We start from the raw sequence: 136409 nt of genomic DNA, 5'->3' as shown, positions 1-136409 counted from the left end.
AGAATTAAACAATCCAAAGGAAACTGAAACAGGTTGCAGCTTCAGTAGACAGGCACTAGTTAAAGTTTAAAAGTAAATTTGAAGTTCATACCTCTTCCTTTCCAATTATATGCTTTCTCTTGATTGATGTTTTATGAGTTCCTTCCATGTAACTTGCAACTCCATATGATGGTTTAGTTGCAGTCCCAGAAGTTACTATCTGAAAAGTAAATGTCGCACACTTAGACAGAAGCCCGGCAAAGAATACAACATCTTAAGAACTTAGAAGATTTGTTGCAATACCTTGTTACCAGTTGCAGTCTCAGAAGTTATTATCTGAAAAGTAAACTGCCGAACACTTAGATAGGAACCAAGCCAAAGAATAAACAGCTCATGGACTTAGAAAAATTATTCCAGTACCTTGCAACCAGATGCTTCATTAACATTTTTGTCTCCATCCAATGGTTTAGTTGCTGTATCAGAAGTTTTTATCTAAAATATGCAAATGAAAGCGTCAGATAGGAACCAGACAAAGAATAAGACAGGTGAACAAGTTACAAGAACTAAAGAACTAAGAAGGTGTATTGCAGTACCTTAATACCAGATGCTTCATTGGCATCTTTATCATTATCAACCTTTCTCCTATGCTTAGTGCCCTTTAGGACTGGTACATGCTTGTTTATTTTTGCAGCCCCTAACTTCATAATTGACTGCTGCAGTGGTTCTTCATCAGGATGGGAAGTAACTGCAGCTTTCTTCTGTGCAATTACATGTGCAGAAGCAACAGCACTTTCCTTATTCTTTGCAACAAGCCCAATTTCTTTTGAGCAATTCTGTGTTTCTCCTTCCATGATACTGGTCCCCTCAAGCTCCTTTCCTGTGTTTCTCCCTTTCTTTGGCCTGCCCCTTTTACGACAGCTTCCATCAGGAAGGTTATCATTTTCAGATGGAGCAGCTCCTGTGGTCTCATCACCTTTAGGTTGCAAACCTGGTGGTCCAGTCATGACCTTACTGGAAACTGGGTTTTCAGAAGGTGAATCATCGCTGTCATTGTCATTAGACTTTTTGCTGCAAGGTGGATTGCGAGTTCTTTTACTGCTACAAATCCAAGAATGATCATAGCCTTCCTCTGGGTTCATCAAAGAATTTGGTCTCCGGCCTCTTTTTTTAGGAGCTGAGTCTGGCTCAGTTTCTGATTCATCTTCCTTCATTGGAAGTGTATTATCAGATTCAGCATTCCCTTTTGAATCAGCTTTCTTGAAATGCTTCATAAGACGACATCGCTGTAATTTTTTTGAAGAACCTTCACTAGTGACATCATCATTCCTAGTTGGAGCAGCATCATTGCCGACTGATTTGGAAGTACCATCCACAGTTTTAGTTTTTTCAGGGCAAACACCGTTTGGTGCAAGTTCCTCAGTCTCCTGATATAGAGAAAGGTTATATGGATTATTCAAGGATAAAAGAAACACAAGATAAGTACATGATGGAGCAAGTAGCAGTCATTACATAATTGGCTGGTTCAAGCGGAGCTGCCTTTCCTTCCAACTTGTTCTCCTTTTCCTGAAGTATGGCAATGCACACATAACTTTCTCTTCTAAAAATTGTAATTGTTAATTAGGAATAACCTGATTTAAGCATTTAGGCATACAAACCTAATTCTTAAAGCTTGTTTTGGCATTTGTAGCTCTATCAAAGCTGCGAATCACAGCCTTTCCAGATTTAAATAGAATGAACACCATAGTGAGCTAAAATTTAAAGAAAAAGGTCCAAAACAAGGAGAAATGGGGCTTTTTTTTTTTTATCTTCTTTTTCTTCTCTTTCATTAATATATATATATATATATATATATATTTTTCCTTTAGGGGTGGTTGGGGGCCTTGCTGGATAGAAGGGGTAGGTGGATTCACCGGAGAGAAAACATATTAGAGAGAAAGAGAGCAAGAGAGAAAAAGAAGGGTCTAGACTTAGAAGTAAACGAGTTTCCCTGTGCCCATACTGAATTTATTGAATAAACTCGTCTAGTCATGCAAACCTATGAATGTTAGAGAATGTAACCAATTCAGCATGCCAAACAAGTTAATAAAGTTTCACATCTAACAAAGTGGTACCCACCAGATCTTCTCTCAGATCATTGCCAAAATTATTTTTCAGGTCACCAGATCCATTTTCGCATATAGTAGCCACAATTTGAGCATAATCAACCAAAGCAATGTCCTTTGACTTTACTGCCTCCATGAGACATGGCCTGAGCTTGGCAGCACAATTGGTGATAACTTTCTGCCCCAATGTCCAAGAAATAGGCGAAGTTTTCTGAAACAATGCACAAGCAAGAATGATAAAGCCTCACATAACAAACAAAAACAAAATGAAACAAATATAAAGCATAAGAATGTACCTGATCTTCCTTTCTGACACTTGATAAAAGAGGTCTGAGAAGATCCAAGGAAATTTCCTCACTCTCCTCGACAATCAATATCATTATTCTTTCCATGGCCGAAAATACTGCATGTGGATGATTGGACCTAAACATCCAGCAGAAGAAACCATCAGCAGTTGATTCTTTGCAGCAGGATCAATGCAGTTATCTAAAAAGTTAAATAAAAATCATATGCCACATTAAACTCCAAAGGATCATTAGATTTTGCAGACAGTTTTTCTAATTTCTCAATGATTCATTTATTTCAAGGACACATCACCAAGATTTACAATATTCCATTGACAAATAAAGTGACAAACCTTAAATCTTCAATTGGACCACATGTAAAACTACTAACAACCTTGTGCTTAGTGTCAATGATAACACTGAATCAAAACTCCAATGTAAAATGTTTTAAAATCTCCTACCCTAAGAATACCTGCCTCAAACACATAAATGGAATCATTCCTGCACTCTTTTGAATACTCATAAAAAGTAAGAAAATATGTCTCTTTTTGTTTGAGAAAAAGAACAAATGAAATGATGACCGACCTTCTAAAAGCTTAAGGTTTTGGAAGAAGTGGTAATTCAACTTGGTATCAGAGCCAAAAATCTAAGAGGTATTGGGTTCAAAACTCAACAATTCCACCACAAAATCAAAAACACATGTAAGGATCCAAAATGAGCCCAAAAGAGACGGGCTTAGATGTGAGGGAGAGTGTTAGAGAAAAAGAATAAACAAAATGATAACCAACCTCCTAATAGCTTAAGCTTTTGGAAGAAGTGGTAATTTTTTGATCCTTACAAGTGTCGATTCCTTAAATGGGTGATAATGTGATGGTGGTGGGATTTCAACGTAGGTTTTTAGGATTTTGAGCTCTGATAACATATTAAATTACCACTGATCCCAAACGCTTTAGCTATTGTGATGTGGGTTTATTATGTATATCAAGCTTTTTGTGTTCAACAGCTAAAGCGTTGATTTGACGTTTGAAGATATAGGACTTTATTTGAAATAGGTTCAGCATGTGTCTTATTATAGGATGCTTATTCTAGGATGCTGGATCTTATTAGTTTATATTAGTTTAATTTATAAGAAAAATGTGCTGGTAAAAGAATCAAACCAAGCAATATAAGATCATAAACTTCCTCTTTTTCCATAAGTCAACTGCTATATTATTGTGCTTAAACAATCTTATTTTCAAGACAACCTAGAACAGTTTATAAGCAAACCATTCACAAGAGAAGTCAACCATTGATAAAATAAACAGAAAAGCTCTTACCGTATAGTATTTAGGAAATGTTGAAACATCTCGATAACCAATGCATCACACTCAAGGTCCAGCATCATCAAGGACGACCTGACCCTGCAACTGTTTCAAGAATACACATTGCCTTGGTATAACAGCGACCAGATACATGCGATAATTTTTCAAAAGCTGCTACAGTCAGCCGAAAAATTTCCTGTACAGCAATAAAAGGAAATTTGCACGCTTGTATGAGCCTATAAAAGTTAAATACTATCTTAAAACTGATGAAAACTTAATAAATTTCAAAATGTTTGAACATAAAGTATCACTTTAAAATCTTCAGAGTGTTCATGAGTTGTCATGGTTACCTTCATTTGTTCATCGTCGTATGGAGCATCTGGTGCTGTTATTCTTGTAATCTCAGTAATGCAACATAGCACTGAAACCTTCACATCCATTTCTGAGTGCCTCAAAAGTTCATTTGAAATCAGTGCCGTCATTAAGGGGAAAAGTGCATCTTGCACAGATTTGGACGGTGCTTGCTCCACACTTGATAATAAATTATGAACTCTCTGAAAGCCGAAATGAAATACTATTCTTTGATAAAGCTACTGAGGAAAAGATGACAAATTTCAAATGGAAAATATTTTCACTCCTCCCAAAGGAGCTGCACATAATTACAAGATAGGTGAAACACCACCAAGTTGAAACAAGTAAAAAAACAAACCAATTGTGCTAAAATATACTAGCAACACAGATTCGCATCAGACAAAAGAAATAAAAGTAATACTTCAGTGATATATTACTCATGCAAGGTTGCAACCCAACACATTTGACCATGTCCAGCATCTACTGTCAAAGGTTGGCGCTTGTGTTTGTGACCACATGATTACCAAAATCACAATGATGAACCGGATATAGAAATCTTCTCCTACTAACCCATCATGTAGTTGGTAAACATCATCATCCAAGTTTCGACTTATACCCTTACATTGACATCTCTTGCAAATTGAAAAACCCAACTAAAAACAACTGTTGAAAGCTTCTTTCTTTACAATCTCATCACCAAGTTAAGTCCCTCCAGCTCAAGATCTTTGGAGCATCCATAACTTTCGTGGATTCTATTTTAAGTCCTAGAGCTACAGGGACTTCACATGGAGCTGTAGTCCTACTTAGAAAACATAAAGAGGTCAAATCCTATCTATAAATTATAGAACACAGTGGGGGTTATCTTTTATGTTGAACAAAGTCCTTAGGCCTGAAGAAGATGCTCTTATGCTGACCATTCAAAAACCTCCTTCTACATCACCATATACCAATACGTTTTAGTGATAAGGGCGAGGCACAAGAGGAAGTACTGGGAGATGGCGGGGCTAAATAATGCCAGTGGTTTATGTGTTTCATACAGTTTCTCAGGGCTTTCATCTCAGTCGTAGGACTTAAGAGTGTGGAACATTTGCAGACTTTAGTAGCGCTTCTAAGTCATAGGACTTAAGAGTGTGGAACATTTGTAGACTCTAGTAGCCCTTCTTAAATTGTGGGCTTCTACATTTACAAATCTAGGAGAATTTTAGAAGTTGTTTGGTTACTGGTTTTCAGAACAGTATGATATTTTCAAAGTGATTAAAAAGAAAACAATGATACAACAGAGTACCAAATGTATTTTCAAAAAACGCTCTCAGAACAATTTTGAGAAAATATGCTTGAATCCATGTTTTGTCATTTACAGTTTTGTTAGTATTTTTATTAAATTCCAATTGAGAGAAAAATAGTAATAATAACAAACAATTAAAAAAAAAAAAAAAAAAACAACCAAGCAGGTCCTTAAAGTACATATGAGATCTTGGATGATTCCTAGAGGAGACTGTGTTTCCGTGTGATGTTCAAGGAAGACAGTGCTAGACCCATAAGCTAAAATGGACAAGGCAGTCTTGAGAATTCTAACCTACCTCTTGATTTTCTATGTTTAAGAAATTAAACATGAATATGAAACTTAAGCCACCAAAATGAAGCTCCAAAGTACAAAAGCAATCAAGAGAACCCAAATGGCCAAATGGCCAAATGGCTCCAGAGACCAAATAACCAGAAAATTTTCCTTTTTTCGTTCCTTTTCCACGCAAAATATATTCACAGCAAAAACCAAATTCTTTGCATCTTCCATTTGCTTCCTCTTATCATCCCATTTAAAGGCTTGTCATTTGATCCACATTGAGATAGAAAAAGTTTGAAATATCAACTGGGTAAATGGAAAACCCATGTAAATGTTGCCAACCAATGATGCACACAAAAATGATGAGCATTCCATTTCTTGTCAGTATTCATTCAACACTCAAATAAATTCACTAAAACAAGCAAACCCAAAAGATGTATCATGCTTGCACATATAACATAAAAAAGAGAAAAAGAGGGGAAATGGGTCATTACATCAAGAAAACTGAGAAGATCACTAAAGGAGGATGGAGGACTAAGGAGGTCTTTGCCAGCATCCTTTAGCTGCTCCTCGAGCTTTTTCACACTCACAGAGGTAGACATTCTTAGCTGAAAACCACCCTCTGAAGAAACTTTTTTTTTTTTTTTTTTCAGTGTAAAAAATGCACAGAAACTCACAACATGCTTATAGCCCTAAAGAAGACTGCTTAAATTGCCAATGGACAACTCAACAAAATTAAGCACTGGGGATTTGTGGCATAGTGTTGGGCATGCAAGCAGAGACCAACAAATGAGGCAGTTTCGGATTCTGACCAAGTTATGAATTTTGGCTGAATTATAGGCTCTCAAATCCGGTGCTATGATACTGTGCTGTACTTGTGTTTTTGGTTTTGGCTCCCTAAAATCAAAATCCTTTTTTTATAAAAACACACAAGCTTTGCTTTGCCCAGTTGCTTTCTCCCATTGGCGCTTAATATCTGTTTTTTGAGTGCTGAGTAAGAGTATTCTCAGCACCCATGTCAAATTACAGATATGTCCTTGAATAAAATTTAAATCTTTGAGAGTAATTGAATAGAATCCGCTTCTTATGGTATTCTCTAATACAACATTAGTAGAGATGTAATGTGATAAGTTACATGGCATACTTCTTTAGGATGGGATAAGCATAAATGTTGTTTTCTTTGGGATGTAGAGTTGTGAAAAGAAAACAAAAGGGTGTCTTAGGGAATCTGCACTCTCCTAAGCACAACTTTATAAATCATAAATTTTATCATCATTTATGTTCTGGGGTGCATTTTTTTTTTTTTTCCCTTCTTTTCTTTATGATTTACATATGCTTCTTTCGAACCATATCCCACTTTTTAATCCTCTTTTTGAACAATCTCAACTTTTCACTCTTTTATAATATGACAGAATTATTGGTCCCTTGCATCTTATTCTGTGGTTCACCTAAATAAATTCATGTCCACCCTAGCTCTCTAATGGCAAATTTCCTTGAAACTTCTTCACCAAAATGGACTTCTAAGTTTGTTTCCTAATGACCTTGGATGGATATATGTAGCTCCTTATTCATACTATACATCGAAGATATCTAACTATTAAATATAGAGAAGTTAAATTTAGGAGTAAAGTTCAAAACTAATTAAGCTAGTTAATCTGTCAAGAAAGATGAAAGAAAATTTTAAGTAAATTGAAATCTATCTGAAGTCTAACAACTAAATACATAGTCTAGGGGGGTCAATCTGAATTCCTATATAATCCTACACATGAAGAATATGACTTACTCCTAATTCTATACATAAAACTATGAATTAAAGAAACTGAGGCAACTAGAAAGTCCAATAAAATCCATCCATGGTAACCAGTATCTTTAATTGCGCCTAACCCAAAACATAAAAACAAGTGTCATTGTAGATCTTGATAAAAAATAATAATAAATAAAAAGTAATATGATAGATTTTTATGATCAAAATCAAGAGGATCCTAAGATTCTAAGGAAAAATGCTTTATTACTAAGTTCCACATCCCCAAATAAGTAATATTATAGACCCAAATATGGCTATGCCAATCATGCTTAGCTATGTTCAAGAAAATGGCCCAACCATTTAGGTTCATTTGAAGTGATCGTCCCACAAATACAATCACATGGCATCTGGGACATCAAGACCATATAGCTAAGTCACCAGTGGACCTCTATTATATAGATGTTTTCATTTTTTTATTTGTAGCATCTCTTTAATTTTAGTCTAATTAAGCCCCCAAAAAACTTAATATTCAATTCACAGATATAAAGTAATCTATCAGAATGGAAAGTCCAAAACTCTTCTATAAGTCTTCACTGCATAATTGAATTCAATCTCATACTTCCAACATTAACATAGAAAAAAAAAAAGCAAGAATTTCTTTTTCTCTTATTTTATATCAAAATATGTATGCGTTGTGTGTACATATTTTCATCAATATCAACAATTCCTCTGTTTGTATCTATAAAGAATTAACCATTCCTGGTGCTAATTACTGGCTTTACTGACAAATATTTCTTCTCACATATTCGACTTTATCACTACTCTTACGAGAAAGATATAAAAACTATGTTTGTACCATTCTAAAACTGAAAGTTGATACAGACAAGTTTTGAAACTGATTTTGTCTCCTTTCTCTCTCTTGCTTATTCATACTTGGCGTTATCTTTTGTTTGTTTGGCATGTTTTTCCTCTGCTTCATTTTAAAGTTAGTTTGATCTCTTCAACACCAAACACATTTTCATGGGTCTCAATTGATTTCATAGGTCATATAAATTCTTCAACTACTAATATATATCATATTATTTACTACATTATTTGATAAACAATTTGATATTCCCTTATTTTTGCTTAAATAATATTTGGACGTGAGTGGTTTGTAATTGCTATATGGAATTTATAGCCTCTTGCGGAAGTGTGACGGTCAACTGTATTGAATAAGTACAAATGTACATATATATATATATATATGAAAAAAACCAAATACAACAGGAAAAGTAAAGGATCCTTTAGCCCTTATTGACCATCTATATATCTGTTTTCTATTTGACCAAGTATTTAAAATCTGTTTTATGGTTTTGAAAACAAAAAAAAAAACAAAAAAAAAAAAACATATATTATCGTTTTGAAAAAAGAAATTTGTTTTTAAATGGAAGGGCTGAACAGACACTTTAATGTATCCACTACATATTTACATGCCATAAGTAATGAAAGAAAAATTCAATTCTGAAAGCGGAAAATGTAACTCTAAGAAATAAGCCTTTAATGTAATTAAAAGATGCTTGATTTAGATTCTAACCTTTGAAACACGAGGGTCCACACACTTATGCCACCATTTTGATTGATATTGTTAATCTCGTACTATAATCTTTTGGAGCACCAAATCGTTTACCAAGTAATATGTAAACGAGGTTATATTAATATTTAGTTTTTTTTTTTTTCAGTGTTATAATACTTAGATTATATTAAAATTTAGTTTTTTTTTTTTGGTATTATAATATTTAAGTTGTACTAATTTTTTTACCAATAAAATAATATTTTATTTACCACATCATTCGGAAAACAATTTGATGCGTTCAACACTGTTGAAATCTTCAACCTATAACAAGATTGTACACACAATTAACTAAATTTACATATCAAATGTAACAAATATATAAGATAGATAAGAAGGAGAAAAAATTAACCAGTGTTCACAATAAACAATTATATAAGACAGATAAGAAGGAGAAAAATGAAATTGAATTCAAAGAAAATTTTAGAAAATATGAATAAGAAGATAATGGACTCTTGAATAATTAAAATTCGATGAGTGATACTCGATATGCATAAATCTGTAATTATAATGCACATTAAGGATGAGAACTTGGTGAGAAGTGCAATATAAAAAGGAGAATAAGGGAAAATTATTAATGGTTTTGACAAATATATCCTTTGGCTCTGTCGTTATCTAAAGTTGTAATTTTAAATGTACAAATTCAAAATTGTCCGCTTAACAAGATTAATTTGGCTTTTTATATTCTTTTTCACTGGACAAATGAAATACCACAACCTAATTGGAATCCAAATTAGACTTACCAAAGTTGAACAAAATGCCATTGCAAGTGTTTCCTATGCCACCGTGCTACTCTTACAACAAAACATTGAAAAATTTAGTACTAATTGCCAAATCATGACCTCTCCTTCAGAGGAAAATGTTAAATATACCATTTTGATCTTCTTACAATCTTTCCATATGATGTAGTAGCTACCTGTATCGCATACTCGATGAGGCAATGAAAAATTTGTCCACAGATTTTCCATGGCCAAATCCTTGAACATTGAGACTTCAATATTCAAATAGTGTGTGATTATTAAAATTTAGAATAAAAATGAAAACACAAAAGAAGAAGAAGATGGAGACGTCAAAATGATTTTTCAAGTTGAGGTGAATTGGGAGTTGTAGAAAGAAAGCAAAAGCCTGAGAAAGTCGTCCAACAGTCCAAACCCTTATGGGCCGGTTTGAAAGGAAGCCCACAATAAGCATATGCCCATCTAGCCCAATGAAAGTAACCGGATGGTTTCCGCTCAATACACTCCAAATCCTAGTTGTCCTTCCACACTGCCTTCCAATCCAACCACCTCAAAGCCTCAACTTTAGCTTGAAGCCTGTCAGTGTGTGGAAACTACATGCTTTATATCCGAGGCTTCATTTTATTTTGTTTGTAATTTTAAACCAAAGAGAACATGAATACAAGTGTAATGCAACAAGGTGATAAAATATTATCAACAAAAGAATAATTTCCCTACCATATGGAACCCAACCCCCCCCCCCCCCCCCCAAAAAAAAAAAAAAAAAAATCAAAGATCAAACATGAAAAAAATATCCACGAAAAAGAACAACAGAGAAACTTTAAGCTCTAAAATTTTGCCCATGAGCAAAATTTAGTCAAACCAAGTTACCATCCGCTCAAATTCTAATCCTCCCGCGAGTTAGGTCGAACTGTCTGTTATCTAATTACATATCCAAAAAGTCTGCAACTAGTATTTTGATTTCCTTTCATTTCACAGAAACAACCCCAACAATCATTGGGGAAAAAATAGATGAAAAGTAAAATGAAGAACAAGAGGCACTATCAAATTTGATTAATGGCAAAGGGCCCTGGAATTCGCAGCCATTTCCCTTTTTGTTAAATTCCAAAATTCTCTTATCAATTAGATTGAAAAAAATAAAAATTAAAATTAAGCAAGATCACATTAAAGAAAATTTCTAAAAGAAACATTGATAATCTGCAGTACTCATTTAAAAACAAACAAAACTCCCCAGGAGTAAACACCATTAATCGGATAACAAAGTGGGTTTACATGCTGGCTAATTAGAAACCATCGAATCCCCCTACCCATTAAGCCTTGACATGTTGCTGAACAACATGAAGGGCTTCATGATCCTCACCAAAATCCTGCAAGGAAAAAATCCGTTAATTTGCTTCATTTAGAAAGTTAAAAACCAAACAGTAGCATAATAGTATTGTACTTTGATCCTGGTAAAAGTTTTCAATCCAATCATACCTTCACGACAACACATGAACATCCAACTACTTTCCTAGCCTTTCCCTCAGAATCAATCTTGCACAACTGCAATGAGAGGATCCAAGTAAAATTCAAATTAGAATGCCAATCAAAACAGAATTCTTAGATTGAAAGCAATCAGAATTACTGATAAACTCAAGCAAATATGTCTGATATGAACAAGGGGTGGTCAGATTATAGTTCAAAGAGAACTTCCAACCAATGGTGTCTTAGATGCGACTATAGAGACAACATTGATATATCAAATGGTTGCAATAAAGCCAACCAGTAATCATCAACTTAATTCAAGCAAAATGTAATCACAATGAAACCACTGCAGGTATGCAAATGTACAGTGGAAAATGAAATTCAGAATCTCAAAAACAAATACTTTCCAAACTGCAAACTAGATAAGAAGGAAGCCACAAAAAACCCCATCAGGATTTTGAAAGAGGCAGAACTTTCAGATTGAAAGTGGAAAAAACAAAAAGGAAAATATTAAACAACAAGAGAAAATGGAGAAAGAATACTTACACCAGCCCACTCTCCAAGAGTCTTGGCGCTTGGGACAGTCAACATATTCACATTATGGTCAGCACAAAGTGCTTTAACAAGTTTAACATAGTCCGGCTGGTCACAGTCCTCGGCCAAGACGCAAAGCTGGGCAGCATGCTTTTCAATGACTTTGGCAGCTTCATGGAGGCCTCGAATAAGCCCTCCATGGGCCAGTGATTTTCTCAGTACAAGCTGTAAGGCGGTCATTATGTCCATGGGCTCACCCAAAGCTGGGGCAGCTGCTGCCTCAACTGCAACTGGAGCTTCATCACTGCAATAACATATGGTTTAAACAAAATGAAAAAATCATACAAATCCAACCAACCAAAATACATAAAGTTTGAACCTTTATCCTTTCTGTAGAGCCTAAAAGTTACTTTTATTTTCAGAACTTTGAAATGCTGTGATTCTATTCATGATCCTAATAAAATCCCAAGAATTAAAAGATCCAAACTCAGTCAAAAACTAGGAACAAAAATTGCAAACGAATAATGTTTCAGATAATTCTTTCGTCAACTTACCCTGACATTTTCCTTGTTCTTGATGTTCAAACAATATCTCTATCTCGTTCCTGCAATGCATAATCCAACAACTTAGCATTCCAAATATCAGATCCAAAACACCGAATCTCAGTAATAATATACAAATCCAACATTACAAAGGCGACGAGCGATGAGAGATTGAGCGACCTGGTGAGTTGAAGCAGCTGATAGTTCGTTTGGCGAAGAGGCAAAGTGAAGCAGCGGGAGTTAATAGCAAGGTTTTATAACCCTACAATAAAACCCTAATTCATCTTCTCATAGATTTCTTCCTACTTGGGCCCCCAATTTGGGCAAAATCTATGCTAACCTTGCTAATGGGCCGAAAAATGTGTACATTGTGAATTTGGTGGGGAATTCCGTAATATTTCTCTTTCTTTACAATATATATTTTTTTAATTATCTAAAAACTATATATTAACTTCTTCCAACAACATGTTGTATTTTTTCTCTTTCTTTTTTCATTTAAAAAAAAAAAAAAGAACAAGTAATTTCAATGCCATCCATGAAATATCTCATAGGCTACAAAAACAAAACTCGATCTCTCAAGACCGGCTTAACTTTTTTTTTTTTTTTAATAAAAAAAAATAAAAGCTTAAAGACTCCTGCTGGCAAATATATAAGAAAGTAAGAATAGGGACTTCTGCTTCGATAAAACATGGGGGAGCCGTGAAAAAAAAGATGAAATTAAGGTTCATTCAATTTAGAATTTAAAGAATTTTAAAAATTTTTAAAAATTTAGAAATATTTGATTTAGATTTTAAAAGAATATATATAAATTTAATATTTTGATAGATTTTATAAAAATTCATTAAAATCTAGATATATTCAATTAATACTTTATAAATTTTTTTTAAAATATGATGATATTAAAAAAAATCATCGATTTTAAAAAATAATAGATTTTAATAGATTTAAAAGGATTTTAACAATGGAATTGTGATAGAAACTATCAATATGAAATCCATCCTTAAACCTAAAAATTTTGTTTGATTCTTATAAAATTTTTATGGAATCTGTAGAATTCCATAACAATTTATCAAATATTTTAAAATCTATATTTCATTTTAAATCCATCAAACTTTAAATTAAATACATACACCATGCTAGTTTGTCAAACAACTTTAAAATGGAAAAACTTAAGAGCCCCAAATATGTCAGTTTCTTCGCATACTTTTTTTCTGAAAAAGAATATGTACCATTACGACCAAAAAAACATAATATGTACTACCAAACCAAAGAATTTTAACGTGAACCGAAGATGTAAAAGGAGATCTATTTTAGGTCCACTACACGTATGGGTTTTGGTTTTCCGGCTGATCTATCGTTCAGTTTTTCTGGCACTAGTAAAACAAAAGCCTCTTTTTTATTTTTTATTTTTTTTCCTGGTGAATGTAAAACAAAAGCCCTTTCATGTATGTTTCGGTGAATAACAATATTTTGTAACATAACTTTATTGGCAAGAAGCTAATCTTGGCTACTAAATGTCAAAGCTTGACTTGTTACAATTTCGTCTCATCTCACCAACTCTTTCCATCTTCTCCTCCCTCCATGTCTTCCCAAGCTTTATTTCTTAAAACACCATATTCTCCTGCGCGGACATAAAAAACATAAGATGCCTTGTGGGCCAAACGCAAAAGCTTCAACCCTCTCTCAGATATTGAAAATGTCCTCGGAGTACTCGTGAATCACAACCAGACCTGTCAAAAATCAATCTATGAGAGCATAATCAAACGAAAAACTATGCAAGCATGCACAAACGTATATCAGGGACAGGTGAAAAAAGAAGATGCCTTGGAGAAGGAAGAAATACGGAGGGCAAAAGGTGAGATACTGGACATGGTGGATGTAGAGTTAAGCCTCCCAAACTGCATGTCCGCAAACTTCATTTTCAGATGCGTTCTATGCAGGCACCACCGAGCATCAGCCTTCAATCAGCAAGACAAGTGGACCTTACCTTACCAATGATATGGTAAAACTTAAAAGTGTGTACATCAGTGATATCGTTACCAAATAAATGCAGGAATACAAAGAAATTACACCAAGCAGATAAACAGTCATTACTAAGCTTTCCAACCGATAAAATTTAAGTTGAGCAAAAGTTAATACAATACTAAAATGGAGAAATACGATATAACTGGAAAAATCAATTCGAGTAATGCACTAACCAAGTGACAAACCACACTGCAAACAAACAAAGCACTCCAGAAGTACAAGCATTCCAGAAGCCCTTTTGAGATTAATTAGAAGCCTTCCTTACACAACAAGTAGCTAACTCTGACTAAAATCATTCGGCCATGCACACGTCCTAAACCTAAGAATTTGAAACAATTCTATGAATTTGGATTCTCGCTTTCAACCAAAATTATAAAAAATAAAACTAATCCCATGACCTACATCACTTTGAAGAGGCAACAGACAAATTAAAAGCCAATGACAATAATAATGCATCTTATTTCAAATAAACAATCACAAATTACATATTTAAACACAAATTCATTTATCAAATAAAATCAAAAGCCACAATCCATTAGTTTCTTCAAGGTTCTGCCTCTGAGAGTGGGACCATCAAAACACATCCACAGTTACTAAAAGCAATGATAAACTGAATGTGAAAACAAAATTATATTTATAACATTTTCATTCAAGACATTTAGGACCCATACATTTCCATGGTCAGCTATTAAACGAATAAAAAAAAATAAAAAAAAGGCAGAACAAATGACAACATTAAATCATAGTCACAATAGAAGAGTACCTCAAAAGGGGCGGAGAGTGAATGAAGAGACTGTGATGCTCAGACTCTTCATTTAGTCTGAAGTACCTAAGTTGACAGGCATGACATAGGATCCTTCCCTTATTCTTGGCAGAAAAGCATGGATATGAAAAACAAAAAAAATAAAATAAAATAAAAACAACAACAAAAAAAAAAAAAACCGAAAAAAGAAGAAAAATGACTTGACTACAACAGCACCTCAAGAAAGAATCAAAATCAAAGTTGAAAGACCACGTACTTACAAAACAAAGTTGGAATTAACCCACCTAATGCGCTTGAAAGTGTCTATTTACAAACGTCAATTAACTATTGTTATTATTATTATTTTTCTATTCATTGATTACATGCACTATGCATAGTAACTGAATTGAAATTAAATAAAAGACATAAACCATCAATAAAATTTCCAATAATATTGTCATAAGTAAATCCCAAAAAGTAAATAATACTGTCATAAATATTTACAAATATATCTATATCCAATTTTGGACTTTTTTTCCCCCTCCATATCACAAATTTAATAATCAGAAATATTTAATCATAGCTAATTAGCTACCACTACACCTGAACCTTTGCAGTATGGCTGAAAGACCTAAGCAACATAAACTTGAGAGTTGCAGCAAACGTGGAACCTTGTGCTAGAATTATGTAAATGAAATTTAAAGAATCGTCTGCTAACCCCTGAAGTCTCCTCGTTATATTCCAAACATGCTCGAGAAGATTGAATATTCTTAAAATGGAAGCCTCCAGTCCGCCCAAAGAAACTCCAAAACCATTCTCTCAATGTTTTGCTCAATCTGTGTTAAGTCCAAGTGAAACTAAATGCATTCATTAATAAAAGTGACAGAAATTAAAAGTTCCGAGGTAGTATACACGAGTGAGTAATCATAAAAATACATAAATTAAGAAACTTGTTGCCAAAAGTGTACATAGAGATGCGACCCTATCAGGCACAGACATACAATCAAACAAACAACTTTCTAATAATTTTTTTCTTTTTTTCTTTTTTATAAGTTTTTAATTTTTCTGAGTACTCTGTCCATTTTCAACACCTAAACCATACAAGACACCAGCATACTTCTCCATAGAACCGCTAAAGAAATTCTCTTTCAGTTTCCTGAATGTACAAGATGTAAGCAAACTATCTGAACCGGCCTGGTGACATATACCAACCCTTTCCACTTCCAATAATTCGGCGAGCTTGTTCAAGCCACCGTGAAGGCTATTACAAAACTTCATCAAATGCTTGATATCATACACCGTCGGGAAGTACACGTTAATCAAATTAAAGAATCCAACTTGTGTGTCAGGCAAATTGTGGCAAGTCAACAGCTTAAGCAAGTAGCCGAAATCATACCCACTATGAAAAGTGACCCAATGAACGCTATCATTCAACACGATTCCCGAAGACATCAGGAGCTCGCCGAATCTCTGGGCATCAATTCCCTTCTCGTTGTTCTTCTTGAAATCAATGCCGCTCTGGCGCAAGAGCTCGATGGAATCATTGGCGAAGACGTCCTCGTTGACATTGAACTCGCGGAAATTGAATTGCCAAATGCAGTACTTGTCGGTTCCACAAGTGGGTAAATTGCCTTGCTCGTCAGAAAATGTCAGACCCAACTGAATCAGCTTCAGCATATCAACGTTGTCCTTCAAGGTTTGGTAATGGTAATCGTAGCTGTTCTTGAAATTCCCCACCGGGCGAAGAACGATTCCTGGAAACTCGGTGTCCATGGCGACGTACGGGTAATCATCGACGATTTCGCGGATCAAGCTGAATTCCTCCTCGAGATTTTCGTTCCATACCTCGCGAATTAGGATCGCATCTGTTTTCGGTAAGAGCGGCATTCCTCGGCAAAAACCCCCAAAAAAATAAAAATAAAATAAAACAAAATAAATTTATCGTATTGAAACCGCGAAATTCGTCAATTCAGGTCACTAATCCAACAATTAATGTTAAATTAGCCACGAAGATCCACGGAGGAAACCGATCGATTTCTCCAGATCTGCAAGATTCATAACAAAAATTTTTAGCTACAGAACGACGATAAATGCATCGAATCATCAAAGTCCCGATTAAAATTCCTAAAATTATCAACAACCCAAACGACAAAAAAAACAATTGGAATTATTAAATCAGAAAGAAATTGAAACGAAATGTTATGCGCGAGAAAAAGAAAAAATTGAAGAAAGGCGAACAAATAAAATCGGACCTTGAATCAGGGAAATCTCAGCCACTGCATCACGGATCTTGAAATAGGCAACAGCTATGAGTTACAGATTCTAGAGAGAGAACAAAACGAAAAACAGAGCTCAACGGATCTCTCTCTAGGGTTTCCAATATATGTGTTGCAAAGCGGCGAAGACAATCGAGATATTTCTCATTTTTTTAAGGTCAAGAAGGCCCTGTTTGGTTTCATATCTTTTTTTTTTTTTTTTTAACTCAATATTAAGGAATATGAAAAAAAAAAAAATATATATATATATATATATTTATATATATATATACATATAAATTATCGAAATTTTGTTTGTATTTAATATATGAAGTATTTTGTCATAATATTATTTACCAAAAAAAATGTGGACAATTTTTATTTTTACTTCAAATTTTTGACTTTTTGTTACCTTTTTCTAATGGAAACTTCTAATGGGAATATCCTTTTTTTTTTTTTTGTTTCCTGTTAAAATCGATAATGGTCTGGTCCCCTTATTCTAATTAATCACGGCAGGCAAAAATAAAAAACAAAAAATAAAAAAAGTGCATTCACAACGATTCTCTTTTTTTTTTCTTTTTTTTTTTTAAAAAAAACTTATTTATAAATCTAAAGTTTTGATTAAATTGCATTTCCCTGTAAAGAAATATATTTTAATTTGTTTTAAATTATTAAATAAATCATGAGATTTGGAATAAAAAATGGACATGAGAAGGGAAAAGTAAATAAAACTAAATGCAAAATAATAAAAAAGGTTTTCAAATACGCAAAATTCCTAATAATTTTAGATGTTAAATAAAAAACTAATTTATCAAAAAAATAAATAATGATTTATCAAAAAAGGAAAAAGTAATAGGCTTTGAAACGAATAATATTAGAAAACTGAAAAAGCAATTTCAAGAAAATAAATAAATATATATAAATATTTATATGTGGAATGCGTCCACATTGTATGGACTGTTTGGATGCGAGTGACCAGCAAGCATGGGGTAAATATTGAAATACGTGAACACTCATTTTATATACAATTTTTAAAATTTATGATCCAAAGCTCATGCGATTATTTGCATTTGATAAAAAAAAATTAGGCAATCACTTAAAAAAATAGATTTTTCCACAAAAGCAAATTAGATAAAAATAAGATTGATCAATTTCAGAATTTTATGCTTTCGTATTATAATTTATCTTTTTTTTTTTTTCTCTTGAAGATCTTCTGAAATTAAACTATTTTTATAAAATAAAATATAATTTTTTTAATAAAAATAAACATATTATTATTATTATTATTATTATTATGGCTGTGCCTTTAGCCGGCACCAAATGCGTTCTCAACTGGCTTCAACAAAGTGCAAAAATCTAGAAATAAGCAAGCATTTCACACACACACACACACAAATAAAATAAATAAGAAAAAAAAAAAAAAAAAGAGCCTAGAAGTGGGCAAGCTGAAAGCAGTAGTGAAAATCTCATGAAAGAGTTCTGCAATTATAGTCAGTATGGCAATTAGCCCAGTAAAGTAGAGATTCGTAGTTAAATCCTAGAACAGAAAGCATATCCAACATAACATGTTATTTTGCTCACAAATTCATTCAAATGGAACAAGCATATCCTGGCGTGAGACACGGCTCAAAAGAAACAAGGTCATGCCTGGTGCCAAAATTTCCATCTTTCTTCATTTTCCCCGTCAATCCCTGGCATTGGAATCCACAAATTTATACAGGATACCGAACGAGGTTGAAGAAAAGCACAATCAATCAAATGAAAACACTGAAATCATGTGGAGATTCACCATAGAGCACCAGTAGCCACCATATTTGACTTCACAAGATGTGAAGTGGCTGCTATTAGTTCTCTACTCACCATAGATTAGCAAAATCATTTGACATTGCCGAATTTTGTTCCCACATTATGCATCTAACACCACTTGTATGAGAGCACAAAATTGAAAAATCCTATTTTGCCTGTTGTCCAAAATTTTGCAACCTAAACCCTTGTACTTCATATGAAATCTCAAAACCGGACAGGTAAACATTTTGAAGTGCTTTTTTATGATATTTCAGAAACGAAGTATGGGCCTACAGATACATTTCTTTCCTGAAAATTTATTTGCGGAACAAAACCACATTGCATGTGTATACTAAATGTCTGTTGGCAGAAACCAAAGTGAAGAGGTAAGAATTATTGGGAACAGTTCAAACATACCAATTTAGTCGCGATAGGAGTTTCTCTCTCAATTTGGGGTACATTTAAAACTATCTGCTGTGAGGCAATGACAAAGTTATAATTCTTGGTTTACGAGATGCTCCAAACTAAATCTACAATCAAACAAACTATGTGAAAAATTAAACCAACCAACAATTACCAATACTAACCTTCACCTCATGCTCTCTTGCGCTTGAGTGTCTTCAAATTCTTTATGGCATAACTGATAACCTCCTTTAATGTGGCTTTTCTTCCCTCTTTAAAATTCCAAAGTTCAGGAACAACATATCTTCCACTTGGATTGTATTCATTAATTTCAGTCAAGGCCGTAACAACAGCCTTATATATCTCTTCGCCCCACTCCTTCAGTTTCCTTAGCTTCTCATCTTCCTCATTTATTATTTCCTGCATTATATAGCATTAAAGCATATTATTAATCGTCCAATCATTCTTTAATTACTCTTAGAAATTTTCAATTTGTCAAGAAAAAAAGGTGCTAATAATATGTCTGAGTTTTACCTAGCATAAAATAAAAATGATACATTTCTGGTTCAGATGCGTAAAAGGAAATTGAATTTTCAATATCTGAATCTTACCACCCATCAAGCGCCAGGTAAAAAATCAGATCTACTGAAACAAGATATTTTAGCCCATGATGAATATCATGCAAGCATAGCTACCGGCCTACACCTCTGCCATTTCAAACAAAAGGGAAAAAGCTGAGTACCATCTTTCCTCAGCTTTTATCTCAATTACAATAGGGGAACCCCAAAATTATTTATGCTGAGATTGACTCTTCAGGTAGGATGACAAAGAGGTAAAGAGACATCAACAAAATTTTCAATCCACCCAGATTTCCTTTATTGGTAGAACATACATCACAAGCACAGGTACCCTAAATTGCTCCCCAGAACTACAAAATAACTTTATTCAAATAGGTTGGCTACATAGTAATATTTACAAGAAAAGGACAACCCTTGTCGATTGCAACTTCCCAAATAATCCAAGGGCAGAAAAAATCAAAATAAAAGCCCTCTGGTTTCTGCCACAAACTTGTCTCCAGATTGATATTGAGAAATTAAGCAAAACATTGAAAACAATGAGCACAGACATAGTCATAGTAACATCCTAGTAAGCCATCTAAACAACGTTCCATTGCAACAAATACTGAATACATTTTGAACTACAAAATGACCATGAAAATGAAAAATACAAGGGTGTCTGAAAGCATACCTGGTCAATCCCATTAATAGTTACAACCTTGAACGGGTACCAGGTTGAATCTTTCACTTGTTCCTGCCACAGAGAACAAAGAGTGGATGCCTTCAACTGTGCTTCCTCAAGAGAATATCGCTGCTTGCATGTGTTAATAAAGGGCCTTTGGTCAAGATCTCCCATTCTCTTGATCCCAATATTGGTTCGATTACCCAACAGATCATCCAAACCCTGAGAAAAAAGTACTGTACATTATGACTTCTGTGTCTCCTTGTATATATAGGGAAAAGCTAGAACAATTGCAAATGCAAGGTAGCAATTTTTGTCTCTATTAGAGTAAAGTGGGATACATATAGAGAAAATTCATGACTATTTCATGCCTTACTGGTTCTGCTCTGGCCTAAGCCACAGCATTTATGCACAAACAGAAAAACAATTTTGTTCTATGATTGAAGTAAGATAGTAAACCATTGATTGATAGTTTTAACTAACAATTAAGAAGCACAGGTATCATATATAAGCTTTACCTAGCTCCTTTGCCTTCTAAGAAACTAATGCAGCTTGTATAACAATTTTCATATGGGATTTCTGTGTATTAGAAACATCTAACAGAGGGTACATTTATGGTCTATAACTCCCAAAGTACATATTCAACAAAGAGATACTTAGTATGCTTTATTTAATCCTGATAACCATTTGTTGAAGAAACTATTGAGATGGTAGCTCCAGTATAAGGTCCCATAGAAAAGGGAAATATGACAGAACTATACCGCTATTAGTTCTTTACGAGCTTCTTGTAGCTCATCATTGCTCTGGCGCTCTTTAGCTATAAGAGTTCGATTTAGCGACTCCAAATCGTCAAGAGAATCAACTTTCTCATCCAATTCCTCTTTCATTTCTTTCATCTTCTTTTTAACTGCTTCGTCATCTTCATCTCCAAGATGTTTCATCACCTCTAATTTACCTCTTAACTCTTGAATTTCCATTTCCAACTTCTGCTTAACATCAAGCTGTTTTTCTAACTGAAGTATCTTATTCAGGGCTTCCTCTTTCTCCCTCTGGAAAGTTCAATAAATCCTCATCAACAACGGTACAGAAATCATACAATAAGGAAGGTGAAAACATTGATGGAACGGCATATTCACTAGTCAAAGCTAATTCCAAGTGACACACCTTTTGCTCTTCAACCAGCCTTAAGACGTTCTCATCAGCCTTTTTCTGCTCTATCGAAGCCAATTGAAGTGAATTGTTTCTTACATCATTCTAGAAGACAGAAAATGTCAATACCCAACACATAGAGTCATTATATCAAAACACACAATTACTTTGGGGAAAAAAAAAAGTCCTGTATCACTAACATTTAAGTTATAAGACAAAATTCATTTGATTCATTTTCAGTAAAAAGTCAGTGAGATATCTGTTGCTTTAATACAGATATATATAAGCATGCATGAAGGAGAATTTTACTCACTTAAAACTAATGATTGATTAGCTCCCAATGCAAGGATGTAAAAACCACACACAAGTAATGAAAACATCAATAAAAAACTTTAAGTATTGCTAAGGATAAAACAATTAAAAGAGGCGGGGGGGGGGGGAGGGGAATAGCATCAAACAGCGGGTAACAAACATCACTGAATGAGTAGTAAAATGCTAGATTGATTTCAAAAACTATGATATATTCTACCTTTTTCAAATCCTCATCAAGTTTTTGCTTTTCACGTTCAGTTAGTGCTTCACGTTTGCTTAATTCTTTGCTCCGGGCATCAAGTTCCTTTTTTTTGGTCTCCAACTCATAATTCATTTTTTCCTGCTCTTGCAGTACCCTCCGAACATGTTCTCGTGCAAGTCGCTGCATCTTCCTACTTTCTGTTTAAGAATTATAAAATATTCATGTATCTGTAGGTTACCCACACCAGAAGTCATGTATAAAACTTATCCTAGTAGCTAGATGAATATAGCATGGTTTTGGTGTTTGTAACATCACTTTGGGCTCAATGAAACCATAAATTAGTCATTTAAAAAAAAAAAAAAAGGCGCTTGGCCAACTTCTTATTACCAGTTCACGAGCTGGGAAACAAAAACAAATATAATCTCTGAGACAAGTGCAGAGCCTAATTTTTTGGAGCAGCTTTGTCAAGGGAAGAAAACTGAGAATTAAGCTAAGCCAAACAACAGTACATAATATATGCACAATGAAATTTGGTATTTTGGCTCTAGCTACACTGCTGCAATTCAATGGACAATCACGGGCATATTACAACAAGAGATATCCAAATTTCCCATCCCAAAGATGAAAGAGACACAGATAAGCAAGTACGGCACAACTGGAACAAACCTTCAACAAAAGCAAGGTGCAGCTGGTCCTTTTCTTCAAGCATTCTACTTAAAGACATAGAATTTTGGTTGTACTTGGACTGTAGCACATCTAAGCTTTCATTGGTTTTATCAATTTTAATAGCTAGGTCAGCCACGACAAACTTGTTGCTTTGAGCTTCTTCCTGCTCAATATCAGACACTGTTCTTAGCTTTCCTCTCTTGCGAAGATACTCCCCTATTGGCCCTTGAGACTCGTAATCATCAGCACGAGCACTCCAACCATAAATATTTGAACCACGTGTTTTCTGTGTATTCCATTCCTCTTTACTGTGACGATTAATCTTAAAATCCTGTTCAAATTCAGTAGCATTCAAAAAACCATTCCAGTCACTGTTAAATTCTACTACAGCCTCTGCAGCCTGATTATTCTCGTTCCAAAAGGTATGAACATGTACTGGCCTGTATTTAGAGAACCTTTTCAACCAATATTCAGAATAACGCATAGATTTTTCATCTTTTGCCTCAACCACTATGTTAACAATGATAACAGTCCAGGGCCACACATATACATCATCTTGCTTCGGATGTTGAGAGACAGGTTGTGGTATAACCGGCTGCTGGCTTTGATCTGCTTCATTTGCTAGGTCTGTCTCCAAATACCTAGCCAAGGCAAGGTGGTCGGCCTTTTGTTTCCCACTTCTGTTAGATGAACCTTTACCCACTCCAGAAGCATGTTGAAGCAGATCCTTATATTTGTAATCTTGTTTCTTCTTCCCAGCACAAAAAGGGCATCTAAGAGTACCATTAGGACCTTTGACTTTGTATTTTCCAGCCCTCAATTGCTCATACGGTTTCTCCACATGTTCATGGATCTCAGAATCACTGAAGTCTGACTCTTCTTCAGAGCTGGAGTCCATCTAACTTAGATTTTGAAATCTATATCAAAAGGATGAACTTAATCAACAACTATATAAAAATTAACAAGATCATCAAAGTTTGCAAAGTTATAAGAAAAAGCTTTTACCGAAAGATTCCACACTAAAAGATTAAAAATTTTAAAACCATTGAAAAAAAATTTGGAACAGCGGATATAAACTTGGGATGCTATTGACTTCTAATCAAGAAATGCATATCATCTTCATTAAATTAACGTCGCATGGGAGAGATATTATAAGTTTTTAGGATATTCTTTTTTATGTATTTTCCCCAAGCATATAGGGTATATCAAAACACTTCGACAACTTAAAATAACACAAAACATAGAACAGACAGACGAACATTTATGAGCAAGCAAAATGCTGTTTATCTACTATTTCCTTCACTGGAAATTTAGCCAAGTCATTCACATAGCTCTATGTTTTTTCAGGAAATACAATGGCAGAAAAATCCAGTCAACTTAAAGCAACCGAAAGAACTACTAAAGCATTTCTATTCATGAAAATGGTTATTCTCCAACCTTCACAGGAGCGAAAGCAAAAAAATGAATTCCTCAACCACCTAACAAGTTCCTTAATCACGCACAGGATTTCAAGTCTACAAGCAGATAAAATCTCTACGCATGAAAATATTAAATTCTTCATGACATAAACATAAGCACACTAAAAAAAGAGCAAATATTTCAAATTTCCATCATATTCACTGCAATGCAGGACCGCATTTTACAGAGAACATGCAGAGAGAAAAGGAAACTTACATGATTAGAAAGAAAAGAGAAGAGCGAGAGAGCGCCTTTGGTCTTCTTCGTCTTCCTCAGGTCTTCTGAGAAAACTGATCACAGAGTATGCCCTAACCCAGACTGGCTTTTCATCTTCCATAAAATGGGAGAAATAATCTGTACCCGAGTCTATCCACTCGCTAAATGCGATTGGCACTAGCAAGAGAAAATCAGATGACCAGATGAAGAGGCAGAAATTCTCCCCTATAACCGTAGCTCCACGTTAATGTTTCTGACGTGGTACCCCAACCAGTTGGATTGTTGCCATTTCACCAAAATAAAAATATATAAATAAATAAATAGCCTTGCTTCTTTAATTGATTAAAACTTCCTTCTCAACTAGTGGCTTGGCTGATCTATGATAAGAGAGATTTTCTTGAGAAATATAGGAGAAAGAGAGAAAAAAAAAAAAAAAATTTACTCTTTTTTTTTTTTTTTTTCCACATTAAGGGGACAGAAAAATTTTAGTGAGGTGGCAGTGTCTTACTGGTCTGAGTACCACGTTAGAAATGTCGACGTGGTGTCACGGCTGCAGGGAAAAGTTTTCTCACATATAAATGGCCATGAGAGTGCACCTGATCAGGTAGGGAGTGTCAAATTTTGCACTCCGTGACTCCAGTGGGCCGGTCTGACTTTCAAATCAGACATTGTTGTATGCACAGAAGTTTGACACGTGTATGTCATGTCAACTACAACGAGGGTCCTAGTTAATTTCCTCTTTTTGACATTGATAATAAGAAAATATTTTGGCATCCTTGACTTTTTATCTCTCAAGTGCCACACAACAAGTTCAAATTAGTTCCAATAATATTTTAAAAAAATAAAATAAAATCCAGCAAAATCAACAATTATTGCTGAATGGCAAAACAAATACATGAAAAAGGAATTGGGTGTGTCAAACAAATCCTACACTCTTCAAAGCAAGTGCATGTGCAATGTGGGAGAGCATAATTAGTTTGGGTATGAAGAAAACCAAGCCTCTACTTTAACTTTTCCCAATTCCCTTTTTGTGGGTTTTAATTTCTTCATACAAAAATTCATTACGTACAGTGAAAAAAGTGATAATATTGTGGATGGTAGCTAGAGCAAGAAGATAACGTCAACTTTGTCAAATATATATAATGTATTTTTTTATTACTACAACTCATCTAAAGAGCCTTCATAACCAAATATATATATATATATATATATCATATCAGAGGAGAACCTTTTTCAAGCTCTCTCTTTTTTTTCTTTTTTCTGCTTTTTGAATCTTCATTTTCCACCACAAATAAAGAAGAAAATAATCAAATTAAACTTCATTTTAATGCCCTGCCGTAGAAAAAGAAAGTTGTTAATTTTTCAGGCATCTTGGACTGTGCCTCAAAAAATTCAGAAAAAAGAAAGAGAACATATCTAATATCCAATTATTGCAAATAAATTCGGAATTTATAATAGAAAAAGTAGGGATTCAGGGCGTTCTACATGGTCATATTAAAAAAAAAAAAAAAAAGGTAAGCAGAAAAAGAGAATTAAAAAGGGAATTTGTTCCCCCTATCATCATTATTCATTATTCCCTTGAAAAAAAAAAAAAAAACTCTTTTAATCGGGATCATTTTCCAATTGGTTCCCCCTACAAAAAAAATGGATAGTTTAGAGATAGATAGATAGATAGATATATGGTTCAAACATTATTCTCATTTCTTCGGTTGATATCGAAACCATTAAAAGCAGTTCTCCAATTAAAGCCACTGTTAAAGCGCACACCAATAATAATATCAAATTAATAATATTATTATTATTAATTCTTCAACTGGCTGGTTTCGATATTATATACGCAACCATGCATGCGTTATGTCGTTTTGCGTAAAACAATATAAAGTTTCTCTCCAAATTATGCAGGTAGCAGACTAGCAAATATTATATATTATATATTAATTGCTGACATTGGAAAACATGCTATTTGGTTGTAGTGAAAAAAAAGGACATGGAAAATTATATGCATGATTGCTTTTGCTATTGCTTAATTGTAAGCTCCTAAATAAGTTTCATTCTTAAATAAGTTTCAATTCTTTATTAAGTAAATTTGTTTAAATATTTTTTTTGGCTCATTAATTACTTTCAAGTGTTTTAGGTGTAGTGAACATTTCATTCTGAAGTAATATATATATATGGTTATCTATATGTATTCTATGTATACCAGCAATGTCCTTCATTGTATACATGAGCAGAAGAAATTTTTAAAGTTTTACATTTTTTTCCCACCGCCCAAATTTTCTCTCTTCTTATGTTTTTGTTATTATTAATTATTATTATTATATATTATTATTAATATTATTATTTTGGCTTTGCAAATTTGACTGTGAAGAATATATTCTTTGGTGATATAATTTATCTTCCCAAAACCAACTTTTCTTTTCTGGGTTTTATATATATATATATATATATATTTTTTTTTTTTTGAAAAAAAAAATGATACCTACTTAATTTCTTCTGGAAAAGAAAAACCTATATAGAAATCAAACACAATAACCATTTCAGCTGTTGTGGCATTTACAAAATAAGGGGTCCACTCTTTAAGCGGAAAGATACTCTTTTAGACTTGTGTTTCTCCATTAAAATCAATACAAATTTTTAAAATTTTGTTTGTTTATATGCTTTGCATCTTTTCAAAACTATATATATCATGAAGCATCGGCGAAGTTTCAGTGGTCGGAAACTGCGTGGATTAGCATCTTTATTCATGTAAAAATAAAATAATTGTATACATGTTACGAAGTAACAGGGAGTGATCAAGTCACAACTTTACATAAAAAGATAATAGAGAGCAAATTTATTAATTATTAAATATATTTCTATAAATTCATAACCAACCAAAGATAAAAGCATAAGGATCACCAACCCTGATTATGTTTTCGATATATATGGGGAAAATAAAAATAAACATGAAATGTATACTTTAAGAAATGATGAATTTGGACCACTTGCCGTAGGAGATGTGTAACATGAAATCCATATCACTAGAGAACAAAAATGTCAGCTCAAAGTCTCAGTTATTTTATTCCCCTTCCTTATTTGCTGTCTACATTCATTTAAAATTAACTCTTTTTTTTTTTTTTAAATCTTTTTTGAGTTTTTAAAATTTTTACATTTTTGGAGAAACTTATAATAAAGAAGATGTTCAAAATAAAATAATCAAATTCTTAACACAATCCACCAACTCCAAGCCAAAGGTTGTTTTTGTTTTGTTTTTCGTTGCAGTGGAATTTACCAATTTGTCCTCCATGGCTTCACATAAACCCTTCTTCAATGTGGGAAAGCACAAACTACTAACAATGCGCATGGCCTACTCAATTATTGAGTGCTAGGAAACTGTTAAGTCACTGACTGAGTTTGAAAAAAAATATTTAAGAGAATTGAAAAATGGAAAACTTGTACAGAAGAGAAGGAAACCCATGATATTCATGTCCCATACCATATGTTAAAAGCTTTTCTATCCAAGAGAGAGAGAGAGCGAGAGAGAGAGAGAGGGAGGCCCAATTGTCCAAATGCCAAATGCAAATTTTCTTCCACTGTCCCACTCGCATACATACACCCTCCACTTCAAAAGCCCCTCTCCTCCAGCAGTTCCACCCACTAACTTTATTTTTTCCAAGGATTTTCTAAGTCAACTATCTCAAACACTATAAATACCACAAACCCCTCTCACTACACTCTTCAAAGAGACAAAAAAGACAAACAAAGTGAAACTCACAAACTACTTACACCCTTTCTTTCTTCTCTAGCTTTTTTCTTATTTTATTTTTGTGTTCATCAGTTTTTGTTTTGGTGTTGGTAATAGCCAGCAGCTAAGTCATAATGGACAACGAGGAAGTCCCATCTGCACCTTCAACCCCTGCAACACCTGCAACACCAGGTACTCCTGGTGCTCCTCTCTTTGGTGGATTCAAGCAAGACAGAAATGGAAATGGAAGGAAATTGTCCCTCCTCAAGAGCTGCAAATGTTTCAGTGTTGAAGACTGGGCTTTGGAAGAAGGAACACTGCCCAAAGTCTCTCTCTCATTGCCACACCCTCCTGTCTCACTTGCAAGAAAGGTAATGATTTCAGAAACAGAAACTATTATATATAATCCCATATATGTTTTTGTTTTATGATGCTGGATCTTGGGTTTAAGTAGTAAAAGATTTCAGATTTAAGATCAGAGACTGACCCCTTTTTTTTAATTTTTTATTTTTTATCACAATGTGTTTGATGTAATTCATGGATCTTAATGGGGGGAAAAAAAAAAAAAATCCAGGTGGGAGCTGAGTTCATAGGCACTCTGATACTCATATTTGCCGGGACAGCCACGGCCATTGTGAACCAAAAGACACAAGGCTCCGAGACACTCCTTGGCCTCGCCGCCTCCACTGGTCTCGCAGTGATGATTGTCATTCTGTCCACCGGTCACATCTCCGGAGCCCATCTCAACCCATCTGTAACCATAGCCTTTGCTGCGCTCAAGCACTTCCCATGGAAACATGTATACAGAAGTTAATTCTTTATTCTGGTTCGTCTATATGTGTGCATATTTAATGGTTTAGATCGATCTAAACAAGGCTTTTTTTTTTTTTTGGGCTTGTTTTGGCAGGTGCCAGTGTATGTAGGAGCACAAGTACTGGCATCGTTATGTGCAGCATTTGCACTGAAAGGTATTTTCCATCCCATAATGGGAGGGGGTGTGACAGTACCTTCAGGGAATTGTGGTCAGGCTTTTGCTTTGGAGTTCATCATTAGCTTTAACTTAATGTTTGTTGTCACTGCTGTGGCCACCGACACAAGAGCTGTAAGTCCTACTCTCTCTCTCTCTCTCTCTCTCTCTCTCTTCTCTTGTTCATAACTGATATACAATATTATTATATGTGGTGTAATTTTTGACAGCTGAAAAGAGGTTTTATGATGATCACCCAAAAAAAAAAAAAAAGGTTTTACGACTAAATTAAGAAATTTTCAAAGGGAAAGTACTATATATGAATGGCCCATTTTATGAAAAGGTAACATTATTCATGATAGACCGGCATGTTGGTCAGCTGGTGTGCTTTTCGCCGATGTATTTTATATATCTTGTCAATTAAAAGAAGCAATTGGCTATGGGTTGGAAAACTTTGTACTTAAGAAAATTAATTCCAAAAATATGTGAAAACAGGAAGTAATGAACGTGCAAATGAAAGATTTTTGTTTTTCAAATAATGTTTGGCATCACTTGGGATAAACCCATGTGAATAAAGCAAGCTCTGACATTTTCTTGATGTTATAGTGGCTAAACTCACACTGTCAGTCTGTCACACACTCACAAACCGAGGTTTTGATGAATAATTTATATACTGATCTCTTTAAAATGAAAATTATTAATCTAGGACCGACCTTCCAGAGATTTTCCAGGAAACATGATTCTTTCTTTCTTAAACAAAAATTTACTCGACAAGAGTCATCTTTCAAGAGATCCGTGCTATGTTATTAATTATCAAACTACAAGTCCCATCATCATGGTCATCATAGTTGTTGAACTTTATACATCTTGGTTGAATTTTGGTCCACTTGTCCACCACCACTCTACTTACCCATACCAAAATAAATTCCTGAGTCGGACATTACTGGTTCTATAGGCTTTTCCTGTCCCAAGGCAAAATTTATAAGAAGCATCTTCCATTGTCTCCAAGAGCTTGATCTCTTCCTCCACTTCAATAATTGAAGATAATGCCTCTGATACATAAATGCTTGTTGCTTTCTTTTCCCATAACCACACCTTTCTTTAATTCTTCCTCAAAAATATAAAATATAATACCCAGAAACAAAGTCTAAATTGGAGTGTCTAAAATATTCAATAAATAGAATTAAAAACCCAAAAAAAAAAAAATTTAAAAAAATTACCATAATAGATCATAAAAGACGTAGAAAAAGGGAAAAAAAAAAATCTCATCAAAATTGGGCATGTAAAACCCAACCATCATTGAAATTATGCAGGTGGGTGAGTTGGCGGGAATTGCTGTTGGAGCTACTGTGATGCTCAACATACTGATTGCCGGGTATGTCCACTTGAACTCTGGCCTTCTCTGCAGAATTTACTTTCTCTAGAATTCCTTTATAAGTTTTATAGAAGCTTCAAGGGTTTTAGAAACACAAAATTTTTTGAGGTGAGGTAAACATGTAGCCATCTGAGTATTTCCTTCGAAAAGGGAATAGTCATTCATATGTAAAAAACAGAACTCAGTAATTTAATATAAAATGAAAGTTTGAAATAGTTACCATAACTTTTCTTCTGTGTTTATTGTGTAGGGAAACAACGGGAGCTTCAATGAACCCTGTAAGAACACTAGGACCAGCTATAGCTGCAAACAACTTCAAAGCAATATGGGTCTACCTCACAGCTCCAATTCTTGGAGCACTTTGTGGTGCAGGGACTTACACCGCCGTGAAGCTTCCAGAGGTGGGTGATGATAATATTGGTAAACCTTCAACACCAAGGAGCTTCAGAAGGTGAACAATCAACTCCATCATCACGCTAAAATGAATAATCAAAAAACAGCATCAGAAGTTAATGCAAGAAGACAACTGCAGGAAGAGTTCTGACACAGATATAAGGGTTCTGCGGGGTACATACAAATGTCCAAAGAAAAAAAAAAAAAAAAAAAAAAAAGGAATGAGCATCAGTAAATAATCTAGAAAAAGGTTTCTCAAGCCCCCAAAAGAGAAAGACATGTCAAGAACTGAAGATGAGAGTTCATCTTTGTGTACAACTATATACTGGAACTGGATCACAGTGGTATTTAAATAAATGAAAGTGGGAGTGAGGCTTATATTGCTCTCAAGTATAGTTAACCTGGGTTGATTTTCCCTTCCCTAATTCAGATTGATATACTGTAGACTGAAATCTAACCTATCATCTCATATTTCCCACATCCACGAATCTTAATCTCACCATATAATTTACGTAATTGGAGCTCTCTCTCTCTGTAACTAGCTCGGTATGACTCAACGACTTACCCATTAAATCAACACAAAGTGGTACTATATTTGCCTTTCTTTCATCATTGAATACCTCAATTACACTAGAACCTATGAATCCAGTTTCAAATTTCATGGTTAATGAACTTTGCATACTTTTTAATTTCAACTTATGGCTTTCTGGTTAAATATTTCTCAACCTATTTCCAAGGAAAGATTCTAGGTTCAATCTAGGATGTGTGTGGCCACTATAAAAATACCTACCAAGCAAAAGAAAAAGTAAGCAATAAACACCATACCATTTTAAAGTGTTCCACCCCCTCAAATTCGATATCATTCTCACCTACAAGCACCATTAAAAAGTGTCCCGGTACTACTCTATTTTCATTCAAGACAAAAGCATGTTCCGTCCTGTAAACAACTCATCGTGTGGCAAGCATCGCCCTAAAGATTTCTTAAGGTTAGCGACGAAGAATTTGCAGAGACCTTGATGTCCACGCCACTCATACATGTAAGCATAACTTGGTTGCACGTGGCTTGATACTTCACTGACTTTATTAGAATAATCAAGAATCAGGGCCCTACCAGACAATAATGTACCTTTCTGTCTGGTATTCTTAATTTTGGCATCTCAGATTCCTTCGCTTTTGTGCCCAAATTTCCTTCATTTATCTGTTTTGTACATTTGCATGGATCCAGAACATCGACACATCAAACCAATCCTATCATAAAATTCTTTCCATTTTACTATGTACATCCTCTCCCGATATCAATCTACATTGAGTGCTTGATTAACAACTTCAACTTGAGAATATCTGTATTGCACCTAAGAGGTTGACCCTACCCGTTCTAGGATCTAATACACGAGAACTTCTCGCGCAAAAGAGCTAAGTGTGCATTCACTCCCAAAACCAGAAGCCCAACCCTTTCTAAAAGTGATCTTCACTAGCTGTGGATCTATGGTTAGGTCCATCATGGGCACCAATGAAACCACTATAAAAGCTTTCAAGTACTGATGAGCTGTTTTCCGTCACTCGCGCTACCCTAGTTTACTAAAAATTGGTAATAAACCTGCCTTACCACCAAAAATTTATGACCGTATTTCAACTTCTCAACTCATTGATCCAACTCCAGTGTAACTTTCACAATTTTTAACATTCTCATTTCACACATATAGAAGTCAACAAAATTACAAACCCAAATACTCACTTAATTTTGATGCAAACCATGCTGGTAGTCTATATAGTTCGAAAGAACACCATGATTTGAGACATTCGGGCATCACACCTCTCCAAATGCAGGAGTTTTACTCCTAAAGGCTGCATACATTTTCTGTATGTAAGAATTATGCAACGTTACCAAACTAATGTAATATGAAATTCACATAATACATTTCCACAGAACGCAAATTGAAAAACTATTTTTAGCTGAGAACTTCCAGTCTGTCTATCTCATCCTCTAACTCTCTGTGTAACATAGATAATTTATAAAGGGTAGAATTCTTATACATTCTATAAACAAGTAAGAAATAAAAATTTGAGGCAAAATCCTAGTAGAAAACCACAAAAGACTCATTTCATTGGAAAAGCCTCTCATGCTCCTGAAGTTTAGTATGCTGATTTAACATAAACTTGTGGTCCGCACGAATGCAATCGGGATATCAAATAGCTAAAATTAATCGAATAAATGGGGGAAAAAAAAAAAGAATCAGTAAAATTGCATTCTCATTTCCAATAATACATTTCGTGTTCCTACGAATTTACTCACCTAAACTAGAGCCCAAAATACTTGTTTTGTGATCCGCCATGCCCCATTTTTGCGAACTTACGAATCTCTCTTTTATCTGTTAGAATCCTAATATCAAAAATTCCAACTTTTCCTTTCCTACACCTTCTCAGCATCCAAACAAACTTCTTTGCTCTTCCCCAGGCCACAGCCCCAATCAAACCATCGAAAGGCCTCGTGGCTGATCAGCATCGTGATCCCTTTGGCGGGGCGAGAGCTTAACCAGAGACAGAGCATACGAAGCTAAAACCACACCAAGTAGATCCGCGACAGCGTCCTTGGCGGAAGCTCCGGCGGACCTAAAGTAGCCAAGCTCATCGGCGATCTCTTTGGCGGCACCGGCTAACAGGGAGGCGATGGAGCCGACTACGATGTAGTGGCGACGTAGAAAGGGATGAGGGGTCAGAGCGGCTACGGTGGAGAAGAGGAGGTTGAGAGAGAAACAGAAAAGAACGTGGTAGAGCTTGTCAGGGGCTAACCAAGGGTCTTCGTCTCCCATTTTCGTCAGAAAAGCGCCTTTTGTTTGCGAAGAAAACCAAGGCATACACAAAACCTCATACCGAGAAAGCTACAATCTTTAAGCTTGGTCTCAGAGTCTCGTATGAGAGGAGAATACACTACTTTTGGGTTGCTTGCATACCATTTTACCATCATGTGAGATTGGCGTGCAAATCATCTTTCAAATTTTTCAAAAAAAAAAAAAGAAAAAAAAAATAGTTTTGATATTTACGGATAATAACTTTTAGTTTTACTAACAAATAAAAATCTTTGTTAAAGAAAATGATTAAAATTATTGGTCTTTTTTGCCTATGCCCAGGTCATATCCATTTTTAACCCCAAGCTTGTTTGTTAGTTAGGAATACATATATATTTTTTTAATCAAAATCGACCATAGCAATATAAAGCCATTAACTTTGAAATTCTACTAAAACAAATTTATCAGTTTGATCACTTCAATGCACATTACAACAGCGTTGATATCCTTTATATAGAAAAGAGTTATATAAATATAAAGACATCCTTGCTACAAAGAACCAAAATAACCAAAACTTTTGCCACAATAGCACTTTCTCTCCATGTCCTAATTCATCTTGCTAATTAGTTCGTTTATCTCATCCTCCCGATTGCCAGTGTCTCCTCCTTCCTTGTATACTGTTTTTGATCCTCGCAATACTCCTTCAGGTTTGCTGAGTATGAATGGGCATAGAAATGCAGTAACCTCCTTAAAATGTGGACCAACATTGGCTATTTCATTAACCATATCTTCTATGCATATGATGCCATACTTTCCCAGGGCCTGCAAGATATGGAGAAATTTACCGCGTCCTAGAGAAAAACAATGCTGGGATGCCACATTATTCGGTTATCTTCATATATATTACGACCTGGATTAACGAACAAAATACCTGTTCAATAATGTTGTTGTCTGTTAGAGGTACCCTTCGCTTATCTATTTTTGCATGACCTTTCTTGTAAATCAACTCCCTCACGTTCTTAAGATTAGGGTACCTTCAAAACATACAACATCCTGTTAGAACAAGGAACCATGATCCTTAGTTATAAAAAATAAAAGGGCAAAACAAAATGCATGAATGATTGGTCAACATTCTTTGAGTTGAACTTGGAAAATGTTAATCCAAAGATTAGTTACTTTAGTGGGGCTCTGTTAACCAGAGACCAATTACCATGAATTATTAACTATACGCCCTTGAAAGGCTAACATTATAATCATATAAATCATGCGTCTCAAAGCTAAGTGTGTATCCAACCAGAGTTTTCAGCTTTTGTTGTTCAACTAATGCGATGCTAAATCAAGATCCTATGAACCAAGGACAGTAACAATATAAACTAACATTTTCTCCATGAACCTGTTGGAAAGATGACAAGTAGTTCCTACTTAGTTAACAACTCCAATTATTTTTTTTTTTTTTTCTCCCATATTCCTTTGAACAGGGAATTTCCCTGCTTTTAGGAAAAAATAAAATAAAATTTGAATTTAATGCTTCATTTTCATGATCAACCCATTAGCTGGTTGACCTCCAGTACAATATTTTCGCAGTTAATTATGTCAGATTACAAATAAACCTATGAAAGAATGACAACAAACTAAAAACCCAAAGCTTTGAGCCTCATACCCATAAGTAACATACGGCTCCACCCTTTGCAGCTTTTCTATAACTCCTGCATTCACTTTGACAAAGACAGCACTGAAGATTTTCCTCAATCTCAAGCTGTATAAGGTCTTCCTAACGGCTGGATGCATGTCATTTTTTCTAAAAATAAAAGGGCAAGAGATTAGAGAAAAAAGAACTGATAAACAATATACAGAGATTTAAAGCTTACCCCTGTATGCGAATAATGAAAAGTAGCTTTGACTTTGGTGTCAACAATGCTGCTGGCCTCTTTCTCTTTACCCTGTGTTTCAGACGGATTAGGTCCAGTTCCTACATAAACGCAGCAGATGAGAATTACTGACCCAAATACTCAACAGAGCTTTAGCAGCCTACTTCTAATGAGTCAAATGGGGCTATAGCCATAACTCACATGCAATGCAAGTTCTAGCTCATAAAACTTAGCATACGAATCACTCTTTGACAGTTATACACATTTGAAACGTTGTCTAACTCATTATATCCACACAGATAGGAAACTGCACAAAAAAATCTAAAAACTTCAACAGAACGAAAAGCCCAATTCTTACACCAGTGGATAATTTTCTGAAAAAGAAAAACCAAACTTTCCTATACAAATGCCCTTCTTCTTGGTAATAAATTTTTATAAGCTACTATTACCAAAAAGGGTCTACAGCTATGAGATTCAATAGCAACAAAGCCTATAAGGCGTTAATTTACAACGTTTAGGCACTCCAAAGTATGAAACATACAAACACCAAATACGAATTTATTTATTTATTTATTTTGCTTAAAAAAAGTAGTAAGAATAGAGTTACCTTGGAGCGGAACTCTTTGATAAACTCCTCGGGCTTTTTGATGGATTCATGCTTGTTCTTCTTGTATCCGAATTTCCTCTGCTCCAATTGGTCCTTCCTCCTCAGAGCCAATACTTCAGTGCTCTTTCTTTTCTTCAATATAACCTCCGGTATATATGTCAACGGCTTTGCCTCCTCTTCCGCCATTTATTTCCTATTCCTGAGAAAAATATATATATATATAGAATACCAGCGATCAAACAGATTTCCAGTCTCTCTTATATTTTCCTAATTCCTTTCTCGGAAGACAAACAGAAGCTCAAATTGAAAACAAAAAACCAGTAAGAAATAAACAAGAGTGAAGAAGAAGGTTTACCGGTGTCGGAGATTTCTCAGGTCTGATTTTTGAGGAAGCAAAGAGTGGCGGCAGGGTTTGGGGGGTTTTAGACCTAGTCCTCGAATTGTTTGTGAACTGACAACCGGATTAACCCGTTCAGTCGAACCTGTGGCGAACCTTATAAATACTGCATGCCCCTGTGTTGGGTTTTGACCCGGTTAAATAATTTTATTTTATTACTATTATTATTTTTTCCGAAAGGCCTGTTAAATAAATCAGTGGGTGTATCGATTTCACTATTAATACTTTTCAAAAAAAAAATCTTTTTCCTATTTTTTGAAACATTTTACTGAATAACTACCTCCTTTGCAATTCATTTTTTTGGTAAAATACCTTGCAATGAAATATGAGTTGAGAAATAATATTTTTACAATAAAATTTAAAATCCTCAAAATACTTATTAAGTTTATTTACTAAATGGTAAAGCAAATGATACATGATAATTTTTAATCAATTTATTTATTTTATAATAAATTGGTTTATTTTATAATCCTTTGACCATTTGAGAAAAAAAAAAAGAACTAAGTTTCCAAAAACATTCAAAGCAAATAACTAAATTAACAATTGATTAAAACTAATTTGACAATAATATATTTAAGCAATCAATTATTAACTTTCATATTTAACACGTGGAATATGTTGTGTGTGATGTCTTATTGTAAAAGACAAAAAGAATACTAAATATTGCACATCTCAAACTCAATGAAAAATTTTAAAACTTTTGGGTTTTGGGTTTATAATAAATAAATAAATTATTATTATTTTTTATTTTCGTATAGTGAACTTTATTATTAATGGATTCGGGTTCAACCGGCCCAACCATTTAAATGAAAAAATAACATTCCACTTTACAGAATAAATAATAAAAAAAGAGAAAGCGCCAGCTGTCCTGGTTGAAATGTATGGCTTGAATGGCGTACTGTCATTACTTTTGAGAGAATTTGATAATAAACTTCAATGTTAATCAAAAGGGCATATGAGTCCAATGAGTACAACCACCAAAGCAACTATGATTTAACGTTGGAATGAAGATCGCGGGGGATCTGATAAATAATATTGAGAAGCACGCAATTTGCCAAATTGCCGTTGAGGCTTTTAGAGATAGAGAGAGAAATAGAGAGAGAGAGCAGACCATCTGTCTCTTTCTCTAAACAACCTCCTCAATTCTTTACCTTCTTTCCATTTTTCTCTGTTCCATCTCCGGCGACCAGGAAGAGGAAGAAGAAGAAGAAGAAGAAGAAGAAGAAGAACCGGTAATCAGGAATTTCTGAAAGATCGGTCATTGTTTGCTGTCGGTGTTGATATTGTTTTCTGGTGTCGTCCATGGAACTTCCTAGCTCATGGGATGCCCTTCGCAAGCAGGTACTGATTTCATCTTTTGTTTTTCTTTTTTTTTTCATTGCTGAGAAAAATATTGAAAATTTCTCTTCTTTTTTTTTTTTTTTTTTTTTCTCTAAATCCTAATTGTTCGTCAATCAAATTCCGCGAATTGTATCGAAATTGGAATATTGTTCTTTTTGGTTTTTCCAAACAATGGTGTGCGGATCTAGTGGATGTTGTGGAGAGTGAAAAATATTTGAAGTTGTGTAAGATCATTATTTTTAATATATATGTATGTATTTTTTTTTTTCGTGTTTTTTGTTTGGCAAATTATTGGATTTGAGTCGTGTGGTCTGTGATTAGACGTACTGATTTAGTAAATTCGTTGGTTTTAGAAAATGATCTGTATAGTTTGAGTGCCGATTGGAATAATAAACCATTACTAATATGAGAAATTGAAGATACATTGATTAATGAAAGGTGCTTTTTCTAAGTTTATTCTTCCATTGAGCCGTAAACAGTAATGGAAAACATTCATGTTATAAGGAGTTGGTAACCAGAAGTATGGCAGATAGAATGCTTGTCAGTCAAAGGCCAAATATGTAAATGAGGTGCTATTGCAATTGCAAGCCGAAGTTTATGAGGAACTTGAATGGAGTCATGACTTGAACTAGGCCTAATGATAAGCATGTCTCAGATCTTGGACTTGGTTCTTTTCCAATTTGCATCTTGTAGAAAACTTGTTGCACCTTTACCATTTTGTGAATTTTTGTCCTTTCATTGATCTGATATTGAAGAAAAATGTACTTTTTCAAGACATTGTTGAAGTGTAAACATTAATGATTTGGTTCTCAGTGCTTTCTCTAATACACCAAAACTACATTGTTTTTGCATCTAATTTTTATGCATGTCCAGAAAAGTGGGTGTATTGTTTGCTGGTTCCCAGAAATTGTTTTCCTAATGGCCTATCTTGTGCATTTCCTTGTTTTCAAAGAGCTATGCCTATGGATGTCCCGCAATAAAAGAAGACAAAAAACTAGGCAACCTATGCATTAATCTTTCTTACAATTGCAGGCAAGGAAACTCGAAGCTCAGTTGGATGAGCAGATGAATTCTTATCGCAAACTAGTTTCAACAAAGGGATCTGGAAAAGTTGATGCTGGCGAAAATGATCTTGAATCTGGCATAGACAAACTGTTGAAGCAGCTCCAACAAGTAAATTCCCAGATGCGAGCTTGGGTTTCATCAGGTGGATCAGAAATGGTTTCTCATACCTTGACTAGGCATCAAGAAATTCTTCAAGATCTCACTCAGGTATTGTGACTTCTTAGTTAATAATTAGAAGCATAGAAATGAGGTTTGCTCGCAGTTGTTGTCTCTGTCCCGAGCCACTTGTTACTGTTTAAACTTGCCTCAAAATTGTCTGGTGTTTCTTCACTTAGGTTGACACGCACTCAAGGCATATGTCTCATGAGCACTAAGTGCCAAGTTTATTTAATTGTTGTTGTGAAAATTTATATGATTATTTATAGTACTACTTTCTAAATGAAAATACTTTCTTCTTTGATCTTTTTTGTTAGCCTGAAGTTGTATAAAATATGGGCTTTTACGTTTTATCCCTTCTTTTGACACCAATAAGTATTAGAGAAAGAGGGTATAAACAACTCCTAAGCCCAATTGTGTTTACTTTTTCTCTTGTCTTGTCTCCTGTGACATGGGAAAGAGAATGATCTTTCTAGATTCATTATTTCAAATTCACTTCAAAGCTGCAATTGAGAGCTCTGGAGTGGGGATGCTTAACTGCATCTGATTCTAATTTTCCCTTATGTAAAAATCTTTAGAAAAAATATATACCATTCTAATTTTCCCTTCTGTGAAAATCTGTAGGAAAATATATCATATTTTTATAAAGGATATGCATGTTAAATTTTGCCTCATGCTATGTGCTGTTTTTACGATTCATTTCTTTGCTTTTTAAGTGCTTTTACTATAGAACTGTATGGAGGTCTTATTTGAATGAACATGTCAGTCCTGAACTTGCTGTTACTCATGGTTGAAGAACAGGAGTTTTATCGTCTCCGGTCCAGTCTTAGAGCTAAGCAAGAACATGCTTCACTTCTTGAGGATTTTAGGGAGTTTGATCGAACAAGATTGGACTTGGAAGAAGGTGTTGGTTCTCCTGAGCAAGCTCTCCTAAAAGAGCATGCAGCTATAAGCCGAAATACAGGACAGGTATATGAAGTTAAAATTATACCCTATTTTTATGTAATTAAAACACATTTCTTCTCTTCTCTTTTTTATGTTTATTCTTTCTTGGTCCGAGATGGGGCCTGGCCCCTTAATATTACAAAAAGAGCTGCAAGCCTAAAGAGTTAGATTATGGGATAAAACTTAGCAGTTATCGGAGATTTTAGTATTCAATTGGCAGTTACTGGTTTTATTTCAAAGCCTCCTTCCTTTCTCATGTTGGTCAATTCCAATGCCCTGATATTAGGAGAGTTGTGATGAGAGAACAGCTACTATAGTTTAAGTTATATCTTTGGAGTAAGTTGATACAGTTAACAATTGTCATGATGATCTGTGATCTAAAATTGAATATGACTTGAGCTGAACAACATGAAGATTTTCATGTAGTAAGGCTGAGATGTATTAGTAGGGCAAGCCAACTTACTGGCAGTAATGCACCCCTTCAATCTTTCTAAATTAACAAACTATAAAATTTGATTTTGAGAAAAGGGAAAGAGTCAATCATGCAACTTCTGTAAAGATTGACAAATGAATTTTGGTATACACTGGATCCATAAAATGTTTCTTGGTTAGTTATATACCTTATCTTTTTCACTGGGATAACAATCTTAAAAGGCGGCTTGAAATTTGAATATCTGTTTTTCTTATCATGTGGGTCATTCATACCTGGAGACATTCAAGAAATTTCTGATTGTTGTTGTACAAGGCAAAAGTCCAAATACGAACTGCCAAGCAACAAATTTAGTTCTAACTCTTGTTCTGCTGTTGCAGATGGATACTGTCATCTCTCAAGCTCAAGCAACGCTAGGTACACTCGTCCTTCAACGGTCAACTTTTGGTGGTATCAATTTAAAGCTCAGCAATGTTAGCAGTCGCCTTCCAACGGTATAGAACTTGTTTACACAATTGCTGTTTTAATTATTTTAAAGTAGTGAGACATCATATTGGATTTTGGCTAATGGCTTAAGAAACAGAGTCATTCCTTTCTTCTTTTTAAATTAACTTGGGAGAGTTCGGATGCAATGAAAAATTGGTTACATGCTATAATCTGTGATAAATGGCTTCAAACAGAATGGTAGTTAATGAATTTTAAAAAGCGATGGAACTGCCTTGTGTAAACATAGCGAAAAAGAAATATATGTATTTTCAAGAAGAATGCTACAAGCGATGAAGGGTTATATTCCCATGGAGTGCATGAATTCCTTGTCATCTTACTCTAATACTGCAATTGTATCTTGAGTTGACTGCAACTTTGATATGATGTGGTGCAGGTAAATCATCTTCTTTCGGCAATAAAGAGGAAAAAGTCCATGGATACCATCATACTCTCTCTTGTTGCATCTGTATGCACGTTTCTCATATTTATCTACTGGTTGAGCAAGTGAGGATGTGATCGTGTTTCTACTTTATGCTTGTGGTGGAATTGCTGAATGCTCCGAGTTTGATGCTCTTTCCTGGATTAGGAGGTCGTCTTTTGTTAGCCTACGGTGGAATATATTCTTGTGGATAGTCCAATATACTTTCTTTCATCTCTGTAACAGAACGGATTGCCTAGTACGGCTAAAGGTTACGCAAAGACAGGATATCAATTTGATCCCTTCTATGGTACAAAATATATCATTTTTTTGTTTTTTTTGTTTTTAAAGGTAATATGGCATGGCCTTGACAGCTGAAATGAAAGGTATGGGAATTAGTCTATAGTTTTTGCAATTCAGAATCCTTTAGATATCAATTGGATTAAATTAAAAAGTAAAGATAATTGCTAATTACTAATGATTATAAAACAGATATGATGTTTTGGCTGGGGAGTAGCCAAATCACTTTCTGTATGAATTCAAAAAAGATGGATGTTATAAGTGGGGTGGAAGATTACGGCTGCTTTTATAATCCTGATTAGTCGGGTCATTACAATGTTCTTAGATAGTGATGCGAACGGCCATGTCTTCCGCTAAAAACTAGAAGCAACTCAAACACTGGTTTTTACAGAATTAACTAGACAAGGAGACGTTTTTTTTTTTTTTTTTTTTTTTTTTTGGGGGATAATGACAAGGACACATGTTATCAATGATTTGAGTCCAATTTCATTTGACAAAACAAGCAAAACCGAACAAAAGGGAAGCATGTTGGGGGGCCCTGACAAACGAATAGAAATGAGAAAGAAGAACACTCGGAGCCAATCGCATCTTTTTACATGTTCATCTTCTTTCAAAACATAAAACCTTCGTTTAAGTTCCATTAATGCCTGTCAAATATAAATGTAACAAAATTAAATCCCCGACGAAAATCTCAACTTGGAATCCCCATATACCTCAATATCAAAAAATAAATAAATAAAATTCATTCAAGTTTTAATTATTTAAAACCAAAAAAAATAATAATAATAGTAAAGAGAATTCTCAAAGCTTTTTGGGTTAAACATGTATGTAGGTACAATCAAAGATTTGCACCAGTGTATAATATATTGTTTTCAAATCCCAAAATTGGATTTTGCTTATTGGATTTCGGAAAGTGGAATTAAAATTATAATTAAAAAAATTCTCTTACCTTACTAAACAGCTATGTGAAAAGGTACGTGTCCCCAACCCATTCGTCCATCTAAAACCCTAAAAGCTCAAAAAGCAGAGTTTTTTTTTTTTTTTTTTTTTTTTTTTTTGGGTTTTTGTGGTTGGGCATAAATAACAAATGGTTGTGGTTTGGAGCAGAGATTCTGATAATACGCCAAGGAGAATAGCTGGGATGGACAATCGGATCACAGTAATTTTAAAAGCCTGACAAAAAAAAATCCTCCATCATCATCGCTGTATTTAATTTATATCAATGTTCCTCATCGTTTCTTTTACCATCAATGCCGCAGAAGAAATCTCGCTTCTTCTTCCTCGTCGGGAAACTAAAATTACAAGTTTTAAAAGCTTGTTTTGCTCTTCTTGATTTTGCATATTCCTCAATATGTTTGCAACGATATGTTATATATTATAATGGTAAAAAGGTTAGCGATTATATATAATCAAAAGGCATAAAGCTTTAACGGTTAGATGGAATGGTTTGGGACTTGGAAAAGAATATTGCTGTCTCTTGGAACACTATGGATGCAATACCAATACTAGTAATTGCTGAAGCTGTTGAGAGACTATCATGGAGAACTTGGTTTTGCTATTTTTGGCTATCACTGTCATGGAAATGAGTTTGCCTTTCCTGGGGCTAGTTGTTGTTCTTTTTTTCTGCTTAGAAATGTATGTACATTGAATATAAATATAGAATATACATATATATGTTGGATTTTATGCACACATATATATATATATATATATATATGAAAAATAATTGCAGCATTTAATGGAAATAATGTTGGGTTAAAATGACTAAAATCAGTGTGATTTGCAAAATGTTTTAATTGAAGGATATATAATTACATGATGAATTTAGATACAGTGGCATGTATTCTTGTGGGTGGTCCAATATACTTTCTTTCATCTCTGTAACAGAACGGATTGCCTACTGCAGCTTAAAGTTTACACAAATACAGGGATATCAAATTTACCAAGAAATACAGGGATTAATATTAATTTGATTTCTCCTATGATAAAGTATATCAATAATTTATTTTTATTTTTAAAAGATAATAGGCCATGGCCTAACAACTGAAATAAAAGGGAAAAAGGAAACGAATATACTATTTAGAAGTCTTTAAATGTCAATTGGATTATTATAAAAGAGATATAATGTTTTGGATGGGGAGTACTAGCGAAATCAATTACTGTAAGAATTCCTAAAAGATGGATGTTATAAAGTGGGGTGCAAGATTAAAGCCCTTAAAATCTTTACAAAAGATCATGTCTTCCACTAAAATATTATAAGTAATTCAAACACTGATTTTTACAGAATAAACGGAATCTTTTACCAATGAATGATTTTAATCCAATTTATTTGACAAAACAAGCAAAACCTAACCGAAGGTAAGCATGATATATAGAAGGTTATCTTTGCCTTCACAAGCAAATATAGAAATGGAAAAAGAAGATATCACTCAGAGCCAATTGCATCTTTTGTATGTTAATCTTCTTTCAAAATATAATGCACTCATTTAAGTTCCATTAATGTTGTTAAATCATACAAGTGTAATGTCAAATGATATAGCTTTAGTGGTAAATAATTTACATCTAAACATATTAAATTAATTATTTCGGATAATAATTTCAAATTTGAATCTTAAATATTAAAAATAAAATTCAATAAAATTTGATTATTTTAAACCAAAAAATTAAAGAGAATTGTCAAAGGTTTTGGGATAATTTGTAGGAACGGACAACCAAGATTTGCATCAGTGCATATCTATATACGGTTTTCAAATCCCAAAACTGGATTTTGCTTAATGGATTTCGGAGAGTGGACAATATCGTAATAATCGGAAATTGCAAATCTATATACTGTTGAGATGATTGCATGCGGAGCCGATGGTGTTGCTTGTATTGGCTTGGATTGCTATACGCATGATGAGTATTCATTTCACAGGCTAGTCTTTCTGTTTTTTGTTTGTTATTTTCGTCGTAGGAAATGTACATGGAAGTGGAACAATCATTCCCGTGATGGTAGTTGTCACAAGGGCTAAAATTCAAATCAAATTTTTCTGCCTTTGTGCGGCCTAAGGAACTCCTCCTTAGTCAGCCTACTCAATCCCTTCAGTAAAACCGAGGTTCTCACACAGCAACGAATGCCACCAAGCAAACAACAAGCAACACAATCACAACACAAGGTAACACAAAGCAACACCAATATTTACGGGGACCACCCCAACCTTTTTCTTTATCTCATTAAGAATAAGGAATCCGGCCAAGAACCAATGCAAGGATCACCACACATACTCTTGGTGTCTCAAGCATGGTTCCAGCATTACATTCACAAAATTGGCAGTTAACAACCCTAACTGCCATGGGTATGCTGGACCATCCACAATCAAGCCACCTGGCCTTGCAGTTGCCTCGCCAACTGCTCATGACATGCCACCTGGCCTTGCAGTTGCCTCGCCAACTGCTCATGACATGCTGTCTCATGTCTTCTCGTGCCACCTCAAAGGACTAGGTCTCCAACACCCTTGCATGAAGGCCACCAAACCATCCAGCAAGTCCAACCGCTCGTAACCGATGGGAACCGCTCAACCAACAGCCCAGCAAGTGCATGGTGCCCACGTGTAGCATGTAGACACAGCCCTCTGAAACCTGCCTGCTTGCCTGCCACGCAGCCCACAGCCCGCGCACAGACAGGGTTACGCGCCAGCTCTTCGCACCCCAAGCACGCTCGCGCCAGCACTTCGCGCCCCCGCGCAGACGAGCCAACACCAACGCGCACATGTGCCAGGCGCTGCCCGTGCGCCTGCCACCTACGCCTGCGCGCGCGCCCAACATGTGCTGCACATCTGCGTCAGACGCTGCCCGTGCGCCTGGCGCTCGTCTCTGCGTGCGCACCCGACGTGCTCCGTGCACCTGCCCGAGGCTAAGCACTTGCGCGCAGCCTGCATGTCTGCACGTCAAGACTGCCACACCATCACTTGTGTCCATGCGCTGGCCTGCGCCCACACACCTGCATGCCTACTCATGCAGTGTGCGCCCATCACGCCATCTTGGCACTAACCCGTGCCAACGCTCAGCCATGCACCACAACATGTCATCACTAAGGCAAGCTGGGCACCAGCCCATGCCATGCCTTGCTGCGCACCCACACAACACATCACCAACTGAGGCACGCTGGGCACCAGCCCATGCCATGCCTTGCCATGCACCAACATAGCATATCACCGAATCTTGCTTGCCATCGCTGTGCCCACCACAGGCACACGCCCATGCTTATCTTGCCTTGGCATGGTGCAAGACAAACCATGCCATGGCCATGCCGAGGGACTAGGGTCCTGACAAACCTGCCCCACCTGAAACAGACGACGTCCTCGTCGGGTTACGCTTCAGGTACTCCTCCACCTGCTTCTCAAACTGCCACAGTGTTGCATCTCTCTCCCAGCTTGCATTAACCTCCGACTCTCCCTTCCATTGTACAAGGAAATCCGTTCTCCTTGTTTTCTTGCTATATCCAATGGTTCGGTGAGCAAGGATTTTCTCCACATCCTTGTCGAACTGTGTTCTCACCACAGGAGGGGCTCTCTTTGCTTGCACACGATCTGGGTGAGCAACATCCTCATAAAAGGGCTTGAGAAAACTCACATGGAATGTAGGATGAATCTTCATCCTATCAGGCAGCAACAACCTATAAGCCACATTTCCCACCTTTTTTATCACTTCAAATGGTCCTTCATATTTGTGCACCAACGCCCTATGCACTCCAGCACCAATCAATTGCTTTTGAATGTGTGGGGTTAATTTCAACAGCACCTTCTCCCCCACCTGGAAGTCTACAGGTCTCCTCTTCTCATCTGCATACTTCTTCATCCTCCTAGAAGCTTTGGCCAAGCTATCCCTAGCTTGCTCCACCAAATCTTGCTTCTCATACACAAACCGATATGCTGCTGGACATGCGTCATTACGTCTCTGCTTCACCACCTCTTAAGGCATCATTGGCTGTCTGCCAAAGACCAACTCCGCAGGACTCAACCCTGTAGAGGATGACTTGTGCAAGTTGTAGCTAAATTGAGCTACATCAAGTAAACTAACCCAGTTTTTCTGACTTGCAGTGACAAAATGCCTCAAGTAGTCTTCCAGCAATGCATTCACCCGTTCTGTCTGACCATCGGTTTGGGGATGGTTTGCAGTAGAAAACTTCAATTCTGACCCCAATAGTTTGAACAAAACTGTCCAAAATCTTCCAGTGAAACGTGCATCCCGATCACTAATGATGTCCTCCGGAACACCAAAATATTTCACAAAGTGCTTGTGAAATAACTCAGCAGCAACATCTGAAGGGCATGCATGTGGTGCAGCCATGAACAAGGCATACTTAGAAAACCTGTCCACCACCACCAAGATCGATCTCATACCATCAACCTTCGGCAATCCAACAATAAAGTCCATTGAAATTGACTGAAATGGTCTCTCGGGAATAGGTAATGGTTGTAACAACCCAGCTGCCTTCTTTCTCTCTAGCTAGTCTTGCTGACACACAAGGCAAGTTCGCACAAAAGCTTCAACATCCTGCTCGAGTTTAGGCCAATAATAAGACCTGGCCAGCAACGCCACCATGCGCTCCACCCCTGGATGGCCAGCCCACAATGAATCATGAGTCTCACTCAACAATTCACGCCTAATCCCACCACCAGCAGGGACATATAATCTGCCACCCTTGGCATAAATTAGGTCCCTCTCGACCCAATATCTCCTCACCAAGCCTTCTTGGATTTCTTTAGTAAGCTTGATGTACACTGCATCCTTCAAGCTTTGCTCTTTGATACGCTCCAGGAAATTCGATTCAACATGGGAGATGGCAGCAACGTATGCATGCACCTCTTTTCGACTTAGTGCATCGGCGACTTGATTTTGCCTACCGGGACGGTGTATCCACTCAAAATCAAACTCGCCCAGGTACTCTTGCCACCGTGCCTGCTTCGGGTTCAACTTCTTCTGTGTTTTAAAGTAAGTATTGGCCACATTGTCAGTCACCACCGTGAACTTAGTACCTAGCAAATAGTGCCTCCACACATCCAGGCAATGAACTACTGCAGTCATTTCCTTCTCATGCGTTGAGTATCGTTGCTCTGCCTCCTTCAACTTTCGACTCTCAAAAGCAACAGGGTGGTTGTCCTGCACTAACACACCACCTATTGCTCTGTCAGAAGCATCAGTATGCACCTCAAACGGCATACTAAAATTAGGCAGCTTCAAAATAGGCTCTGTGGAAATGGCCTCTTTGAGCTTCTCAAAACTCCTCTGGCATCTTTCATCCCACACCCATTTTGCATCCTTTTTCAACAAATCTGTCAAAGGACTCACTTTCTTGGAATAGCCTTCTATAAACCTTCTATAGTAATTGGCTAGTCCCAAGAAAGACCGCAACTCAGCAACCTTCGTTGGAGGAACCCACTCCACTATTGCTTTAATCTTTCTCCCATCCATATGAATCTGTCCTTGGCTAATCCAGTGGCCAAGGAACATCACTTCCGAGCGACAAAACTCACATTTCTCCTTCTTGACATACAGCTGGTGCTGCCTCAACCTTGCAAACACCAATCTCATATGCTCCACATGAGCATCCAAATTCTCACTGTATATCACAATGTCGTCTAGATAGACTACCACAAAACGATTAAGGAATTCATACAGCACATCGTTCATAAGATTACAAAACGTAGCAGGAGCATTTGTGAGGCCAAAAGGCATCACAAGAAACTCATATGAGCCATACCTTGTTACACAGGCCGTCTTCTGCTCATCACCCTCCGCTATTCGAACCTGCCAATAACCCGACCGTAGGTCTAGTTTTGTAAAAACAGAGGCCCTTGACAACCGATCAAACAAGTCTTGTACATTGGGCACCGGATACTTGTTCTTCACTGTGATTTTGTTCAAGGCTCTGTAGTCCACACACATTCTTAATGAACCATCCTGTTTCTTCTGAAACAAAACAGGAGCACCATATGGGGCCTTGGATGGTTGAATGCACCCTGCATCAATCAACTCATCCAACTGTTTCCTCAATTCCACTAACTCCGATGGGGCCATTCGATATGGGGCACGAGCAGGGGGTCTCGTTCCAGGCTCCAATTCGATTTTGTGGTCAAATGTGCGGCGTGGGGGTAGTGTTTTGGGCAACTCAGGAGGCATCACGTCTGCAAACTCCTCCAAAACACTGGCCACTGCATCGGGCACCTCCACCACTTGATCAGGTTTAACTTCCACCAAAGCCGCAACAAAGGTGTCCACACCCTTCTTCAGTCCGCTCTTCAATTGTAAAGCAGAAATCACCTTCTGCTGCTCCTTTTCTTGTACCTTCCCAGCCAAGGTACATTCAACAAAGCAAGGGCACATGCCACCCGAAATCACCATACTCCGCTTGTAAGGTGTCAAGGTCACTTGAGCATTGAGGAAGAAGTCAATGCCCAAAATCACGTCAAAGTCATCCAGAGGGACCACCATGAAACTGCATTCGTCTTCCCAGCCACCTACCTTCAAATTTGCCACCGCCATGCCACAGACCGGCTGTGCAGCTGAGTTGAGGGCTTTGATTCGGCTTGAGTGTTGCACAACACTCAACCCCAAATCTTGAGATCTCCTCTGTGCTACAAAGTTGTGTGTAGCACCAGTATCAAGCAAAGCCATCACCTCTTTCCCATTGATCCTTGCTGCAACATATAAGAGTCCATGCTGCAGTTTGGATTCTTCGACGGTCACCACGTTCAGCAACTGAAGGGGAGCCACACGCAAAGGAGCCACTTGACTGCAATCACCACTTGCATCTTCAGCAACCAATGCATTGATTTTCTCCTTCTTTGGGCAATCCCGTGCCCTATGGGGACCATTGCAGATAAAACAGCCACCACCACCCTTGGTGCTGTTTTTGGATTTCCCACCAGATTGGTCCACTTTCTTGGACTTGGAAGGCTCATCCTCCTTCCGTTTCTTCCATCGACTCCCGTCTTTGCCATTTTTGGATTTCTTGCCCTCAGCACTCTTCTTTTTACCATTATCATTCGAAGATGATGAGAAGCCAATATACTTGAAATCCAACAACCCATCAGCAGCGGCAAAGGCAGCAGGCAAGGTCTTCACACCCTGCCTTCTCAACTCTGTCTGTGCCCAACCTTGTAACCCAGAAAAGAAGTTGAAGAGCTTGTCCTCCTCGGACATGTTCTTGATGTCCAACATCAAAGAACTAAATTCTTTTACATAATCCCGAATACTACCTGTGTGCTTAAGTTTCTTCAGAGATTCTCTAGCCACCCAAGCAGTGTTGCAGGGCAAGAATTGATCCTTCAATTCCTTCTTCAGCACTTCCCACGACTCAATCTTTGGCCTGTTTGCATTTTCATCGTCCTGCAAACGAGTTCTCCACCAAAGCTTAGCATCACCGATGAGGTACATGCTAGTAATCATCACTTTTTCATGGTTTGGACAATGGCCAGCATCAAAATACTGCTCCATATCCCATAAAACGTTCTCCAATTCCTTCGCATCCCTAGCCCCATTAAAAGGCTTCGGTTCAGGAACCCTTATTTTCGAAGGAAGGGACTCAACCGAAGAAGTGGAAGGTATGCTGTGTGCAGTCCTCCAAAGCACAGCCACCTCTCCCTCCAGAACCTGCAACTGGACCTTCACAACACCTGTGAAAGTCTCCATATCCTGCATCAAGGCCGTCTACTTCTCTTGCGTTTCTGTGATAAAAGAAGCAACGCTGTGAGATAGGGACTCCAGGTTTGCAGCCAATTGATCCATCCGTTCAGAGACACTCGCTGATTCATCGGATGGAGGGACACCGAGATAACTCTCCAGGCGTGCCACCCGCTCACGTAGGGCTTCAACCGCAGCACCACCAGCCATAACCTGGCTCTGATACCAATTGTCACAAGGGCTAAAATTCAAACCAAATTTTTCTGCCTTTGTGCGGCCTAAGGAACTCCTCCTTAGTCAGCCTACTCAATCCCTTCAATAAAACCGAGGTTCTCACACAGCAACGAATGCCACCAAGCAAACAACAAGCAACACAATCACAACACAAGGTAACACAAAGCAACACCAATATTTACGGGGACCACCCCAACCTTTTTCTTTATCTCATTAAGAATAAGGAATCCGGCCAAGAACCAATGCAAGGATCACCACACACACTCTTGGTGTCTCAAGCATGGTTCCAGCATTACATTCACAAAATTGGCAGTTAACAACCCTAACTGCCATGGGTATGCTGGACCATCCACAATCAAGCCACCTGGCCTTGCAGTTGCCTCGCCAACTACTCATGACATGCCACCTGGCCTTGCAGTTGCCTCGCCAACTGCTCATGACATGCTGCCTCATGTCTTCTCGTGCCACCTCAAAGGACTAGGTCTCCAACACCCTTGCATGAAGGCCACCAAACCATCCAGCAAGTCCAACCGCTCGTAACCGATGGGAACCGCTCAACCAACAGCCCAGCAAGTGCATGGTGCCCACGTGTAGCATGCAGACACAGCCCTCTGAAACCTGCCTGCTTGCCTGCCACGCAGCCCACAGCCCGCGCACAGACAGGGTTACGCGCCAGCTCTTCGCGCCCCAAGCACACCCGCGCGCCAACGCCTCGCGCCAGCACTTCGCGCCCCCGCGCAGACGAGCCAACACCAACGCGCACATGTGCCAGGCGCTGCCCGTGCGCCTGCCACCTACGCCTGCGCGCGCGCCCAACATGTGCTGCACATCTGCGTCAGACGCTGCCCGTGAGCCTGGCGCTCGTCTCTGCGTGCGCACCCGACGTGCTCCGCGCACCTGCCCGAGGCTAAGCACTTGCGCGCAGCCTGCATGTCTGCACGTTAAGACTGCCACACCATCACTTGTGTCCATGCGCTGGCCTGCGCCCACACACCTGCATGCCTACTCATGCAGTGTGCGCCCATCACGCCATCTTGGCACTAACCCGTGCCAACGCTCAGCCATGCACCACAACATGTCATCACTAAGGCAAGCTGGGCACCAGCCCATGCCATGCCTTGCTGCGCACCCACACAGCACATCACCAACTGAGGCACGCTGGGCACCAGCCCATGCCATGCCTTGCCATGCACCAACATAGCATATCACCGAATCTTGCTTGCCATCGCTGTGCCCACCACAGGCACACGCCCATGCTTATCTTGCCTTGGCATGGTGCAAGACAAACCATGCCATGGCCATGCCGAGGGACTAGGGTCCTGACAGTAGTCTTCTTCTTCTGGATGATTAATATTAATGGTTCCGACCTATTAATTACTAAACTTTCTAAAAGATGTGATTAATTAATGCCACAATAAATTTCATGATCAGCATTTATATATGACGTGATTGCTACTTTTAATTGAAATGCGGGGTAAAATTTTGTTATCTGTGTGTGATTTGGGAGTGTGGACCTTTTTAGCAGCAGTCTATTTTTTTTTTCTTTTTTCTTTTTTTGAAAATCTTTAGCATGCTATTATTCAGCACAAAAAAACACCAAACGTATAAATGAAAAGGATAAAATACATTTTGTGATTTTTGAACTATCACATCTTTTGCATTTTACTCTCTAACTTTCAAATTTCAAGAAGTGTCGCATTGATTCCTAATTTTTTTTTTCCCTTTTTATGCAATTCTTCAATTTTTTTAAAATAAATTATGTAGGCCAAAGCCAGTAGATAAAAAAATGAAATAAAATAGAATAAAATTATTTTCTAATAAAGTTATATTAGTTATATATGATTAATTTAACAAAAATCATCTATCAAAATGATATAATTAAACTAAATTGATAAAAAACAATAATTTAAGGGGCCATCCGACGTTTTTCGTACTTTGAGAGAGTAAAATGCTAATGGTGTAATAGTTGAGGGGCTAAGTGTTTAAATCCTAAATAAAATAAATTGTTCTTTCATAGTCAAAAGCCACCATTAACACCCAAAAAAAAAAAAAAAAAATCAAACGCCACCCTCAAGTGTCTTTTTTTTTTTTAATATTGTTTATATAAATTTTTATTATTGAGAGATAATTATTCATTATTTCTGGAATTTCTTTTTTAAGTTATTTTTCTTGGCTGAAAATTGAATAATTTGATTTTAAGGGCATTGAATAAATCAATATAACATATATAGTGTTTATATATCTATATATTATAAAGGCTAACATATATAGTGTATATATATATATATATATATTATAAAGGCTTTGGAAATATCTCAACTGGTCTTTCCTCTTGCATAGCTTTTAAATTTTGATGGGTCGTTAAACCCTTGATAAAATATGTAAAATTAATTAATTAATTTTTTTTTTTTTAAAAAAGGCAAACCTTGGTGGGATGAAATTGCCGCCGAACTCTTTGGGTCAACTCAAAGTGACATGTCAGAAACTGCATCGTTTTGTTGATAACTCATTCCAAAGTCTCCGAACCTATATATTATAGGGCTTTATTATAGTCTCGCTCCCTTTTTTGATGAAAGTGCATCATTATAGTCTCTCTGCCTTTTCTCTGCCTGTAAGAAAGAAACGGACCTCGACGGCTCTAGTATCTCATTATATAATGGCTTTTCACAATCTCTGTACATACCTCTCTGCTGTTTCATATATATATATATATATATATATAAACTTGTTATTAGTTTTTGATACGTTGATCTTCATTGACATAGGTATTGTTGTTGTTGTACATGAACATACGGTGGTATCGTCTTCTCTCCCAAACCGTCCCTCCGAATGGAACACAACAAGCTTCTTAATTATCATGTTCTTGCCGATTTAATCCTGCTCGTCATATTTGCATGGTTAGGGTGTAAACTATAAAATGATTAGTAATGAGATTGTTAGAAGTCGTGAAGCTTATATATATATATATATATATATATATGGTGAAATAGACTGCGTTGGGAGGTGCAGAATGGCCTTTTGTTTGAAGGCTATATCTGCACTTCTGTTGATATCGTGATGTTTTTGATGATAGTGATTGGGTCTTTGATGGTAGTATTAGCTGCGCTGGGAATGCCTTCTACATGGTATCTTCCACTCTTTGAATGCTTATCACGATGATGTTTGGATGACAGTGATGGGGCAGCTGATAGTAGTGTTTGCTCTACACTTCAACATTATGTGCGAAAGTGAAAGTTTTGTCTACTTGACAATGTTCATGTGGATTTTTTTTTATCGCAGTAGAATTATAAACATTTAATCTTTAAAAATTCTATTAACCTGATGTAATAAAAAAATAAAAATTGATATTGTCAAAGATACTATTTATTTTAATATGTTTTTATTAATATTAAAGGATTATGGTATCTCAAAGTCCAAACAGTCTTTTTTTTTTTTTTTCTTGTTTTGTATATAGTTTTTAATTTTTGATGGATCATCAAACCTTGATAAAAATAGATATTCTTTATAAAAAAAAAAAAAAAAGACTAAATCTTTGGGGGTAAAATTATCGCCGAACTTAACACACAAAAGTGAGGTCTAATTATTTAAAAAAATAATAATAATAATAATAAAATTTATAATACAAGGCAGAAAACTGCATCGTTTTGTTAATCCCCATCCGAAAGTCCGAGCCTATATATGGTCTCTCTCATTTTCTCTGACTGTAAGAGACGGAGCTTGATGGCGGGTAAGCAGCTGAAGCAGGCTCTAGTATCTCGTTCGATCCACATTAGCCCGGCCCATAGCTCGGTTTTCAGCTTAGATTTCAGGTATAATGGCTTTTCACATTCTCTGCACCTCTCTTCCCTCTTCATTTCTTGGCTTTGCACTGCTTTCCTAGCATTTTGGGGTTTCTTCGGTTACCGCTTGCTTTTATATGATATATATAGTGGGAATTCATGTTTGATACTTGCATATGATATAATGGGAATTCACATTTGATATTCTTTGGGTTACTGCTTTTACATGATATGATGAGAATCTGTATTTGCTATTAATTTTTTAGAAACAATCTGTATATATATGATTGCAACATTTAATTGAAACGTTGGGTAAAATAGTGTGATTTGAAAAAGATTTAATTGAAAGGTAAATTAGTTGATGCATTACATGGACTCATGAGGACTTACCTTAAGAAAAAAGATTTTCTCTCACCGTAATTTGGAAGTGTGAATCTATAGTACTTGACATGACAATGGAACAGAAGTAACAAACAAATTATTCGAGCAAATAAATAAACCACGAATATTAATAATTTGCAAGGAACAACATCACTAATTTATTAGCAGTTTGAGAAATTATTTGACTTTGAAATCATATATAATTAATAAGAGGCTTTTTCTAGGACATGAAATATTTGCCATAGGAAAACAAGCGCAATGCCTTTACGTCCATTTAATCATAATGTGATTATTGGGAAATTAGAACACAAAAAAAAAAAAAAAAAAAATCTTAGTTCTAGCTTTAATTGGTAACTAAAGAAAGAATGATCAAGTGGTGATATTCATCCGAAAATAGGTTATTAATTTTTTTTTTTTCTGAATCAGAAAATATTTAAGTTAGCAATATTAAAAAATATACATGTTTCCAGAAGCTGGGTTGGTTGTATGAAACTAAATTAAATAACCAATGAGAACTAAAATGATGTTTTCTTCCCTTTTTTTCTGAACAAGAAAATGGGGTTTTAAGGGATTCGTTTTACTTGATTCTGCATTCTCCTTTTTTTTTTTTTTGGTTAAATACTTGATTAATGCATTTTAAAACATGGGTAAAAGTGAAAGTTTTGTTTACTTGCTACAACCGTATACTGGCATTACCTCATTAGTACTATGATGATAAACTGAAATTAATGAAATAAGTTTATGAAAAATAAAAATAAAAATGAGAACAAATATATTAGTGCTGCTAGTCATTCTAAGGATCGCCATTATTCAAATAAAGGAAACGAAATATTAATGCAAGACAAAAGCCACAGCGTGCCACATGCAACAAATTAATCCTTGCTTCTGACTAATGCTTTCATGCATATACATTTAATTATTTTTTAATTTCGGGTTAATATTGTATGTACGGACTGTCAGATTTGAATATTTGGATAAACTATATTATAATATTGTTTTCAAATCTCAAAACCGGATTTTGCTAAATGAATATTCGAAAGTGAAATTACAATTCAATTATAAATAATAATAATTGAAAAAAATAATGATAAAATGAGTGTATATAACGAAGCTTTTTGAGGAGGTTTTCGTTTTTGAGCTCAGTTAAGGATATGTTATTAATTTTTTTTTTTTAAATGTTATTAAAAAAAGATGTTTAAAAAAATAAAAACGATTGAGGGCCCCGCACCCGCTCACTTTGTTCTCATTCTCTCCGTGGCTCTGATCATCTGAGACTGAGTAGTGTTAGGGTTTTGGCAAGCAATGGCGGAGGTAGAGAATCGGCGGAGCAAATGCATGGAGTTGGAGCGTCTGGAGAGGAATTACTACATGTTGGATTCAAATGCAGATCAAGAATGGAAATACTTGTACACGAAGATAGGTCTGTACTTGATCATCCAAATCATTCCTGCTTTCTTAAGCATCCTTGCGAAAATCCATGACCCTGGAAGAGACAACCACCCTTTCAAAGACTTCTCTACTCTGACTCTGGATTTGGCGATGCTTCTTGATTTAGCTTTTACATGTTTTGAGATTAAAGCCGTTTCTGATAAAAAAATCAAAGTGTTCAAAGCTTACAGGGTGATATGGAATGGGCTTGGACATGGAAGTTGCCCTCTCGTTGGAGGCTATCAATGCACCATAGGATGGCAGATTGCTGAAGCTCTTAAGCTCGTTTTGGTGGTGCGATTGGCTTTGGTCATCAGAATGATGTGCATCTCCATCAGGTTTATGCTATATAATATTGAGACTTGTTAGTTAGTACTTTGTATAATTTGAAGCACATAGATATGAATTTTTTTTCTCTGTGTCCTGACTGACCTTCATTTTACTTCTGCTAAAAGCATATGTCTCATGGAGCACCAAATTCCAAGTTTATTGTTGTTCTTGTTGTGAAATTTTGTATGATTATTCATTGTTTTTTTTTTTTTTTTTTTTTTAATAGAGGAAAATTTCATTAATCTTCCTCCTCTTTCGTTAGCCTGAAATGGAGTGGTATATTGTTTGGGCTTTTATTTTGACACCAAAAATCATTTGAGAAGGAGGACCTGATTTGGTATTGTCTTTATTTATTTTTTATTTTTTTTGAAATTGGGAGTTCAGGAATGATAAATTCTGGATGGTTAACTTATCTGCATCCGATTATATATATTTTTCTAAAGGAGATCAGTGTTCCATGTGCTAGTGAACTGGGCCTGCTTTGAAAAGTTTGTTGGGTTTGTTTCGTACGTTTTCTTTTTGTTTGCATTTTCCATGGAACTAAGTATATGCCTTTGTAATTAGAATGAACCTTAACTCCTTGAGGATTTAATGAGTTTGAGCAAACAAAATTAGACTTGGAAGGCGGTGTTGCTTTCCCTGAGCAAGCACTCAAAGAAGTTAGAACAGCATGCCCCTATAAGCCTAAAGAGTTAAGACTGTGGGCTAAAATTTTAGCATTCATTGGAGCTTTTTAAGTATTCAATTGGCACTTAAAAGTTTTTATTCACAAAGCCTTCTTCCTTTCTCATGTTGGTCAATTACAAAGCTCTGAATAAGCAGAGTTGTGATTAGAGAACAACTACTATAGTTTTGGTTAAATCTTTGAAGTTGGTTGATGTAGTTAAAAATTGTCATGATGAATTGATTATTCTATGATCTGAAAGAAAGCATTACCTTTTCAATCTTTCTAAAGCAACAATTTAGAAGTTTAGTTTTGAAAAATGATAGCTAATAAATTTTAAGGAGTGGTGAAATTGCATTATCCGAAGTTATTATCTCCAGAAGATTGCTACAAGCAAGAAGGATTCAATTTCCATGGAATGCCTGAATTCGTTATCATCTTATTCTGTAACTGTTGACTGTCTTTTATTTGACATGCTTTTTTTTTTTTCTTTTTTTCTTTTTTTCTGGTAATGATATGCTTTTTTATTTGACATGCTTTGACATAATAGGAGCAGGTAAGTCGTATGGTTTCTGCAACAAAGAGGGAAAAGTCCATGGATGGCATCAAACTCTCCATCGTTGCATCTGTATGCATATCTACGGGTTGAGCAAGTGAGGATGTGATTTTGTTTTTGAGGTGAAATTGCTGAATGCTCTCCGTTTGATGGTCTTTCCTGGATTAAGGAAGTCAACTTTTTTTTTTTTTTTTTTTTTTGGTAGGCTATGGTGGCATATAGGCATATTTATATATTTGTGGATAGTCCAATGTACTTTCTTTCATCTCTGTAACAGAAAAGGCTTAATTGCCTAATGCATCTACAGTTTACAAAAGGGCAGTTTCAATTTGATTCCTTTTATGACGAAGTATATCAAATTGTTTTTTGGGCTTTAAGATAATATATCAATGGGCCTTAACAAGTTTTATGTAGAATTTGAGAATTCGGCAATAAATTTTGGAATTTAGGAACCTTTGGAAAATCAATCAGATTTGATGTTCTTTGGATCATCAAATTTCTTTAAGAATTCAAAAAAGATGGACACTATGAATTTGCGTGTGGCTTTACAAAGTGGAATATTCAAGCTTTCATCATCCTTCATTATAATTTGGTCTTTTTGATGTGGGTTAGACAGTGTGATGCAAAAGGCCATGTCTTTCACTAAAAAACTAAAATTCAATTCAAAACATTGATTTCTACAGAATAAACAGACAAGGAAATCTTTGGAAAAGATTTGGGGCCAATTTGATTTGACAAAGCAAGCAAAACCCAACAAAAGGGAAGCATGTTGGGGGGTTTTCTTTGCCTTGACAAACGAATAGAAAACAGAAGGAAAAGCATTCAGAGAGCCAATTTCTATCAATATACAATTGCTCCATTTGTGTTTCATCGATGCATGTCAAATACGATGCTTATCTGAAAGGTATACTGTAAAAGGAAGCTATCATATTATATATTGATAATAATGCATATAAAGTCACATTTAGTATTAAGATGACACATTATGAGGACCTCTTCTCCAACTACTTGTCGGCCACTTGTCCACGTCCCCACATCTTCTTGGCTAAATGACAAACTCTATCTCTCAGATTGAAACGTGGAAGTCTAGTATTGGCTTCTCACTCGAAGTTTTCTGGAGTCGTATGCGTTCAGTACAACCATGTAGGGAAAAAGGGCCACTAGCAAGTGTTGCACAGAGGAGAGTTTGTACTTGGATTTTCAATTTGTTTGACTAAATAATGGATGGGAAAGTTAGGACCATGAATAGTATGAAGTATCGGAATAATTATTTGTGGGCTGAAAATTGTGCTAATTGGAATATTAAAATGTAGTCTGAAACTTCAAATCTTTGTTAGAGAAAGAAGAGAGAAACAAACCAAAAAATTAAGGATATATATAATTATATATATATAAATCCTTAGTACTGTGTTTTTCACTTTATAACGAAAGTGATACACACACGAGGGCTAGGTGAGTTGCGAAATGTATTGATTTGATGCTTTTTAACTTGTCTTTTGTGAGCCAAAAAATATAAGAATAAGTAAAATGCAAGTAATTTTCCTTCTCTTTTTCTTTCTTTAATGAATTTAAAACTCCAAGGTATTGAAAAATGCTAATCATGAACCTTTACCTAAAAAAAAAAAAATTGCTAATCATGAACAATATCATCTGTTATTATACTATATACAGACCTGTACTATTTTTGTTATATGTATATATATTTATATAATACACACATCCAATGATCCAAACTCCATAGGCTTATAGGGCATTCAATAATCAATATAGAGTATAGGCGAAGAAGGCATACAAACTAAAAATAAATCTAACAAATGCTATGTTACCTACCTAATGGCGAAATTAAAGAAATAAGTCTAAGTGCTGTCTAGCCTCTGGTGACCAATCAACCGCAACCGTAGAGAAATTATAAAGCTTTGCAACTTGGTTATATTCTAAGAGTTAAGCCCTAATAAAAGGAATCTGATATATGTTTGCTTATTTTTCACATGTTATCTTCAAAATGTTCATCCTTATATTAATCATATTATTTTTCATTGTTTATAAATAATTTCATATTATTTATATTATTTAAAAATATATATATATTTTATATATATATATATTTTCTTCCTGAATCAAATATGAATAATTGATGAGTAGTATTTCCTATACTTATATAGGGTGGGTCCAAAAACGAAGATCTCACTAATTCAAGGTGTTTATTTCGAGTTGTCTTAATTTTGACTATTTATTCAAAACTCTATCGTACAGAGTACCAAGACCGATCATTTTTTATCATACAAGTCTTAGTGCTATAGATCTCATTATGAGACCTAGTTGAAACCTATTACAGCACCGCACCACACCTATCTATCTCTTATACTTTTCCTTTTCTTTTCTCTACTATAATTTAGTCACATTAAAAAAACTTATAACATTTTAAATAAAGCTGTACAATATAAGATCATGTGATAAAAACAAAAAAAAAAATTATATATATATATATATATATATAATATGAGACCAGGCTTTGTGACGTCGTCTAATTCAAAACCCTGAATTTTTTAAAACCTTTTTTTAATTATTGTTTGAACTTAAGAGTGGATATGTAATAATTATTTGACAAGCTTAATTAATAATTATCATATATCTCAAAAATTAATGAGATAATTATCATATCTTATATTATCTTCTTGTTAATAAAGCCACGCAATTAGTCTTTGTACAAAATCCAGCATCCATCACTTTTTTCCCTTTGATGGTTAACACCTAGCCAAACAACAATTAAAAATGAAAAAAGTTTTAGCGCACAAATTGAAGACAGATAAATTTATTGATCAGATTGAATAATTCAAGATATATATTGGCGACTAATTACATGAAATACTCTCCTCTCTCCCTCTCTCTCTCTCTCTCTCTCACACACACACACACACACACACACAAAGTGACGTCTTTCATTTATATTCAGAATCTAACATATATTGCTGTATGTTCTTTTCGATACCCGTTAACTTAAATCCAAGGAAAGCTATATTATATAAAGAAACTTTGCATAACCAAGTTAAAACAAAAATGGGTAATATAGAGAAATTTAGTTTTTGGGTCGATAACATTGGGCACCTCATCTCCCTATCAGAATGGAGGTGGGCGGTGGGTAAGATTGCTGCTTAGATAGTGGCTGGGTGCCTAAAAGTTTACCAAGCAATGACAATGAAAAACTATCAAGTTTCATGTTTTAAAAACATGAACCGTTTCTTATTACCTATTAAAAAATAAAAAAGAACCTTTTCTACCGGTTCAGTGCTTAATGATTGTAATAATAAATTAATTAGCAGTAAAAATATTAACTATAATATCTTATAATTAAGTGTTGTTTTCAATAGATATAATATATATTAAAATAATCTAGTTTTAACAGATTCGTTTTGCTTAATTAATGCATCTTAAACATGTGTGAAAGTGGAAGTTTTGTCTATTTGCCAGAACCCTTTACTACGGTGGTCAACTTAAATTAATTAAAATAAATGTATAGGAAATGTGTTTATAATATATACATATATATGTATAAAGTATTTGTTTTAGTAGTATTCTAATAAAAGTATTCAAAAATAGACAAAAGATTTAGCGTGCTGCATGCAACAAATCCCTTGCTCCTGATTAATTCTTTCATCAATTCAAATTTAATTTAATTATTATTTTTTAAAAAAAATTTAAAAAAAGAGAATTGTCAGTGCTTTCTGGTTAATTACGTATTATCAAGATTTGAATAAATGGATATCTATATATTGTTTTCAAATCCCAAACTGGATTTTGCTTTATGGTCTTGGAAAGTTGAAATTACAATTAAGAAAGAAGATTAATATAATGAGGGTATATTATATTATAGGGTATACAAAGTAACGAGGCTTTGAGGATTTCTTTTCTCTTTTGGGGGAGGGCTTAGATAAGGAAATCTGATTCATTGTATTGCACATTTATGTGCAAGTGCGTTCACCAAATTTCCTAAGGGGATGAGTTAAAAAATTAAAATAAATACTGCTAATCAATTGATCTATGTATTCTAGCTAATGATCATTAACTAGAAATTAGCTTTTCGATTTTTTTTTTTTTTTCCTAATATCCGAAGTAAGCTCCTCAAGGTGAAAATCCCTCTTTCCCAAATTGCAAATATATATATATATATATATATCTCCAAAGCTAAAGTAAAAAACTTTTATTAGCTTTCTTTGAAATCATTAGTATAAGATAGTTCATATTTTTCTCTTTTCTTTTGCGTTTGTTTTTTTAATTTTTTTTTTTATTTCGCTTCCTGTTGGGGACCGCGGATTAACTCGTTGTATTTGCTTATTTATAATATTAAATATCATATTAAATCATATATATATATATATGTATGTATGTATACATATTAGTTATTTGCCTTCATATTTAGGTCAAAAAGGATATCTTACTTTAAGATGCAAAAGTGTTTTTTGCCACTTCCACTGGTCCCCAAGAGCAACATATATATTTACACTAAAGTTCAAATATCTTATTCCCTCAACAATTTTCAAAATGCACTGTCGACTTGATGGAGTTGAGCTTTTATTGTCACTTTTTTCTTTCTTTCTTTTTTTTTTTACCCATCTTTTTTAAAGAAAGTCAAGTAAAATCGATCAAACCAATAGAGAAGTAAAAGCCAAAATAAATAAAAAAGAAATGTGTGATCTGTTTAGAAAGATGGTTCTCATATATCCATCAAATGTCAAAGAATTATTTCCTAAGGCATGCAATCACAAACATTAAAAAGGTGGAGGAAAGTTACTATCTGAAACAATTATTCCAATGGCAGTGATATTCTCGATGATGGATACTACTGGCTCTAAGTCTAACAGATTCCTAAACTTTCTCAAAGTTGTGATTGCAAAAGAAATTTCATTGGATCTGTCTTTCTCAAGTTTGGAACCTTACCTAACATCTTCAAGTGCCAAGTTCTGCTGCATGTCACCTACATCATCAACTACATATATGTTTCCCCCAAAAAAAAAATAAAAAAAATACATATATCTAAATATAAATATAAATTATTTAATAATATAATTTTATCAAACCAGAGATATTTATACTAAGAGTTGCTACATCTAGTCAAAATTTTTACATTTTAAATGCATTTAATGGAATTGGCAAAGTTGCTATTTAAACGTCTTGTTTTTTATTTTTTGGTAAATATGTAAACATGCTTGATTTAACCAAATTAAAAACTGACCATGCATAACATTAGTAGTACTGGTGCCACGATGGCCTAAGAAAGAAAAAGAGTCACATCATGGATGGTGCATTATCTATACATTGCATACATACTACATATATAAATAAATATGTATATGCGACATGATTGCAAAATTTAATTGAAACACGGGGTAAAATCAAATGACAAAAGAGGCATTAAGATGGGTGGAAAAAATAAATTAGTAAGATCTATAGATGGGACAATTGTGATATTAGCGTAGCTTCCTTTTAGATGACTATTGCTTATGTCATACTTTTGAAAAAAAATTATAAGTAGGCGCGCATAGGGCATCCATATTCCATGTAGGAAATACTGTACCCTCCCCCCAAAAAATAAAATAAAAAAAATACTGTACCTTACACTATGGGAAAAGATAGCTACATGATAATTTTCATAGTAACTTCTAACTATGCATCTCACTAATAATTAACCTCTAATTAATTAATATCAATTTGTTATTTTTTCACTCCTATATGTACTAGCTCTCCAAAAGAATCCAGCGAATTCGATTGGGGTATCAAGTTTTATATATCTTCTTGTAGATGTTGTTTAATGATTGATTGATATGCTTATTTGCTTAATTAATTCCTTTAAATTTCTTGTCAATACCATTAAAAAAGAAGAAGAAATTCTTGTCGATCACATATATAGAATTACATGCACAGCATAAACCTGTTCGGATTCTTAGATCCCTTCCTCAATACATAATTAGTGTTTCTAGAATTAAATAATGGCAATAATTTAGTTCAAATAATTAATTAAAAATAATATTTAGGCTTTGCTGTCTCTATATATAATCGATTAATTAAATTTGAAATTAACTATTTGAAGATGATACTTGGTATTTTCAACCCAAAAAAAAAAAAAATGTAGGTAATATACATAGAGTTCTTAAGTCTCCACAGGAAACTTCTGACTTGAAAGAAAATGTGATAGTCTATAGATTAGGAAGATTAGTGGTCTTTTGTCAACTTTAGTCAGACCAGTTGGCCCAGTGATTTGAGTTGGCATCTACTAAATGATGGTGACCTAGACCCTTTTTTTTTTATTTTTTAACCGGGGATGAATATCGAATTATATAATGTTATCACATTTCTTAATTAGTTCTGGTTTTTAATATAAGTTTATCTGTTATTTTATTTAAAATTTGAGTAATAGTACTACACATACCAATTCTAATGAAATAACACCACATGGTTAGCATCCAAAACATTAATAAACAAGTTGATACCAATAGTATTATTGTTAAAAAACTCCTATTTTATAACCCTATATATATATATATATATTAATTAAGTTGATATGCTTCAAAGGTTTGGGTATTAGCTATAGAGATGAGTTACTTTCATGAAAATGTTGAGCCGATCAGTACTGAATTACATGAATTCACTAAGATTACTAATTAGTACAGATTCTCACTTGAATCTCACAGTCATTTATTATGTGTGGTACTTGACAACTTTCACCGTGAATTGAAAATGTGGACCTCTAACAATGAGTGACATACTCAATTCGCACAGTAATTAATTAAATTTAAATTCTCACATCTTGGATTCGGAGCAAACAAAATGATTCAAATAAATAAAGTTAACCATGGATGATTTGAAAGCAGCTTTTGAGGTAAAGACTTTGGTACATATTAAGCATAAAAATTAAGGTTCAAAATGAGAAAATTATTTGAGAAAGAAAGAGCTATATGTAGCAGATTCTTAAAATGCTTTTTTTTTTTTTTTTTTTGGTGGTAATAAGATTCTTAAAATGATATGTAAACAACAAGAGTTAGCTTATAGATTGAGACATCCCAGAAATATAAAATATTGTTAAGGTGGTTTTTGGATGTGATATACCTATCAGATTTGCATAGTATGAGTAGCTAATCCCACTTATTTAATGGTCAAGATGGCTATATAGATAATCCTCCTAGTTGTATTCTTTTTTGTTAAGTAAACCCCCAAGTGCTTCATAATTACGACCCCTTGAATCAGGATCTCCCATCAACTTTTATTAATTGTTCCCTATACTTAGTTGACTGCATATGTACATATGCTACTAGTTAATTTATATATTACAGTTGTTTTATTTTTTTTAAAAAAAGGACATATATAATAAAACTAAAATAATGTGGAGGCAAATATAAAAATAATACAATAATTTAGCCGGTATTCAAATAATAATAAATATAAAATTGTGGCTATACTATTTTATTGTTTCATAAACACTAGTAATTGATTTGTGAAATTAAATTTCTATACATAAATTAATCTTCAAATTTTTCACAAGCTATTATTAAGGGCTAATTAATGCATAATTTTCTGAGAATTTGATCTGTGTAGGAAAAGCGTTATAAAAAGAAGAAGTAAAGAAATAGAAAGTAAGAAGATAGAGAAGAAAAGTGCAATTGCAGTACGTACACAAATTGGGAATAATTTGGAGAAAAATGAAAGCAAGTCATTGTTGGTATGATGGATATATAAGCCAATATATTATAAATATATACATATTGAGGACGATAAAGACAGAAAGTTTTCTGTAAAGGATTTTGTAAATCTTCAAAAATGGTTGTAAGTTTTACTAAACCACACCTTTTTCTAGGACAAGTCCAATCTTACATTACATAATTCAGGAATCTCTCCCACAAAAAGCAGATTTATCTTATCTTGGATTTTTAGTATGTCATAAGTTATATCCATGATGTGTATATACCTAAAAGTGGTAAAGCCCTGAAGAAAAGAAATGTATAAAGACAATAGCAGAAGGACAAAACAAAAGTTATAGCAAAGATATCCAATGGGGTATATGCAAGAGAAAAGAGCTACATGGTGTTCCTCATGAGTTTCAATCAAAATGCTTTTAAAGCACACTCCCTCTCTCTCTCTCTCTCTCTCTCTCTCTTCCCCCCCCCCCATCTATAGTCTTATTTCCTAAGTCTAGCCTTATTAAGACTTTGTAACTGTTAAATAGTGGAATATACTTCCTTACATAGCCACAACACACAATTCATTTCCAATTCAATTAAATTCATCCTCCTTTTACCCTTTGCTATTAAACCAGGTCTTAGTTCCCAACAAAGTGAGAAATTCCCACATCTTTTGTTTTTTTTTGGAATTTTTCCCCACATGAAGATCCAATTACCAGAGCCGTGTCCCTCTGAAAGTTCAAGCATCATCTCAGTTTCAGAGGCTCTGCAACCATCAAGCATACAAGTCTCAATGGATATCCAAAAGCAGAGGAATCAACCAGAGGAAGAAGAAGTAGAAGAACAACAAGAACAAGATGGAGATGGAGATGAAGAAGAAAAGGTTAAGAAGGCCGAGGAAGGTGATCATGAAGATCACAATAAACACCAAGAAGAAAGCAAAAATTCTCATCTTGTGTTGGATCTAAGCCTCTCCAATGAAGATTCGAAGCCAGAACTCAATCTCATAGACTCCTTCGAATCGAATTCATCGAGGAATTCTTCTGACACCGATACTCATCCTCATCAAGGTAATGAAACTGAGCCGAGAGTTTTCTCATGCAACTATTGCCAGAGGAAGTTTTACAGCTCACAGGCACTTGGAGGCCACCAAAATGCTCATAAGCGAGAGAGAACACTAGCAAAGAGAGGACATAAGATTGGTATTGCCTCAACGGCTTTTGGGTTTCCAACTTCTCTACCCCATAGATACTCCAGCATAGCTTCTCTGCCACTGCATGGCTCCTTCAATAAGTCTCTTGGTATTCAAGTGCATTCCATGATTCATAAGCCTGCTTACCAACCAAACACAAACACAGTTGCTACTTCTCATCTTTATGGTCGAAACGGATGGCTCAGATTCCCTATTGATCAGCAACCTGCAATTGGACGGCATGTTTTGGAGAATCTTCATGTGGGAACGGCCTTAGGATCTTCCTCGTCGTCCACTGGTGGAGCTGCGAGATTCGAAACCGCTCGGAAGTTTTCACAGGCGACTGAAGGAACTGGAGGAGGGTTCTGTTGGAATAGTGTTGGCTTTTCAAAGACCAAGCAAGATGAATTGCAGAAACTTGACTTGTCCCTCAAGCTTTAATTAAAAAGCTCCCTTATCTTTTCCTTTTCTTTTAATTAAATTTTCTTTTCTTTTCTTTTTCTTTTTTTTTTTTTTTTTTGTTCCACTTTGAATTGTGATTTTAATTGATTTACTTCCTTATTGTCTAGTTGCAACTTCTTGTAAATTGTTCTTTTGGGTACAGAACACATTTTGAGAGATTTTTATTTTTGATGAAAATTCTTGTTTGTCTTAAATTCCAAAATAGTTCCGTATAAAAACAAAATGCCATATACGGTGTGGTTGGGAAGTTGGAAGTTGGAAGTGATTAGAATCAGACAACTTTGCTTTGTGCTTCACTCTTTTGAATATCGATTTTCCCCTGCATTTAGATGATCTTTGCCTAAAAGGCAGCCTAGATTCTTTAAATGCATATGGAAGTGGCTCACAGCTTTTTAACAGTTAAAAACATAGATTTTATATTTGTAAAATGCATGTGTAAGAACATGATCTGGTAATTCTCTTTTTCAGATTTGAATAGAAGTTCATTCTTCTTCTCTTCATTCTTTTTTTTTGGGATAAAAGATATAGATGGTAATTGAGAAAAAAAAATAATAAATAAATAAAGACTTTAGATAGTCGTAATACAAACAGGACTCAATTTTGAAATTCTGAATGGGAGGGTGTGTGCTGATGATGTGTATGTGACAGGGCACCAGATGTCAATAGGGGACTCTTTTGTTAATGTCATGAATCCCAAATGTTTTTGAGTGGCAAAAAAATTTGGATGCTTGTGATTGTCATTTCGTATTGTTAATTGGATGTGGACCCCCAAAAGTATAAGAATTGGATGGTCATGATTGTAGGAAAGACATTATCTTTGACCCACCTGCAGTTAAAGTAATAGACCATCTCAATGGTGATCAAAAGAGGTAGGTGAAGCAAACCATGTGAAAATAAGGCACATAATGACCCTTTTGCTATGCTTTCACATCATTTAATTTGATCAGTATTATATTATATAAATTATGGGTAATCTTGATTTTTTACCTAGAAGATCTCTTAGCTTGGCTAGGAGGGTCCCTCGTGAATGGTGGGTCCAGATCCACCTGATGTTTACAATCCCATTATCAGGTTATTAGTCATAATGGAACAAAATTCTCCTAGAATTAAGATGTAAAGTAACTGAAGTTTTGTCATTATGACACTTAATTATCATGGAAATATCACATTAAACAAAAGAGAGGTTTTGCTAGGATGACCCTTTTGCCACACCAGTCCTGAAAATGAAATACCAATTAAGTTTCTTTTTTTTTTGGTTTGGTTTTTTCCACATGCTCCTGTGCAGGATCGGTTCAGATGTCCATTTATTGTGTTACACTGCCTCATTCGTTACCATTTTTTAAATTAAATATTGGCAACCTTTAATTTCGCCTCCCAATTAAGAAACGCTTTTTTTGGGGGGGGAAAAAAAAAAAATCTGCTAGTTTTTGAAAGAGATGCATGATATAATTGGACTTTGTCATTTTGATGAGAGTAGGTGAAAAATTAAGCCAAGACTTTTAGTATTCTCTATTAGAATCATATTATGATATATTTGATAATTGAAGAAGATTTGTCTTCTTTTGAATTATAATATTGTATTTAAAACGGAGATTTTCTTGATTTATACAAAGGCAATCTATATGTATATATTTGTCCATATCAATGAAAGAGAGAGATTATGGAAAACCCTTCTGAAAATAAGAACTTAGTTGTAATGATGTTACTGCCTACGTCCTCATAAATTTCAAAACGCAATCCATCTTTTTTATAAAAAAGGGAAAAATGATAGAAATAATAAACTGGGTGTAACATTAGTGGATCTGATTAAAAAATTCTGGGGTAAATTAATAATATAATGGGTGCAGTAATAAATCGTAGATATTGCACGTGATCTATACAAATTATATTGTACAAGTCATATTAACAGCTACATAAAAAAAAAATATATATATATATATATATTAATAATAAAATGGAAATATGACAGCTGTTGTGTGACAATTGATGGGGAAAATGTCACATAAAAAAAATTTGCGCAGAACACCAATTTATTATTGAAAGCCTTCAACTTCTTTTCTTTCCTTTTTCTTCAGATTCTTAGATTGTTTGCATAGATAACAAATTCATTTTAGTTGGCAAAAAAAAAAATATTTTATAAGCACGGTGAAGGATGTGCAGAGCAGAGTTGGTTTCTGGTATAGTTCCATTCAAAAGACTCAAATCTTTTCTTGACTAAACTTCTTTTGAGCCTTTCAATCAACCCACTATCGGATCATTTGCAGTACTAAAAGCAATTCCATGAAACATAACTGACTAAACCCCCTTTAATTAATTTCTTTTCTTTTATTTTCTAAAGCAAAAATAAATAATAATAATCATAATAATAAAAACTAAATAAATCCTTTATTTTCTTCTAGAAGAGATTGGACCCCAACACGCATACTGGCATGTTAGAATTTTGCGATTCTAATCGACTAGCATAGAAAACAAAGATGGTAGTAGAAATGACAAATATGATGTAAACCAGCTAACTTATCCAACATAAACAGGAGAACAATTTTAAACTCAAGCATAGATTGTGACAAACTAATGGGCAGAACAGAAAAATTGAGCCTTAAGTACCATGGGTTTTACTAAAATGGATGTCTAGCAAGCAATATTAATTGATTGACATAAATACTGTAGTTATTCACCAAAAATAGGCATAAATACTGTAGTTTGGAAGTGAGGATCACTACCACCCTAGCTAGCTAACTAGTACCATAGTGCATAGATAAAGCAATGCTTTATAAAATTGGAGACCAATAGTTAGAGCACATCACATTTCTAGACCCTTTCCATTAACTTTTCAACTTATTTCAAATCGACACGAAATTTGATTTAATAGACGTACAATAACATTTTCTATGCACAAAGTCTTCAACATCAATTATGATTTAAACATCAAATATGCATGTTTATAATTACATAAACATAAAAAGTGGGTTTTAAAATCATTAGAACTTAATTCACAAACTAGTTTAGCTACTATTAAATTTACCAAAGGGTATAAATGGCAGCTATGATAAAAGTAGGCCTGCAAGATACTTACAAATGCCGAACGAGACAAGCAAAAATGCACGCCTTCTCCAGAATCTAATAACTATCAAATCAAATTTGTAGAGAGTGAATGGAATTGATTATCTCACACTCTCAATTTCGTAAAATACAGCCAATAAATAGTCATAAACAGTTGCAGGTAAGCATGCCAAATTCTTTCCTTCATTAACTTGTAAAAAAATAAAAAAAAATCACTTCCACTGCTATCCATCAAGATATCATGCAAATGCAAAAAAATTGCACACTAGTACTAGGTTAAAAGCATTCAAGGGTTAACAATTAATCCTCATCCCAATTGTAACAAGGCCAACCACTTTACTTCTTTTCAATGAAAGATTTTACAGTTCCCATCCATTTAATAAACTCGGTTTTATCTTTGTTCTTCATGCATTCATGCAAGAAAGAAGCTAGTTCATCCGTTATGCCCCTGGCTTCCAAGAATTCATAAAGTGAATCTTGCAATTCATCATCCAACTCCCTGTACACAAGAAACCACAAAAACCAATTATAAATTCCTCGGTGTATGCACAATATTAGAGAGCAAAGACGATGAAACTATTTTCAGACCATCAAACAGAGAATCATGGAGAAGCAGAGTAATCTTGTTTACTACAGTATGAGTCAAATATTTTTGATCAATCAGGTTTACACAATATGCCATCCAATTTTTAACTTGTTTTAAATCATTTCAATTACAAAGTAACAATGAAAGCAGTAAAACTAACAAAACTAACATACTTGAATTCAGGACCCGCATATGGCTGAGGTGGCATGTTATCACGTTTTTTAACGTAAAGCTTGTCAATCTCTATACTATCTGGCCAAACTGAGCACATGATCTCCAAGACATTACCACCTTCTTTCTTGGAGATATTGACAATCATGGTGATGTGAAGGACATGATCTCCAACACCACCAGCAGAGTTTGGTCCAGTAATAGCTCCATCAAACATGGTGGCTTCGAGTTTTATGTCCTCATTCTCTCCATATTTTCTTTTCAAGCTAATCCATTGCTCTCCAGGCCGTTCATCAACTGTAAATGAATTAAATTTTGTAACTGGCTGTTACAAAGATGAAAAAGGATATATAATTAAAACATGGGAATAAACATTGACCCCCCAATATGCTTATGCAAAAATGTTTCCTACAAAACCACTTTCCTAGAATTCCTAAGTCTAACAGAATAACAGAATAATCTTAATTTGAAAAGGTGTGTGTGTATATATATATATATGTATATATATATATATATATATATAAAATTACTCCCTAAATATTAGTTGAGAAATACCCTCTGAAACCACTACTTTCCAAGCACCATAAAAATGTAAGTGTCACAAAGGTACAAACTTTTTCACAAAACCCATCTCCCTAAACTAACCAACATATTAAGCTACCAATAGAAATTCTTCAATATTTGCAAATTCTCAAACATAATCCTAACCATTTTCAATTAAAAAATAAATAAATAAATAAATAAATAAAACAGAGAGGGGATTGAAAGTAGGAACCTGGTAGGGAGGAGCGCGGTCGAGTTCGTACTGGATTTCGTTGCGAAGGAGTCTAAGAATGTTACCGTCGAAGGCGGATTTGCGCATTTCGGAGATGTAAGTTCTGGTGAAATGAGGGGATGAGAGTTTAGGATTTACAAAGGAGAGGGGCTTTTCCACAGCAGATTCCATAAAGGGTTGGACTCTGCAAACTGAGCAAGAAGGTGAAAATGGTGAAATTAGGGTTTCTCTCAAACACCGGACTAAGCGTGCCATTTTCGAGCCAAGCGAGAGAGACAGGGTTTAGAGAAGGGAAACAAGAAGACAACGGATCTCAATTGCTGGCTCTGTGCATTTCCATTTTTGCCCCTTATTAAATCCTAATCTCAAATTTTGATTAAAAATCCTCTCATCTGGTGAATGTCAATGAAGATGAAGCCGAAGTTTATTAAATTTAACACTTCAAATAAAAAAATAAAAAAGTTTATTACATTTGAAAAAAAAAAAAGAAAATCAAATAAATAGACAATTGCATTTTTTTTTTTAAAACTTAAACTGGGAACGTGACTTTTGTTTTTTGATTTATAATTAAATGAGAAGCGCCTAATTGGTATTTAAACATGTTTTAGGATGTAATATAATATTTCTTAAAAGTTAAGGTACAAAGCATAAGATACTGTTAGTGTAATGTTATTTTTGTTGCTATCATAAGTTAATTTGTAATAATTAGTTATTGTACTTTCAATTTTTGATAAAAACACTACTGTATTAGGTAGCCAAAGTATAGCTTGTCTTTTGGCAATATGATTACCGCAGTAGTAGGTGAAAATTAGGCAGTTTACTGTTTCTAAAAACTTGTGGGTATATGTTATGTCTATAATGATCGAGGGTGAAGTAACCACACCAGTTTAAACTTCTTTCTCTTTCGTTTTTGCTGTATTTTTTGTTCTAAAAATCCAACAAATAGTATCAGAGCTCTAATGATCTTAGTGGGGCTGTGAGTGAAATAGCAAAAAATACAGAAACCTTCCTTCTACCTTTCCTTCCTTTTTTAATGGCTTCAACTCATTTTTCTGCTCCATCGCCTCCTATATTTTCTGGAGAAAATTATGCCATGTGGTTTATAAAAATGAAAGCTTACCTTCAAGCTTTTAATTTGTGGGAAGTAGTAGAGACCGAAAGAAATTCTCTCCATTTGACAATAAATCCTACTATCGCTCAAATAAAACAACATAGTGAGGAGGTTGCTAAAAAGTTTAAGGCTTTATCTGTCTTACATTCTGGTATTTCAAAAGTGATGTTCACCAGAATTTTGGCTTGCACTACAGCTAAAGAGGTCTGAGACAAGCTAAAAGAAGAGTTATAGGGAAGTGCAAGAACAAGACAAATGCAAGTATTAAACTTAAGGAGGGAGTTCGAAACTTTAAGAATGAAGGATTTTGAGTTGATAAAAAACTTCATTGACAGACTTATGAAGGTAGTAAACCAGATCAGAATTCTTGGAGAGGAGCTAGGAGATAGAAGAGTGGTGGAAAGTGCTGGTAAGCTTACCAGAAAAGTTCGAAGCAAAGATCTCATCCTTGGAGGAGTCAAAAGACCTGGATCATATTTCTTTGTCAGAGCTTGTTAATGCTTTACAAGTAACTGAACAAAGAAGATCTATAAAACAAGAAGAAACCTCAGAAAGTGCTTTTTTAGCATTACAAAAAGGTAAGGCTCCAGCAAACAATAATCAAAGGAAGCAGTAAGGTGGAGGAAGTAATGTCAAAGGAAAACATGGTGCTGATACAAGCAGAGAAGGTGAAAGAAAGAAGTTTATGAAGTGCTCTTATTGCAAAAAGGGCAACCATCCTGAAAAATATTGTTGGTTTAGGCCATTCAATATAGAGTTTGCAAACAACTGGGACATATTGAAAAAATTTGCAAAAACAAAGGAGGACCAGTGCAACAAGCATACTAAGTACAAGTTGCTGATGAAGCACAACAAAGTGAGGAAAGGCTGTTTGTTGCTACATGTTATGTAGAAAACGGCAGTAAAGAAGCTTGGTTGGTGGATAGTGGCTGCACACATATGATTCATGATACTGATCTCTTCAAGACCTTGGATAGAAGCTTTGTTTCCAAAGTCCAAATAGGAAATAGAGATTTTATTCAAGTTCAAGGCAAAGGAGAAGTGGCTATGGAAACTTTAACAGGTACTAAACTCATTTCAAATGTGTTATATGTACCCAAAATTAATCAAAACTTGTTAAGTGTGGGACAAATGCTTGAAAATGGATATTCTTTGAATTTTCAAGATAAGTTTTGCATAATATATGATCAACATGGAAGTGAAATTCTAAATTTTGGAATGAAAGATAAAAGCTTTGTGGTAGAGTGGAACAAGAAGGGAAATAATGTTTTTTATGCCAAAATTAGTGATGAATCTAAGTTGTGGCATAAAAGACTTAGTCATTTTAACTATGACTCATTGAATCTAATGCATGAAAAGAAATTGGTGGAGAATATGCCTACTGTTAGCAAAAACCTGGAAGTGTGTGAAGTTTATCAGTTTGGTAAGCAACAAAGGCTGCCATTCCCTTCGAAAGGAGCTTGGAAAGCCTCTGAAAAGCTTCAATTAATTCATAGTGATGTATGTGGACCTATGAGTGAGAATTCTATCAACGGTAGTAGATATTTTCTCACTTTTATGGATGATTTCTCCAGAATGTGTTGGGTGTATATTCTGAAACAAAAATCTGAAGTTGCTGAAATTTTCACCAGCTTTAAAGCCATGGTAGAAAATCAAGCAAAATGTAGCATTAAGGTGATACGATCTGATAATGGGACTGAATATACAGCTCAAAAGTTTGAGTTGCAATGCAAAGAAGCTGGAATTAAACATTAGCTGACCTCTCCCTATACTCGTCAGCAAAATGAGGTTAGTGAGAGGAAGAGCAAGACTATTATGGAGATATGTAGATGCTTGTTGGTTGAGAAGCAATTACCAAAGAAGTTTTGGACTGAAGCAGTAAATACCTCAGTGTATTTGCTAAATAGATTACCAACTAAAGCATTGGAGTTTAAAACTCCATATGAGGTGTGGTATGGGGTCAAGCCTACTGTGGAGCATTTGAAGATATTTGGGAGCATTTGTTATACGCATGTTCCTGAAATTACGAGGGACAAATTGGATCAAAAAGCTTAGATGGGAATTTTTGTTGGTTACAGCAGCAATACAAAAGGGTACAGAGTATATCATTTGAAAACTAACAAGCTAATTATTAGTAGGAATGTTAAAGTTGATGAAGCTGCTATTTGGAATTGGAAAAAGAGTGAAGTTCAAGCCTCAGAAAAGAATTTTCCCTAAGAACATGACGACATTCAGGATGAGAATGATTCAAATGATGAAGATGCTGTTAGAATTCAAGGTACAAGATCATTGACTGATGTAAATGAGAAAAGCATATGAGGTACAAGACCTCCGACTGATGCATCCGAGATAAGCATCCGAGGTACAAGACCTCTGACTGATGCATCCGAGATAAGCATCCGAGGTACAAGAGCTTTCACTGATGCATCCAAGAAAAGTGTCTGAGATACAAGACACCTATATAATATTTGAGATACAAGATCCCTGTCCGATATCCAAGCTATAAGACCCCTGTCCGATGTCTGAGATACAAGATCGCTGTCCGATGTCCGAGATACAAGACTCCTGTCCGATGGCGAGCTATAAGACCCCTGTCCGATGTCCGAGATACAAGATCCCTGTCCAATGTCCGAGATACAAGACTCCTGTCCGATGTCCGAGCTATAAGACCACTGTCCGATGTTTGAGATACAAGACCCCTGTCCGATGTCCGAGATACAAGATCCCTGTCCAATGTCTGAGCTATAAGATCTCTGTCCGATGTTCGAGGTACAAGACCCTTAACTAATGAATATGAAAGATGCAACCTAGCATTGTGTGATACAATTACTTTCAATGACAAAAATCAGTTTGAGAGATGGAGAGAGGCCATGAAAACGGAAATCAATATGATAAGAAAAAACAAAACTTGGGAATTGGTAAACAAACCCCCAAGGCAAAAAGGTCATTGGAGTGAAATGGATCTTTAGGATCAAGGTCAATGCTGATGGTACAATAAATAAGCATAAAATAAGATTAGTAGTTAAAGGTTATGTGCAGCAACCTGGTATTGATTATGGAGATACGTTTGCACCAGTTACAAAACATGAAACAATCAAATTTCTACTAGCACTTACCGCTCAAAAAGGCTGGAAAGTTTATCATTTAGATGTGAAATCTGCATTTCTAAATGGTTACCTGTAGGAAGAAGTATATGTTGAACAACCTGAAAGCTTTGTTGTTCAAGGAAAGGACGACAAGGTTTATAAATTGCATAAGGCTCTTTATGACTTGAAACAAGCTCCCAGAGCTTGGTATAGCAGAATTGACTCACACCTTGTTGGAAAAAGATTTAAAAGAAGTGAGAATGAGCCTACTTTGTACGTGAAGTCAGGTTCAAATAATGAAAAATTGATTGTTTCTCTATATGTTGATGACTTGTTCGTTATAGGAGGAGATTCACAAAGTGTGTTGGAGTTTAAATCTGAAATGCAAAAGGTGTTTGAAATGTCAGATTTAAGAGTGGTGAACTACTTTCTTGGCATGGAGATATATCAATTTAGTCATGGCATTTTCTTATCCCAAAAGAAGTATGCTGTGGAACTACTCAAAAAGTTTGACATGGAGAAGTGTAATCCAGTTGACACTCCAATAGTTTACAATCAAAAATTTGAACTTGAAGATGGTGCTGCCAAGATTGAAGTTTCAACCTATAGAAGCCTTATTGGAAGTTTGCTGTATTTATATACTTCTAGACGTAACATTATGCTTTCTGTGAGTTTACTTTCCAGATTTATGCATGCTCCATCACATATGCATTATTCTGCAGCTAAAAGAGTGCTAAGGAACATTAGAGGCACCATAGACTATGGTGTTTTGTTTTTGAAGCAAGAAGAAGGCAAGTTGATGGGTTATGTTGATAGTGATTGGGCTGGAAGCATGGAGGATTCAAAAAGTACTTCAGGGTACTTATTTTCTCTTGGTTCAGGTCTTTTTTCATGGAGCTCACAAAAACAGGATTCAGGTGCTCAATCCACAGCTGAAGCTGAATATATTGTTGCTGTAGCTGCTTCAAATCAAGCTTTATGGCTAAGGAAGTTACTTGTTGATTTAAATGAGAGGCAAGAAGAAGCTACCACAATATACTGTGATAACAAGTCTGCAATTTCCATTGCTAAAAATCCAGGTCAACATAGAAGAACAAATCATATTCCAGTCAAATATCATGCTGTGAGAGAAGTTGAAAGAAATGGTGAAGTGAAGCTGGTTCATTGCAGTTCTGAGGTCCACCTTGCTGATATTTTGACCAAAGCTTTGCCAAGAAACAAGTTTGAAACATTAAGAAATGATCTTAGTGTTTCCAGCAAAAGTGACAAGGAGGAGTGTTAGTATAATGTCACTTTTGTTGCTGTCATAAGTTGCTTTGTAATGATTAGTTACTGTACTTTCAGTTTTTGATAAAAGCACTGCTGTATTAGGTAGCCAAAGTATGCCTTATCTTTTGGCAATATGATTACCGCAGTAGTGGGTGAAAATTAGGTGGCTTACTGTTTCTGAAAACTTGTGGGTATATATTATGTCCACAATAAATGAGGGTAAAGTAACCACACCAGTTTAAGCTTATTTCTCTTTCATTTTTACTGTGTTTTTTGTTCTAAAAATCCAACAGATACCATAGTTTAGACGTACATGGTCTAATTTTATTTTTAAAATTTTAATTGAGAAAATTTGTTATGTTATCTATTCCAATTTCACAACATAATCTATCAAAAAGATTGTTAATAATAGTTCAAGTATTTTTTAAGCTACTTTTTTCCCCACATGATATTTTGAAATTTTATTTATTTACATATAAAAATGTGTGTGTGTGTATTTTTTCTTCTGTCTTTTTATGATATGTTAATATGGCACTTAGCCAATACAGTTTGAAAACAGTTGCTTTCTTAGAATTTTACTTATTTACAGTTAATTACTTTGCATTTATGTATTTTATTTTATATTTAACTACATCTCCAAGAGTAATTTATATAACAAAAGTTGTAAAAGACATATAATCAAAACAAATTGATTTAAGGGACTTCAATTAATATGGCAGCTGATTGAATTGAACAACAGATTTTAAATTGATGAACCAACAAATATTGATTATGATATTTTATAATATATTATAAAATCTTTCCGTCGAACGATGCAAGAATAATTAACCCCAAAAAAAAAAAAAAAACGATGCAAGAATACTCTGTGTCATCTAATGTCTCAACCCACATCGTGGAATAGTGATTTGGGCCAACGGCCCAGATGAAATTCTTCTCACATATTTAGCTCCATGATATTTGGGGCTGATGGGGTGAGTATCACTTTTACCAGTGGGGTTATTTGGAAGCCCAACAAAGGTTTGAACTGAATTTATTAAACTCGTTATACATGGAGAGGTAGAGGCCTAAGAAAAAATAAATTAAATTTGCAAAATTAGTTATCATTGCTAATGGTTTTTATTTTTTTATTTTTTTCGAGAACAGGCTAATGAAGAAAGAAAAAAAGTGCTTATCTTGAAGAGCATACATTTGACATTATAATTGACAATAAGTGTGAAAGAGGAGATACATAAAAGGAGGATAACTGATGAGAAATCTCTTGTAACAAACAAAAGAAATAGACGATACAATAATTATATATATATACACATATTTTATGAATTGTTAGCATTAGTTGTAATAATAATAGTACATGATGATGAATTAATATGTAGTAGTGGTGATAGTATATATTGTCATTATCTCTTTGTAAGTTACAATCCACCAAAAACTTGGAAATAAGTCCATTGAATGAGAGAGATTATGTTTGGAGGGAAGGAAAAGAATCAAAGAATAGAAGGGAACTTTGGGTTCTATTTAATTATAAAGTTTAAGGGGCTAAAATCGAAAACCCTTTTACAACAAAACCAATCACTAGTACCTGTTTTGGAATCTGGAAGCAATATATAAGGGTTATAAGAAAATGGGAAAATGTTTTATTTTTAGGAGAAAATTCATTTTTGTTTAGATCAATTAAAAAATATGTTAAATTATTAATTTAAAATAAAAAAATCTTTTGCTATAATTATTGAGGTTCTCTTTATTTCTACAGTTTTTCAATATTGATTCAAACTAAAATCTATCTCATTTGTTTATAGAAATACACTAGAATATTTTAATATATAAATTATAAAAGGAATTAAAAGTAATTGCATACTAAACTAATTGTGATGACTTCTTTTTTTTTATTTGCTTAATGACAATATAAATATATTTGTTATGTACTAAAGTCTTATTATCCAAAAATTAATTGTGATGCATGTTTATTTTAAGTAGAATGTTTTTTTCTTTTTTCCTGATTAAAATTTTTAAGTAGAATGTGATACATACAAATGGTCTTTGTAAATACGTCATGTTACCAACTCTTAATCAATATACAACAAAATGGAATTCAACAGAAAATAAAAGGAAAAAAAAAAGAAAAAAAAAAAAAAAAGAGGAAATCTGATAGCTGCCGTGTGACAAAATGATGAGAAAGAAAATCGTATAAAACAAAACTCTGTGAGCATGTTTCATTAAAGCTTAAGGCTAAACACATAGAAGACTTGTTGGACTGGATTAGATTATGTAAACCAATCTTATTTGATTAGATCAAATTTAATATAATCAAGCTCAAATTACATCAGTCTTGCATTTCAATCAAGTTTTACTGTTTTTAGGTGTCCTATGTATGGAATTCGTATGGGATACAATTTGCATTTGCCTTCAATTTACTCTATGTAGCAAATGTTTCTAATAATTCTATTATTACTATTTTTTTTAACAAAAGAAATAGTTGCTTATCTTTCTTTTGCTGTTTGTTTACGGTCTACTTGCTCTGTTTAAGCGTTTTTCCAAGCCAAAAAAAAAAAGAGTCAAGCTACTTTCAACTTTCTAGACTGGGATGTTACTTTTAGTACAATAAAAATCTGATTTAGTTTAGGAACACGTTCTCACCTGTTCAAATCATAATATTTCCTTTTAAATTAATAAATAAAAAAATAATCCCACTAATTACAGATCACAATTAAAAAATATGATACCCCCACTATGTACCATAATTAGTGTACGTTACTTTCTCCCAAAAAAAAAAAAAAAAAATTTTCAAATTTTTAAATGGGATTTAAATCCCAGCTTACAGAGAGAGTCAGACTGTTAACCAATCTCAATCATTCCTGTAATTCCAACTAAATCCAAGACCAATTATTTACAAAACCCAAAATTCATATAGACACACCCCCAACAACCACTACCCTTTTTATACCAAAAAAGAAAACAAAAAAGAAAAGAAAAGAAAGTATACAGTGCGGCACTATCTGGCTGAGTGCCGCCGGTGGAACCCATTGGAAGAAGATTCTCATTCCCTTCATATATTTGAAAAATTACCAACCAAATCAGTTCAAGTTATATAAACTTTTTTATTTTTTCTTTTAAAATGGAATTTTCTAATGTGATCCTGTATCGTATGAATTGAACTAGTTTGATACGTAGCTTGAAAAGGACAGCTTTTAGATTGCAAAGCAATAAGGCATCTAAATGAAGTAAGTCCATAATGCTTTGCAGAAAATCTTGCATCAATGAAGATGTGGGATCTGTACCAGTGTACCTCAATGTCTACGACCTGACACCCATTAATGGATATGCCTACTGGCTTGGCCTTGGAGTTTACCATTCTGGAGTACAAGGTTAGAAGAGTTCTACTACTGTTCATTTTCCTCTGATCTTGTCTGTACCCATTTATCTTTTTTTTTTTTTTTTTCCTTTTCTAGTTTTGTAAAGTTGAATCTTAGATCTATCTCTAAATTTGCTTAATAATCCTCTCAATGGATTTCTAATTGGTTTCTTTCTTTGTCAATCTTCGTTTACTGGATTTTGGTCATGAGTTTGGTCAACTGCAAAAGGAGTAGATTCCAGCTTCAAATACCATATAGATAGTTCTTTTATTCTTTGATTGGTGAGAATAGGCAAAACCAAAGAAATAATTAATATGTTTGAACCATGGATTGTAGATGATCTGTGATTTGGGATCCATGGTTTGGAGGAATTTTTTTTCCATTTTTCAAAATCTTCTTTCTGGGTTTTTATTATTTATTGTTGGTTTTGAATGAAAAATAGAATCTTGATACTACTGCTGGGTCTTTTCTATCCATGAAGAGATTTATGATTGTGATTGGATGAAAATTTCAGTTCATGGAGTTGAGTATGCTTTTGGAGCTCATGAATATCCAACAACTGGGATATTTGAAGCCGAACCAAAACAGTGTGAAGGGTTTACATTTAGAAAGACAATTCTGATTGGGAAAACGGATATGGGACCTGCAGAGGTAAGAACTGTCATGGAAGAGCTTGCAGAGGTATACAGAGGAAATGCATATAATTTGATCACCAAAAACTGCAACCATTTCTGCGATGATGCATGTATTAAATTGACAGGAAATCCAATTCCAAGTTGGGTTAATCGGCTTGCCAGAATTGGTAATAGCTTCATTTTTGCTCATTTTAATTTCTTGTATCACTTTTTATTTTTATTTTTTATAAAGTAGTTCAAACTTTCAAATTAGTAAAAACAAAATATTTGCATTTTGCAGGATTTATGTGTAATTGTGTTCTTCCTGTGACTTTAAATTCTACAAAAATTGGGCATCACAGAATTGTTGATAAGCCTTGTGAAGGAGGAGAGAAGAACAATGTAACAAGCCAATCAAACGGATTGACTTGTTCAAATTCTTCATCTTCCTCATCATCTTCTCCTTCTGGGACTACAACCCGCAGAGGAAGAAGCAGAACCAGACGTGCACTTCCTCCATCTTCTCCTTTGATTCTTGGTTCTTCATCATCTTAATGGTTGAGAATTGCTCAAAAACAAACATAAGCAAAATCAATTTCTTCATCTTTTTATAAATTTTCTTTCATTTTTTTTTTTCTTTTTAGTTCTCTTTGGTCTTATAATGCTAAAAGATCAATCTTTGAGAGAAAAAAAAAAAATAAAAAAATGCAGCACATATCTGTACATGTTTCTATTTTTTTTTTTTTTTTGGCAAGTGACTGATATGTCTCTGCATAAAGGTATCCAATTTGGTCTCATCTCTTTTGTTTTATTGTACCCGAGCATCAAAAAAATTCCACGGCAAATTTTCATTCCTTTGGATATATTTTAAGAATATAAATAGACTCTTTTGCTTTTCTTTTTCTGGACAAAAGTCTGATCAGTTAGAAAAGGATTCAGCAGCAGTGATGCTCATTGGTCCTAAAGCATTGCTTCTAAGAAAGTAAAAGCGCTCATACAAATAATAAAAGTGAAAGCTGTTTGTTTTCTTCAAGTTGAAGTTTTTACAGTCTAGCAAATAACGTTGAATTGACAGAGTATTCACCCATCCGGCGCGTTCTTTTACTTTATATATATATATATATATATTTTTTTTTTTTTTATTTTGCTGACATGACTGGCAAATAAAAATTTGAAAAGTGTTCCTTTCCTTTTGTTACTAAGAAAATTTGTTCTTTCAAAATGTAGCAATAATCAATCACGGTGCTGTTTTGCAAGAAAAGGTGTGCATCTCATTTTTCGCCAAGGCTGTTGTCACTTTAATTATCTAACTGTGCTGCTTAACAAACTGTACTGCTTAACATTTTGCTGTTGGGGTCAAAAAAATTATGAAACTACTTCATTGACTTGTGCAGTTTTTCTTGCATTCTACCGAGGGCATTCATATTCAAAGGAGGAAAGTTCTCAATCATGGAAAATATGGAGTTGGTGGGTTGTAAAGGAATCCCCATGTTGTCGAGCTTTTGGAGAGAAATGGGCTATGTATAAATTGGAAAAAGAATGGATAAAAGTGAGACTTTGTGATAGTGAGAGAAAAAGACTTGGAGCTATCAAACAGAGATGACGGTGACGGGGCATTAAGGGAGTGAAGAGTAATTAAAGTTTTTAAGTTAGAGTTTACATCATATTGATTATGGCAAAATGTAGCATATGGAATAAAATATACCCACAAAACTATTTCCATTATTTTCTATCTGACCAATTTGATTATGAACTAAAAATGAAAAATAGAAACCAGCTGACACCTTTCAGTAGTTGATATTTTAACTATCGGTACGAGTATATACCCTGAGGTAGAGGAATTAGAGAAACTAGAAATCAAAGTTTCAGTTTTCCCCCACAGGCATATAAATATCCATCCATTTTAAAGAATGCTTTTCAGTTGCATAAAAATAACACTGTTACGACTCGCGTGGGAGATCGGTGGCTAGCAGTCCACAGCCCGGCCAGTGGAAGCTGGGTTCGAGTTCTGGGGGTGGGGGAAGGGGATGCCAGGGGGCATAGCAAAAAAATAAAATAAAATAAAATAACACTGTTACAAACAGCTAAGCTCCAGTAGAGTCCACTGACAATGTCATTATCATGTCAATGATGTAATTTTTCTGTCAAACTCTTTTAAGTCATGTTTGTTTCACTGGGTTCTTCAATCTGGAAATCAAGTGGCTCATTTTTTGGCTTCGTGGGCAAGAAAATCTTGTTATTTTGGGGAGATTTCAAATGTCTTACTTCCTCCTCTCTTTCGGAATATTGTGAGGGAGGATGAATCTGGACATTATTCTTCGTATGATTTTGTTGTGTTTTTTAGTGTGCTTAATGAAGTACCCCCCAAAAAAAAAAAAAAGCAAAGGACAAAAGAATTTAAGTTCACAGGGGCAGAAGGATTGGTAGCTCAAATAATTTTGTATATAACAAGAGAGTATCCATGGTGTTAAATTATGAAAGCCGCAAGAAATATAAATTATAGTATGCATCAAGACTTTCTCAAACATATTTAGAGCACAAAGATGAAATTTCCATGGATGAGAGAATTTTGAGGAAGACTTCATATTGGGATGGAAAGAGGGAACAAAAACACCAAAAAATTTATAAAAAAGAAGAAGAAGAAGACGAAGAAGATTCCTTGGACATTTGATGTATGTAGTTTTGTAGCCCTGCAAATAGATCAACAGCAACTGCATAAGTGAAAAAGAAAAGAAGCATGAAGCCTTGTGGAAACTGCACGAATAATACAATGTCTACATCTTTCCCCATAGCCTTGTGGCTGATATTCGGGAAAACAAGGACTTGAGGAGTACTTACTATGATATAATATGGTCTACATCAGAGAATTAAGTTGACCAAAAATTATTTCTCCCGCATCCATTCTACGAAATTGTCCAGGATCAGAGGCCAAGCGAGTTGAGGATCATAATTACTAAGACCTGGAAAACTTATCTGCCCAAACATTGATTGGTAAAGTTCAGAGCTAGATCAGGTAATTTAAAACATGGAATACCACTAATTGCACCACAAAGCTCTATATACTTTCTTCTCTGATAGCAGCACAATTTATTCATAAATTATACTGTGACGAACATGTTAAGCTGCATTCGGCGAGGTTTGCTAGTACTAGATAGGAAGATTAGCTTAACATTAGCTTAGAAAAAAAAAAACATAGGCAACAAACTTGAAAGCCATACCTCATTGCAAAACCGGTAAAATCCCATCCACTGATCCATGTTTATGACCTTGTAATCATTCTGAGTCTGCATTCCAAAAACAAGTATATAAGATCCTATGTAAAATTAGTTAGTTCCCTCTTTCCATTTGATGTAATTATGTGGGTCAGGACGGAACCTACGGCATCGTTCACACTTTCCAGTACAAAGTAAGAAGTATACCCGTTTAACTTTTTTCCAAAATTTCACTTGCCAAACTAATTTCCACCTTCCATTAAAATTTCACTGGAGTTCACGTGTAGGTTATACAATGCCAACCCCTAAGCAGAATGACAGACCAGAAAGGAGATGGAACGATGATAAATGCTATTTCTAAGAAAATAATACAAATGCAGCCTCTCACCTTCAAGTACTCAACAAAAAAGTCAACCTGTGACCGGAAATTGGATCCTAGAACAATATTTAATAATTGACAGATGCTTTCTATATCTATGCTCTTCTGTTTCTCCTCTGAAAAAATAAATTACATAAAGTTAAAAGTAGCACATGTATAAACTTTTAAAGCAAAGAAAAAAGGTATGTTCAAGATCAAACTACTAGCCAAAACAACATTATACCTGTTAAGCAATATCGGAATCCAAAGGCATAGAAATCCACAAAGTTCGATGGCCTCCTGACCTTTTCACAACATATATAAGAAGAAAAAGTCAGCTTTAATAACCTTTTCCATCATATGCATCAATTGACATAAAGCTAAAAAACGAAGCCAAATCCAAGTGCTGTACCTCTTTCTCTAGCTCTGGAAGTGCCTTCTTTAATTTATTTACCGTGTCAGCCCTTAATGCTTTAAGGCCTCTCCGCCACTCTTCCTAAAAAATATAAAGTTGATAGAGCCATTTCAATAAATAAAATAAACAAGTGCCAGAGAGTAAATCATGTAGTATACCCAGAAACCTACAAATCAATACGAAAATGGAAAAAACCCTTACCAGGGTAAAGTATCCCTGTTTTTCAGCTTTCATTTTCCTGGCATATGCAGTTTCATTAGCTCAACATATAAACTTAATAGCTAAAAGTTAAGGACGTAAGGTATGAAAAAACACCAACTGTAACTTACCATGCCAGCATCAAGATCCTCACATCAGTATGATCCACTTCCAAGTCTGAACAAAGAGCTTCAATTCCTTCTGGACTGCTCAAAAATAAAATTACGACGTAATGTTATTGATATGTTCCACCATGCATTAAGCTAGTATCACAAAAACATAAATAAGTAGAGTTAGAAGCACAAAATATTAGAAAGATTATTTCTTTTTCTTTTACCCATTTGGTATCCTTTATAAAATAGGAAAATTTATTCTCCAAAATCTGATATATGAAATGTGTATATCTTTGACACACCATGCAGGATAGTATTTAAAACCACTATGTCGGAGAAACTAAAAAGCATATAGCACTTCTCAACTACATGTCACCACAAGTACTCATAGTACAAAGATTTTAAAAAGCCTCTAAATTGTTATCTTGAAGCCACGATTAAATATGCAACAAGAAGATAAGCTTCATTAACATGTTATCATCAGTCAAAGGAATTAATGACTCGGCGTAATCTATTTAGGAAAATTTAATGAATCGATATCACGACCTTTCCTACCTGTTCAATTTCAATGGGACAACAACACATCACTAAGACTAAATGCATTCAGATTTATGTAGTCATTGTACTGAATTTGCACCCAAAAAAAACCAAAAAAAAAAAAAAAAAAAAAGAAAAGAAATAGTAGCCAAATATTATTTATGTAGTCATAGCTGAAATTTAAGAGATTTTATAGTTTCGTTCAAAATAAACCAATTTGATTTGACTGGAGAATGAATAAAACGGGAGCTATTACACATGCATACAATAATTTAGACAATCCAATAAGCAATGACTAAAATCCATGAAATTTAATATACTTACTCGATCATACCAGAAGACCCATTTGCATATGAATAAAACAAGTTATCAATCCTTTCCAACTCTTTCGTATTTGCTTTACTGGAGGCTGTCAAATAGGATTGGAAGAGTTAAAACCATTGAATAAAAGAAATACTAATTGAATTACAGCTTAGAAAATAAATTCCACGCCCATAATTGATGAATATGCCTGAACTTTCCACAAAATAAGAAAACCGAACAACTCCAAGCCAGAATTATGTTTCTGGCATATAATGCAAGGTAATAAATTACTGATTAATTTGTAATTAATTTCAAACATATTGACAGAATCCCGAATACCGATCAAAATTTCATCTATTATTTATTCTTTTTAAAAAATTTGTTTTTGCATAAAGAAACAATCAATTGCATGCCTCGGAAATTGATTTGCCACTTCAATTATTCATCTTTTTTGGAGATTGGCCACCTCAGGATAATCAATTCAACCCAATTTCCAAATTTTAAAAAAGATTTCAAGGAAAAAGATTTGTATATAAACTAAAGACAATCAGAGAAATTTAAGCAATGCAAAGTCTAAACTCCAAAATTAAAACCCGATCTATTTTTATTAATGCCTCATTAATTTTTTTTCCAAGATCATTAAGTAAAAGTATAATAGAAACACATAAGCAGTACAAAATTAAAAAAAAAGGAAAAGAAAAAAGATTTCAGGAGAATTAAGCGAAATTGAAAAAGAAGAAGATCCGCATATAGACCGGAACGAAAAAGATCGGCCGCCGAAGAATTAACAGTGGAATTAGGTTGACCCGTTTTTCTGGAGGCAGACCGCTTCATCTTCTTCAGGGCACGAGCGACCGAGCTCTCGTAGAACGAGAGCTGTAACCAAAATTTCCTAGAGAGAGAATCTCAGGTTTCAGAAAGAGAATAGAGAGAGAGAGAGAGAGAGAGATGGGGAAGGAAAGCGATGACGTGGTGAGCGTATATGTACTGTTGGGTATGGTATATGGGGCTGTGGCCTGGGCGGCGTAGTTAAAAGAAAACTAGGAAAGTTAAAAAATGGTTTGTATTCTACTAGTTCTACCACTTTATATGGTTTGGTTTTCACTTATTGTTTCCATATTTAAAATAAATAAATAAATATATGGTTTTTTTTTTATTACGAAAAAAATAATAATAATAATAATTACTGAAAAAATAAAGAGTAAAAAGTAATTAATAAAATAATATTTTGAGAGAGTTGGCACTTAGCTAGTTAGATCTTAAACGAGTTTTGTGTTGAATTTGCCTTTATTCTTTGAAATTTTAATTAGATTGTTTTTATCCAAAAGTTAATTACATTTAAAATGTTTAATTTGTAAATATTAAAATAAGAACGATTATAATTATTGTTCAAATTATGAAAGATTATAATTATTGTTCAAATTATGAAACAATAACCATCCACAAGGATATATTAAAACCCAAAAAACAAAAGTACATTTAAAAAAAAAATTATTATTATTATTATTTTTAATCTTTCAACATAGAAGAAGCGCTCTCTTCATGCTAATATCGTTTGGCATTGTATATGAAAAATATGATTTTTCATTTGTCATTCTCATAATATTCTGCTTAATTAATCTATAACAAAACGGATTGTCCCCATTATTCTCAAACACAACCAAAATCCATGAGCTGAGCATCACCAAGAATGAAACAAATTTTCCATCATCATTGCAAAGATGATCAAGTTTTTACACCATGCAATTAACAAGGAGATTCGAATCCCGTACAAAAGAAAGATGGAACAAAATATTTTTAGGTAGCCACTTCTGACAGAAAGCATGTAAAAAGAGACACTGCATCTTGCAAATGACTTGACCGGACGTCTTCAGGAATTGGAGCACTGAAAACAGTGTCAAAGCAGCTTAATTGAACATCGCGCGTGGAGCCCTCTCCACTCTCGGATAATAGCATACTGCATATTTCTTCAGCCATCTTTGAATATGCTACTCTGCAAATAACAATGACAAACACCATGAAAAAACGTACGCTTAAATACACCAAAGGTTGTTCTCAACATCACAGTCGAGAATTGGAAGAATATCTACCTGGCATCAACATGTAATCTACCACCCCAAACTGCCAAAGATTCGTTTAACTGACCAAGAAAGTTTCTACAAACAGTACTTTTGCTCTCAAGAGAATCCTGCAAAAGGCGTAACATATTCCTTAAACTTGTTCGAATGAGAAACAAAACAGATATTCATAATGCATTTCGAGCTTATTTCCTAAATTTAAGGGATAACTATACCCTCTTAATATTTTGCCAAACACCATAAAGCAAGTAAATAATATCACCGCAGTTGGCCAAGCCTATATTGAATGTTAATGCACAAAGCAAAAAGTTTAATCCAACAAACAAGCTTTATACATACATATATATTCTTTTCATTCGGCCAGCACTAAATTTAGTTCAATAACCTGCTCAAGCTTCAACAACTTACAACAAACAGCAGCCTCATAAAATAAGTATCCAATATATCAGGCATTTACTACTCCACATGTTATCTATAATTCAGCTTAACAACTTGCTCAAGCAGTTTAGACCAAACAATAACCTCACAATTGAAGCAAGATATGCATCTAATTCGCATGGAATTTACTACTCTGTTGTTGATCTCTGAATCAAATTATCAAAAAGTTATAATCCTAAATGTTGATACCGATCAAGAAATCAGGATGTCTTATACGCCCGTATTTAGCAGCTTAGCCTCGATATATCAGATAAGTTCACTTACCAATTCACTCATGGAATTGTTATCTTCCAGCCATGAATTTCTCAATAAATAGAATGAAATGTAAATTCCAGCTCCCAAATCCCATTTGTCAATTTCTGACTTGTGGTCCTCCATCGAAGTAGCAAGCCTCCATATCTCTGAATGCTTGGCTGTATGCAAAAAGAAAAAGAAAATCGTACAGAATGGCTCTAAAGGATGCTGAATGCACTCAAGTAAGTGATATGCTGAATGTATTTAAATTTTTGAGGACATGCTTAAGGCCACATTAGGCATTATTTGACAAAATACATAAGTTTTTACCGCCTAATATATATACGCAAGTATTTACTTATGGCAACAAAATAAATATATGAGGTGAAACCTAGTAGAGCACCTTAGTTAATTGCAGAGTTTGTACGATTTTACCTGACAAGAATAGTTTATGTGCAACTGAAGTTACAAAAATAGTATGAGCTTTTTGCCAATTGGCACATTCAAGATAGTGTTCTAGAGCCTTTGAGTGATCTCTGTAGTAGCTGTAATAAACTGCCTGCAATACAGAGCATAAATCAAATCAATACAAAGCATAAATAAAATCAATCTGTCAGCTATTCATTTCAACATCAACCCATTTCAAGTGGAATGGCCACAATTTTAAGCATGTAGAAGAACTGAATATTAATTTTTTCAATTTACATGTATTCTGATCTATAATACCGTTAGATAAGGTTTGAAAAGTAAAGATAACAGTTGCCTTCTAAACAACCTAGTCATAAAATGAACCATGATAAAGAAAAAATAAGTGTTTGATACCATTGCTTCGTGCAACCATGGCATGGGAACACCCAAGTTCTCAATAAATTGGCGTTGATGTTCTTGAGAACTCCAAGATTCACAGTATTGGAACAAGATCTCCCTAATAAGGTTAGCCTGCAGATATGGAAAATCTTCACGATATGGCATGTGGAGGACCACATAAATGGCCCAATGACATTTCCCCAAACACAAGAGTTGAGAAACAAGTCCTATGTCAAGAACATGAAGATCATCTGAACTGATAGTACCAACAGCTTCCAACACTGCTCTTTGATGCCAAATCATGTGATAATCAAGTGGATCATGCGTCGAAGAGAAGGCACTAAACATATTCTTCAAAAAGCCAGACTCATTTGCTTCACTTGCATGAAGAAGCATCAGATAATATGATATGTCAAAGCGCTCCTTTGTTCTCCAAATCACATCCTCTTCTACCAGTCCTTCATCAAAATAAACTGGCACAGGACATGGAGCCCTTCCATCGTCAAGAAGATGTTGATAAGTGCAGAAAACAGCAGGCAATGAAGCATCAGGTGGTAGTTTATACCACATTAATAACCCTAAGAATCTCTTCCAGTCAACTTCAAGATCATGCAAAGCATCATGAATATTGCCAGCAAGCAACTCATAAAGCCTTATCCTCTCCTTCTCAATGAAACGAAAATCCAACCCATTGATTTTCCAAAGATCAAGCTGCCATGCAACATCAGAACGATTGACAGTGGATCCACCTGCCTGACTTAGTAAACAAGCTAGTCTCACATCTCCTTTAGAAACAGCCAGTTCCACTGCTGCATCCAGCTGCCGCCCCGTAAGGAGTACAAATATTTGTTCTAGATAATTGGAATCATTCAAGGAGCTTATGTCATGTTGTACACGAGGGCTAACACTCTCCTGCAACCAATAGCTGAATTCTGCCCTTCGAATAAGTGGAAGAGCTTCCTGGTCAGCTTCAGGAGAAACTTCCTTCACATCCTGCATCATGTCTTCTTCATTGTCTTCACCCATAGATTTTAACGGTTGGCTGTGTTCCCTTTCAGAAAACAGGACTCTTATCAACTCCCAGACCATTATTTGGTGCATCATCGCTGATCGAGCAGAGGAAGACAACCCAGGTACCTCCAGCTGCTTCTGAATAATATCAGCATAGCTCCTACAAATCTCTGAAAGCATGAAACGATGAGAGACAACTTTTTGAAGCTTCAGTTTAAAGCCCCCAAATGCAACTTCCTTTACTTCATGATTTATCCCTTTATGGAGGTTTAGTAGAGAATCAAAAGCCAAGTCCTGAAGTTCCTCTTTCACTTTGTTATTTTCATCTCTAACCACTTTGTCAATAGCAACCTTCTCTAATTTAATTACGGATGATAACACCTTCGGAGAATCATTACCACCTACCAGTGAACCAGCATGAACAAGGGTTCCATTGGGGCCCCACCCTACACCAAATGACCTACCCATGAACAAACCAGCATCAACAATGTTACGAGAATGGTATCCAGATACTGGTATTTCACGCTTGAGGTCCAGATTAAAACCTTCTGCTTTTAATGTCTTCAAAGAGGTGCTCTTATTTTCTTGGGCCATCAGAATGGTTCCAGGAGAATTTGAGTCAAAACTCCCATGGTTATACTCAAGCAATGCTAATGGAGTTTTGCGGACAACTGTTGGACTAGATCTACGGCTAATCCTAGTTGAATTCTGCAAATGAGGTTTAACATATTCTTTAGAGGAGGATGATTTCTGATGAGATATTATTTCATTGAAATCATCTTCCTCTTCTTCCTCATCAGGAAACATCAACATTCTCATTTCATTCATCTTTATTGGGTCTAGCCCAAGATGAGCAGGTAGAGAATGAGAAAGCAAGTTTCCAGAGTGTTCCAACGGAGTTTCTTCATCAATATCAGACACTTCACCACCATTCCTCTCCACAGGATCTTGAACAGCTGTTGCATCGTCCATTACAATATCATCTTCATCATCTTCGCTCAATCCAAACCTGCTGAAATGGTGAACCAAGAATTTCCATTCACCATTTGCTGGGTCAAATGATATGAACTGAGCTCCCTGTCTCTCTGTGCTTTGCCTTAATTTCTTTACAATACTTTCTTCCTGCACCCCATCAATATCTGTTGTATTTTGCAGCAGCAAAGTTACTTCAGCAGTCTTGTTAAGGCCCCAACCAACTGCAGGCTTTACACTTTCGTCTTCATATACAACTATCTCGTGCCTGTGAAACTTCACAATATTGTCTAAATCCAGCCATCTAACATCGGTTTCTCCCATATATTTAACAGATCCATAACCAACTCTTCCAATTGTGAAATCGGGAACATGGCTAGAATAACCAGGATTCATCAATTCCCTCATCACCAGCTCATTCAAGCATGGTTTCATATAATACTCAGGCGAAAGCAAGGAAGGCAAATAAGATTCAATCTCTCTCAAAACCTTGAGAGATGAAGGATCATTCACTGAAGAGATTCTTCTTTTCTTCAACTGAGGTGTAACTCGTGACTCAAGAATTTCAGCCACAAATTCTAATGTTTCCATTCCACGTGAATTTATGAAACGTTGCTTGCCTAACTGTTAAGTTCACCAAAAGTAAAATAATGGTTTACGAAAATTGCAACATAGATTTTCAGTGGGCCAAGCTACATATTATCATTTCCAGCTGCCCAAACTTGCACCAATCAGATCGCCCTGAAAAAGGTTTTTCACAGATGGCTGCTTAGGAACAAATTAAAACAAATTCATGAGATACAGGGCGAGAATCATGAATCAATATAAAACTCCATTCAACAACACTATGGGAATGCCCTTTGATATTTGATGTAGTAAACTCCAATTCTCTAAGCAAAATTTAAAACACACGTTTAATAAAAAAAGGCAAGCAGTAAACCCTAGAAATAAACGAAGAAGAAACGCGACTTCGGAAGCATAGTTAAATTAGAAAATTTCACATCTCATACAGATTGAAAGCCCAAATTGAATAATATTCTGATTTCGATTCTTGCGTGCTGCATTTTTCTCGGCCACCAAACGGAAGCATTACAAACCAAAAAGAATATATCAAAATAATAACAGTAAGAAGTACCTCTCCAGATGCTTGAAAAAAACAACATATGAAAAAAAAAAAAAAAAAAAAAAAACTTAAAAAATCTTCACAGCGACAAAGTGAGACAATGGGAAACTGAGAATATGAGGAAGAGATTGACGAATTACCGGAGAACGGAAGCAGAGCGGAAGCAAAGCCACAGAGCATAAGAAGTGCGAAGACCGAGCCACTGAGGAGGAGGAGGAGGAGGAGGATTGGGGTGGGTTCAGGGTTTATCGGGAAGGGGATGAATGCACCGGCACTCCCGGTTGTAAGGTTTCATTACTTAATTGGAAGGAATAGGAAATTTTTTTTTTATTAAAAAAAAAAAAAAGATGAATAATTCTCCACTGAGACCAAAGAGGCGCGCGCCAAAGCTCCTACTGATTTTATTTGCCTTTCTGTTAAAAAAAAAAAAATTATGCAAATATCTAATTTCATTTAAGGATTTTATTTACTTTCTCATTTTGTTTTTTTTTTTTTGACATCATAAATAAATTATGTCAATTTAATAATTTCATTTCTTGTCATCACGGTTAAATAAATTTGTATGAGGTCGATATTTGAGATTTAATTTTCATTTTTCATTTTAATAAAAAAAAAATTTGTTTTGATGAACTCGCAATAAAGAGATTGATAAAATACTTTGTTTGTTTGGACAATATGAGGGGATGTAGCTCAAACGGTAGAGCGCTCGCTTTGCATGCGAGAGGTACGGGGTTCGATACCCCGCATCTCCATCGTTTTTGCAATTCATTATTCAGAGTACAAAACCAGCAGGGTTCTTTCCACCGAAGACACTTTGCTTGCTTTACAATCGTAAGTCCAACCATCAGAAAAAGGAAGAATAAACGAATGTTTCATACATGAAATTCCTCGTTGTACATGGTTAATTGTCAGCCACAGCAGGCCATTCTCAAACATCCCATCATTTTCGATGCATCAGTGAAGTCCCGTTTTACATATCAAAACTTTTTAGCAACGTAAAAGAACAATGACATTTTATAAATGATTGCTGCATCCAGCAACAAGTAGATGATTTTCTGGAGAGATGGTAGGTGGGACATATTTAACAAACTGAGTTTGTAACCCACGTTCCGTCATCCACATCAACCTGCCCCTGTCGATAATTTGCTTGCACATGAAACCAAGCACTGCCCTTTCAGCTGCCTTCATATTTCTCACTATGCCTTCAACTTCACAATCATCACCACACTCCTTTCCACTGTAAAAGGGAAATGGTATCAGGTGGCAGTACTGGTAAGGATTTCCAAAGTTCATATTTTCAATATGGAATTTGTTTGAAAGATAAGACATTCATATAAACAAAAGTTCGACATGGTTACATGGACTGTAGATGAAAGTTGCGATCGGAAAGATCTGAACCATGGTCAGCATCTACTGCCCAACTGGTAAACCATGTAACTGCATGGAATTCTTCCTTTGTGATCCCCAAATCTAATAAATATTTTTTATCTGTGGCACAGCAAATGTCATATTGTCAGTGAGAGCATGACCAAAAGACATCTGGAAAGTTACTTCAACTATTAAGCTACAAATATAAGGCAAGATAGATTTGTTACTTATGTAGTTTTTCCATTGGCAAAGATGATGGCAACACGTCGCTATAGCCAGACCTTTCAGATTTGGGTTAACACTATGCTGTGCAACACTATTTTGATTATCATGTTCCATAAGGCAACATCTCAGAGTCAAATCTGCAGCAATAAACAATATTCAAGAAAGTTACTTGGTGTTCCCTACAGATACTATATACTTACATCAATTCTGATGGTTACTATGTTGATAAGCTCGTTACTACCTGTTGCAGGCCCACAAAGGTGTTTACCAATAGCAAGATAAGGAACTCCCCGCAAAGACTCAACGGCATTTAAGTTTAAATCCTCAACTGCAATTAATAAAATTTGTGATGTAACAAAGTGTTGAAAAGCATTTGATAAGCTTATTTAGCCATCTTGTATGTAACAAACAAATGGAATGCTATGGTAAGAGGAGCAAGACATAAATGCGGTACTCCATATAGGCAAACAAATAATGTACATCCATATAGGCAAACAAATAATGTATTTGAGACATAAAACAGGATCTTCACACCAAGCGGTAGGCAGTGGATGCAAATATGTGATGAAAACTAGAGCATGAAGCTTTTGCAAGAAAATAGGTCCAAGGATGAAAAATATACCATGTCTTTTCAAATTAGAACATGGTTAAACATAAAAGCAATAAGAAGCAGCTGAAGTCAAATAAGACAAGCTTCATGTATTAGAGCAAGGAGCATTACTGTACTACATAATTATAGGTAGAAGCATGGATTGTTAAGTTGACACAGAAGGTGGGAGAGGAAATGAAACTACAAGACTTCTTTTCCAAATATCGGAAATCGGAAAACCTTACTGTCAATTCTCAAACGCTCTAACATCAATCTTTCTTTCTGTCGCAAGGATCGATCAGCCTAGAAGTAGCATTTGGCATGAAAAAAACAATAAAAATAAAAGTAGAAAGTCAATCAAGGTCCAAACGGCAAGTGAAGACTCAATTTTCATCTTAAGAAAGTAAAAGCAATTGTGCAAAGTAATGCCTTTGGCCGTCAAGTCTACTAACCTTCAGCTTGTATGATTTCCTCTCGACCAAAAACACCCTTTCGATCCCATAACAATCAGCCAGCATTTGAGTCAAGTACCCTCTACCTGCTCCAAATTCAACAACTGCAGGGACAACTTTGTCATCATCCCCAAATGACACCGAATTCCTCAATACACCGAATTCTTCCAAGTTCCCAAGAATTGACGCCTGTTGCATAACATGTTTCTCTTGAAATGGCAATTTGCTGCAAAACAACAGCTCAGTTTTAACATGATCAAACAGTTTCCTATGAAATTATAAACATACAGAGAAAAAATAAAAATAAAAATCCCAAAGTTTATGTACCTGTCAACTTCTCTTTTAATCCATATTCCACAAGCTTCAGGAATCTTATAAGATTCCCGAATATCCTTACATATTAATGCATGAACAGACTCAATCTTTCTAATTAATTCGTAGAACTCAGGAACTGTCATACTATAAACAGCATTCCTCTTGAACTCCGAAGCAACGCAATCTTTTGACAGTTTGGTCGATTCCTCCTCATCTGGGTGGTCTTCTTCTACGCCAGCATTGATACCCTTTTGATAAAAGGGTTGACGAGTCAAGGTCTGAACTTGCTTCATAAATGGGCATCTCTTTGTATGCCCTTCAAGATTCTCTTTGAGTACAGAGCTGTTGAATCAACCAGTTAAACAAAAAAAAATGGGAGTAAAGAAAAGGCAAAGATTGAAATCAAATAAAGAAGAAGAAATTTACTGAGAAGGGTCAATTGGGCATGGAATCCACTGGCCGTCAGACCTCGGTAAGTGATTGCCGCAGAAACTATCAGAATTTTTGGTCAGAGATTAGATTAGATTATAACCCAGAGACTGAACGAAACCAAAACAAAGAGATAGAGAGAGAAAGATGGTGAAAGCTTACGAGGAATCTCCGAGGCGGGCGTTGGCACAGAATCTCTTCTTTTTCGGAAGCCAAAACTTACAGCGACTTTCCATTTCAGCTCTGTTTCCTTCGAACGCCTTCCGTTTGGCCGCCAAGCCAAACACTCTGATATCATATATCAAGGCTATGGACTTTTTTTCTATTCTTAATTTTTAATTGATTTCCTGAAATTCTAATTTCGTAAATAAAGCCTGTTTCCGAGGGCCAATAATATAGCGTCGTCCCAACGCTACGCTGTTTGAAGCCTCCTCCTTCCCTCCCTCACGCTATAAGTAGTAGCTCCTCTGTTTTTCCCTCTCAAGTCAATAACGTCAATTTTTTTTTTTTTCTTCTCAAAGAATTCTCTGTTTTTCTCTCTGTCAAGAACATAGAATGGCTGCAAATTCGAACCCCAACAAATCCTTCGAGGTATTTATTTTGTGGTTTGAATTGTTTTTCCTTTTCTTTTTTTTCTTGTTCATCATTATTTTTCTAGTTTATCTTTAGCATTATCAATTCCACTTTATTTCTATAATTCCTGAGTTTAATTCGCGCTTTTGTTCTTTCTTTCTTTTCCTCCGTAGTAGTAAATTTAAAGCTAAATTGCTTTATTATTTTGGTTTATGTGCTTCTTTCTACCTTTTGCCTTGCGGCAAAAGAAAGAAAGTTTATTTTCTTTTATAATAAGTTGTATGTAACACAAGCATTTTATGAGTACTTATTTGTTTGTGTAATGTATTTGCATTATGCAAATTCTTGTATTTGTACCTCTTTTTCGTCTTGCTTTTCTAGTTTTCATGAATAAGTATCAGTATTCTCAAATTGTGAAGTGATTGATTGTTTGCTTACAAATTCTTTTGAATGCCTTAATAAGTAAATGTCATCCATAGAGTTGTCTTCTGTCTTTAGAAAATTGCAGTTTATCATGCTTTCCCATGTTTTTCCTATTCATTTTTTTACTTAATCTATGCAATTCTTTAACATTTTATAGTCAAATCTTTATTTATTTATTTATTTATTTATTTTTATTTTTATTTTTTGTTTTTGGGTTAAAAATTTGATTGCATCTTGGATTGAATATTGGCAATTGCAATTATCCTTTTTTTTTTTTTTTTTTTGGGAGCCCGATGGGCTCCATAGATTTACTTTGTTGTCAAGTTTTCATTTACTTTGCCATATAATATGGTTTTCAAGGTTGTTATTATGTCATTTCAGGTGGCTCAACCTCCTAATGATTCTGTTTCAAGCCTTGCTTTTAGTCCCAAGGCCAATTACTTGGTTGCTACCTCATGGGACAATCAAGTAAGGTGCTGGGAGATAATGCTGAATGGCAGATTTTTACAAAGCACGCCCAAGGTATCAATATCTCATGATCAACCAGTTTTGTGCTCGGCTTGGAAGGACGATGGAACAACTGTATTTTCGGGAGGCTGTGACAAGACAGCCAAAATGTGGCCTTTGTTGTCTGGCACTCAACCAACCACTGTGGCTGTGCATGATGCGCCCATCAAAGAGATTTCTTGGATTCCAGATATGAACCTCTTAGTCACAGGAAGCCTTGACAAGACCATGAAGTAAGCCTTGGTTTCTTTTATTTTCTGAGGTTCTAAACTTGATGTTTAGATGTAAATTTTTTTAAACTGCCTTGTGTAACTCCATACTTGTGCGCTCTCATCATTTATAACATCCAGGTCTGCCCATCTTATGATCTTATACTACTGACTATTAGTATTCCTCTGGTCTTTAATAATTGTTTACTTTCTTGCCATCTAATAGGTACTGGGACACTAGGCAGCCAAAGCCAGCACATACTCAGCAACTGCCTGAACGCTGTTATGCACTATCAGTGAGATATCCTATGATGGTTGTGGGCACTGCAGATAGAAATCTGATACTCTTCAATTTGAGGAAACCTCAGGTAATGTCTTCCTACTTATTTGTACTGATCAAAAACTGTTTTTGAAATGATCTTCGAGCATCTTTGAGTTATCAGACAGTGCTGCATAATGTTCATAATGTAACACAGCAGCAGAACTGTCATAAGCAAATTGTAGCGTAGTCTGACAAAACCTGATCGATGAATTTATGTAAGCAGATCTTGATGTGAACACATAACCTAGAATGGACTTATATTGTGAATTGCATCCTCGTGTATCGATTTGTAGCTTATGTGGTTATATTGATTTTCTAATCTAATAAGTTTTTATGTGCTGACAGACTGAGTTCAAGAGAGTCATCTCACCTCTGAAGTATCAGACAAGATGTGTAGCTGCCTTTCCTGATCAGCAAGGATTTTTGGTATTCAATTATATTAGATGATACTTGACATATCACATGTCTCCTAAGTTTTGTCCGGTTTCATTAATTGCTCGTTAGTTTCTCTATTTTAGTGTGATAAATTCACTCTTGCTTAAGACTGCCTGCATGTAACATTCCTAGACATTGCCTTATCTTATAAATAATAAAGCATAATTCCTAACATTTTCCATTTTCTATAGGATAGATATGAGTAGCTCGCTTACTTTAACTCGATATCATTTATTGTTTTTGCTAGATGAATAAATTCTGATAGCTAGAATTTGTTGTTACATTTGTGATCTTACTAGCCATGAAATTGATTAATGATGGAAAATAGGATAGTGGCTTTTGTTCCTACTGTTTTATTTTTACAACACTACTGGCCGTGGCCGGGTCTTTTTTTTTTTTTTTTTTTCCATATTTGATATTTCTATTTTACATTGCTGTGTCCTTCCTGAAAATGATGTTCCATTAACTTCATAATCTATAGTATATATTTGCTAGTGTCATGGCAGAAATTTCTTCGATAATGTCTTTTTGATAAGTTTGGTTGAGGTTTTTTGGTTTGAACTTATAAAAAATGTGTAGTTTTGTCACTTGACTGGAATTTATGAAGTTCATTTGGTTTTCTGTAATTAATTTGTGGAGCTACCTTTGCTATCATGGTGCTTTCCTTGTCAACCTCATTCATATTTTTCCCTAATTTCTCAAAATTACTATTATTAACTGCTTTTGAGATGTATATATATATATGTCTATTCTTTGAATATTAAAGAATCAGTTCGGTTTATATTATCTTATCCTTTTGTTCCTAGGTTGGCTCAATAGAAGGAAGGGTTGCCGTACATCACGTGGATGATTCACAGCAAGATAAAAACTACACATTCAAATGTCACAGACATAACAATCATATATTCTCAGTCAACTCTATAAACTTCCATCCTGTAAGATTTTATTGCGCCAGCACATTTCATTTGTAGTTTTTTGGTATTAGTTTGTTTGCACGCTATTATACTGAATATTTGTTTTATCTCATAACCTCAGTAAAGATCAAATTGATTCTGTTGAATAACATAAACTGGATTACATGAAATCTTGGTTGAATATTTAGATATAAAAGTGGAAAACATTTATTAGAGATTGGTTATGAACTGTTTCTTCCGAAAGATTCATGTGATCAGAGCATATAAAAATATTTCCAGCATAATTGGTGAAGGGTTTGATTTAAACTGTATCTATGTAGCTTAATATCTTATCTAGATCTTTTCTTTTGCAGATACATCCCACTTTTGCAACCGCTGGGTCTGATGGTGTTGTTAATTTCTGGGATAAGGACAGCAAACAAAGACTGAAGGTACATCCAGATCCATTTCTTCTCAGTAGTATTTTTTTATTTTTTATTTTTTAAATAGCTGTGTACTAGTCATACAAGTTTTGTATTTTTCAGGCCATGGAAAGGTGCGATCAACCCATAACCTGCTGTGCATTCAATAATAACGGATCAATGTTTGCCTATTCAGTATGTCCCATTTTCAAGTCTATTCAGCAAATAATGTTTTATTTTCATAGCATCATACTCCTTCGTTTTTGCCCTGAGACTCTCTTTTCGATAGAATAGTTTTCCGACAGGAAAACAAGGTTCTAGAAGACGAATTAGGTTGCTGGAGCTGATCTCCATAGACATCCATTGAGAGCTTGAGAGAGATGGAAGAACCTCTCCATCAATTATCAGTATCTGCGACTAATGAAAATACCATCATACATTGAGACTTGAGAAAGCTGGAAAGTTTTTTTTTCAAAAAAAAATCTGCTTCCGAGACACACTTGTAAATTATTAGCTTGGGAAAGCTCTGACGTTTTTTTTTTTTTTTTTCCCCCTATCTTGTCTTGACTCCATTTTTTTGTTTTGTTTTGTTTGTTTGTTTTTTTTTTTTTTTTTTTTTTTTTTTTCCAATGCTGGAAACTAAAAATTCTCTATTTCAACTCGTCGGTAGGTCTGTTATGACTGGAGTAAAGGTGCAGAAAATCACAAACCAGAGGCTGCGAAGACCCAGATTTTTGTGCACTTGCCATTGGTACAATTCTTAACAGATGCACTCAAAGTGTAGATAACTTGTTATAATCATATCTATTAATCTTTCTTTGGAAATAGAAAAATGAACTGCAAGTCGGAGCATTTTTTTTTTTGACTGAAAAAGCTCTGTGGGATGCAGGATGTGGATGTGAAACCCAAACCAAGAACTGCAAAGGGTGGTAAAAGATGAAACAACTAGTATGTGATCTACAAAAGATATGAAGAAAGGCTGTTGGTGTTGTTTTCTTCACATGGATAGAGTTCTTTTCTCCTAATACTGATTTTGCCAAAATGGTGGAGACTTATCGGTTTCTTTGTTTTCCGGATCAAATCCTAGTGTAGAAGAAAGCATTCTTATTTTCATGTTTTCCCAATTTTTGTCCCCATTAGTTGTCAATATTTTACGTTTAGGTTCTTGGATCCGTGCTTCGTAATGTTTGCTAAGTTTGGTGTTTGACTGCTCTGTGAAAGAAGAGAGGCCATTTTTTAGCAATCAAAATTTAGTTCTTTTAAGTTTTGGAGGTTTGTATAGTTGCTTGAATTGCTTTTATAGAGTAAGTTTGTTTTTTCTTGTATCTCCTTTTTCCTTCCTCTTTTTATTGTATCAACATTTTCTTTCATTTTTAGATTGGCATTAAAGTTGAAATTTGCTATTATTTTTCCTTTCGACTTACAAATGTAGAGGAAATTGAAGAGAATTTTCTGAATTTTTATCATGAACCTTTCTCTTCTTCTCAGATGTTGCAAACCTCGATGCGGTTTTGGTTCAAAACTGAGCCAAAAAGTGAAAAGAGAATTTTGAGCCAAAAAGTCGAAATTAACCAAAAAAAAAAAAAAAAAAAAAAAAGAAAAAGAAAGATGGTGAATACTTGGTCAAGAACAGAATTTTTTTCTTTGCATACAAGGCAATTTGCTAGCTGTCAGTTTGATAAGTGAAATTGAAACCGTGTATAATTGGAAATTAAAAATTAAGTAGAACAGAATATGTATAAAATTATTGCAACAAGATTGACCCACCATTTGGAGAAGGACTAGAATGAAGTAGTTGTGTGATGGAAAATGGATTTTGACAATGACGCATGACTTAAGCAAATGGATGACAGAAATCTTAGAATATGTTTATGCCATTTGGTCCAAACCTTTGATATCCATAATCCAGTTAGCACTTTGTTTGCTACAAGGATTTGCAAATCTTCATTAATTAGCATTTCGTGGTCCAAATATGAATTTAGCTTTTAGACATGGCTGAAAAATCTAATCTAAAGCAATTCATTGGAATGTCCAAGTCAGTGGTTGAGATTTTGTGATGGCCCACAGATGTTTCCAGTCCAAGGCTAAAAGCCGCGCATAGAGGACGATGAATCCAAAAAGTAGGATATCCCCAGAAGTCTACGTTCTTTGAGTAAATATCAAGAAAAGAACATGAATCATATAATGCCAAAAATAAAAAAACAAAAAACAAAAAAGAAAGAAAGAAAGAAAGAAAGATCAGAAATGTTTTTGATACGAAGAAAAGAATGAGCTTTTTGTTGGTGGACTTTGTATTTCATTTCCAAGCACGCGTAATCTTTAGTATACCAAATAAGTATTAACTTAATGCCTTATCTAATTAATTTTGTATTTTCCCTTTTCTCTAAGCTTAGCTACCAAATACTCTATATATATATATATAATATATAATATAATTTAAATAACTATTTCTAACTTCTTGTTCATTTTTCATATATATTTTGGCGTGCTTTTTAATTTTGCAATAAAAAAGAAAGACATAAAAGTTGGATTTATGTACCCGAAGTGCTCATCAGTGTCTGATTTGATTTATTTTTTTATCAATATTAACGCAATGTTAATAGACTTAATTATTAGCTGTAGTTTGTAGCTTAGTTTGCTTTTATCCATGGAGCTAATATTTAATTTACTACAAACTTTGGAGAACAGCTTTTCCTGCATGAGTTTGATGGGATCATCAAAATGTATTTTGATCAGTCAAAAGGAGAAACCTTTTATGATCGTGTTTGATAATAATAACACATTTTGTCCATGATTTTCCAATTGTCAAACTAACGAATAGATATGTCTATTTTTATCGAAATGGAATATTACGATACAAACAAAAACTTTTGGACTATACATATTAAACAGAATAAGCACTCTGTATTATGGTTTTAGAATCTGTCTTCGATCACCAGATTAATGAAATCGTTTGGGAAAATCAGCTAAATATATATATATATATATATATATATATATATTTATATGCAAATGTGTGAAAATTACATTTCATTTCAATTGCTTGTTGCATAATGATTTTTTTTACAAGTACTAAAGCTTACCTAACTCTTAGGATTTTTTGCTTTTTGGCTAAACACCTAACTCTTATGATTTTATATATATATATATCTCAAGTGTGAAGACTGATGTGATTTCTAGTTTTCATAAACTTCTCTTACCAAATTCCCTTGTTTGCCAAATGGCGATATCCCACTTCTACTAAGTTCTCAGAATTTTCATCATTAAATATACCAATTAGTGATTAAATTAAAGTGTTAGCAATACTCCTTTGAAATTTCTTTATGGGGACTGTTAGTTTTCTATATATATATATATATATGGAAATTTTATAGTGAGGACGGTCCGTATAAGGACCGCAGTATTAGTGACGGTTTTTCATAATATTAACGATGATTTTTTAGAAAATCGTCACCAATACTATGAAAAACCGTCACCAATACTGTTGTCCGTATTAAGACCGTCCGCACCATAAACGGACTGTATATATATATATATATATAACATATATAGTCCGTTTACTGTGCATCCACATTTTATTAAAATGCAAATATAATTCTAAATGATGATTGTTTTTAAAAAATTGAAGTTAATAATAACATTTTAAATAACAGTTTTCAAAAAATGCACACGTCATGCACTAAAAAAGGTTTCGATGACATAATTAATGCCATTGTAATTAAGTTTCAACTAATACCAGTTAATTCTTGTAGAAAATAAATTTGTTGGCGAAATTTATTCTGTACTTATGTTTATTTTAGTCTTTTTAATACTTATATAACAAAGAATATTAATAATAAGAGATTACACAAATTAACAAATTTGTATGTCAGATTGATTATTTTGCTGTCTCCTAATGAAGTTACAATTTTATTGCATTACAACTCGTACAAATTCATCTAACTTTAGATTTACAGTCAATATATAAGAGCTCAAATTTCTAATTAATTTAAATGACTTTGACATCCTCTCTTAAGAGCAACCTCTTAGAGGTAGGGTTAAAAAATTTGTTTTTATCACTTTTAATCTGCATATTAAATTGATGATTTTTTATTTTTATTTTCATGAATTAAATAAACTAATAGGGAAAAAAATTGAAAATCACAGAAGCTAACAATTGGCCATTTGTTTTACCATACTAGCTCTGACTTAATGGAAACTTCAAAGAAATTTACCCATTTGAGAGTATATTCTAACAACCCATTATTACCAACATTTAGCTATCTAAAATTAAAATGTTTTACCCTTCGGACTTTCATTTTTCCTAGAGATTTTTACCCCATATTTCATCTTAAACAGTTTCTAACAAGCTTAATGTACATTACATATAATTGACTTTTGATTCTATTATTTCTTTATGTTTTATGAGAAGAATTGCTGCTCTCATGCCCTTGGCTCCAAAATAAATAAACAAAATATTCGTATAAAAAAATATTTTAATTAATAGACAAGAAATCTATGAAAGAAATTTCAATGTATATTTTACAGATGTAAAAGAACTTGGCTGGCTATACATAACTGCTATCATGTACAGATTAGTCATAATTGTATAAAAAAAAAAAATAGTAGAAAATGATAAAGTACTAACTGATGCTCACCATTTTTTTTTTTTCAATATCAATGATTGATTAAAATTTTAAAGTAATAAGATATATTTATATACTAATTAAGATTAAGGTGGTGGGTTCCAAGTTCAAAAAAAAAAAAAAAATCATTATTCTTTTTTATTTGTATTTTTATAATTTAAGCTGTAATGGCATCTATCCATCACCACTGGGCCCTATATCAAATGTGACATATTGGAGCAGTAGTATTCTAAAATTGTATAAGGTCATAAGTAATTAAAAACCTTGTCAAAAGGGTTCCAAGTTGTAAAAAAAAAAAAAAAAAAAAAAAAAAAAAAAAAAAAAAAAAAAAAAAAAAAAAAAAAGGAAACGAAACAAATCAAAAACAAAAACAAAAAAACGAAATAACAAAAAATAATATATTCCACAGGTTTCGGATGGGACATGATGAAAAATAATAACCTCATCTAGAAATGCATAGAAAAGGCAATTTAGTGAATACATAGGTCTTTAGGGAGAAAATAACAATTTCCTTGAGTGCTACTTCTGATACGAATTAAAATAGCTTGTTTCATGTGGGAAATGACCTAACCCCAAGAGTGAACGAAGGAAATAGACTACAACTTTTACTGATGTCACCATCCAGAATTATCTAATGAATTTTTCAGACATTTATGGTTTTGCATGACTAAATGTAGCAAATATGGAAAATTTATGCATATATATAATATGGTCAAATATATCACCCGCTAGCCAACAATGCAAGCTGATTATACAAAGACACACACACACACAATATATATATATATATATATAGAGAGAGAGAGAGAGAGAGAGAGAAGGGCATGGCATGGAATAGAATGGCATGGGCGTGAAAATTACATCAAACATGGATTTGTCTTCACCTTTGCTTTGGGGCATATGGGTAGGTTTCCTATGTTTAGAAATTGTGATGTGAGCCACGCACCCATGTCCTCTAACTACTACAATAAATACAAAAAAACCCCTCCTCTCCCCTCCCTATACAACATACATGAATGATGTACAAATTCACAAACCATGTATTTTTATTAGTTTGTCTTTAATTTCAGTCAAATTGACACTGGAAAATTTGTTATAACCTTTCTCGTTTTTAAGAGACTTTGCCAATTATTCTGCTACTTAATTTATTTGAGTACAGATGGCCAAAAACAAATTTATTTTAATACAGAATTTCAAAATATTATATGCTGTGCTTATCCCTTCACAAACTGTCACAATCATTTGTTTATAATAAAAAATATAGTGTACTATTTTTAGAGAATTCACATATATTTTTAAGCTCACAAAACAAAACAAAATATTTTTGAGGGGATGTGTGGACTGAAATCTTCAAGCATTCTCATTGCCAAAACTAATAAAAGTGAGATTCATTCTTTTCTTTTTCCCTTGATTTTATATTTCTTTTTTATCGCTCATGTAGTAAAGCCAAGAAACTACAAAAAAGAAAGAGAAGAAAATATTTTATATTTCTTTTTTATCGCTCATGTAGTAAAGCCAAGAAACTACAAAAAAGAAAGAAAAGAAAATGGAGAAAGAAATAAAAGTAGGAGTAAAAAGACCTTCTGTGGGGCCCCATTGTTAATTTGATATTGGGAGACCCCCCAAAAGTTGCTTGTATAAATCTCTTCACCCTCCGTCCCACCATAGCCACCTCCTCTGGTGCTACAAACTCACTCTCAGACGACAAAACAAACACTTCTTTAGACACTTTAGGCAAGCAAGTTCGAAACTTTTCTCTTTCCACCGCCATGGCTAGACCTCAACAGCGGTATCGAGGTGTCCGCCAAAGGCACTGGGGCTCATGGGTCTCCGAAATTCGCCACCCTCTATTGTAATCCTCTCTTTCACATTTTATCTATTTTCCAAGAAACGTTTTTATTCTTCTGTATTTTTTTTAAAAAAAAAAAAAAAAGAGGCGCATCAAAATGATGAAATTTTTCACTCACCGTTCCTTTGAACTTTCATCTTTGCATTAAAGTAATAAGCAATGCCATATCGAAACTTTGAAAAAACGTTTTTATATATATATTTGCTTATATCGTTTTCTTTGTTCATTTTGGAGCACAGGAAGACTAGAATATGGCTAGGCACATTCGAAACGGCAGAGGACGCAGCTCGAGCATACGACCAAGCAGCAAGGCTGATGTGCGGGCCAAAAGCGCGTACTAACTTCGCATACAATCCCAATGAGCCTCAATCCAATTCAACCAAGCTTCTATCAGCAACTTTGACAGCCAAGCTCCAAAAATGCAACATGGTTTCTCTTCAAATGGCCAAACATCAACAACAACAACAACAACAACCCCTTCTCAAGGAGCCTGAAGGAGCACAGTCTCTGCCTGTTGTTAATCCTCCAAGCACCAGCATTGCCGGAATATGTGGCGTACGGGGCTTCGAGTGGCCGGAGATGAGGCAGGGAGGTTCTCAAAGGCCGGAGCTGAACTGGGTCGGTGAACAAGTTCAAGGGGAGAGTACTAATACTGGTCAACAGTTCAAGGCACTTGAAGATGATCATATAGAGCAGATGATTGAGGAATTGCTTGATTATGGCTACATTGAGCTATGCCCCGGTGTACACACATAGGTTTTTCCTTGATTGTGCAAGTATTAGCTAGCCTCTCTTCAATGTGAAAAACTTTTTTTTATTTTTGGTTGAAATTAGCCAGCTAGCTTATAGCTATATCTAATAAAGGTAGAGATAAGTTTCAATAATCTAACATTATAGGGATATATATATATCTAGCTAATTAGAATTAATATGCCATTCTATAATGGTATATGATATTTATGATGACGCGGTTCTTACATATTTTTTATTTAGTTTTTTTACTTAATTGCTTTTCTATAGTGCTGGTAGATTATTAATAGTTACATATACAGTACTCAAACCGTGTGAAATTATTTTTTTATAAAATGGATCAGGATGTGAGAAAACAGAGATTACTTTACTAATGGTGGTTAGAGAAAAAGAAAAAAGGCAACATAGTGTGTAGAAGTAAGTAGAAGAAGACAAAAATCAGATAAAACAAAAAAAAAAAAGGGGACAAAATTTGGTGTTCATTGTCTAATTCCATAAAATGTCTGATTCAAAACTTTTAGTCCTTCATCAGTTACAACCTTCAAAATTCAAATTCAATCCGCTGTTTTTTGCAGTTTCAGAGGCTTCTTTACTTGAATAAGTATTGGGGTTCTAAATATATTATATTCTTTTATGTAGTAAAGGCTCTATGACAACTTATGATTTGAAAATATATGGCACATACTTTTTGGTAGTCCTGAATTTTGGGTATAAAGTTGGGTAAGAGATGGAACTGGGAAGACATAACACAATCTCATGATTGGTCAAAATATTAAAATGCTAACATTAGATATATGCCATAATGGGCATCATGTAAGAATTCCAAAACTTTAGATTAGATTTTGCAGACATACATATTTAATAAACCGGACAACCATATATTCACTCAAAATGGTAATGAAGGCAACAGGGGATAGAGACAAGTGCAGAATCAAATGGTATCCAGAATATCATCAACCCAATTTCCGAGTCAACATAAGGATCAAAAAATATTGCTGAGTCAATATTTGTGTGTTTGGAGGAATTAATATGTCAAATATGAACAGGGTTTTGCAGCATTTTGGACCTTGTGCTGATTATGTATTTCCACTCTTTCTAAACATTCTCTTTGTTTTCTCACTTGCTTTTCTTCCAATTGATAATAGACTTGACAGCTTTCTTATCGTTCCAGGTTGGATCTGTCTATTCTTTAGAACCATGACTTTCTCTCAAATTAAATGAATCATTCATTAACATGTATTCACATACACACTACACAACCTAACATTAATATTGCCATGGAAAAGCATAAAAAATTGGATTATTAATAAGTAGTACTTTTGAAGATGCACATATATATGTATATATTCCTGATTGAATCATCGAGTCCAATCCACATCTTTCATGTCAAGAAATTAAACATAGCTAATGAGTATTATTAGAAATTGTACTTTTGTGCTATTTACAATTTTGGAGTACATAAATTTGTTTAGCGAAGAGTAAAGAAAGAATATTGCATTTGGACAAGCTAGGAGTCAAATATATGATGGAAATGCACTCTGTCCCTGTCACTTTTGGAGTGTGTGTTTGAGGATCTGTTTCATGCTTATAATAAAGTTCGCGCAGTTTCCAAACAATCTGGACCCTACATGTCATGGTGTTAGAGCATTTATCATGTCGTAAGAGTCACATAAAATGATTTGCTTACCTCAACATAGATATTACCCTCTGTTTTTACAAAATATTCCCCTTATTCCAAGAAAAACACTGCTTATTATATGATCTTCTAGTCACATATCCTTATCCTCAAAGTCTAATAATTTTATTATGTGAAACAATCAAGGACCATATATATATATATATGTATTACTATTCAGTAGTCAGTACTTCCTCCACTATAAGTGGTAATTATACTGATTTTTAGTCAAGATGTACAGACACCATTATGTAAAAGAGTCCTCTATAATTTCTTAATTTTCCTTTTTAACGTCAATAAAAAATAGTTGAATTATAAAGTTATTCTTGTTTTAGAAAATAATTATGAATTCAATATTAAATAAACTTTCATTTCGAACTAATACTCCTATTTATAATATATAATTACATGCACATATATAAAAAATTTGAATGAGGGAGAAACAAAGGTTGCATGGTAGATGATGGAGGGGGCCCCCTCCGTGCCCCTATTCCAATCTCATGCCTTTCATGATTATTCATGTATTAGGGGAAATTGATTTTGTCCCCCACAACCGTTATTCTCATTTGTTATACAACTATGAATTTAGCAAAGTTAACTGAAATAATGATCACTCAATTCTTAGGTGGCATGTAATATATATGGTAAATTTAATCATTATGGATCTGTTTAAATTGTTTGTTTTCTTGGTAAACAAAATGGTCGTTAGACCACCCAAAAAAAAAAAAAAAAAAAGAAGCTTTCTTTCTAATCTTTTTTTGCTTAAAAAAATGTTCAATTTTCTATATATCCACATCAAAATTTGGCATGAACAATGCTATGTAAGTCTGTCCATATTATACATCTGATAAGCAAGAACAAAATTGACTAATAAAGCTGAATTATTAAAGTAGAAAGAAATAACCCTACGATATATGTCAAATAATATCATATTTGGAATAAATGAGTACCGTTCAATTGTGTATAATGCGAGATTTCTTTTTGTCCTTAGAAAAGCTAAATTTGAAAAAAAAAAAAAAAAAAGTGGTCAAAATTAATCATAGTACATGGAATCTCTTGTCCAAATCATGGAGGAAGGCAATCATATTAGCCGTAAATATAAATATTTAAATTATATAATATTATATATTTTGAAACTTCATTATATTCTAGTTTTGGATCCGTTTTATCATTGGGTTTAAATACTTGAAGTAGACTACTTAAGTCCTGCATAGTTCTTCTAAATAGCCTTTTTTGAAAAAAAAAAGAAAAAAATGAAAAATGAAAGAGATAAAAAGAAAAGAGTATTTTAAGGTTGGTGACCAAACATCCAAACAAAAAAGCCAAAGCACTTTCGAACTCAATTTTCTTGGTCAGGCATTAATGGAAACAAACAGAAGCAAAGGTTCCAGAAAACACTGTATCGCTTCTCATTCTCCCAACCATGAACATGCATGCATATATATGATTTATATATATATATATATATATGATAAAATATTTCTTTTTCAATGTCTGCTCTCCCATCCCTTCACATGGAGAGCCATGTTATATATATATATATATATATATATATATTTTTTTTTTTTTTTGGTTAAAGATAGAAGCATGTTATATATCCTCAAACACAGTGCCTCCATGTACATGTATGCATATTACAACGCACATGGTTTTAGCTACCCACTTTTAATTTTTATGATACATACATATGTACCTAAATCGACCTACACCTTACGGTATATATGCTACCATCTCTCTTCTTCCCTCTCTCTGTTTTCTTCTTGAAGGGAAATTATTTATTGAACTATTTAAAAACTTGACTATAATAGTACCTCAAACACAGAACCTCTCTCTCTCCCTCTCTCCCTTAAATCATATATAATATTTTAAAACATATATAATGAAGCCTTGTGGTGAATATATATATATATATATATATATAAGCCTTGTAAATATTAAATAATAAACAAGTTGTTTCCACTTGCATGGACAACCATTTCATTCAATCTAATTTATTTGGCCCTTTCATATATTACCAAAAAAATATACGGGCCTGGTCTATTTTGATCTTAATTTCCTCTCTACCATGTATATAAATTTACCGTCTCCTTTCTTCTTCTCAATTAATTTGCCACTTCGTTGTTCAAAAAAAGAAAGAAAAAAAAAATTTTTGCCTCTTCTTTTTCAAATAAAGGCTCACAAAATTGTTTTCATTCCCTCTTTATTTTTTATTTTTTATTTATTTTTTTTTATCGCGCATATTTCAATAAAGAGAATAGTCGTTGATGAGTAAGCAATGATGGTATGGGACAAACATACATTTTCTTCGAAATTGACGAGGGAGCACAGAGGCTGATTGAATGGGCCAGCTCAAAAGACTTACCCTTGGGGCCCAACTCATAACGGCCCATAACGGTAAACCAACTAACTTCAATCGTTCAACGAAACCTGCAAGTTATGTTAAGAAAACCTTGTTTTTATCATTTTAACCATTTTAAAAAGTACCTTTCTATTATTTGATTACTAAAGAAATGCCTTTCAAAATTTATTTTTTTGGCTTTTTTTTAGAGAGAGAAAGTTACTGGAAGAGGGAAAAAAAAAGAGAGAAGGAAAGAAGGAGAAAGGGGAATTAGAAAGCAACAATGAGAAAAGAAGAGAGAGGTTTTATAATAAATTAATCACAAGGACATGCAAAACATGAGGATTCAAATTCAATTTGATTCCACAAAAATATATAAAAAATATATATATATATATATATATATTTATTTATTTGTAAAATCATATAATTATTATTAATTAAAGCCCAAAATGGAGCACCCACTTGATACGCCAATTTCAGCGCATTTGCATGCATGCAAATCAAACAAAAACAATCACAAATTAATAGTTAAATGAAAAAGTAAGTAGAAACGGAGGCTGAGGAAAAGGAAAATACATAAATAAATAAAAGTGGATGAGGTGGCAAGAGACAATTGGGAGTTGATAGAGAAGAAGTGAAAAAAGCAGAGTAAGAATAACAAAGCAAAAAAAAAAAAAAAAAAAAATTACAAAAAACAGCGGATGACCGGGGCCAAAGAGAGCATCAAGAGTTCCGCTCCTTCGCTCAAATTAATTTTTGTTTCAATTTTTCCATAAAAAGACGAATTCCATGTTCCTTATAATTAATACCCACAACACTCAACTTCTTCACTATTTCTTGCTTTTCCATCAGTTTTCCATTTCTCATTTTCTCCAATATTAATTCAAAAAATATTATATATATATTTATATACAAATAATAATGCTTGTTTAGAGAAACATACACACCATCACCACACCCCACACCATTCTTGTGTTCATTCTTTTGTCTTACCAAATATTCTCACTCTAATTAGTCTCCCAGAGGATTATTCAACCATTACAGCTTGTTTTTTTTTCTTTTTCTTTTTTTAAATAAATAGATTTGATTGAGATGATGAGGACGTCGTTGTTCAGAAGTGTTCGAATCTGCTGATCTTCTTGGTTGATTGGCCTTATTATTAGCTGTAGTACCTGTTGTATAATAATAATAATAAGAAGAAGAAACATCTTTCTTGAAAAGATTAATATTTTACGACGAACAAAAATGGCTGATAACCGGGGCATTAGCTTGGAGGAAATCAAGAAGGAAAACGTCGATCTTGTATGTTTCTTTTCTTTAAAAGTGTTTTTTCGTTTCTTGCTCCTCTTTTGCCATTTTTATATATGTATCTATGTGTGTATGCATGTATGTACTTACACTCATTACTATATATATATATATATATATATTATGTGTATGTAATATGTATGCATGCATATTTCATATGAACATGATTGTCAATTCATGCATGTTTGCTTTGGAGTTGGAAGCGAATGCCTTACCTCATCAGTTTTGTTTTTCTTGACTTGATTTTGTTTGTTTATGTTTTCCATGGCCTTATTATTTGATCATTGGTTTATAGCGGGTGCGCTTTTGTTTGCATTATAAGACGATGAATTTATATAGAATAAAGATTACGAGATTTTGTTTTTGAACCCATGATTTTTGGCAAACAAGAAAAGAAACGAGTTTGTCTTTGGTAATTAATTTTCTCTTCTATATTAAAATACATATGTTGGTACATGTACGTCCACAGGAACGCATACCAGTGGAGGAGGTATTTGAACAATTACAATGCTCCAAAGAGGGTTTGACAACCGAGGAAGGCCAAAAGAGGCTTCAAGTCTTCGGTCCTAACAAGTTAGAAGAAAAACAGGTAAACATTTTATAAATATTCTGATACTGGTAGATATATGCTAATATTAGTTTTTCATATTCTGATCATATATGTATATATATGGTTCTTGTGACAGGAAAGTAAGCTTTTAAAGTTCTTGGGTTTTATGTGGAATCCTCTATCGTGGGTTATGGAGTGTGCTGCTATAATGGCGATTGCATTGGCAAATGGAGGGGTAATTAACATCTCTCTCTTTCTCATTCACACACACACACACACACACACACACACACACACACACACACACTCTCCCCGTCTCATATGTAGTTTTTATTATGAATATTTATGGAACATATGCAGGGCAAACCACCAGATTGGCAAGACTTCGTTGGCATAATGGCACTTCTTCTTATCAACTCAACCATAAGCTTTATAGAAGAAAACAATGCAGGCAATGCTGCAGCAGCACTTATGGCAGGTCTTGCACCAAAAACTAAGGTGGGTTCCTAAGCAAAATGCTAATAGCTTGAACAATTTTTTTTACATGGCTGAAAACAATCTTGATTTTTGAATGTTTTAGATGTATATAATAAAGTGAACTCTGCGGCAGCACTTATGCTCCTTCACTTGATTGCAGGTTCTGAGAGATGGAAGATGGACTGAGCAAGAAGCAGCAATTTTAGTACCAGGAGATATAATAAGTATTAAGTTGGGAGACATTATTCCAGCAGACGCTCGTCTGTTGGAAGGTGACCCCCTTAAGATTGATCAGTCTGCCCTCACTGGTGAGTCTTTGCCAGTGACAAAGAATCCAGGTGATGAAGTCTTCTCTGGTTCTACAGTCAAGCAGGGTGAGATTGAGGCAGTTGTATTTGCTACTGGGGTGCATACATTCTTTGGTAAGGCCGCGCACCTGGTTGACAGCACCAATCAAGAAGGGCACTTCCAAAAGGTACCATCTCTGGATTTTGTGTTTGCCTTACCTTCAAAATGGCTAGTTTTGAAGTAGTAGACTTAGAAATCAATTTGCAGGTGTCTAAGTTAGTTCGAAGTTTGAACATTATCCCTCTACACTAAATATTATTTGTTGCCTTCTAATGTGAACTTGATGGTGATCAGGTTTTGACAGCAATTGGAAACTTCTGTATATGTTCAATTGCTATTGGAATGTTAATAGAGATAGTGGTGATGTACCCAATTCAACATCGCAAATACCGGAATGGTATTGACAATCTTCTGGTGCTTCTAATTGGAGGGATTCCGATTGCGATGCCAACGGTGTTGTCAGTGACAATGGCTATTGGTTCCCACCGGCTGTCTCAGCAAGGTGCCATCACCAAGCGGATGACTGCTATCGAGGAGATGGCTGGAATGGATGTCCTCTGTAGTGACAAGACAGGGACACTTACTCTCAACAAGCTTACAGTAGACAAGACCATGATTGAGGTAGACATTGAAGGGAAGATAATATAAAGGAATATGGAATGTGATTCAGTTCATGAACTTATACTATTTGTTATATTTTTAACAGGTGTTTGTCAAGGATGTGGATAGGGACACTTTGATGTTGCTTGGGGCAAGGGCTTCGAGGGTCGAGAATCAGGATGCCATCGATGCTTGTATTGTTGGAATGTTGGGTGACCCCAAGGAGGTATGTTATTCTAGAGATATATCTGTTTCGTTTCATTTTTTCAAAAATTCTTAATGTTCAAGTTGAGATTCTTCTTTTGGATCCCAAACAGAATGCAATATTGAAAAGATTATGCACTTACTTTATGTAGCCAGATTAGATTGTAACATGCTTTCCTTATCAACTGGAGTAGTTTATCTTTTAGACAATGACAAGCATTGGATGATTTTGTGTGATTTTATTGGAATTATATTCTGTAGGCCCGAGAAGGCATCACTGAGGTTCATTTCTTGCCTTTTAATCCAGTGGACAAGCGTACAGCCATAACATACATTGACTCCGATGGCAATTGGGTCCGGATTAGTAAAGGTGCACCAGAGCAGGTCATTCATCATTCTATAAGCATAAGCTATACATCTTCAAAAACTTGATAGAAATTGTAAATTGTGTCGTTTTCAGTTTTCAATAAATTGTTTCTTACTTTTTTCTTCTGAATTGAAAATAGATAGCAAATTATGAGAACATCTTTTTGATGTTTCCTGAAGATAAGCTAGCTTTTCCTTTTGATGCTTTTCCTTTGGATTTATTTGATTAACAATTTTCAGAAACTGGTTTGGTTGCAATTTGCTTCCCAATATACTGATATTTTCTTGGGTATATGAGTCCTTTAATTTTATAGCAATCTATCTATTCTTCTAGATCATTGAACTCTGCAATCTCCGGGATGATCCAAGGAAGAAAGCTCATGCCATCATTGATAAGTTTGCTGATCGTGGTCTTCGATCTCTTGCAATTTGTAGACAAGTGAGTTTTTGTTTGGTTCTTTATTTTCTCTTCTGTTTTTATATCTCTTGTCTATACTTTTATTAACTAGTTTGATTTCAGAAAGTGCCAGAAAAAACTAAGGAGAGTGCTGGAGGACCATGGGAATTCTTAGGTCTGTTGCCTCTATTTGACCCACCAAGGCATGACAGTGCAGAAACTATACGCCGTGCCCTTGATCTCGGAGTCAATGTTAAGATGATCACTGGTGACCAGCTAGCCATCGGGAAGGAGACTGGTCGGAGGCTTGGCATGGGAACCAATATGTATCCCTCTTCTTCCCTCCTTGGTCAAAGCAAGGATGCATCCATTGCCACCTTACCTATTGATGAGCTTATTGAGAAGGCTGATGGCTTTGCTGGTGTTTTCCCTGGTAATTGAACTAAAACCTCTATATACGCATAAACTGAGATTACATGGTGAGCAAGTTATCCAATTACTTGATTTGAGAGAGGAGTAAAACAAGAAAGAAAACTGTTTTTCTTTGTTGAAAGAAGAACATGTTGACATTTTGGTGTAATAACTTAAAAAGTTAAAAGTCATATTTCCATTGCAGAATTTAACAAATAGAACTAACTAATGAAGAACTATGCAGAGCACAAATATGAAATTGTGAAAAGGCTGCAACAGAAGAAACATATATGCGGGATGACTGGTGATGGCGTGAATGATGCCCCAGCTCTAAAGAGGGCAGATATTGGAATAGCAGTAGCAGATGCAACCGATGCAGCACGGAGTGCATCCGACATTGTCTTGACTGAGCCAGGATTGAGTGTGATTGTGAGCGCCGTTTTGACAAGCAGAGCCATTTTCCAGAGAATGAAGAATTACACAATATATGCTGTATCGATAACGATCCGTATTGTGCTAGGATTTATGCTCATTGCTCTTATCTGGAAATTTGATTTCTCGCCTTTCATGGTTCTGATTATTGCCATACTCAATGATGGGACAATCATGACCATTTCTAAAGACAGGGTGAAACCTTCTCCTGTTCCAGACTCATGGAAGCTCAAGGAGATCTTTGCCACCGGCACTGTCCTTGGCACCTATTTAGCTGTCATGACAGTTGTTTTCTTCTGGGCAGCACACAGTTCTGACTTCTTTTCAGTAAGTTTAACATCCTATGAAAGTCCCATGACAATTGCTTGACTTTTTAACATTCTGATTGCAAAGTTTACTTCATCAATGTTTTCAGGATAAATTTGGTGTAAGATCGATCAGGGAAAATGGCCATGAGCTTACTGCAGCTGTCTACCTCCAAGTTAGCATTGTAAGTCAGGCCCTCATCTTTGTTACACGGTCCAGAAGCTGGTCTTATGTTGAACGCCCTGGACTACTGCTTTTGACTGCCTTCTTAATAGCACAGCTGGTGAGTTAAAATTTCAAGTTCTTGTTTCTTCTTTTATAGCTCCTTTTCCTCATTAATATAGTAAGCAACATAATGAAATGGATTTTTTCTTATATAATTTATAAAAGGTGGCTACAATTATTGCTGTGTACGCAAACTGGGGGTTTGCTAGGATGCAAGGAATTGGTTGGGGATGGGCTGGCGTTATATGGCTTTACAGCATTGTCTTCTACATACCTTTGGATATTCTCAAATTCATTATACGATATGCATTAAGTGGTAAAGCCTGGGATAATATACTTCAAAATAAGGTATCTGAGTGATCACTTACCTTAAATAGTGATGTGTTATGGCATTTATCCAAGAAAAACATTTAATTATTTGTTTGATTCTTTCCTCTCGTTCTTTTGCACTTAATAATACTATCCAGACTGCTTTCACAACAAAGAAGGATTATGGAAGAGGAGAGAGGGAGGCACAATGGGCTACAGCTCAGCGTACACTTCATGGTCTGCAACCGCGCGAGACATCAGAAATTTTCAATGATCAAAAGAATTACAGAGAGTTGTCTGAAATTGCTGAACAGGCTAAGAAACGTGCTGAAGTTGCAAGGTAAAAAACCATCAGTTTTCATTGTCAGCAAGTTTGTGATTTTTCAATTTATCTAATTTTTAATTCTGGTTTTTGGTTTTTTTAGGTTGAGAGAGCTTCATACACTCAAAGGCCACGTTGAATCAGTAGTCAAACTGAAGGGACTTGACATTGATACCATTCAACAACACTACACTGTTTGAGCGGCAAGATGATCTTCTAGGAGGAAAGACAGCCTCGAGAGAGAGAAGAAAAGAAAAAGAAGCAGGATAACGAAATATAGCGTTGTAATTCTTTATGGCTTTGTAGGAGAAATGCTGCAAGGTTGGGAATAATCCAACTGACATGGTTGCTCATAAAAGCAATAGGAAGTTGGAAAAACAGAATAGAAGCATGAATATGCTACTTTGTATGAACTATTATTTCATTCATTTCCAATGATAATTCCCCATTTTTGCTTCTAGGTTCCAGGAAAAATCTTATCTTGTAAATAGTTTGACATGTTCACTCTCCCTCTCACTCATCATATAACATCTCTTATGTCTCTATTTTGTATGTTTGGGCTCTTATTTAAAGTTCTCATACAGGAGTGGTTCCTTAAATTTGACCAAAAAGACAGAAACTAGTCTTCTGCAGAAAACCAGTTGATCTTATGTTAACCGTTTAGAGACACTACAGCATTTTCAAAATCCCTTTCATGGGGTGTTCTAATTTTCTCCCTGAATCCTTTGATTGGCCAATCTAAGACCACGAAGAGAGGGGAAAAAGAAAACAGAATCATTTTGGCAAGACTCTTTATTTCAATATGAACAAATACACAAATGATAACAAAGCATGAATTCTCAATATGTCAATCTGTATTCTTTGTTTGAATTTCTAGCTATCATGAACAGAAGACTGCATCACCTACATGTCTGAAACTCATGAGTCAAACCTTACTACCTTCTTTTCTGAACTATTACTTAAAATCATGCTTTTGATCACCAACCACACGGTATAAACATACTACGTTAGGATTAGGCAAATTCTCATTTATGGACTTTGGAAGAATAACCTACATGCTTCAAGTACCATAATGCTCCTTCAGCAGCATGCTCTACAGCAGTCTTCTTTTTCGACTGAGGAGCGCCAAAGCATTCAAGGACCACCGTGTTTGAGGCTTCCTTAATCTCAACAAGTACTTTGAAGGTGAACCTGCATAGACAAATTTAACCATTATTCCCCCATTATTATGAATTCCATATAGATTTGTAAGGAAAAAGTGTCTTTTAATACTTTATGATTCAAAACATGCTTAGCAACGGCTTTTTCAGTAAAGAAGTAAAAGTAAATAGTTAGTTTTGACAAGGAATGCTGCTATAATTTGAGGAATTTCTTTGCAAAGATTATGAATAAGTTGACAATAAGATAAGCAATAAAGCTTGTTTCAATAATAGTGTATGTTGAGCTTACATTTTCATATGACTTGGTCCTTCCTCTTTGCAGCACTCGAATAAAGGACTCTTCCATTTGTTTGCGGCACATAATTCATGCAAACGGGATTTCGCCGATCCCTGCTTCGGATTACCTACACTCACAATTTAATTACACCAAAAGTCTAAGTGCTTATTGGTTTTGTCAAGTTAAGATCTTTGTTATGAAATTGCTGCAACAGCCCCAGCTGAGCCATTTTCTTATAGGAAGACAGACATAAAACAGGGCATCACTTGGTTTATCTAAGTTGATGCAAGGTAAACCACGGTTGCAAATTCTAAAAGGTTCAACCAAAATGAACTACCAACAACAAAGTGCAAGAGATTTCTGTAACTCCTAAAAAACCCAAAACTTGGTTTTAAATCTATACCTTCAAGGGTTGAGTCAGTGGGACTGGCTCTGTTTTCATTAGTCTTCTTAGTACTTATTTTGCACCCACTGGAACCAAAAGAAGCATCTTTAGCTCTCAAATCGTGTGGCTGAGTAGTTGTATAGGCAGAATTTGATGTTACAAGTGCTTTATGATCATCTTCGGCCAATTTTTTTTCCTGTTTGGGACTTGCCTTTATAACTTCAGATACAGGTATGTCAATCCATCTGTCTGGCTCTGACTTAACCTGCAAAACCACAAACCTAGAAAAATAATAAATAAATAAAGGAAGCTAAGAACATATAGAAATGGAAGTGAATGATTAACCGCGAATGGTAAGAATTCAGAGAGACAAGAAGGGATTTTTTTTATATAGATATATATATATATATATGTATGTATTTATTACCTGAGAGGGTTTGGTCTTATGGGTGTTGGTGATGATGTTTGGATCTATAGGAGGAAGGTTTTTGAGATTAATAATGGATCTATTTGGGATTGAGTAATTCTTCTTCTCCATCTCCCTCACATGTCTGTGTGTTTTTGGGTGAATTTACATGTCTCTACTTTGTGTTGGCCAAAGTTAAGAATCTCCATCTAAAACTAACGAAGTGCGAAATCCGTTCCCCAACCAACCAAGGGAAGTGGTCCACCACACCCACTCTCCCTCTCTCTCCGAATTTATTATCCAATGGAATCGACTTTTTCTGTTCCCAAGTGTCAAAACATAATCTTGGCCTATTTTTCACTACCAGAAAAAGTCTAAAATTGGTCGCACCACCTGCCAATTCTTTTTAAAGAATCGGATTTTCCCCATTGGGTATTTTCTCCCAAATCTGGAAAACCCCTTAGGATTCTTCACTCACTGTTTAAAGTTACAAAAAATCTAACATATTCAAATATTTTTTATTTATACATGAAATATATATTTTACTCCATAGTTCTTTTTTATATCAGCATGTTTTCAATTTGGGGATACACATAAGCAATATGTTGGTGTATACACAATATATAGCCTTGTCTTATAAGATAGCATGTTATTTATCGTGTATCCTATAATTGAAAAATTATTTACTCCAATATTTATATATGTTTCTATTAGTTGGATCAAACAATATGTATTGGGATTCTGAGAAAATTTGGGCATGCTTGTTGGCTAAAAACAATTAATTACTTTTGTTCCTCAGTGATGCTTCCAGATTTGGCTGCCAATAATCAAGATATGAAATCTCATTGAGGACATTCTCATTTCATTTCTTGTGATATCCTTATTAGTCCTCTTCCTGGTAAGTGCTTTTGGTCTCTGATGGCCCAGTTGTAGAATTAGTACTGCTGCTTGCTGTTCTTGTTTCCTCTCTCAAATCATCACCACTTCCTTTCAACTTCATTCCCATAAGCAAGCAAATATTACAATTATCATTGAAAAGATCATCTTCCTTTCCCTTCTTCTTTGCAGTGCTTTTTCTACCTGTATAATTCTCATTTTTTGCCTCACTACCAGAATTTGTTGTGCAAGCAGGTGATAATTTGATATTGCTCTTATGATTATAGAGCCAACAACTTGGAACTATACTGTCTTCTTCTTCTTCTTCTTTGCTTGACTGACTCTTTTTCAGTTTCAAGACTTGAAGAAGCAGAGTTCTTTGAGGAGGAGACCCTTTGAAGCTTTTGAATAGTGCTTAACGGCACAACATAGAACCTGGCCAGGCATTAGCATGGTGTCTGGTGCAACAATTTCCCATGGCTTCTGAAACACACGAGGATAATGCCACGCAACACCTAGGATTCCGAAGCATGATCTCCACAGCAAGAACAGGCCTATCCTGAAGTTCAACATGTCCCCCAGGATGAATGATTTTAACAAACATTTTCTTTGTTCTGCGACTGCAAAGGCGGCTTGAAAACACCTTGGTTTGGTTCCTTTGGATAACACAAAGAAGTGAAAAGAGTTTGTGTTTCAGTTGGGGAAGAGCTTTAAGTAGTAATTCTTCTCTTTTGGTGCGGCTGATAATATCCATGGGAACAGATTATCATATTGGATAGATTTTTATTATTATGTATTCAATGATATCGTTGCAATTATGTTGGATATGGTTTCTACTTTTGGAAAACAAACTTCTGCATCAGACAAATTTTGGTGTCCTTTGCCACTTGTTGGGTTAGAATATGGACAAGCATTCCATAATCCATATTATTGGGTTCCTTGTTTTTAGGTTCAGGGAATCTGTTCTTTCAAGCTAGCCCGTTGGAAGGCTTAAGCTCATTTCTTTGGAAATGATTCTGTCTGTGCCTAGCATGAATCTTTATGTTGATTCAGTACCAGGTGGATTTTACTGTATGTGTGGGAAGCAAAAACAGAATTGACTGAAATTACTATGTTTGGTTACAGGTTGGTGTAGATTTCCATGTGGACTTCCTACCTTGTCCTTCTCTATCTAAGCTCATTTTCAATGTAAATTACCACATGTCACAATTCAGAACTAGGCAATTAGATATTTGATGAATTTTGGAATGTTTTATAGTTCCATCTCGTAGAATTTCAGCATAAACCAACGAAATGGAAAAAAAAAAAAAAAAAAAAAAAAAAAAACAATAAATAGCAGAAGTAACCAAAAATGAATATTTTCTCTGATTGCTGTGAAATTACATTCACTTCACTTAAATTTACAACTATTGAACAGAAACGAAAAAGAACTGTACTTCTGTTCCCAACATAACTTTCCTACATTTGAATCCTACGAAGAAAAAGACATGAAAGGGATCATGGCCATGAATCCAAGGAATACTGTCCAAGGACTTAGATGTCGGAAGGCTGAGGGAAAGCAGAGGATGCTGGTTCTGATACTCTTAGTGACCCTCCAAGCTCCATAGGCACAAGGGGGATAAGTGAGTGCAAGACATCAGTTATCAACGGCCTATAACTTGACTCTGGTTGTACACATAGTACCGCCACAGCAGCAACCTGTTCCATTGTATGTTTATTTCAATTCAGCAAATAAAATAACAGAAAAGCCAACTTACGGGCCTTTAAATTGTGATTCTAAGCAAATAACCTGGTAGAGGTGTTTTAAATCCATTGTGTTTTTTATCACAGGATCAACAATGTTTGGAAGTTTTGATCTGTCAGTGAGCTGAGGCATCGCCTGCATGCCAATAATAATTAGAAAATTGAATTCCAAAACTTACAGCTTGGACTTGGTAAAGAATATTACCCATGTGACCATAGACTGGCTTTCAGCAGGTGCCTCATTATCGATGGGCTTTCTTCCCATCAAGAGTTCCAAAAGAACAACTCCAAAAGCATAGACATCACTTTTATCAGTTAATCTACCTGAAAAGGACACGAAATGACATTATTTTGTCAGAATTGATCTAACTATCATAGAGGCCAAAATTTAAATCCATGATATTATATATTATCATCCACACAATTTACTACAAAGACTAGTTCTCTTTTTACGATTATTATATTTCAAAAGTACACTTTCTACTTATCTTGCTTTGGGAGGCCATTTTCATTGAAAATAAGTAGGATCCTACTATCAGGTGATATAATATGTACAAACTCAGTTGACAAATACATATCTGCAACCTCAAGGGTAAAATTACATGCTTACTAGACACATGTAATAGGATTAGATTCGAGCCTCACATACCATCCGAAATGTATTCTGGGGCTACATAACCCTGAGTTCCTGACAGCTCTATGCTGTCCTTGTTTTCGATGCCAGAAGTTACAGCAAGTCCAAAATTTGAAAGCTGTATTTGGGCAAAACTCATTAGGGGAGGAAACTCATTGCAAATTAAACATTGATGGGTTTGGATTGGATCTCACCTTAGCACTAAAGTTAGAATCCAAAAGAATGTTAGATGATTTTACATCTCTATGGACCACAGGAGGATTGCAGTGCTCATGAAGATATTCCAATCCCCTATGCATTAAGATGGTGATGCGCCATGCCCAGTAAGTTAATATAAGAGAAGTAAGGGTTAAGGGGGATTATTTGCATGATTAGTTCAGTGGCCTCACCTGGCAACATCTACTGCAATTTTCAGTCGGAGATGCCAAGTTAAGGCTGATCCACGAGCAGGCCCTGAGAAATTTGCCAAAGATAATTACAAATGAGACATCAAATGTTTAGAATTTAAACTTTTTTTACTCAGCCAACAGAAAACAGTTTTTTTATTTATTTATTTATTTATTTATTTTTATTTTTTAAATCTTACCATGCAACTGAGTGTCCAATGACCCATTCTGCATCGTTTCATATACAAGTAACCTTGTTTTGCCATGGATGCAGTAACCCAAAAGTTTGATAATATTCTGATGCTGGATTTTGATCAGCCAATTCACCTCATTCTGCAGTACAAATTGATTATTAAAGTGAAAATCCAAGCAGCAAAATTCAGGACACAGACCAGTTTCAGATAGAATATTACATCAACTTTTCTCTCAGCATCTGACCCTACACAATCTAGTTTCTTCACAACAGCAAGAAATTTTTCATCAAAACGAGCTTTGTAGACATGTCCGGAATCATCCTCACTTAATACATTGCTTTCACTGAATTTATTTGTGGCAGCTTCCAGCAATTGATAGTCGAAAATGGTAACCGGACCTTTCCTACTCGCCATCCTCAAGGAATTAAATCTAACCATAATTGGACTCAATGATAGTCCTTTAGCAGCCTCTTGAAATTGAAATAAGATGATTAGACAAGAAGAAATAGAAAAAAGGATGAAGGCAAATAAGATTCATAGTATTGGCTATTTACAACCTTAATAATTAGAAGCAAATAATATTGTGTTCATAGGGAAACGGATTACCCATTGTCTTTGTGCTTCTCCCATTGGAGTTTTTTAACTTTCTTTGTCTACAGATCCAAAAACAAGATAGAAACAGCAATACTCCAGCAAGGAGAGAGGAAGCAATAATGAGTGCAACAAGAATTCTCTTGTTCAAATCTTGGTGGTGAACCACTCTAACATTGGGCATCCCTGTTTCAAAAGAAAACACGTTCCATAAATTGCTGTTACCAGAAACTAATAGAACTATGATGGATCTGATATAACAAAATGCAGAACTGGCGTCCTTTTAAGGAGTTTTTCTCTAGTTACTAAGAAGACTAGGGAAAAGAAGAGAAATCAGGATTCTGTATTTACTGCTTTAAGCTTCCTAATCTATTTAAATAATAAGAATAAGCTCATCTAAACCGATACATGTAACTTTCTCGTCAACATGGTTTTTTCACCCATAACTACAATCTAAGATTCAAAATTTCATTTTCCCCTCTGTTGGTACAATTTCTCCGCAAGCAAATAAGATACAAAAAAAGGTTAAAAAAAAAAGGAAAAAGATAAAAAAACCTTTAGACGAGAAATAAAACTAGACTAGGAATTCAATTATTTCAGTGCGAGTTTCAGTTATTGGGTCTCTTAATTTGAAACAACAGGAACCCATAAACTCATGTAAACAACTTATGAAAGAGAACTTCAAATGCCAGTACATTACACAAGGCTAAGAACAAAAATGAAAAGAAAAAAAATTAAAGCTTTACATTGTTGAGATACCTGGACCTGGAGGTTGAGCTTTCTCTGTAGGAAACTGAGAAGGAATAGGTTCTTCTTCAGCAACACGAACATGAACAGAAATGGTGGAAAGGGTTCTCTCTGGTCTTGCATCAACAATGAGTGGGATCAAAGAAGCGGTTAGCAGCCACATGGGCAGTACCAGTACCAGAACAGGAAGATTCATTTGTACTTTTTTTTTTTTTTTCCAATTTTTCACAGAGAGAGAGAGAGAGAGAGAGAGAGAGAGAGAGAAGAGTTTTATGAATGGGATATGTTTTTGATAGCTGGAGAGAGAGAGAGAGAGAGAGAGAGAAGAGTTTTATGAATGGGATATGTTTTTGATAGCTAAAGGGAGGGTTTTGGTTTTGGGAGTTTGAGAGAAACTTCTGTTCTTTAATAAGTTTGAATGTGTAATATATCCATATTTTGCAAAAGTGTATATTTTGTTGGGAGAAGGAGACAAAAGAGTGTTTGCAGGGAAACCAAGAAAGCACTTTTTTTAAGTGATATGTATCTATCCCAAATCCATTTTGGACGTGAAATCATGTGGCGGTTATCAAATGGGTGAAAGTTCAAAGTCATGCTCGATTATTGGTACCATCAGATTAAGGCCCTCCTTCTCCTGACCATGACACTCTTCCCACCTCCATTTATGGCGGTTATCCATAACAAATATCAATACCCAGAAAAGAAAAAGGCATTCATTATTGGTGCCATTTATCACTGTGTAAGCTCATGTTCAATCTCAGCTTCTCAATTAAGTTCTTAATTGTAGTGCCCAAAAAAAAAAAGTCTTGGCTTCTTAATTAAGTTCTTTTACTTTGAAAATTTGCTTATAGTTGTGAATAATTATATCAAGTTAAATAAAAAGTCAAGCAATTTGCAGTTTAGAATTGTTTTTATGAATTTTTTAGTGATAGAAGGGTATGAAAATTAATTGACTAAGCCTATGGCCCTATACATAAATAAAACCAGATAAACAGGAACCCAAAAAATGAGCTGGTCACCCGTGATTCTCATCAAATCAAATCCCAACATTTTTTCCTACTTCCAGAGAAAAATTGGAAGAAAGAAACTGAAAAGGAAAAACAAGATGAAAAGCAATATTTATATAAAAGCCAAAAGGAAATATATAAGGTTTCTTTATTATTTTGGTCGTTAGGAAGGGTAAGAATTAGCGTGTTAGAAGATAGAAAACCTGCTGAATCTGCAACATAATCACAACTTGCATGTGAACTCTCTTGGTCATATTAATATGCAAAGTTAAAAAACTAATTATATAAAAATAATGCAATTTTCCAAACTTCTTTTTTTTTTTAAAATTTTGGGAAAGAAAAAAGGAAGTATAGCTATTTGTAGCGTGCATGAGAAAACAAGTGGATATATTGATGATTACATGTAGTTTTTTACTTGATAAGTCATTTTCAAAAAGGCGGTCTATGAAGAAATTCATTGTCAACCTCTTTGTTGTCTCATTTATTTAATTAGTTTGTTATGGAAATGTCTTGTTTTGCATAAACATAGATGGACTTCTTTCCAAACCCACTTGTACTTCACATGTGACTTGTTGATTCAAAGATATCCACGAACCCTCCATTAAGATGTGCTCATAAATTGATTTTGCTTTATTGCTTTTCAATTATATGCTATTATGTATCATTCATAACATGTTACACATGATCCAAAATTAAATTTGGATTGAAATATATCCATTGAGATTAGGAAGGCGTAACAATATTCTGTCAATAAATATAAAATAAATAAAGTTTTGCTCTTTTTTTTGGGTTTTAAATTTTAATAGCTATATGTTTCCACATATAATAATAAGAGGAACATTAGCCATGTGCCATGACCTGTGTATTTCGTAGAACATTGATTGTATTATTAAATTTTTGTATTCTAACCAGTTTTAGTAGTGAAGGACAAACATGCCTTCAAATACGTACTAAAGAAATAAAAGAAGCTACAGATTCTTGTCGTTTGATCGGTTTTAATTATTATTATTATGTATCATGGTTTTGTTTAAAGACTTAAGCAGCTGCTTCAAAAACATTGAAACATGGCTTGCCTTTCCATCTCCAATTAATTGCTAATTTATCATCAATAATTCATTTTTAGTAGTTTTAAACTTTATAAGATTTGCTATGGAGGTAGGTTTAATTCCAAAGTGACTTAAATCACATGGAGGGCAAAGTTGGTGGACTTGGAAGAGATGCTCTTATAATGGAGGAAAAGGAAGTAGCAAGTGATTGAAATAGACGTTAAAGCCCCACATATTTAATCATCCGTCTACTCCTCTGTTTTCTCTTTTATTTCCAAACCAATCTAATGCCTTCATAAAGTACACACCATTTTATTTTTCCTATCTTTTTCTTTATATTTTCTTTTTTTGTTGGCATGCTCTTTAATTTTATCCATTTTTGGATTGTGCTTTTCAAAATTTATAACCCATATCCGATTTACTAATAATTTGCATTGGGTTATTAATTTTGTTAAGATGTTTATTGGTTTTGTATGTTTGATTAATTATAGCTTTCTTATTTCCCATTGGTTCATAGAGTTAATATTTGTAGAAAAAGAAAGAACTTCATTTTTTTCAAACCAAAAAAAAGAAAAAGAACATCACTTTTTACCTAGGTAGATTGAATATTAAATGAAGATCTCCATTATAATGAGGTATTCATTTTGCTATTATGTTTATTAGATTTATTATATATATATATATATATATATTTATTAATTATGGCTTTCTATTCCTAATGATTTATATAATTAGTATTTATACAAAAAGAAATAACATCAACTTTTTTTTTTTTGTTTTTTTTTTTTTAAAGCATCACTTGTTTTTCTATTTCCCACCTATATTAATTTGAAATTCAAATAATTAGATGAAGATCTCCTTTCAAAATCTAAGATCCCACTTCCGAAACAAAAGGCTCCAAATCCCTTTCAAACAGGGAGAGAATAGATTCAGTGTTGCTTGGCAAGAGAAGTTGTTGCTGACGTGTCTTTCTTTCATCGGTTGTCTCAAATTCATTTGCAGAAGTCTAGTCGCCATCTGTTCTGGTCGTACTGGACTCAAATAACATCGAATCATAACTCGTTCCAATTTTTCCACACTCGGCTCCTTCAACTTCAAAGTTGCAACCTTTCCTTCGAAAATTTCAACTTTCTTTTTGCCCTTCATTTTCCGACCCGTCAAACAGAAGAGAACAGCCCTAATTTTTCATTCAATTTTTAAGCTGTTGAAAGTTGAAGAAATCTTGGATTGCAAAATGGGAGAGCAAACCTTAGATCTTCCAGAAGAATGCTGGGAAATGATATTCAATCTGATAGAGCACTATCACTTTGTATCCCTCTCTTTGGTCTGCAGGCGATTCCTTGCCATCACCAATCGCCTCCTCTCTCGCCTCGTCGTCTCCGATCCAACGCTTCTTCTCCTTCCCCAGCTCCTTCGGCGATTCCCAAGACTCAGGATTATAGACCTCGCTGGGTTTCGCGGTGACGTCGATGCTCTTCTTTCGCAGATTGCGAAATCTGGTTTGGACCTCGAAGCGCTTGGTGTTTCCAATCAGAAGACTCTACCAGTCGATGGTTTAAGAGTTGTTGGATCCAAGATGAGGAATCTTAGGTATTTGAATTGCTCCAAGATTGGTTTTTTACAGGACAACGATCTGGGTCTGATCGCAGAGTCATTCCCTTTTCTTGAAGAGCTCGATATTAGCTATCCCGAGCACACACTTAGCTATTCCTCAATTGGGTTGCTGGATTCTTGCGTTTCTGCGAGACCCATTACTGATTCCGGGATTCTTTCGTTGGCGGTGAAGCTAAAGGGCCTGAAGAAGATCAACCTTTCTGGTAATCACTTTATTACTGATAAGTCCCTTGGCATTTTATCCCGGAATTGCCTCCTGCTTAGTGAAATTTTGTTACACAATTGTGATTTCGTAACTCAGAATGGCATTTTATTGGTGATCCGTGGCTGTGCTAACTTGAATTCATTATCATTCTCTGGTATTTGGTCATCTTTCGTGGATTCAAGATTCAAAGATTCATTTGTATGCACAAAATCTTTATGTGCTGTTGATTTTTCGGATTCAGTTATCTCCGATGAATTGCTTTATTCAATAGCAGAAGCATGTCTTCCGTTGAACAAGCTCGTCCTCTCTCATTGCCAAAACTACACATTTAGTGGAATTTCATCTCTATTGTGTAAGCACCAATCTCTTCAATACTTAGATCTTGAGTTAGCCAATTTCCTCACAGACGAGTACATGCTTGAGTTATCTAAGTTCCTACAGAGAATAACTTATTTAAACCTCAGTTTGTGCCATCAGCTAACTAATTCAACCTTCTTCAACCTCACAAGAAATTGTCCTTTGTTGAATGAATTCAAAATGGTTGGTACAAATTTAGGTGCTGAAGATTTTACCACCAGTTTTGTGGTGAACCCTCGAGTAAAGTCTCTAAATTTGGCTCGAAATAGTTCTTTGGACAATGATACCATCAGTATGTTTGCATCCAGTTGCCCCAACTTAAAATTTCTGGATTTGAGCTGTTGTTTTAATATCACAGAAGAAGGCATTTCCGAAGTTTTGAAGAGATGCTCAGAGATTAGGTACTTGAGGATAGAACATTGTAGTGGGATAAAGACTCTTGTGATAGACTATGAACTCTCCAGCTTGGAGGTATTGTGTGCATGGGAATCAGGTATTGATGATGATGGATTGGCGATGATTGGTAACAGGTGTTGCCGGCTGCTGCAATTGGACTTGACTGGCTGCTCAAATGTGACGGTTAAAGGGGTGAAGGAAGTGGTGCAGAATTGCAGAGTATTGAGGGAGATTAACTTGAAGTGGTGTAACAATGTGGATGTTGATATTATTGCTTGGATGGTGTTTTCAAGGCCATCACTTAAAAGAATAGTCCCACCTCGTGGTTTCGTTCCTTCTGAAAGCCAGAGGAACCTTTTCCTGCGTCATGGATGTCTAGTTTGTGATGGCTAGCTTAATTTGCATATCTTTGGGCTTTGGAGGTATGTGAATGTAAATCCATATCTGGATCATTTTGCAACTTGTAATTATATAGTTTACAGTCAGTTACTGATAATTAATTCGCTCAATTATGCTTCAGGCAAAGGCATTCTTTCAGTTGTATAATATTCCACATTTCTTTGCTAATGATTTCATATAACAAGAATGTCGTAGACGGTTGTGTGGATGCGAAAAGAATCAGAGGACTCAGTTTTGTTAAGGTTTTTACAGCATCACTAAAAAAATATTAAAAACAAACATTTGGACATATTATACTAGTCCAACAGTAATTCTATTATTGTCTTTAACTTGTTAATTTTGAAAGGATGATAGTATATAAATACATCTATTTATCATTATTTTCTCAAAAAAACAAATTCTGTAGTTAGTGCTGCAAAATTAAACCCAAAGTTATAGGTGAAAGCTATATATATATATATATATATTTGAAAAGCATATTGAAATAATAACTTTGGTTTTTGACTCTTAACATAGAAATGATAGAAATAAAGAGTAATTAAAAGAATCTAAAGGCAGGTCCATCATTGAGCTGAAGCAACAATGAAGATTCTACAAAATAACAAGGTCTTGTTGTAGCTAACCGTGATTATGTTGTTTTCTCTTATGTAGGCTGAATTGTTCAAAACCGGCAAGCAATGGCATTTCCATGGTTTCCCTCTCGTGTCTGAGTTCGAGCCACAAATTGCACAAGTTACCTACAAGTTAATTGGTCTGCTGATACAAACGAGATATTTATGTAATATACTAGAATGTGAAGAACCAAGAAAATAGATAGAACAGTTTATTAGTTCTTGAAAGGAGGTGAATCATCAGATGGTGGTGAAAGCTGGAAAGGAGGCAAAAAACGAAGATCAGGTGGTGACAGTGGCTGCTGGAATATTGGTTCATTAGAAACTACATCCGGTGCTGGTGGTGTAGACCAAAACGGAAGAGGCTCCTGTGGCTGTGGCTGTGGATTAATTTCAGGAATTGGAGGTGGCAGAAACATATCCGGAGACTGTGGAACAGGAAGTTCTGGGGTTTGAATCGCACCACTATCTGGTTCAGTTGGCGTTTCTGTGATTGGTGGTGTGAAAGAAAATGGCTCTTGGGGTGGTAGAAGAGGCTCTGATGGAGGAGAAAATATAGGGACAAGAGGTAGTGACGGCTCTTGAGGTGGTAGCAGAGACTCTGATGGAGGAGAAAATAGAGGGACAAGAGGAGGTGCGGGTGGTGGAAGAACAAAATCTGGAGGCTGTGGTGGAGGAGAAAACACTGGAAGAGTGGGAGACTCAGGAGGTGAGAGCCATGGGGACATTGGCGGAGACACATCTGGTGGAGGATATATAATGGGAATAGGAGGTGGAAGGAGTAAAGGTGGTGGTGGAGAAGGAACCAAAGGTGGAGGAGGCGAAGGTGAAGGCGGAGGTGGAGAAGGAACAAGAGGTGGAGGAGGAGAAGGTGGAGGTGAAGGTGAAGGAGGTGGAGGTGAAGGAATAATGGGTGGTGGGGAAGGAAGAACAGGCGGAGGAAGAGCTACAGGAGGTGGAGATGGGATTGGGACTAGTGGTGGAGGAGTTGGGATAGGGATTAGTGGTGGAGGAGAAGGGACTAATGGAGGCAAAGGTGGTGGATTAGGACGTGGAGAGGGTCTAGGTGTGGGTGAAAATGGATTGTCTGGTGATGGAGAAGTTGAAAAAGGCCATTGCCCACAGCTCCCAAACAGGTATTGGAATAGTGGATCGCAGTTTGATCTTCTTCCACCTGATCCCCTGCCTCTATTTCTGCCCCTGCCTCTGCCTCTGCCTCTGCTTCTAATGCTTCTGCTCTGCTGTTCTTCTTCTCTGCCTTCTGAGGATCCTTTGTGTTGGGGATGGTGTTTTGCTTCCGTGATGGTGTGTGTGATCAAAAGTAGAGCCAACAGGATTGTAATCACTATGTTTGGTTTCATTTCTTGGTCATGCTTCTCTCCACTGCATATTTCTGCATGCAAGGACTATTACATATAATATACGGAGTATGTATATATATATATATATATATACATATGTGGTCATATTCACATTATTTTATGTACATGATGAGATTTAATTTGTAACGTTAGATGCAGTACCGTGTACATTAAAATGCAGTAAATATGAATGGCAGCAAAAACATATACAATAAATAAAGGGATAGGAATTTGACTAAAGCAGCCAGCTAATTGTTACGAATTTCAATAAAAAGGATAGTGTTGATTGAGTGTGTCATGAAGTGAAATTAAGGTGGATTAATGGAGGGATAGGGATACTTATTATTGAATGCATGCCTAGTTTGAAGTGCCAATTGTGAAAAATAAGAGTCGAATAAATAAATGCAGTGAACGATTTTTGTGACTTGTCACTCTTTTATGCAAACACCACTTCATCTTACATGCTTTTTCTGCCTACGTTTTTTTTAGGGAAGGGTAGGCTATGTCTCTCTGGATCCCTGCGTCTGTCTTGTTATGCGTCTAAATGCTCATTACGTAATTTTCACCCTTTGCTATTTCATTGGTCTTGTAACAAAGCAGAACAAGATCGACATTCAGTATACAAATATTATATATGTCTACATGCACACGAACTACTGTATGTATAAGCTAATAGCTGAATCAATATCTATATATCTATATATATATATATATATATATATATATGTATATATAATTTCCGGCTTATACTCCGAAAATTGTTAAAGAGTTAGGAAGACAAGTGATTTACACTATATTTTGTCCTTTTGTTTTGAGAGAGTTGATCCATAATATATTTTACTAATGAAACTTGTTTAGAGCCAATTTCATAATTGTTTTGTTTATTTACTGTACGCATAGATACAGCCTAAGTAGCTCATGAAACTTGTTATTATAAGAAAAACAGACACATGTTCGAGGTCTGAATATAATTCAGCATCTTTGTAAGATCCTAGAGAGCCAAAAATTTAATTTATCAGTGTTTCAACCAAGTTAATATATATCTCTTAGTAACTGTGATACAAAGAAAGTAAGGTCAAGATGCTTAAGTTGTAGATCTGATCTAACAAAAAAGCAATATATATAAAAGCCAAGTAGAATTGGATGGTATTGCCAAATTGGAACTTCCTAGTAGGAGGCTATCTTGGGCATGCTTCACGTGTTCTAAAACAGTTTAAACCCCATCTATATGGATCCAAAATTGAAAGTTTCAAAGGTTAAATTTCCTAAATATAGCATTTCAAACAAATAATAAGGAACAAAGACCAAACAAGGTGACGAAGAGAGGTTAACAAAATGAGACGTCGATTTAGCTATAAAAGCCAATAAATGTCTATCACAAAGTTTAACACAACATCGAAAAGAGTAAAAGAATGGGTAGCATTCGACCATTTGAGATCATTCTCTTAGTGAGTTTAGCTATCCCAGTGCTCTTATGCTCAGCGCTAGATTTCTCATATGATTCTAGTGCATTTATCATCAATGGAGAGAGACGAGTTCTTTTCTCTGGTGCAATCCACTATCCTCGTAGCACACAAGGAATGTGGCCTGATTTGATTCAGAAGGCCAAAGATGGAGGCATCGATGCCATTGAAAGTTACATCTTCTGGGATGTTCATGAGCCTGTTCGCCGGCGTTACAACTTTGCAGGAGATCTAGACTTCATCAAGTTCTTTCAGCTCGTTCATCAAGCTGGTTTGTACGTCATCTTGAGAATTGGTCCTTACGTCTGTGCAGAATGGAACTATGGAGGTTTTCCAATGTGGTTGAAGAACTTGCCGGACATACAGTTCAGAACAGACAATGAGGCTTACAAGAACGAGATGCAAATCTTCACAACCAAGATAGTGAATATGTGCAAAGAGGCAAAGCTCTTTGCACCTCAAGGTGGACCTATAATCATAGCACAAATTGAGAATGAGTATGGAAACATCATGGGTCCTTATGGAGATGCAGGGAAAAGTTACATCAAATGGTGTGCACAAATGGCTCTTTCACTGAATGTTGGTGTCCCATGGATCATGTGCCAGCAGGGTGATGCTCCACAGCCCATGATCAACACCTGCAATGGATATTACTGCGATTCCTTCACGCCAAACAATCCCAAAAGTCCCAAAATGTTCACTGAAAACTGGATAGGATGGTTCAAGAAATGGGGTGAGAGAGACCCCCATAGAACCCCTGAAGATTCAGCATTTGCAGTTGTTCGTTTTTTCCAAAGAGGAGGTGTCTTCAACAATTATTATATGTACCATGGTGGAACAAACTTTGGTCGCACATCTGGCGGTCCATATATCACAACTTCGTATGATTATGATGCACCGCTCGATGAATTTGGGAATCTTAATCAGCCAAAATATGGTCATTTCAAACAAATGCATGCGGCTATTAAGTTGGGAGAAGATCATCACAAATGGTTCATCAACCACCAAAATAATTGGTAACAATGTCAATCTTACTACATATACAAACAATGGACAAAGATTTTGTTACTTGAGCAACACAGATACCAGTCAAGATGCCAATGTTGATTTGCAAAATGATGGCAAGTATTGGGTTCCTGCATGGTCAGTGAGTATTCTCGATGGCTGCAACAAAGAAGTGTTCAACACAGCCAAGGTCAATTCCCAAACATCTTTGTTTGCACATAGAGATTACCAAGGCGCAAACAAACTCGCTTGGCAATGGTCGCCGGAGCCGATGAAGGACACCATGAAAGCAAAAGGTAAATTCAGAGCCAACCAGCTTCTTGAACAGAAACAAACCTCCTTCGATGTCAGTGACTACATGTGGTACATGACACAAGTTAACAACGATGATTCTACTTCAAAGAATGTGATTTTGCATGTAGAAACCAAAGGCCATTTGCTGCATGCTTTTGTCAACAAGAGGTTCACAGGCTATCAATGGGGAACAGCAGGACAACTCTCATTCACATTTGAGAAATCTATCACCCTCAAGCCAGGTCCAAACACCATAACTCTTCTCAGCGGCACGGTGGGATTACCAAACTATGGATCGTATTTTGATACACAAACAACTGGTATATTTGGAGGACCGGTTAAGCTGATTGGAGACAACAATGTCAGTCAAGATTTGTCATCAAACTTGTGGAATTACAAGGTGGGGCTAAATGGGGAAGCAAAACGGTTCTTTGATCCGTCTAGTGCCAATACGAAATGGAGGACATCGGAGGAACTTCCTGTGGGAAGAAGAATGACATGGTATAAGGCTACCTTCACAGCTCCATCAGGCAATGACCCTGTTGTTGTTGACTTGCAAGGCATGGGAAAAGGACAAGCTTGGATCAATGGACACAGCATTGGTCGTTTTTGGCCTTCATTCATGGCAAACGAGAACGGTTGCAGCGACACATGTGATTACCGAGGGGAATACCAGGCAGACAAATGCGTGACAAATTGTGGGAATCCAAGCCAGAGGTGGTACCATGTTCCAAGATCATACTTGAAGAGTGACACAAACACAGTGATCTTGTTTGAAGAGCTTGGTGGGAATCCAGTGAATGTTTCATTCCAAACGACGACTTTAGAAACTGTTTGTGGGAATGCATATGAAAACGGGTTGTTGGAATTGTCATGCAATGATGGGCAAACAATATCGGATGTTCAGTTTGCAAGTTTTGGAGATCCAAAGGGAAAGTGTGGTTCTTTCAGCAAAGGGACTTGTGAATCCAAAATTAGTGTCTCTCAATTGGAAAAGTCATGTGTTGGGAGAGAATCGTGTACCATCGATGTATCGGAGAAAGTGTTTGGACCAACCAATTGTGGGAATATTACAAAGAGGCTAGCGGTGCAGCTTGTGTGCGAGAATTAATTTCTGCTTTCAAAGTTGGAACTAATACTAGTTGTACTTCAAAGCAAGAGCTTAATATACATCAATTTTGCTTCAATTTTGTTTTTGTTTTTGTTTTTTGTTTTTTGTTTTTTGTTTTTTTTTGTTTTTTTTTTTGTTTTTTTAATTCGAACCTTTCTCTTCAACATTTAACATTAGAAAACACATGATATCTCTAATTTATTAGAATTCAAATTTTATGACTATAACAAGTAACAAAAAGCTACATGTTAAGCCCATACTTAAGATTCTAACACCCATTTATTAGACTAACACCCTCAAAACAAATCTTTCATTAACAACAGTAAATAAGAAATTTATTTTATTCATTTTTAATGTTGAAGATAAAGGATTTAAATTTGAAT

General features: G+C 34.9%; 21 protein-coding genes, 1 non-coding gene and 1 pseudogene across 35 annotated transcripts in view; 10 read left to right on the top strand and 13 right to left on the bottom strand.

Annotated features, from left to right (window-relative positions):
• The window catches only part of LOC125418092 (sister chromatid cohesion protein PDS5 homolog C), a 9620-nt gene extending 2714 nt beyond the window's left edge, over positions 1-6906 (bottom strand). The window contains 11 exon segments of the mRNA XM_048464365.2: positions 92-199; positions 283-315; positions 400-471; positions 573-1403; positions 1489-1542; positions 2095-2292; positions 2378-2504; positions 3682-3766; positions 3769-3862; positions 4017-4220; positions 6073-6906. Coding sequence (XP_048320322.2) covers positions 92-199; positions 283-315; positions 400-471; positions 573-1403; positions 1489-1542; positions 2095-2292; positions 2378-2504; positions 3682-3766; positions 3769-3862; positions 4017-4220; positions 6073-6180 — 1914 coding nt within the window. The 5' untranslated portion in view covers positions 6181-6906.
• Positions 6907-10808: 3902 nt separating this feature from the next.
• On the bottom strand, positions 10809-12501 carry LOC107408776 (small ribosomal subunit protein eS12). 2 transcript variants are annotated; one of them, XM_016016198.4, is made up of 5 exons: positions 12392-12501; positions 12224-12273; positions 11682-11973; positions 11148-11213; positions 10809-11038 (listed from the first exon to the last, which is right to left on the bottom strand). In XM_016016198.4, the coding sequence occupies exons 2-5, from the start codon at positions 12229-12231 to the stop codon at positions 10982-10984; spliced, it is 423 nt and encodes a 140-aa protein (XP_015871684.1). In that variant the 5' UTR covers positions 12232-12273; positions 12392-12501; the 3' UTR covers positions 10809-10981. The 2 variants fall into 2 exon arrangements, with proteins under 2 accessions (XP_015871684.1, XP_015871690.1); XM_016016204.4 differs by having other exon boundaries at positions 12361-12437.
• A 3398-nt stretch (positions 12502-15899) lies between these two features.
• LOC107409059 (probable CCR4-associated factor 1 homolog 6) lies at positions 15900-17455 on the bottom strand. The gene is made up of 2 exons (XM_016016493.4): positions 17231-17455; positions 15900-17023 (listed from the first exon to the last, which is right to left on the bottom strand). The coding sequence occupies exon 2, from the start codon at positions 16863-16865 to the stop codon at positions 16035-16037; it is 831 nt and encodes a 276-aa protein (XP_015871979.1). The 5' UTR covers positions 16866-17023; positions 17231-17455; the 3' UTR covers positions 15900-16034.
• Positions 17456-18688: 1233 nt separating this feature from the next.
• LOC107409102 (factor of DNA methylation 1) lies at positions 18689-24958 on the bottom strand. 5 transcript variants are annotated; one of them, XR_001580739.4, is made up of 9 exons: positions 24663-24942; positions 22989-23905; positions 22338-22519; positions 21824-21913; positions 21421-21708; positions 20669-20881; positions 19606-19840; positions 19436-19492; positions 18689-18924 (listed from the first exon to the last, which is right to left on the bottom strand). XR_001580739.4 is itself a non-coding variant. In XM_016016544.4 (8 exons), the coding sequence occupies exons 2-7, from the start codon at positions 23884-23886 to the stop codon at positions 19613-19615; spliced, it is 1899 nt and encodes a 632-aa protein (XP_015872030.3). In that variant the 5' UTR covers positions 23887-23905; positions 24663-24942; the 3' UTR covers positions 18689-18924; positions 19606-19612. The 5 variants fall into 5 exon arrangements, 2 of the variants coding, with proteins under 2 accessions (XP_015872030.3, XP_060672021.1); XR_001580738.4 differs by having other exon boundaries at positions 19436-19489; XM_016016544.4 differs by lacking the exon at positions 19436-19492.
• Positions 24959-28189: 3231 nt separating this feature from the next.
• On the top strand, positions 28190-31521 carry LOC107408991 (aquaporin NIP6-1). Its single transcript, XM_016016431.4, has 5 exons — positions 28190-28757; positions 28961-29185; positions 29294-29488; positions 30667-30728; positions 30979-31521. The coding sequence occupies exons 1-5, from the start codon at positions 28521-28523 to the stop codon at positions 31181-31183; spliced, it is 924 nt and encodes a 307-aa protein (XP_015871917.1). The 5' UTR covers positions 28190-28520; the 3' UTR covers positions 31184-31521.
• On the bottom strand, positions 30134-34075 carry LOC107409011 (uncharacterized). 3 transcript variants are annotated; one of them, XM_025076650.3, is made up of 3 exons: positions 33415-34075; positions 32857-32979; positions 30134-31204 (listed from the first exon to the last, which is right to left on the bottom strand). In XM_025076650.3, the coding sequence occupies exon 1, from the start codon at positions 33974-33976 to the stop codon at positions 33590-33592; it is 387 nt and encodes a 128-aa protein (XP_024932418.2). In that variant the 5' UTR covers positions 33977-34075; the 3' UTR covers positions 30134-31204; positions 32857-32979; positions 33415-33589. The 3 variants fall into 3 exon arrangements, with proteins under 3 accessions (XP_024932418.2, XP_024932409.2, XP_015871935.2); XM_025076641.3 differs by having other exon boundaries at positions 32857-32966; XM_016016449.4 differs by lacking the exon at positions 32857-32979.
• A 257-nt stretch (positions 34076-34332) lies between these two features.
• Positions 34333-36893, bottom strand: LOC107409000 (large ribosomal subunit protein uL30z). Its single transcript, XM_016016439.4, has 6 exons — positions 36738-36893; positions 36383-36581; positions 35776-35876; positions 35568-35705; positions 34839-34941; positions 34333-34729 (listed from the first exon to the last, which is right to left on the bottom strand). The coding sequence occupies exons 2-6, from the start codon at positions 36566-36568 to the stop codon at positions 34514-34516; spliced, it is 744 nt and encodes a 247-aa protein (XP_015871925.2). The 5' UTR covers positions 36569-36581; positions 36738-36893; the 3' UTR covers positions 34333-34513.
• Positions 36894-37749: 856 nt separating this feature from the next.
• Positions 37750-42035, top strand: LOC107408708 (Golgi SNAP receptor complex member 1-1). The gene is made up of 5 exons (XM_016016117.4): positions 37750-38120; positions 39153-39392; positions 40143-40310; positions 41097-41210; positions 41597-42035. Exons 1-5 carry the CDS (start codon positions 38082-38084, stop codon positions 41708-41710), a joined length of 675 nt encoding a protein of 224 aa, XP_015871603.1. The 5' UTR covers positions 37750-38081; the 3' UTR covers positions 41711-42035.
• A 24003-nt stretch (positions 42036-66038) lies between these two features.
• LOC107408857 (zinc finger protein 1) lies at positions 66039-67562 on the top strand. Its single transcript, XM_016016287.4, has one exon. The coding sequence runs from the start codon at positions 66327-66329 to the stop codon at positions 67257-67259; it is 933 nt and encodes a 310-aa protein (XP_015871773.2). The 5' UTR covers positions 66039-66326; the 3' UTR covers positions 67260-67562.
• A 2866-nt stretch (positions 67563-70428) lies between these two features.
• LOC107408811 (uncharacterized protein At2g39795, mitochondrial) lies at positions 70429-72197 on the bottom strand. Its single transcript, XM_016016234.4, has 3 exons — positions 71873-72197; positions 71100-71422; positions 70429-70839 (listed from the first exon to the last, which is right to left on the bottom strand). Exons 1-3 carry the CDS (start codon positions 72125-72127, stop codon positions 70677-70679), a joined length of 741 nt encoding a protein of 246 aa, XP_015871720.3. The 5' UTR covers positions 72128-72197; the 3' UTR covers positions 70429-70676.
• Positions 72198-80287: 8090 nt separating this feature from the next.
• LOC107408831 (deSI-like protein At4g17486) lies at positions 80288-82118 on the top strand. The gene is made up of 3 exons (XM_016016256.4): positions 80288-80700; positions 81203-81490; positions 81604-82118. The coding sequence occupies exons 1-3, from the start codon at positions 80568-80570 to the stop codon at positions 81855-81857; spliced, it is 675 nt and encodes a 224-aa protein (XP_015871742.1). The 5' UTR covers positions 80288-80567; the 3' UTR covers positions 81858-82118.
• Positions 82119-83722: 1604 nt separating this feature from the next.
• LOC107408745 (uncharacterized) lies at positions 83723-87462 on the bottom strand. Of its 2 annotated transcripts, none has more exons than XM_016016164.4 (10): positions 87194-87462; positions 86460-86544; positions 85617-85691; positions 85489-85525; positions 85285-85368; positions 85117-85177; positions 84903-85009; positions 84521-84586; positions 84141-84275; positions 83723-84013 (listed from the first exon to the last, which is right to left on the bottom strand). In XM_016016164.4, the coding sequence occupies exons 1-9, from the start codon at positions 87270-87272 to the stop codon at positions 84186-84188; spliced, it is 684 nt and encodes a 227-aa protein (XP_015871650.2). In that variant the 5' UTR covers positions 87273-87462; the 3' UTR covers positions 83723-84013; positions 84141-84185. The 2 variants fall into 2 exon arrangements, with proteins under 2 accessions (XP_015871650.2, XP_015871643.2); XM_016016157.4 differs by having other exon boundaries at positions 83723-83992; positions 87194-87459.
• A 667-nt stretch (positions 87463-88129) lies between these two features.
• On the bottom strand, positions 88130-93487 carry LOC107409041 (nuclear pore complex protein NUP96). 2 transcript variants are annotated; one of them, XM_016016483.4, is made up of 6 exons: positions 93242-93487; positions 90011-92743; positions 89624-89747; positions 89219-89367; positions 88529-88626; positions 88130-88431 (listed from the first exon to the last, which is right to left on the bottom strand). In XM_016016483.4, the coding sequence occupies exons 2-6, from the start codon at positions 92567-92569 to the stop codon at positions 88236-88238; spliced, it is 3126 nt and encodes a 1041-aa protein (XP_015871969.3). In that variant the 5' UTR covers positions 92570-92743; positions 93242-93487; the 3' UTR covers positions 88130-88235. The 2 variants fall into 2 exon arrangements, with proteins under 2 accessions (XP_015871969.3, XP_015871961.3); XM_016016475.4 differs by having other exon boundaries at positions 90011-92719.
• Positions 93488-93780: 293 nt separating this feature from the next.
• On the top strand, positions 93781-93853 carry TRNAA-UGC (transfer RNA alanine (anticodon UGC)). The gene has a single exon. It is a non-coding gene; the product is annotated as a tRNA-Ala (tRNA).
• A 92-nt stretch (positions 93854-93945) lies between these two features.
• LOC107408669 (uncharacterized) lies at positions 93946-96777 on the bottom strand. The gene is made up of 9 exons (XM_016016082.4): positions 96642-96777; positions 96477-96542; positions 96063-96392; positions 95736-95961; positions 95529-95586; positions 94936-95022; positions 94697-94831; positions 94460-94589; positions 93946-94338 (listed from the first exon to the last, which is right to left on the bottom strand). Exons 1-9 carry the CDS (start codon positions 96713-96715, stop codon positions 94116-94118), a joined length of 1329 nt encoding a protein of 442 aa, XP_015871568.3. The 5' UTR covers positions 96716-96777; the 3' UTR covers positions 93946-94115.
• Positions 96778-96936: 159 nt separating this feature from the next.
• On the top strand, positions 96937-101666 carry LOC107408680 (protein RAE1). 2 transcript variants are annotated; one of them, XR_003053841.3, is made up of 10 exons: positions 96937-97070; positions 97857-98215; positions 98418-98559; positions 98859-98939; positions 99755-99883; positions 100216-100293; positions 100387-100458; positions 100558-100765; positions 100934-101014; positions 101153-101192. XR_003053841.3 is itself a non-coding variant. In XM_025068280.3 (9 exons), exons 1-9 carry the CDS (start codon positions 97035-97037, stop codon positions 101201-101203), a joined length of 1029 nt encoding a protein of 342 aa, XP_024924048.1. In that variant the 5' UTR covers positions 96937-97034; the 3' UTR covers positions 101204-101666. The 2 variants fall into 2 exon arrangements, 1 of the variants encoding a protein (XP_024924048.1); XM_025068280.3 differs by lacking the exon at positions 100558-100765 and having other exon boundaries at positions 101153-101666.
• A 4940-nt stretch (positions 101667-106606) lies between these two features.
• Positions 106607-107720, top strand: LOC107408867 (ethylene-responsive transcription factor ERF003). The gene is made up of 2 exons (XM_016016298.4): positions 106607-106740; positions 106977-107720. Exons 1-2 carry the CDS (start codon positions 106658-106660, stop codon positions 107491-107493), a joined length of 600 nt encoding a protein of 199 aa, XP_015871784.3. The 5' UTR covers positions 106607-106657; the 3' UTR covers positions 107494-107720.
• A 4609-nt stretch (positions 107721-112329) lies between these two features.
• LOC107408630 (ATPase 9, plasma membrane-type) lies at positions 112330-118291 on the top strand. The gene is made up of 15 exons (XM_016016041.4): positions 112330-112805; positions 113281-113400; positions 113498-113596; positions 113722-113859; positions 113999-114313; positions 114481-114807; positions 114893-115012; positions 115252-115374; positions 115691-115795; positions 115877-116186; positions 116409-116923; positions 117012-117185; positions 117293-117475; positions 117595-117776; positions 117862-118291. Exons 1-15 carry the CDS (start codon positions 112749-112751, stop codon positions 117956-117958), a joined length of 2865 nt encoding a protein of 954 aa, XP_015871527.2. The 5' UTR covers positions 112330-112748; the 3' UTR covers positions 117959-118291.
• A 224-nt stretch (positions 118292-118515) lies between these two features.
• LOC107408821 (ribonuclease 3-like protein 1) lies at positions 118516-120262 on the bottom strand. The gene is made up of 4 exons (XM_016016243.4): positions 120008-120262; positions 119599-119845; positions 119208-119322; positions 118516-118949 (listed from the first exon to the last, which is right to left on the bottom strand). The coding sequence occupies exons 1-4, from the start codon at positions 120116-120118 to the stop codon at positions 118784-118786; spliced, it is 639 nt and encodes a 212-aa protein (XP_015871729.1). The 5' UTR covers positions 120119-120262; the 3' UTR covers positions 118516-118783.
• Positions 120263-122204: 1942 nt separating this feature from the next.
• Positions 122205-125688, bottom strand: LOC107408839 (probable receptor-like protein kinase At1g80640). 3 transcript variants are annotated; one of them, XM_048463170.2, is made up of 10 exons: positions 125176-125688; positions 124426-124596; positions 124039-124289; positions 123826-123958; positions 123629-123692; positions 123434-123530; positions 123255-123357; positions 122811-122929; positions 122652-122741; positions 122205-122560 (listed from the first exon to the last, which is right to left on the bottom strand). In XM_048463170.2, the coding sequence occupies exons 1-10, from the start codon at positions 125351-125353 to the stop codon at positions 122396-122398; spliced, it is 1371 nt and encodes a 456-aa protein (XP_048319127.1). In that variant the 5' UTR covers positions 125354-125688; the 3' UTR covers positions 122205-122395. The 3 variants fall into 3 exon arrangements, with proteins under 3 accessions (XP_048319127.1, XP_048319120.1, XP_024933978.2); XM_048463163.2 differs by having other exon boundaries at positions 125170-125678; XM_025078210.2 differs by having other exon boundaries at positions 125157-125286.
• A 2428-nt stretch (positions 125689-128116) lies between these two features.
• On the top strand, positions 128117-130971 carry LOC107409080 (uncharacterized). Of its 2 annotated transcripts, XR_003057897.3 has the most exons (3): positions 128117-130204; positions 130303-130423; positions 130833-130969. XR_003057897.3 is itself a non-coding variant. In XM_016016516.4 (2 exons), exon 1 carries the CDS (start codon positions 128445-128447, stop codon positions 130173-130175), a length of 1731 nt encoding a protein of 576 aa, XP_015872002.2. In that variant the 5' UTR covers positions 128121-128444; the 3' UTR covers positions 130176-130204; positions 130833-130971. The 2 variants fall into 2 exon arrangements, 1 of the variants encoding a protein (XP_015872002.2); XM_016016516.4 differs by lacking the exon at positions 130303-130423 and having other exon boundaries at positions 128121-130204; positions 130833-130971.
• Positions 130628-132485, bottom strand: LOC107408541 (extensin). Its single transcript, XM_016015946.4, has one exon. The coding sequence runs from the start codon at positions 132151-132153 to the stop codon at positions 131008-131010; it is 1146 nt and encodes a 381-aa protein (XP_015871432.2). The 5' UTR covers positions 132154-132485; the 3' UTR covers positions 130628-131007.
• Positions 132486-133523: 1038 nt separating this feature from the next.
• LOC107409070 (beta-galactosidase-like) lies at positions 133524-136096 on the top strand (annotated as a pseudogene).
• Positions 136097-136409: the final 313 nt, after the last annotated feature.

This window comes from Ziziphus jujuba, chromosome 1 (genome assembly GCF_031755915.1).
Source record: "Ziziphus jujuba cultivar Dongzao chromosome 1, ASM3175591v1".
NCBI lineage: Eukaryota > Viridiplantae > Streptophyta > Magnoliopsida > Rosales > Rhamnaceae > Ziziphus > Ziziphus jujuba.
Note: the sequence above shows the minus strand (reverse complement) of the source record. Positions and strands in the feature narration are given on the sequence as shown.

What these genes read in the sequence shown, in the direction of transcription:
- LOC107409011 (XM_025076650.3), bottom strand. Translation starts at nt 33,976, where the DNA reads ATGCCTTGGTTTTCTTCGCAAACAAAAGGCGCTTTTCTGACGAAAATG.
- LOC107408991 (XM_016016431.4), top strand. Translation starts at nt 28,521, where the DNA reads ATGGACAACGAGGAAGTCCCATCTGCACCTTCAACCCCTGCAACACCT. An exon ending in CTGTCTCACTTGCAAGAAAG is followed by an intron (nt 28,758 to 28,960) that starts GTAATGATTTCA and finishes AAAAAAATCCAG; the next exon opens with GTGGGAGCTGAGTTCATAGG. An exon ending in TGGCCACCGACACAAGAGCT is followed by an intron (nt 29,489 to 30,666) that starts GTAAGTCCTACT and finishes GAAATTATGCAG; the next exon opens with GTGGGTGAGTTGGCGGGAAT.
- LOC107409080 (XM_016016516.4), top strand. Translation starts at nt 128,445, where the DNA reads ATGGGAGAGCAAACCTTAGATCTTCCAGAAGAATGCTGGGAAATGATA.
- LOC107408821 (XM_016016243.4), bottom strand. Translation starts at nt 120,118, where the DNA reads ATGGAGAAGAAGAATTACTCAATCCCAAATAGATCCATTATTAATCTC. An exon ending in CACTGACTCAACCCTTGAAG is followed by an intron (nt 119,323 to 119,598) that starts GTATAGATTTAA and finishes TTGTGAGTGTAG; the next exon opens with GTAATCCGAAGCAGGGATCG. An exon ending in GGACCAAGTCATATGAAAAT is followed by an intron (nt 118,950 to 119,207) that starts GTAAGCTCAACA and finishes TTGTCTATGCAG; the next exon opens with GTTCACCTTCAAAGTACTTG.
- LOC107408708 (XM_016016117.4), top strand. Translation starts at nt 38,082, where the DNA reads ATGGAACTTCCTAGCTCATGGGATGCCCTTCGCAAGCAG. An exon ending in TAAGCCGAAATACAGGACAG is followed by an intron (nt 40,311 to 41,096) that starts GTATATGAAGTT and finishes CTGCTGTTGCAG; the next exon opens with ATGGATACTGTCATCTCTCA. An exon ending in TTAGCAGTCGCCTTCCAACG is followed by an intron (nt 41,211 to 41,596) that starts GTATAGAACTTG and finishes GATGTGGTGCAG; the next exon opens with GTAAATCATCTTCTTTCGGC.
- LOC107408831 (XM_016016256.4), top strand. Translation starts at nt 80,568, where the DNA reads ATGCTTTGCAGAAAATCTTGCATCAATGAAGATGTGGGATCTGTACCA. An exon ending in TTACCATTCTGGAGTACAAG is followed by an intron (nt 80,701 to 81,202) that starts GTTAGAAGAGTT and finishes TGAAAATTTCAG; the next exon opens with TTCATGGAGTTGAGTATGCT. An exon ending in TAATCGGCTTGCCAGAATTG is followed by an intron (nt 81,491 to 81,603) that starts GTAATAGCTTCA and finishes TGCATTTTGCAG; the next exon opens with GATTTATGTGTAATTGTGTT.
- LOC107408541 (XM_016015946.4), bottom strand. Translation starts at nt 132,153, where the DNA reads ATGAAACCAAACATAGTGATTACAATCCTGTTGGCTCTACTTTTGATC.
- LOC107409102 (XM_016016544.4), bottom strand. Translation starts at nt 23,886, where the DNA reads ATGGACTCCAGCTCTGAAGAAGAGTCAGACTTCAGTGATTCTGAGATC. An exon ending in GGCTGGTTGAAGAGCAAAAG is followed by an intron (nt 21,709 to 21,823) that starts GTGTGTCACTTG and finishes TGAACTTTCCAG; the next exon opens with AGGGAGAAAGAGGAAGCCCT. An exon ending in CTATTAATGGGATTGACCAG is followed by an intron (nt 19,841 to 20,668) that starts GTATGCTTTCAG and finishes TATATAATGCAG; the next exon opens with GAAATAATAAATGAGGAAGA.
- LOC107408630 (XM_016016041.4), top strand. Translation starts at nt 112,749, where the DNA reads ATGGCTGATAACCGGGGCATTAGCTTGGAGGAAATCAAGAAGGAAAAC. An exon ending in TAGACAAGACCATGATTGAG is followed by an intron (nt 114,808 to 114,892) that starts GTAGACATTGAA and finishes TATTTTTAACAG; the next exon opens with GTGTTTGTCAAGGATGTGGA. An exon ending in CTTTGCTGGTGTTTTCCCTG is followed by an intron (nt 116,187 to 116,408) that starts GTAATTGAACTA and finishes AGAACTATGCAG; the next exon opens with AGCACAAATATGAAATTGTG.
- LOC107408669 (XM_016016082.4), bottom strand. Translation starts at nt 96,715, where the DNA reads ATGGAAAGTCGCTGTAAGTTTTGGCTTCCGAAAAAGAAGAGATTCTGT. An exon ending in GGAAATCATACAAGCTGAAG is followed by an intron (nt 95,587 to 95,735) that starts GTTAGTAGACTT and finishes TGCTACTTCTAG; the next exon opens with GCTGATCGATCCTTGCGACA. An exon ending in AGAGCGTTTGAGAATTGACA is followed by an intron (nt 95,023 to 95,528) that starts GTAAGGTTTTCC and finishes TATTAATTGCAG; the next exon opens with TTGAGGATTTAAACTTAAAT.
- LOC107408857 (XM_016016287.4), top strand. Translation starts at nt 66,327, where the DNA reads ATGAAGATCCAATTACCAGAGCCGTGTCCCTCTGAAAGTTCAAGCATC.
- LOC107408745 (XM_016016164.4), bottom strand. Translation starts at nt 87,272, where the DNA reads ATGAAGCGGTCTGCCTCCAGAAAAACGGGTCAACCTAATTCCACTGTT. An exon ending in GGGTCTTCTGGTATGATCGA is followed by an intron (nt 85,692 to 86,459) that starts GTAAGTATATTA and finishes ATTTTTGAGCAG; the next exon opens with TCCAGAAGGAATTGAAGCTC. An exon ending in ATTCCGATATTGCTTAACAG is followed by an intron (nt 85,010 to 85,116) that starts GTATAATGTTGT and finishes TTATTTTTTCAG; the next exon opens with AGGAGAAACAGAAGAGCATA.
- LOC107409059 (XM_016016493.4), bottom strand. Translation starts at nt 16,865, where the DNA reads ATGCCGCTCTTACCGAAAACAGATGCGATCCTAATTCGCGAGGTATGG.
- LOC107409000 (XM_016016439.4), bottom strand. Translation starts at nt 36,568, where the DNA reads ATGGCGGAAGAGGAGGCAAAGCCGTTGACATATATACCGGAGGTTATA. An exon ending in TCAAAGAGTTCCGCTCCAAG is followed by an intron (nt 35,877 to 36,382) that starts GTAACTCTATTC and finishes GCGTTTATGTAG; the next exon opens with GAACTGGACCTAATCCGTCT. An exon ending in ACAACAACATTATTGAACAG is followed by an intron (nt 34,730 to 34,838) that starts GTATTTTGTTCG and finishes CATATCTTGCAG; the next exon opens with GCCCTGGGAAAGTATGGCAT.
- LOC107408776 (XM_016016198.4), bottom strand. An exon ending in CTCTTGGAGAGTGGGCTGGT is followed by an intron (nt 11,214 to 11,681) that starts GTAAGTATTCTT and finishes CTCTCATTGCAG; the next exon opens with TTGTGCAAGATTGATTCTGA. An exon ending in GTTCATGTGTTGTCGTGAAG is followed by an intron (nt 11,039 to 11,147) that starts GTATGATTGGAT and finishes TTTTCCTTGCAG; the next exon opens with GATTTTGGTGAGGATCATGA.
- LOC107408867 (XM_016016298.4), top strand. Translation starts at nt 106,658, where the DNA reads ATGGCTAGACCTCAACAGCGGTATCGAGGTGTCCGCCAAAGGCACTGG. An exon ending in GAAATTCGCCACCCTCTATT is followed by an intron (nt 106,741 to 106,976) that starts GTAATCCTCTCT and finishes TTTGGAGCACAG; the next exon opens with GAAGACTAGAATATGGCTAG.
- LOC107408680 (XM_025068280.3), top strand. Translation starts at nt 97,035, where the DNA reads ATGGCTGCAAATTCGAACCCCAACAAATCCTTCGAG. An exon ending in TCAATTTGAGGAAACCTCAG is followed by an intron (nt 98,560 to 98,858) that starts GTAATGTCTTCC and finishes ATGTGCTGACAG; the next exon opens with ACTGAGTTCAAGAGAGTCAT. An exon ending in GATCAATGTTTGCCTATTCA is followed by an intron (nt 100,459 to 100,933) that starts GTATGTCCCATT and finishes ACTCGTCGGTAG; the next exon opens with GTCTGTTATGACTGGAGTAA.
- LOC107409041 (XM_016016483.4), bottom strand. Translation starts at nt 92,569, where the DNA reads ATGGAAACATTAGAATTTGTGGCTGAAATTCTTGAGTCACGAGTTACA. An exon ending in ACATAAACTATTCTTGTCAG is followed by an intron (nt 89,368 to 89,623) that starts GTAAAATCGTAC and finishes TTTTGCATACAG; the next exon opens with CCAAGCATTCAGAGATATGG. An exon ending in ACAATTCCATGAGTGAATTG is followed by an intron (nt 88,627 to 89,218) that starts GTAAGTGAACTT and finishes CGCCTTTTGCAG; the next exon opens with GATTCTCTTGAGAGCAAAAG.
- LOC107408839 (XM_048463163.2), bottom strand. Translation starts at nt 125,353, where the DNA reads ATGAATCTTCCTGTTCTGGTACTGGTACTGCCCATGTGGCTGCTAACC. An exon ending in AGCTCAACCTCCAGGTCCAG is followed by an intron (nt 124,597 to 125,169) that starts GTATCTCAACAA and finishes CTTTTGAAACAG; the next exon opens with GGATGCCCAATGTTAGAGTG. An exon ending in GAGAAGCACAAAGACAATGG is followed by an intron (nt 124,290 to 124,425) that starts GTAATCCGTTTC and finishes TTCAATTTCAAG; the next exon opens with AGGCTGCTAAAGGACTATCA.
- LOC107408811 (XM_016016234.4), bottom strand. Translation starts at nt 72,127, where the DNA reads ATGGCACGCTTAGTCCGGTGTTTGAGAGAAACCCTAATTTCACCATTT. An exon ending in ACCGCGCTCCTCCCTACCAG is followed by an intron (nt 71,423 to 71,872) that starts GTTCCTACTTTC and finishes TCTTTGTAACAG; the next exon opens with CCAGTTACAAAATTTAATTC. An exon ending in TATGCGGGTCCTGAATTCAA is followed by an intron (nt 70,840 to 71,099) that starts GTATGTTAGTTT and finishes TCTTGTGTACAG; the next exon opens with GGAGTTGGATGATGAATTGC.